This window comes from Erpetoichthys calabaricus, chromosome 3 (assembly GCF_900747795.2).
Source record: "Erpetoichthys calabaricus chromosome 3, fErpCal1.3, whole genome shotgun sequence".
NCBI lineage: Eukaryota > Metazoa > Chordata > Cladistia > Polypteriformes > Polypteridae > Erpetoichthys > Erpetoichthys calabaricus.
The window spans coordinates 26,576,151-26,720,329 of NC_041396.2; the positions used below are offsets into that span (position 1 = coordinate 26,576,151).

The 144,179-nt window shown below is 40.5% G+C and overlaps 1 protein-coding gene across 1 annotated transcript; it reads left to right on the forward strand.

The window, feature by feature from the left end:
• The first annotated feature begins 29,250 nt into the window (after window positions 1-29,250).
• LOC114647841 (potassium voltage-gated channel subfamily A member 3-like) lies at window positions 29,251-101,623 on the forward strand. The gene is made up of 3 exons (XM_051924434.1): window positions 29,251-32,818; window positions 96,455-96,526; window positions 100,547-101,623. Exon 1 carries the CDS (start codon window positions 29,580-29,582, stop codon window positions 31,152-31,154), a length of 1,575 nt encoding a protein of 524 aa, XP_051780394.1. The 5' UTR covers window positions 29,251-29,579; the 3' UTR covers window positions 31,155-32,818; window positions 96,455-96,526; window positions 100,547-101,623.
• The last annotated feature ends 42,556 nt before the right edge of the window (window positions 101,624-144,179 follow it).

The window sequence follows — 144,179 nt, forward strand, 5'->3', positions numbered from 1 at the left end:
GTTTACACTGTCCGTGTGATCTGCGTCTTGTCAGCCATGTACTCTCATCTGCCTGCGAGTCCCTGCACTCTGTGCGAGTGATTTTGACAGCGTTCTCTTTGGACCAACTCTCACTACCCCGTCTGCCCTCTATCATCATTCTCTGGCCTCGTTCCGTCCCTTCTGTTCACGTTCTCTCTCTTCACGTTTTTTCACACCACCCACTGCCCAGAAGTATAGAACTGCTTCAGTTTCTGCCTTGATCAACATGACAATCAATTAAACAATGGTACATACCAACAATAGAGTAAACACATTTCATTGGTTAAACAATAGTATTGGTGCAAATGGTCAAGAAGTACATATACCACTGTATGCTGATTAGAAACCAATGACTTCAGAACATGTTCATTTTCAAACCAAGTAAATACAAACATTTTCTAAGGAAGCAGGAAGCAGTATCACAATACTAAATGTTGATGAGATACCAATCAAAGCAGTTTGATCTTCAATACTTATGACTCTTTTGCAAGACAGGTAAATATCTATGTCCTGTAGGTAGCGATCACCAATAACCTATGACAGAATTATTCAGGAAGTTTGCCTTTTCACATACAGTATCTCACAAAAGTGAGTACACCCCTCACATTTTTGTAAATATTTTATTATATCTTTTCATGGGACAACACTGAAGATATGACACTTTGATACAATGTAAAGTAGTCCGTGTACAGCTTGTATAACAGTGTAAATTTGCTGTCCCCTCAAAGTAACTTAACACACAGCCATTAATGTCTAAACCGCTGGCAACAAAAGTGAGTACACCCCTAAGTGAAAAATGTCCAAATTGTGCCCAATTAGCCACTTTCCCTCCCCGGTGTCATGTGACTCGTTAGTGTTACAAGGTCTCAGGTGTGAACGGGGAGCAGGTGTGTTAAATTTGGTGTTATCACTCTCACACTCTCTCATACTGGTCACTGGAAGTTTAACATGGCACCTCACGGCAAAGAACTCTCTGAGGATCTGAAAAAAAGAATTGCTGCTCTACATAAAGATGGCCTCGGCTATAAGAAGATTGGCCAAGACCATAAAGCGGTTTAACAGGACAGGTTCCACTCAAAACAGGATTCGCCATGGTGGACCAAAGAAGTTGAGTGCACATGCTCAGCGTCATATCCAGAGGTTGTCTTTTGAAAATAGATGTATGAGTGCTGCCAGCATTGCTGCAGAGGTTGAAGGGGTGGGGGGTCAGCCTGTCAGTGCTCAGACCACACGCCACACACTGCATCAAATTGGTCTGCACGGCTGTCGTCCCAGAAGGAAGCCTCTTCTAAAGATGATGCACAAGAAAGCCTGCAAACAGTTTGCTGAAGACAAGCAGACTAAGAACATGGATTACTGGAACCATGTCCTGTGGTCTGATGAGACCAAGATAAACTTTTTTGGTTCAGATGGTGTCAAGCGTGTGTGGCGGCAACCAGGTGAGGAGTACAAAGACAAGTGTGTCTTGCCTGCAGTCAATCATGGTGGTGTGAGTATCATGGTTTGGGGCTGCGGGAGTGCTGCTGGCACTGGGGAGCTACAGTTCATTGAGGGAACCATGAATGCCAACATGTACTGTGACATACTGAAGCAGAGCATGATCACTTCCCTTTGGAAACTGGGCCGCAGGGCAGTATTCCAACATGATAACGACCCCAAACACATCTGCAAGACGACCACTGCCTTGCTAAAGAAACTGAGGGTATAGGTGCTGGACTGGCCAAGTATGTCTCCAGACCTAAACCCTATTGAGCATCTGTGGGACATCCTCAGATGGTCTCTTACATCCACCAGCTCTGTGATGTCGTCATGGAGGAGTGGAAGAGGATTCCAGTGGCAACCTGTGATACTCTAGTGAACTCCATTCCCAAGAGAATTAAGGCAGTGCTGGAAAATAATGGTGGCCACACAAAATGTTGACACTTTGGGCACAATTTGGACATTTTTCACTTAGGGGTGTACTCACTTTTGTTGCCAGCGGTTTAGACATTAATGGCTGTGTGTTGAGTTATTTTGAGGGGACAGCAAATTTACACTCTTATACAAGCTGTACACGGACTACTTTACATTGTATCAAAGCGTCATATCTTCAGTGTTGTCCCATGAAAAGATATAGTAAAATATTTACAAAAATGTGAGGGATGTATTCACTTTTCTTAGCTACTGTATCATCCCATTCTCAAACTATATATAGTCACACACAAGCACTTGGGAGGCAGTCTAAGAGTTTAACTGAGGGCAACACAAGAAGTCAGGGGTTGGTGAAGTGCGCTAATGTCTCTTCATGTCTCTTCTCCCTCTTCTACAGATTGCCAGAACAGAAGCCCACCTAAACTATGACCAGTCCCTGCATCCCCTTCCTAACCACGCCCTCCTACTGACCTCACTTCTGGCCAGCCCCCTTATATACCCACCTCTTCCTTTCCTCCACCTATGAAAGTTAACCTCCTCACTTTACCAGTCAGTCCCATCTTGGACTCTGACCCAGAAACTGCTCTGGAGTTACTTTGACTTAGAAGTACTTGTGTTACAATATACAAGGTACATCCCCAAATCTTTCTTTGTCTTCTTGTCTTACAGTGTATATATATATCTATAATAATAAAAGGCAAAGCCCTCACTGACTGACTCACTCACTCACTCACTGACTGACTGACTCACTCATCACTAATTCTCCAACTTCCCGTGTAGGTGGAAGGCTGAAATTTGGCAGGCTCATTCCTTACAGCTTACTTACAAAAGTTAGGCAGTTTTCATTTCAAAATTATACACGTAATGGTCATAACTGGAACCTCTTTTTTGTCCATATACTGTAATGGTAGGCAGCAAGATGGCCGTAGGAGACTGAGTTGCGTGTCGCGTCATCACGCCTCCCACGTAATCACATGAACTGACTGTGAACTCAGTACGTAGGAAAGAAGGAGGAGCCCCAAAGAGCGCAGAAGAAAACATTCATTACACAATTGACAAGGCAGCGAAACAATAAGAAGCGAGTGAGTGACGCATACAAGCATCTTCATAAGACACGAGGTATAAAAAAGCACGGTGTAAACCGTAAGTCTAAATTAACTTTATAGAAACGCTCCCGCTGCCGTTTGCAATACCATATTCGCGAGATACAAGTTTAATGAGAAGACACGAGGTATAAAAAAGCACGGTGTAAACCGTAACCTTAACTTTATAGAAACGCTCCCGCTGCCGTTTGCAATGCCATATTCGCGAGATACAAGTTTAATGAGAAGACACGAGGTATAAACGAGAGTTTGCATCACTTTGTAACAGAGTTAAAATTGCTGTAGCGAGAAACCTTTAACTGCCGGGTCTTAGCTAACATTAAATAAACCCGTGGACATCGCAACATCACACAAGAGAGTGGCTCACGTGAAGTGACTGAACGCAGCAGGAGTGATCACTTACATGAATGAAACCTGTTCAAAAAACACATTACACAATTGATAAGGTAGGAAAAGAATATGAAACAAGGCACGGTATAAACCGTAACTTTAAGTTTATAGAAACGCTGCCGTTTGCAATACCATATTCGCCCCTGCGAAGCGCGGTGATTTTGCTATATATATTAAACTATTTCAACCATTGTATGATCTGCTTCTCGCAACTGAAAGAGGGCACCGTGGCAGAAGTTAGCTGACTTGCTCACCAACCACAAGCGTTACCGGGTAGGTAACCACCCATACAATCAGATTGTGAATCACACTACGAATGCCTGCAATGTAATTACCCCGATCTACATGCTGTCAAATGAACGAACCTCACGCCGTGGCACAACGTTAGGGGCTTCGCCTCTACGTCCGAGGATCGATTCCCGTAAGGGAGTGCAGTGACTGTGTTCTCCTGATGAGCCCACAATTACGGCGAAACACGTGTCGCATACTATGCATCTTCAAAGCACGGTGTAAACAGTAAGTTTAAATTGAGTTTATAGAAACGCTCCCGCTGCCGTTTGCAATACCATATTAGATGACTTTGTAACAGAGTTAAAATTGCTGGAGCGATAAATTTTTAACTGCCGGGTCATGTCGCGTGTTCTTGGGTAGGTACACCAAAAAATTTATACATTTATGCATGTAATGGGCAAACAAAAAATGTACTATACCCGAAAGCAGTACAGTAGTACTCAATGTATCTTTACTTCTTAAATGTTAATGTTTTACTGTTTAATAATTTATACGCTTCTTATATGTTATTCAGATTGTTTTATCAAAATACCAGTAACAGTGCACTGCACGATAACGTGGAGTGAATACACTTGACATGACCATTCATAGTATTTATCCTCTTTCTCTGTACGTTTAACATTCGTTTGCTCAGAGGTTGATGCGCTTGCTGCTTAATGAGCAGCTCTTGACCCTAGCGTCCCGCTGCTTCTCTTCTTTCGTCTGCATCTTTTCCCGTTAAAAATGATTTTTTTTAAAACTTAGTATGTTTTCTTTAATTTTTCAGTTAAGCTGGCACTTAAGTCTTCAATCTGCCTCAAGAATGATTAGCGAAGGTGGTAGACAATGAAAACGTCAGCCGTACGCATCCGCCACGCACGCACTGGTGCGCGCAGCTGTGAGTTGATTCTACAATAAAATAAAATAAAGATAAAAAGAGTAATAACTTGCAGCACCGCTATTCAATTACACTTGCCTAACGCCTCTCCTAAGGGGAAATACTGTGGGATCTGGGCATCCGTCAAAGCAGCAATCACAAGCCCGATTACAAAGCGGGAAGCTGTGATTTGTCGTCTCCCTCCCATGTAACAATCACAGCCCGTGTTGCAACGCACTATGTATATATATGTATATATGTGTATGTGTCTGTATATGTATGTGTGTATATATATATATATATATATATATATATGTGTGTTCATATGTGTGGGAAAGCGAATAGTAGACGTGACGTAGTATCTGTGTACCAAATTTCAAGTCAATAGGTGAAACGGTTTGCGAGCTACAGCTGATTTAAAATCCTGGACAGACAAACGAATAGCCACGGTAGTGTTTTATAGAAGAACATTTTAATGTTTCATAATTTATATTTATATGCAATGTGCTTCTTATATATTACTTCATATTCTCAAATGATAATGATGTTAATGTTGTTTATATTGATTTCTATGTTATTGTAAGTGCTCTTTATTTGTGCAAAAATAAATTTGGCAATTACACTTATTTTATACATACATTTTATTTTTTTCTCTTGCACTCAGTGAGCGAATCCACTGGGTAATCAGCTATATATATATATATATATATATATATATATATATATATATATATATATATATATATATATATATATATATATATATATATATATATATATATGTATGTGTATATATATATGTGTGTATATGTATATATATATATATATATATATATATATATATATATATATATATATATATATATATATATATATATACACAGTGGTGTGAAAAACTATTTGCCCCCTTCCTGATTTCTTATTCTTTTGCATGTTTGTCACACAAAATGTTTCTGATCATCAAACACATTTAACCATTAGTCAAATATAACACAAGTAAACACAAAATGCAGTTTTTAAATGATGGTGTTTATTATTTAGGGAGAAAAAAAATCCAAACCTACATGGCCCTGTGTGAAAAAGTAATTGCCCCCTTGTTAAAAAATAACCTAGCTGTGGTGTATCACACCTGAGTTCAATTTCCGTAGCCACCCCCAGGCCTGATTACTGCCACACCTGTTTCAATCAAGAAATCACTTAAATAGGAGCTGCCTGACACAGAGAAGTAGACCAAAAGCACCTCAAAAGCTAGACATCATGCCAAGATCCAAAGAAATTCAGGAACAAATGAGAACAGAAGTAATTGAGATCTATCAGTCTGGTAAAGGTTATAAAGCCATTTCTAAAGCTTTGGGACTCCAGCGAACCACAGTGAGAGCCATTATCCACAAATGGCAAAAACATGGAACAGTGGTGAACCTTCCCAGGAGTGGCCGGCCGACCAAAATTACCCCAAGAGCGCAGAGACGACTCATCCGAGAGGTCACAAAAGACCCCAGGACAACGTCTAAAGAACTGCAGGCCTCACTTGCCTCAATTAAGGTCAGTGTTCATGACTCCACCATAAGAAAGAGACTGGGCAAAAACGGCCTGCATGGCAGATTTCCAAGACGCAAACCACTGTTAAGCAAAAAGAACATTAGGGCTCGTCTCAATTTTGCTAAGAAACATCTCAATGATTGCCAAGACTTTTGGGAAAATACCTTGTGGACTGATGAGACAAAAGTTGAACTTTTTGGAAGGCAAATGTCCCGTTACATCTGGCGTAAAAGGAACACAGCATTTCAGAAAAAGAACATCATACCAACAGTAAAATATGGTGGTGGTAGTGTGATGGTCTGGGGTTGTTTTGCTACTTCAGGACCTGGAAGGCTTGCTGTTATAGATGGAACCATGAATTCTACTGTCTACCAAAAAATCCTGAAGGAGAATGTCCGGCCATCTGTTCGTCAACTCAAGCTGAAGCGATCTTGGGTGCTGCAACAGGACAATGACCCAAAACACACCAGCAAATCCACCTCTGAATGGCTGAAGAAAAACAAAATGAAGACTTTGGAGTGGCCTAGTCAAAGTCCTGACCTGAATCCAATTGAGATGCTATAGCATGACCTTAAAAAGGCAGTTCATGCTAGAAAACCCTCAAATAAAGCTGAATTACAACAATTTTGCAAAGATGAGTGGGCCAAAATTCCTCCAGAGCGCTGTAAAAGACTCATTGCAAGTTATCGCAAACGCTTGATTGCAGTTATTGCTGCTAAGGGTGGCCCAACCAGTTATTAGGTTCAGGGGGCAATTACTTTTTCACACAGGGCCATGTAGGTTTGGATTTTTTTTTCTCCCTAAATAATAAAAACCACCATTTACAAACTGCATTTTGTGTTTACTTGTGTTATATTTGACTAATGGTTAAATGTGTTTGATGATCAGAAACATTTTGTGTGACAAACATGCAAAAGAATAAGAAATCAGGAAGGGGGCAAATAGTTTTTCACACCACTGTATATAGATAGATAGATATATGTGTATGTATGTACATATACAAATATGTATATATATGTATATATGTTTATATATATGTAGATATACAAATATGTATATGTATATATATGTATATGTGTCTGCATGTGTGTGTATATATATATATATATATATGTATGTGTATATATATGTTGATATATGTATATATATGTGGATGTGTATATGTATATATTTATGTATATTCAGTATGTTTATGTATATATATGTTTACATAACCTCTTTAACACACTACTTCTCCGCTGCGAAGCGCGGGTATTTTGCTAGTATATATATATATATATATATATATATATATATATACTGTATATTGTGATGCCAAGGGGAAGTACCAGCCACCCTACCCGACATAGACAGGCAGATGAAAATACTGTCCAGCACACACCTTTTATTCTGAGTGGGGCAGCGCTTTCTCTTCACTCCCCAGTACAAGGCACAGTACATTAAGGCACAAGAAGACCAAATACAGTCCTTTCTTCTCTCTCTTTCTCTCTTCTTCTGCCACCTCCACTCCTCTCCCAGCAAGCTTTGTCCACCACCTTCCAACTCTGGCTCCTCGAACATGTGCTCTCAGATCCTCTTCTGACAGCACTTCCGAATGTGGCAGAGGTGCTGCAGTACAAGGCTCTGGAACTGTCCAGGTGCCCCCTGGCGGTGGCCATGGACCCCAGCAGGGCTTAGCTTCTATGCTCCAAACCCGTGTAATCCATGTGGATTGCCCTTTGATGTTCTGGGGGAGGTATTGTCCTGGATATGTCCTCTCCCCAGGTCCTTCCATCATAGGGTAGTTCTGGCAGGGCAAGGGCCCCGGCAACCCACCACAATATATATAGTAGGAAGGGAACGAGCACCCTAGAAGAGATGAGATGGGAAAATAAACATTACCTAGACCAGAGAACATAATACATATATATATATATATGTACAGTGGCTACCCAGGAAACACACCTGCTCCCCAAACCCGACACAGACAGACATGGACACAAGTTCAGCATAACACACACTTTATATTTACGAGGATAACACTTCTCAAGTGTTTCCCAGAAAAGCACAAATAATCCCGTCCACAGCACTTTCTTTCTCTCTTCGTATGACTCTTTGCTTTGCCTCCCTTTCTCCCAACTCTGGCTCCCTTAATGGAGTGAGGTGGAAGTGCTCCAAGTCTCCTGTAGACTCCTTCTGGGTGTGGCAGAAGTGCTGCAGTAAAAGGCTCAGCATTTCCCACAGCACAACTGTGGCAGCACCCATGGGACCCAACAGGGCTGTACCAAACTCCAACTCCCATGAAGCCTTGTGGGAGTATGTGGTGCTGCAGCAACCATAACCCTAACCCTATAGCGTTCTGGGAGAGATAATGCCCGGAGCAAGCTTTCTTCCCCAGTCCTTCCATTGCGGAAGCATACCGGCTAGGCAAGGTTAAAAAGTAGGTTTACAATAAAAAGTAACTTTACAGTTGTTTGTGTGGAAAAATACATTCAGCTTTTGATAATTACAGAAACTTTATTAACTCAATAGCTTTAAGTAAAGGAAGACAAATAACACCAATAAATAATACAATAATTAATAAATAAATAATAAGACTGCGGTGGGCTGGTTCCCTGCCCGGGGTTTGTTTCCTACCTTGCGCCCTATGTTGGCTGGGATTGGCTCCAGCAGACCCCCGTGACCTTGTAGTTAGGATATAGCGGGTTGGATAATGGATGGATGGATAAATAATAAGAATATATATGTGTTTGTGTGTGTGTGTGTGTTTAAAATGTTTACATTTTAATATATGACTAATTTTATGCATAAAATTTATATAAATAAGCACTAGTATACCTAGTATAAATCATGAAAAATAAAAGTTCTTTATCTGTTCATTCAATCTTTTTCAATTCTGTATGAGAAATTTACAAAGATCACAGTGAGCACATTGTGTTCCATTGGAAAAAAGTAAGTATGCTGGGTATAAATCATGAAAGATAAATGTCCTTTATCTATTCTTCTGATGATTTTTCCATTTTGTTCTAGAAATCTGCTGTAAAGATCACAGTGGGCACATTGTGCCCAGCGCCTAGACTGTTTAGTAACTGCAGAGGTATAATGATAGACTCCATGAATTAGGAGAAGGTAGGCCTGAGGCACGGCATGCATAGTACATTAGACCAGCATGTCCAATGTGCAGGTCATTCAATTCCACATCTTTTTTATTTATGCATTGTTTTACTGCACGCTGAGCACATAGAGTACTCAGGGACTTGGAAATACTAACCTCTGTATCCTGCTAAGAGCTTAAACTGCATGAAGCTTTAACATGTTATAACACCACTGACATACCTGGAACTTACAGGTCCAGAATCTCTTATCTGTATTTCTAATATTTCTGCTTGTCCGTATTCTAATATTTGTAATATTACAAAAAACTTTTTTTTCTTTTAATATGGTAAAATAGTTCCCTTAGTAGTCACTTTCCGAAACAAGGCTCAATAATTTAAGAAAGCTTCTTTTAAAAAATTACAATAGTAAAGTAGCAGCAAAATGGTGATTTTCTGAGATTTGTGTTCTGCCGTACCACTTAACAAGTAAATAGGTACTGTATACTGTCCATCCATCCATCCATCCATTATCCAACCTGCTATATCCTAACTACAGGGTCACGGGGGTCTGCTGGAGCCAATCCCAACCAACATAGGGTGCAAGGCAGGAAACAAACCCCGGGCAGGGCACCAGCCCACCGCAGGGCGCGCACACACACACCAAACACACACTAGGGACAATTTAGAATCGCCAATGCACCTGACCTGCATGTCTTTGGACTGTGGGAGGAAACCCACGTAGACACAGGGAGAACATGCAAACTCCACGCAGGGAGGACCCGGGTCTCCTAACTGCGAGGCAGCAGATAGGTATACTATATATCATTTAACTAAAATATGTCACATTTAATACAACTGATAAAGTTTACTTAAAAACATTATAGTTTGCAGAACTGTTCAACTGGGCAGTAATACAGGGACACATGCAGTATCGGGGGGGATTTCATTCCCTTATAACCCTTATTAATAATTGATACAATAATGGGGTGATAGTGTGGAGATAGAGATATCGGGGGGATTAGATTGTTTGTGTGACAGAAATTAAACACCTTTCTTACAGTGTTAATGGTGTAAAACTCACTGGTGTGCAAAACACCACAAAATTTTTTGGTGCATTTTTGCACAAATCGCCACCTTATTACTATTTAACACCATTACAATAATGTTGACGAGATTAGACCGACACACTCACCAATCCTGTTATCTTAGATTCTCCAAATCCATGGAGTTGAATAGGTCCCTAAAGTCCTTCTCTCTCCAATGCTACTTTACTCCATGTGTCTGCCATTCTTTGTGTATAGAAATACTTTCTAACATCCATCCATCCATCCATCCATCCATCCATCCATCCATCCATCCATCCATCCATCCATCCATCCATCCATCCATCCATCCTCTTCCGCTTATCCGAGGTCGGGTCGCGGGGGCAGCAGCTTGAGCAGAGATGCCCAGACTTCCCTCTCCCCCGCCACTTTTTCTAGCTCTTCCGGGAGAATTCCAAGGCGTTCCAAGGCCAGCCGAGAGACATAGTCCCTCCAGCGTGTCCTGGGTCTTCCCCGGGGCCTCCTCCCGGTTGGACGTGCCCGGAACACCTCATCAGGGAGGCGTCTAGAAGGCATCCTGATCAGATGCCCGAGCCACCTCATCTGACTCCTCTCGATGCGGAGGAGCAGCAGCTCTACTCTGAGCCTCTCCCGGATGACTGAGCTTCTCACCCCTATCTTTAAGGGAGAGCCCAGACACCCTGCTGAGGAAACTCATTTCAGCCATTTGTATTCGCGATCTCGTTCTTTCGGTCACTACCCATAGCTCATGACCATAGGTGAGGGTAGGAACATAGATCGACTGGTAAATTGAGAGCATTGCCTTACGGTTCAGCTCCTTTTTTCACCACAACAGACCGATGCAGAGCCCGCATCACTGCGGACGCAGCACCGATCCGAATGTCGATCTCACGCTCCATTCTTCCCTCACTCGTGAACAAGACCCTGAGATAATTGAACTCCTCCACTTGGGGCAGGATCTCGCTCCCAACCCTGAGAGGGCACTCCACCCTTTTCCGGCTGAGGACCATGGTCTCGGATTTGTAGGTGCTGATTCCCATCCCAGTCGCTTCACACTCGGCTGCGAACCGATCCAGAGAGAGCTGAAGATTACGGCCTGATGAAGCAAACAGGACAACATCATCTGCAAAAAGCAGTGACCCAATCCTGAGTCCACCAAACCGGACCCCCTCAACTCCCTGGCTGCGCCTAGAAATTCTGTCCATAAAAGTTATGAACAAAATTGGTGACAAAGGGCAGCTCTGGTGGAGCCCAACTCTCACTGGAAACAGGTTTGACTTACTGCTGGCAATGCGGACCAAGCTCTGACACAGGGACCGAACAGCCCTTATCAGGGGGTCCAGTACCCTATACTCCCGGAGCACCCCCCACAGGATTCCCCAAGGGACGCGGTCGAATGCCTTTTCCACGTCCACAAAACACATGTAGACTGGTTGGGCAAACACCCATGCACCCTCCAGGACTCTGGTAAGGGTGTAGAGCTGGTCCACTGTTCCGCGACCAGGACAAAAACCACACTGTTCCTCCTGAATCCGAGGTTCGACTATCCGGTGGACCCTGCTCTCCAGAACCCCCGAATAGACTTTTCCAGGGAGGCTGAGGAGTGTGATCCCTCTGTAGTTGGAACACACCCTCTGGTCCCCCTTCTTAAAGAGGGGGACCACCACCCCGGTCTGCCAATCCAGAGGCACTGTCCCTGATGTCCATGCGATGTTGCAGAGACGTGTCAACCAAGACAGCCCTACAACATCCAGAGCCTTGAGGAACTCCGGGCGTATTTCATCCACCCCCAGGGCCCTGCCACCAAGAAGTTTTTTGACCACCTCGGTGACCTCAGTCCCAGAGATGGGGGAGCCCACCTCTGAGCCCCCAGGCTCTGCTTCCTCATTGGAAGGCATGTTAGTGGGATGGAGGAGGTCTTCGAAGTATTCCCCCCACCGACCCACAACGTCCCGAGTCGAGGTTAGCAGCGCACCATCCCCACCATATACAGTATTGACACTACACTGCTTCCCCCTTCTGAGATGCCGGACGGTGGACCAGAATCTCCTCAAAGCCGTCCGAAAGTCGTTCTCCATGGCCTCCCCAAACTCCTCCCATGCTCGAGTTTTTGCCTCAGCAACCACCAAAGCCACATTCCTCTTGGCCTGCCGGTACCTATTAGCTGCCTTCAGAGTCCCACAGGACAAAAGGGACTGGTAGGACTCCTTTTTCAGCTTGACAGCATCCCTCACCGCCGGTGTCCACCAACGGGTTCGGGGATTGCCGCCATGACAGGCACTGACCACCTTACGGCCACAGCTCTGGTCAGCCGCCTCAACAATAGAGGCACGGAACATGGCCCATTCGGACTCAATGTCCCCCACCTCCCTCAGGACGTGGTCGAAGTTCTGGGATTTGATGCTACTTCTGACAGAGGGCTCTGCCAGATGTTCCCAGCAGACCCTCACAACATGTTTGGGCCTACCAGGCCTGACTGGCATCCTCCCCCACCATCGAAGCCAACTCACCACCAGGTGGTGATCAGTTGACAGCTCCACCCCTCTTTTCACCCGATTGTCCAAGACATGTGGCTGCAAGTCCAACGACACGACCACAAAGTCGATCATCGAACTGAGGCCTAGGGTGTCCTGGTGCCAAGTGCACATATGAACACCCCTATGCTTGAACATGGTGTTCGTTATGGACAATCTGTGATGAGCACAGAAGTCCAATAACAAAACACCACTCGGGTTCAGATCGGGGGGTCCATTCCTCCCAATCATGCCCTTCCAGGTCTCACTGTCATTGCCCACGTGAGCATTGAAGTCTCCCAGCAGTATGAAGGAGTCCCCAGAAGGTATGCCCTCTAGCACCCCCTCCAGGGACTCCAAAAAGGGTGGGTACTCCGAACTGCTGTTCGGTGCATATGCACAAACAACAGTTAGGACCCGTCCCCCCACCCGTAAGTATGCCTACACCCGCTCGGCGCCTCTCACCAGGGGCAACTCCAGAGTGGTACAGAGTCCAGCCCCTCTCAAGGAGATTGGTTCCAGAGTCCAAGCTGTGTGTCGAGGTGAGCCCGACTATATCTAGCTGGAAACTCTCGACCTCGCGCACAATTTCAGACTCCTTCCCCTTCAGAGTGGTGACATTCCACGTCCCAAGAGCCAGCTTCTGTAGCCGAGGATCAGACTGCCAAGGTCCCCAACTTCGGCCACCACCCAACTCACACTGCACCCGACCTCCTTGGCCCCTCCCATAGGTGGTGAGCCCATGGGAAGGGGGACCCACGTTTCCTCTTTGGGCTGTGCCCGGCCGAGCCCCATGGGTGCAAGCCCTGCCACCAGGTGCTCGCCATCGAGCCCCACCTCCAGGCCTGGCTCCAGAGGGGGGCCCCGGTGACCCGCGTCCGGGCAAGGGAAAACGCCGTCCAAATTTTTTATTCATCATAGGTGGTTGTGTTGAACCGCACTTTGTCTCATCCCTCACCTAGGACCAGTTTGCCTTGGGTGGCCCTATCAGGGGCATAAAGACCCGGACAACAGAGCTCCTAGGATCATTGGGATATGCAAACCCCTCCACCACGATAAGGTGGCAGTTCGAGGAGGGGACTTTCTAACATTTAAGCAAAATTTGCCTTTAATGAAATTTCAAACTGTGTCCTTGTATTCTTGATAAAGAGTTTCATTAGTCTCAGATAGTATCCACTGTACGTATTCCCTTCATAATTTTAAGCACTTCAAGCAAGAGGTGGTGCACTCTTACAAGTACTAGGGGGTCCACATTAATAAATAGGTTGCATTGGTCTCGAAACACAGAGGAACTGTAGAAGAAAGGGCAGATCAGGCTCTGCTTCCTTAAGAGACTGAGTTCCTTCATTATGGGAAATAACATCCTTCACATCTTCTATATCTCTGTGGTGACCAGTGTGATTTTCTACACTGTGGTGTGCTGGGCTGGTAACATCACTTCAAGAGAGGCCCACCGAGCTAATTAAAAGGGCAGGCTCAGCTATGGGACACTCTGGACCCTCTGGAGGTCGTAGAAGATAGGGAGAGAATCAAGACAAAACTGAGTGACATTATGAACAATGCTGCACATCCTCTTTGTGACACACCAACACTGAGGACTTTCAGCCAACAAATCATTCAGCAGAAGTGTGTCAGGAAACTCTATGGTCTGCATAATGCCTCACTGGGACTGTGACAGCAAAGTCAGAAGTTTTCTTTTCTTTCTTTATAAATTTCCTCCTTTTCAGCCACTTGGATGTCTGTTCAGACCAAAGAGTGTGTTTATATAGTTATTTATCTATTTAAATATTTATTTGTTTAAACATTTTCTGTAAAAAGCCACATTTTCCCCTGGGGACAAATAAAGTCAATAACATTTTCACACTCATAATTTGTTTGCTTTGTGCCAAATCAACAGCTGATGAGTTATTTTTTTTCAATCTCCAGTTAATTTGGTTACATTTCAAACAGCCAACGAACCACAAGTAAAAAGAAACACCGAAAGGTGTGCTGTGGACACCATTCATTGGGCAGAAATAAAAAGAAATCTATTATATAGTGTCTATCTATCTATCTATCTATCTATCTATCTATCTATCTATCTATCTATCTATCTATCTATCTATCTATCTATCTATCTATCTATCTATCTATCTATCTATCTATCTATCTATCTATCTATCTATCTATCTATCTATCTATTATGAAAGATGCCCAGACACAGACAGACACTGGTGAGACCTCATCTTGAGTACTGGGTGCAGTTTTGGTCTCCAGGCTACAAAAAGGACATAGCAGCACTAGAAAAGGTCGAGAGAAGAGCAACTAGGCTGATTCCAGGGCAACAGGGGATGAATTATGAGGAAAGATTAAAAGAGCTGAGCCTTTACAGTTTAAGCAAAAGCAGAATAACAGGTGACATGACTGAAGTGTTTAAAATTATGAAGGAAATTAGTGCAGTGGATCGAGACGTGACTTTAAAATGAGCTCATCAAGAACACAGGGACACAGTTGGAAACTTGTTAAGGGTAAATTTCATACAAACATTAGGAAGTTTTTTTTCACACAAAGAACGATAAACTCTTGGAATAAGCTACCAAGTAGTGTTGTAGACAGTAAGACATTAGGGACTTTCAAAACTCGACTTGATGTTTTTTGGAAGAAATAAGTAGATAGGACTGGCGAGCTTCGTTTGGCTGAATGGTCTGTTCTCGTCTAGATTGTTCTAATGTTCTGATGTTTTCATTGTATATTCTTATATATTGTGCTTTGAGCTGCTATCTGTATAGTTTATAATTTTTATATTTTTATTTTGTCACATTTAAATTTTACCTTGTGGATTAAGAAAGTGTATCCAGGTCTGCAAATCCATAAGCTGATCCAACTTGCTGGCAGCCACATACTCAGCCCAATGGATTTTAGCAACAGAGAAGTGCTTGGAGGTAACCTGTGTCAGACATACAGTATGTGCTTAGGGGGCTTCTTCAGGGCATCCGAACAAAACTGCAATGCCACTCCAATATATGAGGTGGCACTTCTGTTATTGCCCTCTAGTCTTTTGCCTTTAGACAGGACTGATGGCACTTCTGCCTCTCTCCCCAAAGCTCTGCCCCTTTCACCGCAACCCAAATATAAAATCCTACAACATCATCATTGTTCAGTATTGGACCAGCAACTGTGAATGAAAGAAATTTAGCATTCACTGAAGAAATCACTATTGCTTTTCTTTTCTTTACTAGCTGTGCTACCCATCTGAGATGGCTTGAAATCTAATTATCAACATATACCTCAGATTTAACCTTTTTAATACACCATCCATTGGAATTTAGGTGTAGTGGTGGCTCTGTGGCTACGGATCTGTGTTGGTATTTGGAAGGTTGCCTGTTCAAATCCCATTACTGCCAGAATGGATCCTACTCTGCTGGGCCCTTGAACCAGAAAATTGCTCCAGCTGTGTTGTACAATGACTGACCCTGCGCTCTGACCCCCAAAGGTCACGCAAAACAGGCAATTCCCTGTTGGAGATTAAGTGTATCTAATCAAAATAGCTTGTAATGCATGCAGTAATAAAGTGCACTGCATTTGAGGTTTCAACAGATTGCGCCTCACAAACATTTGTAGTAATAAGATGTATTACAACAAATGCTTGTGATGTGCCATTTGTTGGAATGATAATTGCAATGCATATGTATCTGTTATATGCCATTTGCTATGAGATTTGTAAAGGCAGTGTTAATGTTTGTGATGCGTCATCTGTTGGAATGACAGAGACAATACATTTTATCACTACAAATGTTTGTAATGCACGCCTACTGGAATGGCAGAAACATACCAACCAGATGGACACACAGATACACACACACTCTTATCTTTTTATTAAGGTGAATTTTTGATTTATTTGCCCTGGATGGCCATATAAATAAACCAGGGTTGCCACAAGGTGCCAGAAATTTTATATCACACTGTGCTCTTACTTTCAATGCCCTGGACCTTAATAAATTGTGTCATGTTTTTCCACATGAAGAAAAAATTGTAGTTGAGATGAAAATACACATGCTAGTGGTGTAAATTTTACTTGTTGTAAAAAGCTATTTGTTTTGCTGATTTTCTAGCAAAGTGAATCTTTATATTGTACTTGTGTTGCATTAGTCCATTGTAGCGAGTGTGGTGTTTTATACTACAGTCTCCTGGAGAAGCAACTTGAGCTCAAAAGAAGCACAATATCAGGAAAGCCTGCACCATCATAGAGAGGACCCTGGACATACTGGAAGCTGTCGTGGAAAAGAGGAAGGAGGCAAAACTGGATGCCATCATGAAAAATCCCCTCCATCCCCTCCAGGAGGCGCTGTCTGGGAGCACTTTTAGCCACAGGCTCATTCCACCATGGTGTGCTTAGAAGTGCCTCTGGGGTCATTTTTTCTGCCCATTGCTATCAGGCAATTCAATGCTTCCACCGGATGTACTTGTTAAGTTTATTTATTGATTGATTGATTGAATTTTGTTTTTATGTTTCAGCTGCTTTACACATTTTAACTTGCCCATGGGATTAATGTTTATCCAATCTAATCTAATCTAATCTAATCTAATCTAATCTAATCTAATCTAATCTAATCTAATCTAATCTAACTTCACTGAAAAATCAATTTTGCCCAAATCGCTTCATTTTTCACTATTGGTGGTTCTAAGTGGGTCCTGTGATTTTGCCTACAGCTGTTTCCGGCCTTGTATCCAATGCTGCTGGGACAGACTGCAACACCCCATGACTCTGAATTGGATTAGCTGAGTCTGAGAATGTAATGCTACAAGTTATAGGACCTACTGTATTATAGGGCTGCAACACTGAGGCAGAGTGAAACTAAAATCAGAAAACTTAAATAGGTCACAAGAGGTGGAAAGCAGTCAATTCAGTCTTCTGAAAGGAATCTGGGATTTCATACAAAGGGAGCATTTATTTACTTTATTCGATGCCCTTTTCTATCTCCGATATAACTGGGATGATTCCATACATCTGGAAGCTTGTAGAGTGCAATTACTCAGGTAATTATAGGCTTCTTAGATTTGCATTCACTGCTTACATCATTACACAGAAATGCTTTTTTAACCCAGAAAGAAAAAAAAAAACAACAAAAAAATAAAACCTTAAGTGTCACTAATCACTAATCACTGTCCACATTTAGACTATACAAAGGCGATTCAAAAAGAGACAGCCTATTTATCGCACTGACTGGAATGCAGATCACACATGTCAAGTACATATTGAAGTTTTTGGCTCGGCATCATAAAAAAGGCTTCTTTCATTTTAAAATGTCAGAAAATATCAATGAAAATCATTCATTTCAAACTGTGATTTCAAGAGCTTTCAGGAGACAGTAGAGATGTTTAACATTTCAAGGTGGGCTAATGAAGACTAAATGGAATCTTCTAACAATTTAAAATTATAACAATAATAACCTGCGGTGGGTTGGCACCCTGCCTGGGATTATTTCCTGCCTTGTGCCCTGTGTTGGCTGGGATTGGCTCCAGCAGACCCCCATGACCCTGTGTTCGGATTCAGCGGGTTGGAAAATGGATGGATGGATGGATGGATGGACAATAATAACCTTGAAATGGGGTGGCACGGTGGTAAAGTGATTAGTATTGCTGCGTTATGGATGCACTCAAATCCCACAACCATTTACAGTAAGCTTGTAAGCAGTGAGGCAGGGCCCTAAAGTGAAGCACCATAGTGTCAGTGTTTAGTTGTATGCAGGGCCGGCGTCACTATTAAAGTGAATTAGGCATTAGCCTATGGGGCAGATCATAAGAGGGGGGGGGATCCAGCCACCAAGGTTAGCTTCCCAACAGTCAATTGGCTCACTAATAAGCTTGGACTAGGGTGCAAAATAACCTAGCACCGGCACTGGTTGTATGCTCTCGCCGACATCTGTATGATGAGAAATGTACACATCAGGTTGATTGGTGATCCTCAATTTGAACATTAGAACACTCTAAACGAGAACAGGCCATTCAGCCCAACAAAGCTCACCAGTCCTATCCACTTATTTCTTCCAAAAAAACATCAAGTCGAGTTTTGAAAGTCCCTAAAGTCTTACTGCCGCCTACCACACTACTTGGTAGCTTATTCCAAGTGGCTATCGTTCTTTCTGTGAAGAAAAACTTCCTAATGTTTGTATGAAATTTACCCTTAACAAGTTTCCAGCTGTGTCCCTGTGTTCTTGATGAACTCATTTTAAAGTCACAGTCTCGATCCAATGGACTAATTCCCTTCATAATTTTAAACACTTCAATCATGACACCTCTTAATTTTCTTTTGCTAAAACTGTAAAGGCTCAGCTCTTTAAATCTTTCCTCATAATCCTACCCCCATAGCCCTGGAATCAGCCTAGTCGCTCTTCTCTGGACCTTTTCTAGTGCTACTATGTCCTTTTTGTAGTCTGGAGACCAAAACCGCACCTAGTACTCCAGATGAGGCCTCACCAGTGTGTTAAAAAGGTTGAGCAGAACCTCCTTGGACTTGTACTCCACACACCAGGGCACTATATAACCTGACATTCTGTTAGCCTTCTTAATGGCTTCTGAACACTGTTGGGAAGTCAATAGCTTAGAGTCCACTATGACTCCTAAGTCCTTCTCATAAGGTGTACTCTCGATTTTCAGACCTACCATTGTGTATTCAGATCTTACATTTTTACTTCCTATGTGTAATACTTTACATTTACTGACATTAAATTTCATCTTCCACAAATCTGCCTAAGTCTGTATGCTATCCAAGTCCTTCTGTAATGATATAACAGATTCCAAATTATCTGCTAATCCACCTATCTTGGTATCATCTGCAAACTTAATCAGCTTGTTACTTATATTTCTATCTAAATCATTTATATACAGTGGTACCACAGTATACATCCGCTTCGGAATAAGTCCAACTTGGTATACGTCCTGTTTGAACCCAAAAAATTTTGCTTGGTATACGACCTTTGTTTGGAATACGACTCGCGTGCTAGAACACCGCGCGCTACCCTTCTTTACCTCTCTCGAGACAAAGACAAGACTGCCCACGAGAGTCAGTACGCTAGTTGCTAGCATTCAGTGAACAACCTGCGCTATAACTCTTCGTGAATTTTCACATGATTTTGTGTTTTTTCGCATAAATTTGAATTAATTGTTGAAAAGTATGAAGGTGGCATGCGTATCTGGGAAATGGCTGCTGCATACCGTATGCCGAGAACAACGGTATCTACGATTGTGAAAAAAAAAGACGTTATTAAAAAGTAAAGTGAGGTTAAATTTTCATTTATTTCATCTAATTGCTTTTGTATTTATGTATTTTAGTATTAAGCAGTGATTAAATTATTTTATACAACCCCATCAATGTGTAATATGCCAATAACAATAGGATTTTTTTTCATGGGAACGGATTAATCATTTTCCCTTTATTTCTTATGGGAAAAATTCATTTGGTATATGTCCTGTTTGGTATACGTCAAAGGATCTGGAACGGATTAAGGATGTATATCGAGGTACCACTGTATATTAAAAATAGCAGCAGCCCTAGCACTGACCCTAGCTGAACACCACTCTTAACATCGGCCAGTCCTGATGAGGTTTCTTGCACCATCACCCTCTGCTTCCTGTGTCTGAGCCAATTCTGCACCCATCTAGAAACATCACCCTGAACTCCCACTTCTTTTAATTAGATGCCCAACCTCTCATGTGTCATCTTATCAAATGCTTTCTGAAAGTCAAGATGAATAATATCATATGCTTCACTCTCATCGTTTTGCCCCTGTTAAGAGGGGATCACCCATTCAGAGCAGGCCCCATCTTGCACATGATGTAGTCAGAATTGACTCCAGCTCCCATGACTCTGCAAACCTTTTGGGAAAACAGAAATCCCTTTGTTTCCATGGGGGATAAGTTCCATGCGGGCAGATGAGTGAAAATCCACAGATAAAACTGAACCCCAGTATAAAGAGTCAATCCATGGGGGATACGTTACATGCAAGCGGATGAGTAAAAGCCGCTGAAAACACCAAACTTTATATAAACAGGGGTAACATTCCTGAAGAGCCCTGCAGATGCAGATACCACACACACAGATACTGAAAAAGCATCAATCCTATGGGAAAATTGGGGTTAGGTTCCAATGGGAAAGTGGCTCGGGAGAGGACCAGTATGGGCAAACAGGGTCAGGTGGACATGCCAGACCTCTGCTCTTGCCCCTTAAGGCAATGAGTACAAAGGGCAGGGGCTTAATCAAACATCCTCAAAGAAGATCCAGCAGAACTCTTTCAGCACAAGGCTGAATCACATACTTCAGGACAACACCAGTAGAAATTAAGTAGAAGTGCATTTACGACTGAAGCCAGGAAGGACTTCTTTACTCAAAGAGTTGTGGGAATGTGGAACAAACTACCAAGACATGGAGTCGAAGCTGAAACCTTGACAACCTTTAAGGTGAGATATTGGGACAGCCTAAACAAATGAGCTTGATGGACTGAATGGTCTCCTCTTGTTTGTTCTAATGTTCCTAAACACCAAGGTAAATCCAGTAGAGAATTGCTTCAAAGAAATGAAATCCCCATTTTGCAGTGTCCCAGTCATGACCCAGACCTTACTACAAAAGAGATGCTGTAGAATGACCTCAAGAGAACCTTTCACACCAGACATCACAAGAATATGGCTGAGCTGAAGCAGTTCCGTAAAGAAGAATGGTTCAAAATTCCTCCTGAATGTTCTGCAGGTCTCATCCGCAACTACTAGAAGAACTTGTTTGAGGTTACTACTGCCAAAGGAGGTTTGACCAACCCGACACAGACAGGCAGGACATAGGTTCACAACACAGCACACACATTTATTCTTGGGCTGCCAGTTCCCAGCAATATACAAATAATGTCCACAATGACAGCACAGTCTTTCCACCTCCAATCCTCCACACAGGCTTTGTCTTTCTTCCTCCTGACTGTGGCCCCCGAATGGAGTGAGGCAGCCCCTTTTATGATGGCCTGGGGAGTGTTCCAGGCGGCTCATCAATCGGACCTGGAATCACTCCCAGGTGTGGTGAGAGCCCAATAAAGGCCTCTGCAGCTCCCCCTGGTGGCCCCTATGGAACCCAAAAGGGCTGTGCCAAACTCCAACTCCCAGAATACCCTGGGGGAATCCATGATGCCACAGCCGCCCAGGAGAGCTGCCCTCTACTGTCCTGGGGAAGATAGTGCCTCTCCCCCGTTCCTTCCCTACAGTTGGCATCCTGGCCAGGTAATGGCCATGGATGCCCATCACAGTGTTCACTTACATCTTCCATGGCACTCTATGAATGTGTAAATGGGTGTATTTAGCAGAGACATGCAAGATTAGAATTGTTTGTGCGTTATTAGAGTAACCATATTGTGTTGGTCTTAACCTGTGTTGTACATGAAGATCAGATCACATTTTATGACCAGTAAATGCAAAAAACAGGTCATTCCAAAGTGTTCACAAACTTTTTCTTGCCACTCTAAGCAGGTTTGAGAATGTTAAAGTTACTTCTTCTCAGAACAATAAAGCAAAGCAGAATTCTTTTATATTTATGATTAGATTTCAAGATGTGTTTGATTCACATTCACTAATGGAATTGAAAGTTCCAGTAACAAAATATTAGCCTGATGAATATTTCAGATGTTTTCAAAAATGTTTTCTAGGTGTTCCATTCTCTGGATGTTTAAAATGCTGCAATCCAAATGAGAGAAGCAATCATTTGCCATTTCACTCATTTGAACAAATGGAGTGCAGCAAGGTAGCTCTAGTGCCATTATTTTCATTTTAATTGCATTACCGTATGTGTTTCTTTCTAAAGAGAGAAGACTTCATCGTTAGAAACACATAAGAGTGGACTGTCAATGATTGTGTAAATTAGAGTGGAGCCAAAGTGTTTGAAGTGAAGTGCTGCATAATGAAGAATAATTTTATATGCATTTAGACTCTGAGGAAGTTAGACATTCTAAACACCTTCTAGACCTGCCAGCGCTATGTGCGTGAGTGGTCCTGCGTTTGTTCATTGAAGTGGTAGTGATGGCTATAAAAAAACATCTTAAATACAAGTTTGTTTATTTTGTGTTGTGAAGGGGCCACAAGACCAGCAAGTAACTGGATAGCTGGAGAAGCTGAAGCCAGGATATTCATTTAAAGACAAAGGTTTGAGGATTGGTATCTGTCATGTTAGAATCTTTCCAGCCTAAGAAGCAATGAAAATGTTACTTTTTTTGCAGTGGGTGGCAGAAATGTTTCTCAATTTGAGAATTATCATCCTGTCCAATACTCTAGAACACATAACCAGCAAACAAAACTCTCCTCTTTTCTCACTGACAACAAACTACTTAGACCTTCTTCAGTCTGGATTCCAGAAGGGTCACTGTACCGAGATCGCACTGCTTTCAGTCACAAATGCTCCAAGATTGACTTGAACAGATTTTCTCACCTTATCTTTCTTCACATTTCATCATCTTTCAATACCGTTTACCACTCTGTGCTCATCTTTTCTCTTGATAATCTTAATAACTAGGGGGCTTGCCCCCTGATCGCTTCGCACGCTAGCCTCTTTGCGGTTCTGCCGTTCGCGTATGGGGATGTGGATGTACAATTTAAACAGATTGTAGTTTTCATGTGAAGTGTTACATTTGCATCCATGCTACGTATCACTGCCTATGATTGAATTTCGTTTCTTTCTCTTTATTAAATAAAATGACTTTTTCGAATGTTTGGCTCTGAGATTTATTGATTGTCTTTGCAAAAGCTATTCTAACGGGAAACTGTTAATGTTTTAATACGAATGGCATATCAAGATCTCCTTTGTTGTCTAATGTTATCCGCGGAAGATGTACTACGTTACCTTTCTTGGGTACACCCTTCTTTCTACAGTAATTTGTGCGGTGGAAGACTGGATGATATTAACAGTTATAGATATTCTTTGTGATATTGTAAGTTGTTGTTTCATCTTCCGCACAATCACTACCAACTGTTTCAGCATAGTCTATTGATACACATTTAACCATTTCCCATGTTACCAATCGACATTTTTGGCGTAAATTCATTTGACTTCCTCGTTTCTTGGTGCTAGGATTGCCTGTGTACTCATTTTTTCTGTTGATTACCCTTCGTGATGAAATTCTTCAATAATATTTGAATATAATATGTCTTCTTTATTTAGGAACATATAGTGAGGAAAATGTTAAAATTTATAAGAGCTGAGAGTGCAGGAAGTGTGTCTGACAAAAGCATTCACAAGACTGAGAGGTGAGAGAACCGTGGTCTTGTTTGAAAAAAGTTGCTAGGAGGGTGTGACTTTTAAAAATATCATGGCAATATTCTCGTCTCATGGGACTTGAAAAAATCTTTTCCAAAAAGTCTAGTCTCCTAAAAAGTCTTGTCGCGTCAAAGGATTTTTTTTATATAATAGAGAGATAATAATACATTTTATTTATACAAAGGTGAATTTCTAAGCACTCAAAGACACCGAACAAACAATAAATAAAAAGCAACGTTTTAAACAGCACTAAAAGTATCATAAAATAGAGAAAATATAAGAAGTTAAAACCAAACAAAGCCATTGTAATCTTGGAATTTCCTACCTTTCTGACCGATTTGTGCCTCCTGATCTAACTCCTTATCTTCTCCAAAGAAGATGTGCCTCAAGGATCAGTGTTGGGTTCCATTCTTTTTTCTCTCTACATTCGCTCTTTAGACAATATTATTTCTTCTTGTGGCTTCTCCTTCCACCTCTGTGCTGTCAATTACAAATACAAGATGGGAGACACTGTCATACAGGAAGCAAAAGGATTTAGGGGTTTATGTTGACACAATATTTTCATCAGCTAAGCAATGTGCAGAAGCAATTAAAAAGGCAAATAAAATTTTAGGTTGTATCATAGAAACTGTTGAATTTAAGTCAAAAGACATTATGCTCAGACAATATAATGCACTAGTGAGACCACATCTGGAGTATTGTGTGCAGTTCTGGTCACCACAATACAAAAAAGACACAACAGCACCTGAAGCTGTGCAGAGGAGAGCAACCAAGTACATCCCTGGACTTAAGGACTCGTCTTACTGTGATTGACTCAGAGAATTAAACCTGTTTAGTCTCAAGCAGAGGACACTGCATGAAGACCTCATACAGGTATTTAAAATCCTCAAAAGCATTGATAAAGTAGATCCAGCGACATTCTTTCACTCTAATGGGAAATCACGTAATCAAGGACATCAGTGGAAATTAAGAGGACATGCATTTAAGACTGAAGCCAGGAAGCACTTCTTTACGTAAAGAATTGTGTGACTCTGGAACAAACTACCAAGACATGGTGATGGAGCAGAAACCTTGACAACCATTAAGAAGAATCTGGATGAAATGTTGGGACAGCTTAGCTATTAGCTAAACAAATGGGCTGGATGGACTGAATGGTTTCCACTTGTTTGTCAAATTTCTTACACCCAGATTCTCTTCTCATTTCCCTGTTAAAACCCACAGATTTCAGCCCAGATCTCCAGCTGACTCTCTGCCTTTTCATCATGGATGAATACTCATTGCCTTGACCTTAACTTTTCAAAGTCTGATATCCTGCACTTGCCTTCTGATTCTGTGTCCTCAGATTTGTCTCTAACCTTGCTCTTGAGTATGTCACCCTTTTCACCATCAGTCAAGGTCAGGAATCTAGGACTCTGGACCCCTGACTTTAATTCATTGAATATATTTCTTCAATGACCCAAATCATCTTATGTCTTTCTTTATAATTTTCAGAGCATTCCTCGTTAATGATGTCACAAATCTCCTTGTTCAGACATTGATTCTCTCATGGTTGGACTATTGCAACTCTCCCCTAGTGAAGCTTCCTTCAACTGCTCTCTGGCCTCTCTGGCTCTTCTTGACTGGTGTTCTCTGTTCCTCATTTCATTCCTAATACTTATCTGCTTTGTTCTGTTCATTGGCTTTCTGTTCCTTCAAGAAGCCAGTTCAAAACTCTTGTCTTGACCTCTGGTTCTCTGAAAGGTTTTGCTCCTCAGTATCTCCGGCCTTTGGTTTTTCCACACATCCCTTCAAGAAGACTCCTTTCTGCCTCCACCTGTCTGCTAACTTTCCCTCCCATTGTCAGATGTGCCATGACTGGACAAGGCTCTGCATTTTTGCTTCAAAATTGTGGACTGATCTCCCTTTGGGTTTTCAGACTACACCAAATTTACTCGTGTTAATGCATCTTTTGAAAACACACCTCTTCATTACACATTTTGGAAGTGTTTAGTTTCTCTTGTACAGGATAGCCTGACAAAGTGTTTAAGATACGAATGTTTGTGTGTCCTTCCTGTTGCAAGTACAATTATGAAGTAGTATTTCAACTGCCTCTTGTTTGTATGGTTATCTTGTTCTCTGTTGCTTTGGATACTTGCTCCTTTTAATCATTATTTTATGCATTAGAACTTGCTTTGTAAGGCACATTGGATAAAGTCATGCACTAAAGAAAGAAAGAAAGAAAGAAAGAAAGAAAGAAAGAAAGAAAGAAAGAAAGAAAGAAAGAAAGAAAGAAAGAAAGAAAGAAAGAAAGAAAGAAAGAAAGAAAGAGAAAGAAGAAGAAGAAATTCTGATTCAGTGCTACAAGGGGAGTAAGACGAAGAGGAAGCAGAAGAAGAAGAAAAAGCAGAAATTCTGGTTCAGTGCTACAATGGGGGTAAGAAGAAGAAGAAATTCTGATTCACTGTTACAAGGGGGGTATGAAGAAGAAAAAGAAGAGCTTTTACATTAAACATAAAGAGGGAAATGTTCCACAAAAAAAAGGCAAAACATTTTGAACTGAATTATCTTACTTTTAATTTGACAAAATGCAGACAACTACTAAGCATGCAGTTAGCCTTTAAATAAGATACCAATAAAAACTACATTACCACCTCCCTGAGCTATCACATACATGCATTTACGGCATGGTCCCAGTGACGTGTGGCTTCAGAGTACATAACCTTCCAAACAGAAACACCTGATGATATTATAACTAATTGGATATGATGGAAAAACAAAAAAAAAAGTAATAAAATATTATGATTTAATTTATTGCTGACAACTGGATGGCAGTATTTTTTCATCTATCCACTACAGGACAGTAGAATGCCTGATTAAGAGGTAAAGTAAAGTAGTGAGGCGTTTTTGCACCTTGAAGGAAATGGAAAAATGAGCAGCCATCTGGGAGACCTAGACTTTAATGGGCTACTGATGGATTAAGGTTGAAGATACACCAGGAATCACATGGGCAAATTCTAGCCTATGCTCCTTATACCAAAGTACACTATGATTACCAAAGACATGATTTCAGTGTCTGGTCTAAGTAGACCCAAGTGGACTCCATACGCTGCCTCAAACCAGCAAGTTCAATGAGTTTATATTCACAAAGGAAGAACTGGGGCAAAGCTTCGCTGGCAGAAGGCAAGAGTCAAGGCAGGGACAGGAGGGAGACTGACGCATGGTGAGAAAAGTAATTGTTCTGTGGTATTTGAAAGATAAGTAAGTAGACATTCCACTCCACTGGACATACAGGGGTGGAATCTCATTTAGTAAAGCTCAAAGGCAGTAGAGAGCAATTTTTGGGGGGTTTGCCTTTTATATCTTCCATTGATCCATTTTAATATATCATAAAGCAATCGTGGATAGGGATATAATATACTGTTTTAGGTGGCATCCTGGAATTGAAGCCAGTCAAGTTAAGTGTTCCTTAAACTGTTAGAAGACAGTTGCTTGGGACAGCAGTTGATTGGCACTACACCTGTAATAATGCCTCACTGGGACTGTCCTTCATCTATCTATCTATCTATCTATCTATCTATCTATCTATCTATCTATCTATCTATCTATCTATCTATCTATCTATCTATCTATCTATCTATCTATCTATCTATATCCTAACTACAGGGTCACGGGGGTCTGCTGGACCCAATCCCAGCCAACACAGGGCGCAAGGCAGGAATCAAACCCCATGCAGGGCGCCAGCCCACTGCAGATCTATCTATCTATCTATCTATCTATCTATCTATCTATCTATCTATCTATCTATCTATCTATCTATCTATCTATCTATCTATCTATCTATCTATCTATTGGCCTTTATGTATGAATGTCTATCTTTTTCTCAGTCTAATAATTTAAGTGAATACAGGGTTGTAAACATATTGTCTCTATTAAGCTGTGTGATACAGTCAGAATATGCTATTATATGCAGTGGCAGACCTACATTTTGGGGCCCTGGAGCCTGAACTGTAATAGGAGCGACTTCACAACCAGCAACAAGGTTTGGGTATACCAATGTTATCTTCTTCAATGGATTTGTTCCACGAGAGACCACCACATTTTTTTTTCAATACTTTAATAACCTTTTGTTTCCAATTCAACCATTGTCTTGTATTGAATTACACTATATTATTAATGTTATTTTTTAAAACTCCTTCTCATACAGTAACACACCCAAAACTATTTAGCAATGTGTGCTTAATTGCTTCTGGAGCCTCTCCAACATATTCTTAAGCCTCACCTTTAAGCTTTATTAGTTATATAGTAGATCTGACCAAATTATATGGCAGTATGCAACCTAAAAATTAATTGATAGATTGATTGATTGATTGAACAATATCTCCTTATATACTGTAAAGGAAGACATGGATGGATTGGCAGCCCATCACGGACAGGTGATGTTTCATTACCTGGCTGGGAGGCTATCACACTAGATGGGGACAGTATCTATCTATCTATCTATCTATCTATCTATCTATCTATCTATCTATCTATCTATCTATCTATCTATCTATCTATCTATCTATCTATCTATGTGTCTGTCTGTCTGTCATTTGATGTTTTTCAACAAAAACTGCGCTGTAAAATCCTTTCCTTTGTAAAGGACTTTGCTACAGCACATTGCACTATGTCAGCTTGACTGATTGATGTAGATAGTCTAGTCTTTCATACTAGCAGTACTGTTAAATAATACGGGCTCAGCGTAATTGAATGCATATGATTTGGTAAAATCGTGTAACCAGTATTTCCCTCTTTCATGATTTATATCTAATATCCCATGCTGCTTCTGAATGCATTGACTCAGACATCACAAACTACCTGCTGTCTGTAAAATTCCTGTTGCAGAAATAAAACGGAGCCATCTCCACAAGACACGCACGCACCAAAGCAGACACAGGTTGCTACGCCTTTAGTCGCACGTTTTCCAGCACATGCACGTGCGGGGAATCTCAAATTATGAAGCCGGAGGTAGGCATCACGCGCGGAGATCAAAGACTAAAGTGTTTGAAATGTGAATTCGCCTGGCAGTCGTCAGGTTCTTCATTGTCTTGGCTGTACAGTAGCACGCCCACTGTGCGCGCGATCAGGGGAGACTTTCATCTCTTATTTATTTCCCCTCCCCCGAGTGGCATTTTCTTTTCTTTTCTTTTCTTTTTTTTATTTTGCGTTCTTTTATTTTACCCCACCGGGCAATTCTCTTTTAACTCAGATCACAGTGGGCAAGAGCCAGAAGGGACTCCGAGAAGAATGCGCGTCTCGGGGCTTTCGGTTTGGGATTTGATTGGGGAGAAGAAGCGTTGCGCACGGCTTTCCGGCACAGTGGGGCGGATGAAAAGGTTGTTTATGAAACTCCGGTGTGCGCGCTGTGGGGCGGGAATTCGAGATTGAAAAGTGAAGACAAAGAGAGAGAGAGAGGGAGAGAAGGAGAGAGAGAGGGAGGGAGGACACGCACAAGGAGCGGCGGTGCGCCGGCGAGCAGCTCAGCGGAGCTCGTAGGAGGAGGCGCGGCTTCCCCTGCACCTCCAAACCCAGCACATGTATGGACGACCACCTCAGCCTCCTTCACTCGCCTCCGCCGTCTTACACGAAGCAGAGGAAAAGCACCAACATCGTGAACCCGGGCTATACGGAGACTGAGCACGACATCATGACAGTGGTCGCCTGTGACAACATTCTGGAGGAGACGGCGGCGCTGCCCGGGCATCACTCTTTGGATCGCTACGAGCCCGACCATGAGTGCTGCGAGCGGGTGGTCATTAACATCTCCGGACTGCGCTTTGAAACTCAGCTCAAGACTTTAGCTCAGTTCCCAGAGACGTTGTTGGGTGACCCTAAAAAGAGGATGCGCTACTTTGACCCCCTGCGTAACGAGTACTTTTTTGACAGAAACAGACCCAGCTTTGATGCCATCCTTTATTACTATCAGTCCGGGGGGCGCATCAGGAGACCCGTTAACGTCCCCATTGACATCTTCTCCGAAGAAATCCGATTTTATGAACTTGGAGAGGAAGCCATGGAGAAATTCCGGGAAGACGAAGGCTTTATCAAAGAAGAGGAGCGTCCTTTGCCCACTAATGAGTTTCAGAGACAAGTGTGGCTACTGTTTGAGTATCCCGAGAGCTCCGGGCCAGCTCGGGGCATCGCAATTGTCTCCGTTTTGGTCATTCTAATCTCCATTGTTATATTTTGCCTGGAAACCTTGCCCGAGTTTAGGGACGATAAGGAGTACCCCAGCCCCATAGCACCTGTTATAAACGGAACAAATCCTTACCTGTCCAACAGTTTTACAGATCCTTTTTTCGTGGTAGAGACGCTTTGCATCATCTGGTTTTCTTTCGAACTGCTCGTGAGATTCTTCGCTTGCCCTAGCAAAGCCACGTTTTCCAAAAATATCATGAACATCATAGACATTGTGGCCATCATTCCATACTTCATTACCCTAGGGACTGAGCTGGCCGAAAGGCAGGGCAACGGTCAGCAGGCCATGTCTTTGGCAATTCTGCGAGTCATCAGGCTGGTGAGAGTTTTCCGGATCTTTAAACTCTCCCGGCACTCGAAAGGGCTCCAGATTTTGGGACAGACTCTGAAAGCCAGCATGAGGGAACTGGGGTTGTTGATTTTCTTCCTTTTTATTGGGGTCATCCTTTTCTCTAGCGCCGTCTATTTTGCCGAAGCCGACGACCCCACCTCTGGCTTTAACAGCATCCCCGATGCCTTCTGGTGGGCAGTGGTCACCATGACGACGGTTGGCTATGGAGACATGCACCCCGTCACGATAGGTGGCAAAATTGTCGGGTCACTGTGTGCAATCGCTGGTGTGCTCACCATCGCCCTTCCAGTGCCTGTCATTGTATCCAATTTTAACTACTTTTACCACCGGGAGACGGAGGGAGAGGAGCAGGCGCAGTACCTGCACGTCGGCAGCTGCCAGCACCTGTCGTCCACCGAAGAGCTGAAGAAAGCGCGCAGCTCGTCCTCTTTGAGCAAATCCGAGTACATGGTGGTGGAGGAAGGCATCAACAGTGCTTTCAAGTCGTCCAACTTTAAAAACAGCAACTGCACACCAAACAGTCAAAACTATGTGAACATCAAAAAGATATTCACTGACGTTTAAAAGGGGCAAATGGCAGTGTTCATCACACTCTAAGCCACTACTAATAATCGTGACGTGTCAGTGCAATTATGTTGTGTGGAGGCGACGCCATACCGTACCGTAGGTAAAACTAAGTGTGTCCTGTCCCAGTGAGTTCAACTCCATTCGCTGTAGAGCCAAACATTTTACGGTTGTTTTGCTACTTCGTTAACGAGATCCATGTTCTGCCTTCTTATCCTGAAAAGCGGCACAAATCACAGTAGGCTACTAATAAGGCCGGCTGGGTGACATTTATATATACCAATTTCTATATACTTACAGATATGTACATGGATAGATTTATATTTTTTTGTATTCCCGTTTTTTCTTTCTTTTTGCCAAGTCGATTTAGGTGATTGTATTCTTTTAGTGATAATTCTCAACGTAAAGTGGGCATTTATTTATCGAGTCTGTATTTCAAGTGAAAGGCGTCAATGCAACAGTTTAGAAAGCAAAAGAAAAACGCGACATATAAGATAGGCTGCCAGCGTATTTCACCTCCACTCACTGACATTTGTTCATGAAGGGTACAAGTCTGTCCAATCCTTATCGCGTTGTGCGCACAACTGGAAAATTACGTGTATGTGGTAATAAAACTTACAGTCTAATGTAGTCGTCGACTTAGCGTCCTGTATGTGTAAAGGTCTCAATGAAAACGTTAAAATTTAGACAGTAATAATCAAATATATATAAATATATATATATATGCGTCGCGATATGTTTATTTTTTTTACATGCACATTAAAATCCCCACGCATATGTAATTGTTGAATTGTTGCCTCAAGATGCATTTGTTCACGTAAAAAGAATGTATATTGTAAGTCCCTCCACTCGCTGCTTAAATCTACTTGTAGATGATCAGACTGGGCAAATGGGAAAAGCGCCTTCGATTGCTTTTGTGAGTGACCTGAGCAAGTATTCAAGAATTGCTACGAGCGAGCAGCGGACGTCTCAAGAATGAAGATGACTGAAGCCACACGCCTTCTAGCGGATACCACTAATTTTGCTTGGAGTGATGCAGTCGCTATAGCAACCAAAGTTTCCTGGGTAACTCCCCCCTCCTCTTTTCGTCCTCATGTTGCCATGGCATCTATTTCTGTTTCCACAGCAACCTTCCAGATGGTTCCGAAGGCTGCAAAAAAAAAAAAAGGCTGCTGAAATGATAAAACGCACAGTGAAATCTTAAGTCTCCACAGGCAACAATGAGAAATGAATGCAACTGTATTTGGCAGGATACACGGGCATACCAATCATCTATATAAGGGTGTTACAAGTGCTCAGTTTTAAGTTACCCTATCAAACCAGCTTGTGAAATTAAAGTTGGAAGAAAAACAGGAACAAAAAATCAAATCAGATATTAAAGAGTAAGCCCAAGAAAAACAGCAAGCCATTAAGAAAAGTTTCACAATACCCAACAGCAGATTCCAAACTGTTACAATGAAATTGATTCTGATAATAAAACTAAAGAAACGGGATATGCCCTTCATTACAAGATATGATAATGCCACAGAAGGAAACAATGTGACTGAAGCCATTTGCCAAAGCACAAAATGAACAGTGAGGCTCGATAAGAAATGATGGAAATAAGCTGGCTGCTTTACACCAATAAATCACCAGAGGCTGCCCTTCTCCGTCAGATATCAAAGGTGAGTGTCCTTAAGCGATGTGATCAACTTTCTGTGCAATCTCTATGGGGTTATAAAATCTTACCTCACACACAAAACAAAGCGACTGAAGTCCAATACAGTTGATTTTTAGACAGCTTTCTTTACAATTACCAATTTGTGACATTTAGCATATAATGTTAAACAGCACAGAAAATTTTTAAACCTGATCGTGTAATCCACAGTAGGGGCGAGGGTGTAAGGGAGGAGAAAACTGTGGAACAGGTGCCAGTCCACTGTAAGACCCCCTCAAAAAAATGGGTACAGAACCAATTTAGAATCAATACTTAACAGTCATTGGGATGCAGGAGAAAAAAATGTAGTATCAAAGAAAGAAACACACACACACACACACACACACACACGCACACACACACACACACACACAGATTGTTAGAAAATACAAACTTCATCCAACAAATGATTAGGTTAGGGACTTGAACCCAGAATGCTCAGTCAGCGTGCTGTCACACCTCCCACAATATCAAAAAATATTTAAATAACTGTATACACAATGTCTCCACACATGCTCAATGTGATTATGTATTGAGTTATGCGTAATAGATAATTAGTAACTGAATAACATCTTTATCCAAGGCCACTTACATCATCTGAGAAATATAATGAGTTACATTTTTTGCTTTTGATTTTCCATTTAGAGCAGAGCCAAATGAACTGACCTGTTCAGGGTCACTCAGTGCTAGTAGTAGGGTTGGAACCCATAGCCTCAAGATGTCAAGCCCAAAGCTTTACCCACTACACCACACTGCCTGCATGCTGCAGCAAACCCTGCATCAGTTTTGGTCCTTCTTCAGAATAGTCTACTTTTCATTCTTGCTTTTATTCTGAATTATAATTATTGCTCTTACTATTATTCATATAATGGTGTTGTAGGGACTTGTACTACTGCTTCTTAGCTCCTGGGGTTCCAGGGGTTCAACAATCACTTTGGTAGCTGGGTGAAGTCTCCAGGCATTCTCTTATTCTATTGGCTGCAGCCACAATGCAAAGACTGGCGTTTTGTGATGATTGGTAGTTCTACATTGCCCTGGCGTGTGTCTGTGTGTGATTGTTGCCATTCATTGACTGTCACTGTGCAGCATCTGTCATGCAAATTCAGCCTAAGCCTTTTTTGGCAGCATCATCCACAAGGCAGAAAGTATCCCTGGAAGGGACTCTGCAATTATTATTATCATAAAATACTATAAAATGTCATTCCATGACCCACTTCATCCAGTTTAAAGCTGCTGAAGCCATTATGATGATGATGATTATAAAATGACATTGTGAAACCCACTTAGTCCAATTTAGGGATGCTAGGGGAATTATTATTATTATTATTATTATTATTATTATTATTAAATAGCATTATAAAACCTAATTAATCCCATTTAGGGCTGCTAGGGGCATTATTCATAATAATAATAATTCCCTTAGCAGCCCTAAATTTGATTAATTAGGTTTTATAATGCTATTTAATAATATTATTAATAATAATAATAATAATGGCGGCACAGTGGCGCAGTGGGTAGCGCTGCAGCCTTGCAGTAAGGAGCCCCAGGTCGCTTTCCGGGTCCTCCCTGCGTGGAGTTTGCATGTTCTCCCCATGTCTGCGTGGGTTTCCTCCTGGTGCTCCAGTTTCCTCCCACAGTCCAAAGACATGCAGGTTAGGTGCATTAGCGATCCTAAACTGTCCCTAGTGTGCGTGTGTTTGTGTTTGTGTGTGTGTGTGTGTGTGTGCCCTGCAGTGGGCAGGCACCCTGCCCGGGGTTTGTTTCCTGCCTTGCGCCCTGTGTTGGCTGGGATTGGCTCCAGCAGACCCCCGTGACCCTGTGTTAGGATATAGAGGGTTGGATAATGGATGGATGGATAATAATAATAATATTATTATCTATCGCCATTTAATCCCTTTCAAGGTAATTTAGGCTGGAAGAAACCCTGGACAGAGTGCCTGTATTATTATTATTATTATTATTAAATAACATTGTAAAACCTAATTAATCCAATTTAGAGCAGCTATGGGTTATAATAATAATAATAATAATAGTAATAACAATAATAATAATAATTGTCTACCCCCATTTAATCCAGTTCTAGGTAATTTAGGCTGGAAGAAACCCTGGATGGAGTGCCTGTATAGTATTATTATTATTATTATTATTATTATTATTATTATTATTATAAAGGCACTCTGTTCAGCATTTCTTCCAGCTAAGACACCTTGAATGGGATTAAATTGGGTAGGTAATGTATGAATAATAATAATAATAATAATAATAATAATAATAATAATATACAGGCACTCTGTCCATGGTTTCCTCCAGCCTAAATTGCTTAGATCTGGATTAAATGGTGGAGGATAATGGATTGTTATTATTATTATTATAAAATAGCATTGTAAAACCCACTTAATCCAATTTAGGGATTCTAGGGGCATTCTTCTTCTTCTTCTTCTTCTTCTTCTTCTTCTTCTTCTTGTTGTTGTTAGTAGCAGGAGGGCTTCCACCTCCCAGATTCAGTGCGCTGTGTTTGAATCCTGGCCTGGACGTTCTCTGTGTAGTTTTTACATTCTTCTCATGTCTGCATTTGCTTTTCTCCTCCCACATCCCCAAGTGTGTAGGTTAGATGAACTGTGGAATCTACATTAATCCAGTTTGTGTGTGTGATTGTGTGTGTGTATACTGTACATGATTTTGTGCCACAGCCTACTGGCACAGTACCCATGGCAGGTTTCTTCTTTGTGTCCAATCCTTTCAGTGAGATGAAGGGGCTTTGAGAATTCTGTTGTATTTATTATCTGTCTGCCCATTTGCTTAACCCTTAAAATCCCATTTCAGTTTTGCAGGCGATTGGACCCCATTCTTGATTCTAATGGGTACAAAGCAGCAACAAACTATTGCAGGCAGTGCTTAAATAATAATAATAATAATAATAATAATAATATTAATGAAGGCAAAAGCTTGCCTCCTAATTGATGTTGGTGTCCTACATGATTCTAATCTTCTAACAAAAGCAGCCAAGAAGATTAGCAAATATTGAGATCTGGAGATCAAAACCAGATGAACATGCAACTGCAACAGGAGAACAGTGCCAGTTGTCACTGGAGCACACAGAACCCTGAAGGAGAGCTTTAACAACTGCCTCAAATGGCTACTAGGAAAGCCTTGTGCAAAAGAGCTACTCTTAGGGAGTACACACTATCTGAGACAGTTTCTCATGTAAAGTGCCACTTCGGTCTCTTATTGAGACCCCGGTATCCTTGTAAAGACCATCTTTAAGGTGGTGGATTATAAATGATAATAATGAAGATGAAAATGACGACAAGACAACACGGTAGCACCATGTCTGTGGAGACTGCACCCACTCCACGTCTGCGTGTTTTTTTTTCTCCATGTGTTCCTGTTTGATCCCAAATCCCAAAGACTTGCACATTTGGCAAATCTACCCACAGGTGTGATTGGTTTCAGAACCTTGTCACTTTAAAATTGGATTAAGCACGGTCAGTAAATACATGGATGTAAACATTCGCCTTATGCTATGTTGGTAACTTGCTAAAACAAGTCGCCCAGATATTATTTCCTGACAGTAACACATTTATTCCGCCATCTCACTTTCTCCCACTTTATATTTAGCATTTATTGTTATATAAAATATTATTCATTGCCAGCCTTTTTTTTGAATAAAATGCAATTAAATAATAAATACATAAAAACACAAATACTTAAAAGCATGTTCAAAAACTAAAACTCTAAACTGTAATTTCCCTTTATGCTGACTTCATGCAGTGGTGATAAATAGCAGGCAGTGCGGTAGGCCTTAAGGCTTTGGACTACAAACCCTGAGGTTGTGTGGCCATGAGTGAGACACTTCACTTGTACCAGGGCCGGATTAAGAGCTTTGGGGGCCCATAGCACATTTCAAATTTGGGGGCCCTTTTGGTCTGCATCATCTGAAGTTTAGATTCTGAACAGTTCAAACCAGACTAAATAATTATTTTACTCTCGATTATAATAAGAATCTTATAATATTTATGTGAATTTTATGTGTTGGGCCCCTAAAGTTTTGTTGTGTAAGAAATATACAGTTTGAAAACGTAAAGATAATATTTTTAAAGACCAGTTTTTCAATGCTACACTTTTTCATTAAATATTGGGTCCACCATTTGGGGGCCCCCGAAATTGCGGGGCCCGTAGCATATGCTACATGTGCCTATTGGTTAATCCGGCACTGACTTGTACAAATGAAACTGAACCAAAAGCATCTCAGGTGTTTGAAGTTGCCTTGGATAAAGCCATCAGCTCAATAATAATAAGTAATTAATACTCGTACATAAATGAAAGTTGAAATACATACCCGTACATTTGGCACGTGTCTAATAAGCCATCGCTCATGTTTCCCGTCATCTTCTTTAACACTAATCGCCCCTCCATGCTCCGTTGGGCCACTAGTGTCTGAGGCCTCAGGCATTCTGGGGCAGGTTTTCTTCAAGGACTCCTCTGTTTTTGGCTCCATTCATCCTTCCCACAATTCTGAGTAGTTTCCCTGTCCTGGCTGCTGAGAAGCACCCCCATAGTATGATGCTGCCACCACTATGATTCACCATAGGGATGATACAAGCCAGACATAGCTATTGGAGTTCAGCCTAACGAGTTTTATTTTTGCCCCATCAGACCAGAGACTCTTTTTCTATGTGTATGCAGAATCCTTTACACTATCATATGCTTTTTTTACTCAAGGCTGGTTTTCTCTCTGGCCAATTCTACCATAAACACCTGCTTGATGGAGTGCTGCTGAGATGGTCCTCCTTCCAACAGGTTCTCCCATTTCAGCAGAGGACTTTTGCAGCTTGGTTAGAGTGACCAATAAGTTCTTGGTTACTTTGTTGAGCAAAGCCCTTTCTTACATCTCAAGTGCTTTAAGTCGCATTGGAGTAGTAGGGTGTTGTACTGTGTTAGCCATAACGGATACAATGAGAAGTCAAGCAAAATGGCACTTTTTGTTGGCTAACTGAACAGATTACAATATGCAAGCTTTCAATGGAGCTTAGGCTGAAGAAGGGGGTCTAAGCTGCCTCAAAAGCATACATACTGTAATCTGTTCAGTTAGCCAATGAAAGGTGTCATTTTGCTTGACTTCTCATTGCAAGTCGCCTTGGAAAAAGCCATCAGCCTTTTAAAGTAGTTAATATGTAAATGAAAGTTGAAATTCGTACCTATAAATCAGGCAGGTGTCTAATAAGCCTAACGGTTGTATTTCACGTCATGCTTTTAAACACTGTAGCAAAGGCGCTCTATATGCACCCAACCCGACACAGATTCACATGGAGGCACGTGTAAAATTAACCAAATATTTATTTTTCTCTTCACCTGTGGGCGCACGACTTCCCCGTATCCCAGAGGCAATACACAGTCCCAAGCATAAACCCACACAATACAACACTTTTTCTCTTCCTCCACCACTCCTTCCTGGCAACCTCATCCTCCTCCTCCCGACTCTGACTCCCGAAGTGGTGGCTGCTGGCCCCTTTTATAGTTCACCCGGAAGTGCTTCAGGTGCTTGATTGCCGTGTTCCGGCCACACTTCCGGGTGTGGTGAATACGTTGCCAATATGGGCTCAGGAGTCCCACCTGCAGCACCCCCTAGCAGTGCCTGCGGTGACCCAACAGGGCTGCACCCAACTCCAATTCCCATGGAGCCCTGCGGGAAACCGAGGCACCGCTCCAACCCAGGGGGGTGGCCATCTAGCGTCCAGGGGGATGTATTGCACTGTCCAGGGCTGCTCCCCCTGAATATAGAGTGCAGGGGCGTCCCGGCTGGGCATGGACCCCGGCCGCCTGCCACAACACTAATCACCCTTTCATGCTCCCTTGGGCCGCTAGTGCATGTTGGGCACTCCCCAAAAGCAGAAGTTGGTGTTAAGTCATATCATTCTTAAAGACTGCTTAACTAATCACTAATAATATTAGTTGCGTCTTGGTAAATTTATCATATAGCTCCTTAGATGTATTATTTTACTGAAGTCCTGATGATTATTGGTTTAGCAAAATATTTGGTTTGCACATTAATTTGAGATTGTACATGTCATGAATTTGTCAGACCGTAATTTTCTACAATGGGGATTTGAAAGAAATGACTTTTCTTTTCTGCATGATGCTATTATGACCTGTAGGGAGACACACCTGCACGGCAAACACCCCGTCAGAATCAAACCACACAGTCATGGGTTCAAGGAAAGACGTTTTTAATTTAAACAATACCTTTGACAGGTTTTTATAGACAGACTAAGGGGTTCGCCCCCTGCTCACTTTGCTCACCAACCCCCCAGGCCTGCACTACACGCCAGCCACTTCACGCCTCTGCCTCTATGAAGAGGGGGGCTGAGCACACCCCCAAGGAGATGCGGTCGCTCATCCGAGACCCCCTCTTAAATGGGAAACACAGTTTTTTTTTTTTACCTCCTCTTTGCTCGATTAGCTGCTGACTTGCTGCTGCTGCCATGCTGTGTGATATGCATCTCACGCGGCGCTTCAAACATTTAAAGGCCTGTAAAGCAGCTCTCCTACTGTTTGTTTTTTATTTCCGGCCCCGGGCATAGTTAAATCTCTTGGCACAAGTCTCATCTCACGGGACCTGAGTTCTTGATATTTTTTAGTCTATAATTTAGAAACGGAATAAGAATATGAAAATCTAACAACATCACATTAAAGTTTGATAAATTCTGAAAAGAATAATACCAAACATATATATGTAGGTTTTAAAATAAGCCCGATTTAAAGCGTGACAAAAAACGTGACAAAAAAAGTCATATAAAATCGTTGCACAAAACCGTTGCACTTTTAGACTTAGGATTTTATATTTATTGAGAGTAGATAAAACTGTTCAATTCTGTTCCATTTTGCTTTGCTTCGTTTTTTTCCTCTACTTTACATTTTCGCCTCCACTCTTCTATGAGCAAGCCTTGTTCACCTCCTCCTGACACTGACCCCTGATGTAGAAGGAGGTGACTTCTTTTATGCTTCTGTTGCCACAACACTGCACGTCAGTAGTAGCTGGGCTGTTCCTCTTCAGCTACCTCGTGTTGTACGCAAGTACCCCAACACCCAACATTGCTGCCCCTCCGGACTACAGCTCCCAAAAATGCCCTGCAAGTGTACAAAAGGGAGTTCCACCAGAGGGATGCCGCCATCCTGGGTATAGGGGGAATATATGGCGGCAGGAAGCAGTCTTTCCTTCTGTCCTTATGTTGTGGCCTCCTGGCTGGAAAGGTACCAGCAACCAACCTGGCTGGGATGTGTGTCCTTCCGCATCTCATAATGGCCTCCTGACTGGGAAAAGGTACCATTAACCAACTAATGGTCATATGTTCATGTCCTTCCTGGCCGGGTAAAGTAACCATCCACTATGGCCAGTAGGCCAGTCCATCCATGTCTTCTATGACTGTGTAAATATTCAATTTACATTTGAGTATATTGCTCTGTGGTCAAAGAAAGCTTCATTAAAATAAAATGGCAATGTGAAGAATAGGATGCATCTGTCTGAAAGTCATTCTCTTGATTCATTCCTCCATTTGTTCTCTAAACTAAAGGATTGCTAGGATTGAAAACATATCCTGCCACTGTGCTTAAGGTAGGCATCAAACCCAGGGTGGGCTGAATGGGGCACTAGCCCATCACAGGGCACTCTCTCACACTTACTTATAGACACGACAATTAAAATAACATTTCACTACCCTATAATTGGAATAACTAACTTTAGGTAATAGAAGGATGGAGGAATTAACCTGACATGTTATGATTTTGCTGTGGTGGGTTGGCACCCTGCCCAGGATTGTTTCCTGCCTTGTGCCCTGTGTTGGCTGGGATTGGCTCCAGCGGACCCCCGTGACCCTGTGTTCGGATTCAGCGGGTTGGAAAATGGATGGATGGATGGATGTTATGATTTTGATAATAAACTGGATTATATGGAGAAAGCCTATAAAAACACATGGAGAAAGGACATCGACCAGACAGGAAAGTGAGCCTGTGTAACTGAAGAGGTGAGGCAGCTCCTCTTACCACTGTTTCACAGTGCTGCTCATAATTCATCTCAATTACTAGGAATTCCATTGTACTGATCATTCACAATAGGCTATGGAGAGACTCTCCAGCTTTAAATTTCTGGGAGTCACCATCACAGCAGACCTCTCCTGGGCTGACAATACTTCAGTGGTAGTAGACAAAGCACGATAACCTCTCTGCTTTCTGAGAAGGCTACCCCCTCCCAGAAGCTGTTGGTCAACCTTTACAGATGCACTAAAGAGAGCATCTTGACTAACTGCATGACAGCCTGGTACACTAGCTACATCAAAACCACTGAAAAAGCCCTGCAGTGGGACGTACAAATAGCACAGGACTTTGTTGGCACCAGGCGGAGGGTTGGAAGGTCGCCAGTTCAAATCCCATAAATGCCAGAAGTGACTCTACTCTGTTGGGCTCTTAACCTGCAATTGCTGTGTCCTGGGTATGACATTAACCTGCATCCAACCCTGCAAGTAAGCCCTCCAACCTGCAGGGAAAAACCTGGGGGTTGCTGACAGAATTGGCACTCCAGCCACCATAAAAAAACTCACACTGGTTCTATTCCATCTGAACTAGTGTGGTGCTGTGGTGTCACCCATCTCATGGCTACATGTGGGTCCTAATCTGGAATCTTGAGGTGGTTTGTCATGTGGTGGGTGTGACAGTGCATTGTATCAGCACATGCTCCTAATCTCTCTCTATTGTTGGCACTAAACTGCCATCTCTTGAACATCTGTACAAGACTCGCTGTTTGAGAAGGGATAAAAACATCATCAAGGAATATCAATCATCCCAGACATAACTTGTTTAAGCTCCTCCAATTAGTCAGGCACTTCAGATCAATTTGTTCACACACAAACAGACTAAAAAAGGTTTTTTTCCCAACTGCCATAAGCGTGTTGAACTCTAACATCTCCTCAGTCTGAGATAATGTTTCGCACTATTTGCCTTTTGAAGTTTAAATGCACCTAGGGGTTGCTACAAAAGTAATTTTGTTGTGTTACACAATGAAAATAAAATGATTGATTGATTGATTGATTGATTGATTGATTGATTGATTGATTGATTGATTGAACCATCCATGTTCTCTGTCAGATATTTAATGAGAAAATTTATTCTGGTTCTAGAATGTAAAAAAAGAAAATGTCAGTGCTTACTTAGGAAATTGCCCACTGTTCGATTACCTGGATCTGCTGGTTATTAATGGTGATTGGTATTCATAATTAAACTACAGATGTTTTAAAATGAAATAACTAATAACTGTGAGTTATGTTATTTCTTATTGAGTAGCATTGCACTTGGACTTTGGGTCTTCAGTGGCTGGGGTGCCTCGTGTCTGCCATTTGTATGCCCTCTCCTTATTATGCTGCAGTTCTTGCAGATGCTGTGAAACTGACTACCATCTTGGAATTGTTTTAGTGTCAGTACATCTACTGTAGGTGTGCAAATAAATGTGTCCAGAGTGCCTGTTTCTGGAGTCTAACTTCAAATCCTGATCCAGTTATAGCGTATGTTGACATTTACGGGAATGTCTCAAGATACAGTGGATTCAGAAAGTATTCAGACCCCCTCTCTTTGCATTTTATCGTGGTGTAGATTGTCTGCGGAGCCTTGTGGTCCTGCTGTTCCTAGACCAGGTGGTGATGCTTCTTGTCAGGATACTTTCGATGGTGGATGTGTAGAACTTCTTTAGTAATTGGGAGGGCAGCCTGAAATCCCTGAGGCATTAGAACACTCTAGATGAGAACAGGCCAATTAGCCCAGCAAAGCTCAATAGTCCTATCCACTTATTTCTTCTAAAAAACATCAAGTCAAGTTTTAAAAGTCCCTAACGTCTTACTGTCTACCACACTACTTGGTAGCTTATTCCAAGTACCTGAGGTTCTCTGTATAAAGAAAAACTTCCTAATGTTTGTGTGAAATTTACCCTTAACAAGTTTCCAACTGTGTCCCCGTGTTCTTGATGAACTCATTTTAAAATAACAGTTTCGATCTACTGTACTAATTCCCTTCATACAGTAATTTTAAACACTTCAATAATGTCTCCTCTTAATCTACTTTTGGTTAAACTGTATAGGCTCAGCTCTTTTAATCTTTCCTCATAATTCAACCCCTGTAGCCCTATGTGTAATACTTTCATTTACTGACATTAAATTTAATCTGCCACAAATCTGCCCAAGCCTGTATGCTATGCAAGTCCTTCTGTAATGATATAACCGATTCCAAATTATCTGTTAATCCACCTATCTTGGTATCACCTGCAAACGTAACTAGCTTGTCACTTAGATTCCTCTCTATAAAGCATTTATATATAGAGGGTGTCCCAAAATTCACGCAAGATTTGAATTTGGTGCCATTTGTGCGGTAAAGTGTTACCAACGAAAAAAAAAAAATACAGCGTGACAGCTCACAGTTCAGGGATATTAAAAATGGAGCGCTACACGAAAGAACAATGCGTTGTTGATCAATATTTTAAAAATAATGAAGGTTTGGCAGCTACAGTTTGCAATTTTCGTACAAAATATGGTCGGAATAGTGATTTAACTTCATCAACTGTGAAGAGATTAATTAAATAATTCAGGGAGACTGGATCAATTAGTGATCTTAGACACTCTGGCTGTCCTTCAACAAGTCGTTCAACACAAAACATCGAAGCAGTTCGTGAGAGTGTTGCTGAGAGTCCAGGAACATCAATTCGGCACCGTGGTCAAGAATTGAACATTTCCAGAAGCTCTCTATAGCATATAGTGGTAGTGCTGCTGCTTTGCAGTAAGGAGACTGTGGAAGATTGTGGGTTCGCTTCCCGGTTCCTCCCTGTGTGGATAGCGCTTTGAGTACTAAGAAAAGCACTATATAAATGTAATGAATTATTATTATTATTATTATTATTATTATTATATCGACAAAAGAGTGCGTATGTGCCAGCAAAGCTGTGGAGGCCATTTACCCGATATGCCATTCTATACATAACCCTATACTGTATACTTTATGAATCAATTAAAAATTTACAGTTTTTAATTAAAAACCTGTGTTCTCTATCAAATTAACTTCTATATTAAAAATAGCAGCAGCCCTAGCACTGGCCCCTGTGGAACACCACTCTTAACATCGGCCAATTCTGATGAGGTTCCTTGCACCATCAACCTCTGCTTCCTGTGTCTCAGCCAATTCTGCACCCATCTAAAAACATCACCCTGAACTCGCACTTCTTTTAATTCGATGCCCAACCTCTCATGTGGCACCTTATCAAATGCTTTCTGAAAGTCAAGATAAATAATATCATCTGCTCCACTTTGATCGTCTCCTTTTGTTGTCTCTTTATAGAATTCCAGCATGTTAGTAAAACACAACCACCTTCTTCTGAACCCATGCTGACTGTCCTTGCCAGGTGTTGCTCAATCTTATCCTTAATAATTCCTTCCATTAATTTTCCTGTGATGTACAGTATGTTAAGCTTACTGGCCTATAGTTGCTTGGATCTGCCCTGTCACCCTTTTTATATAAGGTGGTACAGATGTTGGAGTATTTTCTTCACCAAGATGTTGATGTGCTTAGACCAGGTTAGATCCTCTATGACATGGACTCTGAGGTATCTGGAACTGTCCACCCTCTCTACCTGAGTGCTGTAAATACTGAGAGGGTGCTAGCGCCTCTGCCATTTTCCCTCAAAGTCTACAATCAGCTCCTTTGTTTTGCTGAAATTCAGTGTGACAGATCCAGCACTTTTTTTGGGTAAACCTGCTGACTGTTTTTAGATATCAGGCCTACCACAGCTGTGTTATTAGCAAACTTGACAATGATGTTAGGGCTGTGTACAGCTGTGAAGTCCTACGTGTGGAGAGAGCACAGTGGTGGACTCAGAACACAGCCCTGTGGAGCACTTGTGTTGAGAATAAGGGATGATGAATTGAGGCCTCCTACTAAAACCACCTTGGGTCTGCCTGTCAGGACGTTCAAAATCCAGCTGTACAATGAAGTGCTCAGCCACAAATCACTGAGCTTGGTGATGAATTTAGAGGGGTTTATTGTGTTAAATGCAGAGCTATAGTCTATAAATAGCACTCACGCATACAGTAGTTCCCTCTCTCTTGCTGTCCTGGTGGGCCAGTGTTGTATGAAGGAACTAGGTGATGGTATCCTCTACTAGAGTGATATGTGACATGTCCTTGAATATCTGAGTGGCTGACAAGAAATTCTTGGCTATTTGCAGGCAACCAAAAGAAAAATGGATTTGACTAATGGTTCGATTTCTTGATCCTATGTCCCAGAAAAATCCAAACTCACTGAAAAATTATTTTAACAATTAAAAAAGAGAGAAAACTGTTGTTTCATCTTGGTAGAACCCTATGTTTCACTGCTTTCCCTTTTTTGTACTCCTCATCGTGTGGACTACCTTAAATCTCATAGACATACCCACTGTTTATAAGGTGTTGAAATTTAGCACTTCTTCCCACCTTCCCTTCTACATCTGTAACCTCAGGCAATTTGATGGTGTAAAAGGACAAGCAGGAGTTAAGTTACACATTTTAATAATGTATTATCGATAATATTTATAAAATAATAATAATGAATCAGAGAACATGTAAATATTGGCAAACCATAATCATATAACCTGATGCTAGATGTGTAGTTTCAGGCGGCACATTGATTTGAAGTTACTCAAATGTCTCTGGTCAAGTCATCATTTCTAGTCAGCTTTCTTCATAACAGGCTGTATGCCTTTCCCAATATGGCTGCCAAGTTAATCTCCTCATTGTGTTCTCTTCATGACCATGGTGTGAGAGTGAGAGAGAGGGAGGGTTAAAGCAACCAATTTTATACATTCCTGTCCAAATCCTTAGACCAATAGGGCATCACGGTACAGAATAGCCTCTGATTTTAAACCGATCTCAGACAGCCATACTTTAGACCAATGGGTGCACACACTGTCTTTATACGCCTGCCCTCAAGTAGTGGATAGACTTATAGACCCCCCCCCCCTCCTATTTGTTTAGCTAGGTAGTTTAAAGGCCTTCCATTGGGGGTTGGCTAATAGAATGTCCTGCACCGAATCCCCCATGCCAAACCAGTTTGAAGCACCTTCCTCAACCCTACAATAAATCTCACATCTTAAGTCACTTCTAAAATCTCAGGGGTTGGTTAGTCAGACATGAAAGTACAACAAGCCTCATAAAGCATCAATAAAATAATTGGTATGTCAACCTTATAAATAAAGACATACTAAATATTTATCAAGTTATGTACTCTACCGCAACCTTGATGATATTTTGCAGTCGGAGATCACAATCTTAGTGGCAGTCTTGGCAGTTGCAGCTTAGCACAGATAGTAGAATGTCTGACTGCAAGTCAGGAGCTTTGTGATTCCAGCTCTGCTCGTATCCATCTTTTAATCTTTTACCCTGCGTTGCTCTTTATTGGTTCACAAGCCTGACCTTCTCCTGGGCATTACACATTATCACTCATTAGCCAAAAAAGCCACAGAAAATGAAAAAGGATGATCATAACAAATATGGATTAAAGCCCCATCTGAGTTTGGTGTTCAGTGTGCACCTGAGGCTTCCATGTTAGGCACTAGCTCCCCAGAACCCTGAACTGGATAAGCAGGTTTGAAAATAGATGAACACTAAAAAGAAGAAAGAGAAGAATAGTCTATGTGGAAACAGTGGAGATGGAAAAGAAAACATTGGAAAAACAATTCTACATTACCATCTATTGTATGATTTTCAGAACTCGATTTATCCATAACAGGATCATAGAGAGATGCATTTTGTTCAGACATGATTGAGCAAAGAACAGGACTCGACCCTGGAGGCGACTTCATTCCTTTGCACCCTCTTTTGTGTGTTTGTCATTCTTTTTTTACTTTTTGTTTAAACCTGCTATTCAAAATAACTCATGAAGATAAATGGCTGATCACTGCTCCCTCATGAATCCAGTGCCCTGGGTTTGAATTCCATGGCAGGTCACTTTCTGTGTAGTCTCCACATTCCCCCTTAGTCATTTGTGGCTTTTCCTCCAGTACTCTGGCATTCCTCCCAAAGCCCAAAGATGTTGGTGTTAATTGGTAGTTCAGAATTATCCTAGAGCAAAGATTAGTTTGGTTGTGGATGTGTTTGAGTGGGTCCTGTGATGGGCCGATGCTTCATCCAAGGGTGGTTCCTGCTTTACACCTGATGCCGATGACCTTGAATTGGATTACATTGGTTTGATAACATCAATCTATGTTACGATCATCTAGAGTTTACCAGCAGCCATACTTTCTATACTTCATGAACAGGTTATCCTCCTGATGTTAAGCGTGTTTGGACTTGTCTTGTATCTGGATGGGAGACCATCTAAGAAAAGCTAGGGTTGTTGCTGGAAGAGGTGTTGGTGAGGCCAGCAGGAGGCACTTACCCTGTGGTCTGTGTATGGATCACAATGCACTGGTGCAGCGACACAGACACTGTGTTATAAATATGGCACCGTCCTTCAGATGAGACATATCTCTTCGGTCATTAAAGATCTCTGAGCATTGTTCAAAAAAGTGTAGGATTCATCCCGACATTCTGGCTAAACTGCCCATTATAGACTCATCCATACTAGCCCCTTCATCACCCCCTTTCTCTAACTGGCTATCTCTCTCACCCTTTCACCACCTAATAGCCAATGCATGGTGAGTGTACTAGCGCAATAATGGCTAGCATTGCATCATCCAGGTGGGTACTACACATCGGCCCGCTGTGTGTTTCTCGGATTCGCACAAATAAATCGGTACTGCAAGCGAACTGTGATAGGTGATAGAATGTGATAGGTAGAATACTCAGAGGGGACTGAGCGGTCTCGTGGCCTGGAACCCCTGCAGATTTTTTTTTTTTTTGCTCCAGCCGTCTGAAGTTTTTTTTTTTTTTTTTCTGTCCCATCTGGCCATCAGACCTTACTCTTTTTCTATGTTAACTAATGTTGTCTTATTTTAAATTTCTTATTTTGTCTTTTATTTTTCTTTTATTCATTATGTAAAGCACTTTGAGCTACTTTTTTGTATGAAAATGTGCTATATAAATAAATGTTGTTGTTGTTGTTGATACACAACGAAATGAGAGAAGTCGCAAAATCAACCGGAAGGTTCAAGCAAATTATAGATAAAAACCTGATCAAAATCCGTTGTGAAAAGCGGGCAGAGAGACATTGGATTTTCAATATTATATATTAGTAAACCTTCAAAATAATGTGCAGTTAAAGTCTCAACAGCATTCTCTGCATTTATGGAGCTTAGTAGAGCCTGATAACTATAAGAATCTTCACCAAGCAGCTCTGGAAATGTCTGCTTTGTTTGGGTCTCCATACCTCTTGTGAGTCTGACATGAATGTCATGAAATCAAAGTTCAGAACAAGACTGAGAGATGAACATTTAAATGATTCCAGAAGAGCAAACCTCAGTGGCTACACTCCACCATACACCTCTCTTGTTGACTCCATGCAGTGCCAGTCATCTGACTAACTAAAAAACACATCACACGTGCAACTGGACATGTGAATAAAGTGAAACAGTGACATGGAACAAAATGATAAATGAATAAGTCAGATCTGTGTATTTGGATTTTTTTTTTTGACAGCATTCATGTTTTAATTCAATAGAGTGAGATACACTAGAAAATACATACAGACATACAAAATGCACTTGCAGGTGAACTAAATATTTTTTGTGATGTTTTAATGCAAAATGTGAGTTGTGGACACCAACATTTTGTAAATGTTCAGGCAAAACAAGCTTATTCAGTTTGTTTGGGTTGAAATAAACTATGAGAATAAACATTAGAAAACATGAGTAGCTCTCGGCCATTTTCATTTTGTAAAAGCAGCTCTTAGGGAAAAAAGGTTGGAGACCCCTGATGTGGAGAAATGGGTAGTCTGTGATTATGTTGGGGTACGAGAAAGCATAAACGAGGTCAGAACAGCAGATGGGATAGAGAAAGCTTTAAAGTGAAGGTGGGGCTGCATCAGGGATCTTTGCTTTGTCGTGATTATAATGGATGTGGTGCCCAGAGAAGAACATTGCCATGGAAGCTGTTGTATGGTGATCTTGTATTGATAGAAGAAAAGGGAAAGGGAAATTGAAGGAGAAACTAATTTGGAAGCAAAAAGCCATGAAAATAGCCATAAAACCAGTACGGATAATGATAATGTCTTCTCTCTCTATCCCTTCTGTCTTTGTCTAGTACATTGATTATTTGTAATTTATATTCTATAAAGTCATCTCCTGCATATTTACATGTAAATATTTGGGTGTTTTTCTAATAACCTTTATGTGTAATAATCAATATAGAGTCCTTTTATGTAGTGTGACTGGCGGCAGGCATGAGCTGATGCATAATTCATTATCTACTTTTAGGGGTAATTTTTGTTTTCTTTTGTCTCATGGCTGAATATTTTTTTCAAAACTAGGGGGCATTGCTCGCCGACCCCCCGTGTTTGGATTTCCGGATACCCACTTTTAAGATTTTTTTTTCTTTGAATTGTTGCTATTTCATTAGTTTCACTTTTATTTTAGAACTTTGTTAAAAACAATATTTGGAATCTTTCGAGTCCCAACATGCTGAATCTTTTAAATGAGGTCGGTGAGACATGTGTTTAATGCCTTTGTACCATAATTCAGGATAGGTTCCTCTGTTTGGAATTTCAGCACAGACAAAACGATCGACATCATCAGCAGTTAATAATTTTTTTTGCAAAGTAACCAATAAATGCATGTGAGGTAAAACACGTTTTTGAAATTCTCTGACTTAAACTTCAAAGCCTTACAATATTTACATACTTCTGACATATCACTTATGTCCATATATTCGATCTCTATTCGCCTTTTCATTATTTCTCCGACTAATAATTTCTCTTTGTTTGCGCTAATGTGATGTTTACTTTCTTTGTTTTGACACTTTCATTTTTTTCTGCTTTCATATTCTGTATCTTGCTCTGCATGTGTTTCGTGCCTATGTTTTCTTTAGAGTATTTTGAATTCCAGTTTTCATTTTCTCTAACCTGCTCTGCATGTGTTTGGCCCCCTTGTTTTTTAACCTCTTTATGGCGTTTCACTTTGTTTTTTACTCTTTGTCTTTTATTTCTGACCTCGCTTTGTCCTGCTTTTTTTTCAATGACACCTGGTCCGTGGTGATTATTTTCCCTTTTTTTGAGTAATAATTTCTGTTTGTTTGTGCTACTGTGATCTTTACTTTCTTTTTTACTTTCTTTAACTTTCTCTGCATTTGTATCGTACCAACTTTTTTTTTGGGCCTTTCGAATCCACCGTTTTCATAATCTCTAACCTGCTCTGCATGTGTATAACAGCAACGTTTTTGAACGTCTTTATGAAGTTCTACTTTGTCTTTTAATTCTGAGCCCGATTGGATGTGTTTTTTTTTTCCAATTCCACTTGTTCCGGGCTGATTATTATTTTCCTTATTTTCTGAATTTGCACCTCGATTATTCTTTTATCGAAATACACTCCAACGCTGTTGAGTCTCTTTTCTCCGCGCTGCTAATTCTTCTTCACTTAGTCGTCGACGTTTCATCTATAACGTATTCTCCTTAAATTCTTTATATGTGCTGAGAGCCCTGGATCTGTGTGTGCTCAAAGCCTTTGCACGACTGAGTGTTTTGCTGCCCGTGGTCTTATTTGATATTGGTTGTAAGTAGGGCATGTCTTGCAAGAATCTCATGTTCTACGTCCCCGCGAGACGGTCCTGAGTCAATCTCTTGGCACAAAGTCTCATGTTTAAGGTCCCCGCGAGACGCTCCGTGGCCAATCTCTTTCGTCTTGCGGGTCTTTTAAGTGTCATCCGTGATCTTCATGTCCCTAGTCTTTCTCTCCCAGGATTTTTTTTTTATAATTGAGAGAAAAGTTTTTCTAAAAAGCACACAAAGCAATGGTTTAACACACAAATCAACATAAAATACTTATTTATGACTAATGTCACTCTGTTGTATGTTTCATGAATCTCTACAGTATGTAAATTCACATACTTGTTTGTCTCATCACTCACAAGCTGAAAGACGTTTTTAGGAAAAAAAAAAAACTTCTTGAAGTAGTCGAGTGGCTGGTAATCCGTCGTGTCCACTGGCATGCCATCTCGTCTGAAGTCCAGTTGCCAGCTTGCCTCCCACGGATCTGTCTGTGCAGTCCTCCCAGGATGAACGTTGCTGTAGGCACATCATCTGCACGATCAGCTGATGGAGGTGCCTGACTTTAGTTTTCGATCACCAGATCACTTGCATCAAAATTGTATTTCGATAAACAGAATCTGATTCAGCAATAATATGCAAAAAATAAATAAATAATACGCACAGAGTATTTTGCTTTACACATTGGCATTGCTCTCTCACCCGATGTTGATGCTGTTCTAGACATTGTTTACTCTGTGCTACCCACGCACACACAGGGATTCGACGTCGAGTCAACGATTATAACAGTCCTCCGAGCAAAAGGATTCTACCTACACTATATTGCCAAAAGTTTTGGGATCTCCCCTCCAGATCATTGAGTTTAGGGGTTCCAATCACTTTCATGGCCACAGGTGTATAAAATCGAGCACCTAGGCATGCAGACTGCCTCGACAAACATTTGTGAAAGAATGGGTCGCTCTCAGGGGCTCAGTGAATTCAAGCGTGGTACCGTGATAGGATGCCATCTGTGCAAAAAGTCCATTCGTGAAATTTCCTCGCTACTAAATATTTCATGGTCAGCTGTTAGTGGTATTATAACAAAGTGGAAGCAATTGGGAACAACAGCAACTCAGCCATGAAGTGGTAGGCCACGTAAATTCACAGAGCAGAGACAGCGCCTGCTGAGGTGCACAGTGTGCAGAAGTTGCCAACTTTCTGCAGAGTCAATAGCTACAGACCTCCAAAAGCTCAAGAACAGTGCAGCGTAGAGAGAGAGCTTCATGGAATGGGTTTCCATGGCCAAGCAGCTGCATCCAAGCCTTACATCACCAAGTGCAATGCAAAGCGTCAGATGTACTGGTGGAAAGCCCATCGCCACTGGACTCTAGATCTGGGTAGACGTGTCCTCTGGAGTGATGAATCACGCAATCCGATGGACGAGTGTGGGTTTGGCGGTTACCAGGAGAACGGTACTTGCCTGGCTGCATTGTGTCAAGTGTACAGTTTGGTGGAGGGGGGATTATGGTGTGGGGACGGGCTTGGCCTCTTAGTTCCAGTGAAAGGAACTCTTAATGCTTCAGCACACAAAGCCATTTTAGACAATTCCATGCTCCCAGCTTTGTGGGAACAGTTTGGGGATGGCAACATGACTGCGCAGCAGTGCACAAAGCAAGGTCTATAAAGAAATGGATGAGCGAGTTTGGTGTAGAGGAACTTGAGTGGCCTGCACAGAGCCCTGACCTCAACCCGATAGAAGACCTTTGGGATGAATTAGAGCAGAGACTCCTGGTCAAAAATTCCCATAAACACAGTCCTACACCTTGTGGAAAGCCTTCCTTCCCAGAAGAGTTGAAGCTGTTATAGCTGCAAAGGGTGGGCCAACTCCATATTAAAGCCTTTGTATTAAGAATGGGATGTCATTAAAGTTCATGTGTGTGTAAAAGCAGGCGTCCCAATAGTTTTGGCAATTTAGCGTATATCATAAGTTTTATCGTCGTTTACAGCTTGTACCACCCCCCCTGCCCCAGATGTCAACTTTATTTGACAAAAGTTGACATCTGCTCTAAAAGAGTTAACAGAAATAGCACATGGTTACAGCTCCCACAGTCTGACTGTGCACGATTTCCATTTTTCGTCATATTGCTTGCTTGTGTGTTTAATCTGGTTACGTGTCCGCTGTACCACATGTGAGTAACAAAATGAGGTTTTTATAAGATAGACTTGCATGGAGCACAGTGACGTATTAAACTTATGCTTACAGTCAGACAGCACACTCTCTCCTGTCACAAAAAGGGGTGTCCAGGACTGTTTTGGAAGTTCGTCACTCAGTCAGTAAAGTAGACATGCTCAGCAACTTTTATTTGTTTAAATTGACACGGTCCAGCAATGAGAACAACAACTGTGGACAGCAAATCAGACACACGCTACGACTAGAAGTCACATAATGTGACATTGGCTTAACTGAGTTAACTGGAGCACTGACGGTTTTCAGATTTGTTCTTTTCTTCATCTTGCGATGTGAGTCATAATAAGTGTGGCAGTTTTTCATTGATTATTTTATAGGTAGCTCTCTACTGAAGACAGAAAGCAGTTCAGCAAAGTTCAATAATGTTGATAACGCGGCAGGAGGAGATTTGTCAAAGCAAAAGGATATGCAAATGCAGGACGGAGGAGATTGACAGGGTACCAGCATTTAATGGCATTGTCTGTGGTTGTAATAGGGTTCTTTTGTGTAAAAGAAAAAACCAAGGAAAAATATGATCAATCACATATTCTTAATATAAGTGCCACAATGTAGGAAATGTCAAGGAAGGACAGGAGCATGACATGCACACTGATGAAATAATGAAAGATGTAAAAACATGACGCCAATTGGCATCAGCCATTAAACGTTTCGAGGGATGGCTCACAAGAATCCCCAAATTAAAATTGCTGTAATTTGCATTGCTCTTGTCATCAGTGAGAAAGTTTTGGCTAGCATATGATATGACTCAGGTTGCTGCTAGTTGTGTCTCAACAGTATGTGAGTAAACAGTTACCTCATCTAATAGAATCAGTAATGACTCACATGTCATCAATACAAAACAGCTCTGCGCTGGAGATTTTTCCTAACCGAAAGGCATCGTTTTGAATTTCTAAAGACTTGGGAGACGTTATGAAAACAGCTTTCCTCACCATTTTCCAGACTCATTTCCAGATGCTGGCAGCGACTGGGGAGACTCACTGCTGAATACAATTCTCCCTTATTTAACACTGTCACAAAACCCTCAAAGGTGACAAATACATCTTCATACACTGCTCAGAAAAAAATTAATGGAACACTTAAATCACACATCAGCTGTTGATGAAGGAAATGTTCAAGTGGAAAATCTTTACTGAGTAATACTGTATAATTCATTGAGAACAAAATGATGTCAATGGAAATCAAAATCACCAACCCATTGACGGCTGATTTAACATCACACTGAAAATCAAAGTCAAAAACTGAAATCACAGGCTAATTCAACTTATGTGAATTTCATTCTGTCAGTCAGTCGGTCAGTCATTTTCCAACTGCTGTATCCTAACACAGGGTCACGGGGGTTTGCTAGATCCAATCCCAGCTAACATGGGGCACAAGGCAGGAAACAAACCCTGGGCAGGGTGCCAGCCCACCACAGGGCACACACACACCCACACACCAAGCACACACTAGGGACAATTTAGGATCGCCAATGCACCTAACATGCATGTCTTTGGACTGTGGGAGGAAACCGGAGCACCCGCAGACACGGGGAGAACATGCAAACTCCACACAGGGAGGACCCGGGAAGTGAACTCAGGATTCCTTACTGCGAGGCAGCAGTGCTACCACTGCGCCACCATGCCGCCCTGAATTTCATTCTGTGAACTAATAATCTAATTCAGTAGTGTGTATGGCCCCCACTTGCCTTTATGCACTTCTGATAATGTCTGGGCAGGCTCCTGATGAGATGGCAGATGGTGTCCCAAGGGATCGCCTCCTGCAGAGCATCAGTGAGCTCCTGCACAGTCTGTGGCACTACTTGATGGCGTCGGATGCACTGATTCATAACGTCCCAGAGGTTCTCAGTTGGATTCAGGTCTGGGGAACATGCAATCCAGTCAATAGCATCGATGCCTTTGTCATCCAAGAACTGCCTAGACACTCTGGCCAAATGAGGCCGGGCTTTGTCCTACACAAAGAGGAACCCAGGTCCCACTGCACCAGCGTAAGGTCTGACAGTGGCTCTAAGGATTTCATCCCAGTACCTAAGAGCAATCTGGGTACCGCAGCCTAGCACGTGGAGGACTGTGCGACCCTCCAAGCATATGCCTCATAACTGGATGATGTTGCAGGCTGCATGACATTCACCACAGCGTCTCCAGACTCTTTCACATCTGTCACATGTGCCCAGTGTAAACTTGCTGTCATCTGTGAAGGTAACAGGGCACCAATGGTGGAGTTGCCAATTGTGGTGTTCTCTGGTAAATCCCAGTCAAGCTGCACAGTGATAGGGGGCATTAGGTCCTCTTGTCACCCTCACGGAGTCTGTTTCAGACAGTTTGGTCAGAAACATGCACACCATTAGCCAGCTGGAGGTCATTTTGTATTGCTCTGGCAGTGCTACTCCTGTTCTTCCTCGCAACAAATGAGCAGCTACCGGTCCTCCTACTGGATTGGTGCCCTCCTATGGCCCTGTCCAGTTCACCTCATGTAATGGCCCATCTCCTAGTATCTCCTCCATGTTATTGAGACTGTGCTGGGACACGCAGCCAACCTTCTTGTGATGACATTTATGGATGTGCCATTCTGGAGGAGCAGGACTACCTGTGCAACATAAATCAGCTGCAGAGACCACCTCATGATACTAGTAGTGACAAGGACACTAACAAAATGCAAAATGAGGGAAGAATAAGCCAGGAAAGATAAGGTGAGAGCAATTGTCTGTGGCCACCATTCCCTTTTTGTTAGTTGTCTTGCTGTTGTCTCTCCAGTCACTCTCTCTCTGTTGTCACTTTCATTTGCACCAAAGCAGGTGACGCTGATTCACAATCACTTGTGCTTCCTAACTGGACAGACTGACATCCCTGAAGCTTAATTGACCTGGTGTTAGACTGGGATGATTAAGCCTTCCCTTCATTTTTTGAGCAGTGTAAATAACTAAGTTCAATATCTAGTTACTGATACAAAATGCAGAGTTTGTGCCAAGATTATTGTAAGTACTGTGTGAAGTACTGTAGATTTAAAGGGCTAAACAGAGAAAGAAACAAGTTCAGGGTCAAGGAAAGCTAGTGATCAAAATTAGTAAAGCTGACAAGATGACTAAACTAAGTAGCTTTTGGGGAAAAGAAAGAATCAAATTTGAGCAGAATTCATCAACCAAACTAACAATGAATAAATCCTTAAAAAAGAAACTTAAGCACACACAGCAAAGATTTGCTTTAATAATCCCAAAACTAGGATAATCCCCCTTTATTTATGTTGGTAGTCACACGCCACAAAGTCAGGGTCACATAACCAAAAATGACTGATCAAGCTACAACAGAAGTCAACCTTATCAAAAATGTCAGCAGCATGATAACTCTGTACTGACTCAAAGAGAGACAGTGAAGATTTGAAAATGGGATTGAGGAGAAAAGACACAGTCAAAAATCAGGCAGAGATCCATACCAAAACAACTGCCAAACGATCGCCAAAATATAAGAATGCTAATCAAAAAAGCAAAGTCTAAAGCCGGAAAAACTGTTTTGTTTGAAAAAAGAAGTACGTTACTCAGAGAAAACAGCTATAAAATCAAGTAGAGAATCTTAATATCAGTTTCTCAGGAAACCTTTGAGTCGATCTTTACGCTGGTGCTCTGAATGATGTCACGTGCTGTGTTATTCCCGGGGGCTGTTGGGATGAATCACCATGACAACAACCAACACTAACTCATTAAAAACCCAGTACTCAATAAACAAACAAAATGGCATCCTGATAAGAAGGTTTAAAACTTTAATTTATTAATCATGGTGAATTCTGCATAATAAATGTGAAATTCACATTCCTTGGGGATCAAAACCTCAGATTCCATGTAAAATATATTCCCAAAATCCATAGAGAAAGAAGAAGAAAAAATAAAATAACTCATTATAACTTCCATCACCAAAATAATGATAAGAAAACACAAAAAACCCAATCGTAAAGTCATATTGAGGTAATAATACAAAATAAACAAATAATAAGAATTACAACATCCATGATTTCTTCTTCGTAACAAAGACTACAGGTGCTGTCCAAGTGGAATCTTTTTCATCCCTTTTAACAAATCATGCAGCTTCTGATTAACTCGCCATTATAACATTGAAGAAACAGGATAAAAGCACTATCACTTTTACTGAATTTCTACCATAAGTAAATACCACATTATTAATTTCTAAAAATATAGAGAGCATGAGCTGTGTGATTAAATGAGAAGTTCTTTAACAACAAAATTGACATTAAATGAAGATGGTTGGAATAAATGACTTCAGTCTTTCAACACCAGGATTGACGGAAGTAAAGGTCTCCCGGGTTCTAGGAGGCTTAAGGCGCCCCCTGGCAGTGGCCATGGGTTCCAACGAGTTGGAAAGTCTCTCCTCCTCTCCCATGGTCCTCTCCTGCTCTGGGGCGGTTGCCTCCTCATGACCCGGAAGACATAACAGTCACCTTCTGGTCCTTCTAGGCGTTCCGGCTGGGTCAGAACCGCAGCCATCTGTGACAATATATATATATATATATATATATATATATATATATATATATATATATATATATATATATATATATATATATATATATACTAGCTGTGTAAGCCCGTGTTGTAAAAAGCCCAGGGTTCTAGAAACTATTACAATCTTTAGAAAAAAACTGAAATGTAGAAATGTCAGGTAGTTGAAAGGAACTACTCTGGGCATCTCTCTCCTAGGAGGATTCGTTTTACCGATGTGCTTGCCTCGCTTGTGTATTAGCAGCGTAGGAGGAAAAGTAAAAGGGAGACCGTTTTGCCGATGTTAGCGGCTAAGCGACTTTGTCTTTGTCTTTGCCCTTACCCCGACTCCGCCTCTCACTTCCGGCCCAGACAAACACACACATTTACACGTGTAGACACATGTAGATATATATACTAGGGGGTTACCCCCTGCTTGCTACGCGCCAGCCACTTCGCGTCTTTGCCGCTCATGTTGTGAAGAGGGGGGCTGAACGCACCCCAAGGTGACGCGGTCGCTCCTCCAAAACCCCCTCTTAAACGGTGATACAATGGGAAACAAAGCAAAACAAACAAAAAAGCCTGTACAGCTGTAACGGCCGACCCCTTTTACCCAGCCGGCAGCTACACCTCCAAGACCAGTGGCCTGGATAATTTACTGAGAAAAAATCTACTATCAAGCCGTACTTCTTACCATTTGAACTTTTCCCCACAATCGACGGTGAAAAATATAAGCACACAAACAGGATGTAAAATTAAACAGATTATATGTATTAAATGAAATATAAAAATAGAAACATATAAATATCCCTCCACCCCAGCAATAACAAGACACCACCAAACATATATAAATATATACAACAAAAACCCTCCCTTGTCCCTGTAACAAATAAACACACAACACGAATAACGACAATGAATGATAAACTGAAAATGAATGAGTACTTGAGTCCGGTAATAAAGAAAATGTCCTGAAAGCGGATGACTGAATTAGTGATAGAGTTGTTTGATTCTCCCCGGAAAAAAAATGGAACAGCCTCACCGTGAATCCTCGTGTATGTGGTGGATGATTAAGTCCTACCCCGGGGTATCACGTGGTGAGGTCCTTGAAATAAATCCGGCAGATGGAAAACAAACTGGATGGATAAGCGCAATATGGAAAACAGGTACAGGTTGCTCGTGGTCATAATGTTGAAACAAAATCTCCTTCTCTCCTCTCTCCTTCCTTCTCCTCCTGATGGCTTATATAGTCCTGTGACGGTTGGGATTGATTGATTGAAAACAGGTGTTTTTCCAGGTTGGCGGCTGTGGTCTCCTTCCATCATCCGTCCCCGTTTTTACGGGGACGGCATAAACTGATGCACATAAACAGTAAACGGGACAATGAAACGAGACGCACGCAGTACTGACATTTAAACACTATGTGGCCCCGCTACACAGCAGCTGTCCTACTCTTTGTCTTTTATTTCCGGCCCTGGGTGTGGTTAAATCTCTAAGTCTTGTCTCACGGGACGTGAGTTCTTGATATTTTTTAGTTTATAATTTAAAAATGGAATAAGAACCTGAAAATCACATTAAAGTTCAATAAATTCTGAAAAGAATGATACCAAACATATGTATGTAGGTTTTAAAATAAGCCTGATTTAAAGCGTGACAAAAAAAGTGACATAAAAATGTCACATAAAATCGTTGCACAAAATCGTTGCACTTTTAGGCTTAGGATTTTATATATAGAGAGTATATATATATATATGTATATATAGATATTAGAAATATATGCGCCTTTAAAAAAATATTACAAACCCATTTATTAATCTAAGAAATCAAACCTTCCAGCCTGACAACTGAAGACAACTGTTATAACTGTTTGTGAGGGCACTAGAAGAAATTTCATACAAAATCTGTTCAAAAGGATAAAATCACACATGAACAAAGAAATCATACACATAAATTAAATAAATAAATAAGAAACCCTCCAAAAGAAGAAAAAAATTGCATTTATCCCTCTTCATTCCTCATCCTTGTCAATCTATTTAATGTCTTGTGTGCTATGAAAATGGTGTTGACAAAAAACTGCTCAGCAGTTGATAGAGGTGGGCGATCCAGCAAGGGGAATGCTTTTAAAAATATCACACATTTTGCAGATTAGGATGAGCCCCATCTTTTTTTTTTTTTTTGTCTGAATGTTTTGTCCTCAATTAAACCCATTTATTGTTTTTAGAATGCTAGGGTGAGCAAAATATAGACTACTGACATTGTAGGAAACTGCTTTCAGCTGTGCAAAACAAAGAATCTGTTTTTTTTTTTCAGAAATAGCCAAGAGGCAAATCTAGACACTGTCCTAGTCCATTTAAGCTATTATTTTTTTTTTTAACAAAAGGGATAACTTTAAATACAATAAACTTATAATCCATCCATCCATATTCAGACCCAGATTATACTATTCAGGGTTACAAAGTCTGTTCTGGCAGGATTTGTGCATGAGGATTGAATCATCCTTGGATGAAGCCCAGCTCGTTCATCTATCACATTCTTTGTAACTTATACCAGGCCAAATGAAAGCTGCTAGAAAACTTAAAAGACCCCTCTTTAGGTTTGTTGTGGGTGAGGGTGGGTCATTTGTGCATAGAGAGCAAATCATTCAAGTAGACACTGAGGAAAGTTGCACCCAGACAGTGTTCAGGCCAGAATCTTGGAGTCATGAGGAAAATGTTGTTACCACTCTGCCACCCCATAAATTTAAAACAAAATAGAAAAAAAATTTCAATAGAAATGCAAAACACAATGTAACATGTTCATTCAAACATATTTACATATCTTTATACTGCAATGAAATGACACTTCATCCTGTGCTGATTCTGCAGTTGACTCATTGTTTCTAGGATTAAGCTATAGTGTTCTGTCATTAAAACATAAGAAATATCACAAATGATTTGCTGCGGTGGGCTGGCGCCCTGCCCAGGGTTTGTTCCTGCCTTGCGCCCTGTGCTGGCTGGGATTAGCTCCAGCAGACCCCCCGTGACCCTGTGTTAGGATATAGCGGGTTGGAGAATGACTGACTGACTGACAAATGATTTGAGACCATTCAGTCCATTAGGCTCATATGTTTAGCTAATAACTAGGAAGTCCCAATATCTCTCCCAGATACTTCTTAAAAGCTGTCAAGGTTTCTGCTTCAGAATCACCTTCAGTTTGTCCCAGAATCCTACAACTCTTGGCCTAAAAAAGTGCATCCTGATTCAGTCTTAAATGCACTTCCCCTCATAATGAAATGCGATCAAACAGATGTAGTCAAGATAGATTGGAAAGGCACTATATGATAGATAGATAGATAGATAGATAGATAGATAGATAGATAGATAGATAGATAGATAGACAGACAGACAGACAGACAGACAGACAGACAGACAGACAGACAGACAGACAGACAGATAGATAGATAGATAGATAGATAGATAGATAGATAGATAGATAGATAGATAGATAGATAGATAGATAGATAGATAGATAGATAGATATTAAGGTTATGTTCTTAATGTACCTGATCCTAATAATTTTAATAAGTGGTAGTCTATGCCAAGTCAAGTCAAGTTGGGGAGCATGCACTGGTACAGTGCGTTGCCGCACCCACCACATGACGATACAGCTCGGGATCCTGGTTGGCAACCCCCCAGGCAGACACGTGGTCCAGGCCCACCCTCTGGAAATGACCCTCTATCTGCCGCAGCCAGGTGTTACGTAGGCGTCCCCTTGGCCTGGTCTAGCCACTCAGGTTCCCAACAATGAGACTCCTACGAGCTGGATCACCCCCGGGGAAACACACCGCATGACCGTAGTGCCATAACTGACACTCCCTCACAATGTAGGTAATGTGCCTCATTCGGGACTCCATGTGCAACCGCTCATTCAACACAAAGTCAAACCAATGGTACCCAAGGATTTTCTGGAGAGACACAGCACCAAAGGAGTCCAGTCTTAATCTCAGGTCACTGGATAGTGTCCATGTTAAGCTAAGACAAAATGGCAATTTTGAAATACTATACACCCTCCATTTACACCAATCATAGTAAAAAAAAAGACAAATCAAAGTTTTTCAAAGTGCTAAATATGGGGGTCCCTGCAGTCTGCAACCCCTTAACGAACCCTTTAAAAGCAACAGGTACTCTGCTAGTTAACAAAAATAATCGCTAGATCATAATAATAACATCAGTAAGAAACAGGCAAACTGCTACAAAAGAAGGTTTTAGCAACGAAGTAGAAATAGGGTGCATGGAACTAGTAGTAGACTTTACCAGGAGAACAATATGAGACCCCAGAAAGCCAACGAGGTAAAGCTATACAAATAGTAAATCTGTGCAAAATGGGTAGCAAATGGTTCAATGAGATGGAGTTGCATACTGGACTAACACACATTCAACTTTATACTGTTTATTAGATATACTATGTACAGTATATACTGTATTAACAGAGGCAGGGATGTATTGTTGTAAGAGGCCAAGATTCACAAAAATAAGACTTTTATTGAGTAGGAAGGGTAAAGAAGAAAACAACATAATAAATATACAAAAATGAAACAAATGAGCTTTTCTGGGCCTTACTGCCAATCTTACTACAGTTTACCTGGATCCATCTCCCATAATTCTTTCTTCTGTCCCTCTCAATACAACATCCTCGCCATCTGAGCTCTCATGTCCGCCTGTCATAAGCTCTCTGTACTTGCAAGCAGGCAGCTTTTCATTCCATCCTGGAGTCTCTTCCGTCCCAGCCACAGGAACATTTCCAGCCTAAGTGTTGGCCTGCTATTTGTGTCAGACACACCGGACTATAACTCCCTGATGCCCATGAAGTTTTGAACATTTTTCTTTGCCCTCAGAAAGTCATCTGTCAATAATTCATCTGCCACTTGTCTCATCAGAGAAAAAGCATTGCCCCCCTACATTACCTCCTGGGACCATACTAAGGTTTCTGTGACTGCAAAAGTCTTCCCATTAGCTAATTGGTCTTCAGGAGAACTTCCTGCGAGGGAAAAGGATTATTGGGGCTCATGTTTGAGAGGAGATGAAAAGACTTTTTTGTGGAATGCTTTGGCACTCTCGATAAAACTGGCCTAGGCAGTTGCTAATATAAGAACGTACACTGAATTAAAACCCTTCCCTTTGTAAAGGTCATCTATTTAAATTTTCACAAAGTAACATTTTACATGGCTCAATGTACTGTAAATGTCACATCCAAATAGTGTGTGAGCTGTCAACCAGAATTAAAGTAGCAGAGGCAACAGAGCTGGGTGCCTGGAAAGTTATTAGGGTGAGAAGAGAAAGAGGCGTGAGACGTGGCTGATTCCTCTGGGTGGTACGGGGAAAAAGACCCAAACACCAAAGAAAAGCAGTGAGCAGTGATCTCCTTTTTATGGACTGAAGTGGACCAGAGGCCGAAAACCTCATCAATTTGTTGTAAACATGGTACAAATTGGCTGAATGTTGTCATCGGTAGTGAATGTGGTTCTGCGTTCTGTTCCTTCTTTGTGCTTAACGCTTGCCCAGCCGTTTTGAACTTCTCAATCCATTCATACAAACTCCTACTCCGTATTGGGAGGAAAGGGCTCTATAGAATTCAACCCCTGGTACACCTTCGGCCTACAAAAAGTGGATCACCGCTTGCTGCTCTTCTTTGGTGAAAATAGAGAGCGGAGTTGACATGTTTACTTCTAGAAAACAACGAGAAAAACTGACTGATCTCCTGACAGAGGAGCAGCTTCAGTGATAGACTGCTGTCACTGTCCTGCTCCACTGCCAGACTGAGGAAATCGTTCCTCCCACACACTATGCCACTCTTCAATTCCACCTTTGGGGTGGTGGGGGGGTTAGGGGGATTAAACGGTAACATTATACAAAGTTACTGTCTGTTATACGTGCATTTTTATCACTCTTTAATATTTTTATCAGTATGCTGCTGCTGGAGAATGTGAATTTCCCCTTGGGATTAATAAAGTATCTATCTATCTATCTATCTATCTATCTATCTATCTATCTATCTATCTATCTATCTATCTATCTATCTATCTATCTATCTATCTATCTATCTATCTATCTATCTGATCGAGGTTCAAACTTTATTTCTGTGAACACAGACACACCGTATTTCTACATGTGTGTGGGGAAAGCTGTACAGCCAACCCAAACAAAACGATTACAAAAGTGCAGATATTTATTGACTTACCCTTGTGAAACAGTTTTTCAGAGTTTTTTGATTTTTTGAAAAGTTTTGCTGATCAGAGTATTTTCTTGCATGCTTATTTTTTTTATCTATTATTGCATCTGAGCACAGAATAATAATTATTAATGTAATGTGTTTGTTTGCTGTGATGAAATTTTGTTTATGTATAGAAACGTCTGTTTTGAGTAGCTGTTGCTAGGATGTGGTTTCCAGTTTTTAGGCCACACCCTCTGGAAGTTTCATCATGTGATATCATCAGCTCGACCCTTTAAAAGTTAGTGCCTCATATTCATTGATGTCTGAGATTGATGTTAGTGGTTTTCTAGTAGGGCGGTACGGTGGCGCAGTGGTAGCGCTGCTGCCTCGCAGTTAGGAGACCCGGGTTTGCTTCCCGGGTCCTCCCTGCGTGGAGTTTGCATGTTCTCCCCGTGTCTGCGTGGGTTTCCTCCGGGCGCTCTGGTTTCCTCCCACAGTCCAAAGACATGCTGGTTAGGTGGATTGGCGATTCTAAATTGGCCCTTGGTGTGTTTGTGTGTGTCCTGCGGTGGGTTGGCACCCTGCCCGGGATTGTTTCCTGCCTTGTGCCCTGTGTTGGCTGGGATTGGCTCCAGCAGAGCCCCGTGACCCTGTGTTCGGATTCAGCGGGTTGGAAAATGGATGGATGGATGAATATCAAAAATAAACATAAACATTACACCGATAATAATTTCTAGGAAGATAAATACATAATTAACAATGTATAATTTCGTTTCATTATCAATCCGAATGCGTTGTTGCTCTGCGCAGAAAATTGTCCCCACCTATCACTTGTACACTACACTGGTTCTGGTTTTTGCAGCGTAATTATATTAAACTAATAATAAGAACATGGCTTATCAGTGCGTCTGTACTATATTCTTGTCTAGGTCAGAGGTGGGCAAATTCATTCCTGGAGGGCCGCAGTGGCTGCAGGTTTTTGTTCCAACCCAGTTGCTTAATTAGAAAACAATCCTTGCCAATAATTACATTTCATGGCTTGTTAGTGCTTTAACTCTGCTATGTCAAGTCATTCTCATATCCTAGATTTTTTTTTCCATTCTAAGGATATCATCCAAATACTTTGAAGTGTAAAACGGAGGGGTAATTCTCAGTCCTTCACTTTTTTCTCTTCTCTTTCCTTCCAAGTATTTAATTAAACCAAATAGTGCACGATTAACACACACAGGTGTAAAGGGTAACAAGCAAAATGGATAACTGCTGGTTTCTTTTGTCATTTGTATCTTATTGCTAATAAGGAGCTATTAAAAAACAAGAATACAGCTGTTTAAGACTTAAATAAGCAATAAGGGTTCATAATCTTAACAAGGGAGATAACTAAAATGAAGCAGATGTGTTTCTAGAGCAATAAGTGCTTCTTATTAAGCAATTGGGTTAGAACAAAAACCTGCATCCACTGCGGCCCTCCAGGAATGAATTTGCCCACCCCTGGTCTAGGTGATGCTTATGACTGATTATATGTGAAAAATTATTGCTGTTTCTCTATATTTGAATAAATCTATGCAAAATGTATCTTAATTTTTCCCTATAAGCCATTTTAATTTTCTATTTAAATAGGTTAACATATTCAGATATGTTGGAGGGCAGCAAATTGAAACACTGCCCCGTGCCAAGTGGCACGAGCTCGAGCTACGCCACTGGGCTTGTGTTGTGTTGTGACCCGGCTGAGCTGCTAACTCATCTGTCCATTTATTTATTTCTTTATTTCTTTACTAGTCACATTACCAGTCAAACACTATGTCAAGCACGTTCCCATAAATCCTGCTTCTCATATTCATTTTGAGGTGCCTTGCTCACCTTCTGTCCACTTTTATAATTCCAAACTTTGAAGGGGACTCTCAGCAGGCCTCTACTCTTCCTTGTGTGTCTCCCACTCACACTTCCTCTTTCGATTGAATCACTAAACCGACCAATCGCACTAAAGCCAAAGTGACCAATCAGATTACATAAAGGATTCAGACACTCATACAGACCTTAGCAGTTTATTATAGATAGATAGATAATATACTAGCTGTCCCCCATGGCTCTGCCCACGTAATAGTGAAACAGGACAAACTTTAAAAATCAATAAAATTAAAAAAAATGTAATAATTTGTATTGAGAAGAATTTATATTGAAAGCTTTCATATTTGAGGGTCTTGATATATAATATTTTTGGTTTTGTGATCAGGGGCATGTAGATGTGATCTCTTTATCTAAAATTTAAAGATTTGGTAAGGTATTTCTGGCCAAGCGGAAGGTAGGTACGCTCCAACGTCAAACGTTGCCACTGTATCTGATCGTGTTTAGCTGTGATGGGAGAGCGTCCCCCGCTTGGGGAGAAGAGCACATGGCCGTGATATCTCTGCCAATGAGCAGGTACCGTCTAAAACACACATAGCTCTGATCTCTCTCTCAAAAACATCAAACGTTACTCTTTAAGAACCTCTAGATCAGAGGCGTGACCACGGGGGGGCTGGGGTGGGCACTACCCCCCCAGAAACAAGCCGTGCCCCCCCCCTGCGAAATGTTCTGTCTGCCCAATGAAAACTCTGGAGAAGAATAACATTTGATTTTCAAAACTGAGTTGCTTTTCAATCGGCCCGTTTGAATTTGGAGCATATCCGTCAGTGTCTCCTCCACTAGACAGGCACCGTGCTGCTCACAGTTCACTTCGCCGCACATTTTGCAGCACGTTTTGAGCCTTTTGACCGCATTCTTTAATTAAAACAGCGTATACGCTGTTCCATTCTTCTTTTGTTTTCTGGTTGGTAACACCAAAGGCTACGCATAGGTGGCTTATTAAAAAGCAGACATCTTCAACCTCTGTCCCTCTGCAAGCTGCTGGCTCCATGATTGAGCCCAGCACCGCTGCTACCAACACGGAGCACAGCGCACCCACGTCGGGAACTGAAACTCCAAAAGATGTAGATAAGCCTACACAATCCTCCAGCTCTGCGCCCATGTCGGATAATCCAAACCTCTGCCTTCAACAAAATATACAGTCCAGTCTGCCTGACTTAAATACGGATAGCCCATCCCAGCCCGTTTTAATTAATTATCCCAAGCACACATTCGGAAAGACACTCAGATGTTTTAGTGCAAGCTGGTATCAGTCTAGACCATGGCTTGAATATTCTGTTGTCTGTGATGGCAGCTTTTGCTTTACCTGCTACAAATTTAGTGTTTCCAATTCGGACCGCGAGGACCGAACACCAAACACGGCTACACTAATTGGAAAAGAGCTCTAGAAAAAGACAGTGACGGCTTCCACAAACACGCGTCTAGTATCCCGCACATCAGAGCCATGTCTGCATCACAGCACTCATCATTGGTGTGTCTTCAGCTGCATGTGAAAGCTCTTTCTCTACTTTGAACCGCATTCTCACTCCACTCTGCCGAACAATGCTGCATTCAAGGAAGAGAAATTTAGTTATTCTGGCACATGAGAAAAACATCACAGAAAATCTAGACATGAATGAATTTATTTCAGAATTTGACAAGAGTAACCGCAGACTGGTCTTGTAGATAATATCCAGGTTAAACACTGGAAACTGATGTCCTATAGCCTCCCATGACTACAATAAGCCACGTTTCTGTTCTTGCTCTCATATGTTGTACACATTTGACTTTATTGATATTTACCTTGTAGATGTAGTTCTATATTTGTTCACAAAAAATAATAATACAAGTTCCATTGCCTCTGTTAATTTTATTGAAAAATAGGTTATGATTTATGCCACAACTTTTGCTTTTATATGTTATATAAAACTATATTGTTATTATTATTTGACCCCCCTACAAAAATGGAGATGGATGGATGGATATTTTTTGCCCCCCCAGACAAGCCAAATGCCCACCCACACATGATGTTCTGGTCACACGTCTGCTCTAGATGATAATGTCTGCTGAACAAACAGGTATTGCTAGCTAAGCGTAGGCTAGGTATGCTGCAACACATGGTGATAGGTATAGCGACTCGAAGGGAGGCTGGCACGTGAGTGAGGCGGGCCCTGCCTGGCTCCCTACTCCTGAGGCCCTACCTACTCCTCCCCTTGGCCCACAGCCTGTCTCTAGGATTTACTCAAGTAAATCGGTCCCACAAGCGAACTATGATACTTAGTGCAATGACAGAAATGGCAAAATGAATCGGAATGTTCAAGCAAATTATAGAAAAAAAAACGTGTTCCAAATCCATTAAGCAGTTCTCTCATGAAAGACAGACAGACAGACGTTGGATTTTATATACAGTTACAATACAATTTATTTTTGTATAGCCCAAAATCACACAAGAGGTGCCGCAATGGGCTTTAACAGGCCCTGCCTCTTGACAGCCCCCCAGCCTTGACTCTCTAAGAAGACAAGGAAAAACTCCCAAAAAAATCCTTTGTAGGGAAAAAATGGAAGAAACCTCGGGAAAGGCAGTTCAAAGGGAGATCCCTTTCCAGGTAGGTTGGATGTGCAGTGGGTGTCAAAAAGAAGAGGGTCAATATAATACAATACACAAAACAGAACAAATCCTCAATACAGTATAAAAATAAAAATTTTACAAGTACGGACCAGAATTTAACAGTAGATTACATTTTAGATTACATTTAATTAACGATTTTTAGATTACATTTAATTAACGATTACATCTTAATTAGCCTTTTTCATTAATGGCAGTATAAATAGTAGTTCCAACCAAACTATTATAATAATCATTAAACCAACATATGTCAAAACTCCAGATAAACACGTATAACAACAAATTATTATTTAAAATATGTGAAAGAACCTACTGAACTATAAAATTGTCCTAGAGACAGTGCCATAGCAAGGAGCTGCAGAGAAGGCTAGTCCTTATATTTCCTTCAAGTGACTTCTCTTTTAATTGCTGCAGAAACCCTGCACTCTTATTAATTAAATGGAATAAAAATGGCACCACAGAAGAACTAATAGAAAATAAAAAGAACAAAACTAAAGAAGGGAAAAATGTGCCCTCCATAATATTTGGTATAAGGGCTAATTTTTCCTTGATTTACCCCTCTGCTCCACAGTTTAAGATAACAAATTAAACAATTCAGACCTGATTAAGCTTCAATAAATATCTGATCACGAAAAAATGAAAGTATTGAGACCCCATCACTTTCTTCATGTTGTGCTATGTTTCAGCCGCGTGTTAAAATCATTTCAATTCATTTATTCCCTTGCCATTGCAACACATAATCTCTATATATAATCTTCATTTGGATCTTGATCTTTGTTTGTCCGCGAATGAATTAGAAGAAGAAGCACTAGATGGCAGTAGAGAGACAGCTAAAACATAGGCATTGCATTAAGAATCTCCTCCAGGCTTATACTACTGAAGACTGTAGTACTCCAGTCACACCTCAAAACACAGACATTCAAACTAAACAAATTGTTGTGCTTTAAATGAACTAATCTTTATATATAATGTTCATTTGGATCTTGATCTTTGTTTGTCTGCGAATTCACTGCCTTGTGTGGTGTTCCTGCTGTGTTCAGTAGAGGGCAGTAGTGATGGAGGAGGAGAGGAAGTGAGGGGGAGGATCGTTGGATGAGGTCGGAGTGTGGTGATTAAAGAGGACTGAACTAAAGGAGACTATGTGCTGTTTGTACTGGCTGAATACACAACACCTTGGTTGTTACTTTTGTTTACAAACACTGTCGATAGCACTCTTTGTGTTTAGATCTGGCGTCGACACCTGCTTCGTTGTCGAGACTGTGGTTTTTTGTGTTTCTATCGACCGTCGTTGGCAGCACTTCGTCCAAATCGAATGTTCACCCGCTTCTTGGAGTCGGCAGTCAAAGTATATAAGTCGGGCACACTTCTGTGATTTTCCATCAGTCGGCATTTGGAGTTCAAGAAAAAAGCATTGCTTCTTCCTTACTCTTTGGATTGCCACAAAGCAACCTGCAAGATTGGAGAAAGGTTGAGAAGAGATCGTGAGAGGAAATGACAGCGTCATGAAAACGAGACGGACTGTGAACGGAGAGAAGCAGAAATGCTCCTCCACCACCACATAATTACTATTCGGACAGTGATTCCGAGTAGGCCGTTCCTATCGAATCAATGTCCAAGGTTTTTTTTTTGTAATTTTGTTTCCCTTATAAAAAATCATAATGCTGTGCGACGAAGGGCCCAGTTCACGACTGGCAGCCGCGTTTAAACAGGGAGCCCTTCACAGACAACTTTAACACGCGCAATGTAGTTTGGGCGCACATGGCTAGTCCTCAATTAATGGCAAAGCAAAGACACGATTTTAGATATTTCTTTGTAAATTATTTAACTATAAATAACACAGATATTCAGATGTTTTACTTAGTAGTTAGTTGAAACCTCTTTGGCAGGGACGTTGTAGCGCTGCCACATAAAGATAATATGTTTTCTGCTGTCGATCGGGTGTTGTGAGGAACATTCTTACAGCCAGAGATTGACAGCGGTGCCCCAGAGGTGGAACTTCCGGTTTTACTGTTTTTTCGATGGAGTGATTTGCATAAAGCGCGCCGTTTTAAAGAGAGAAGGGAAGGAGGAGAAAAAAAGAACATCGGATAATTAAAAAACATATCAGCTACTGCACTGGCCATGTAAGAAGTCTAGGAGCTCCTACAGTCCTCTCAGAAGGTGGAAGATCTTCTTTTGATCGGGGAATCGAATGTTCCGCTAATTCCTACAGACCGGGTGAGCTATTTCAAAGGACTTACTATATTGTATCATGGCGCAAGACTGACTGTATGTCTTTTATGACGAAGAGGTGATTGTGCTTGTAGTCCGCAATTTTCAGGACTCCTCGTTTGCCTGCAGTTGCGGGGCAGAACAATGACAAATGTGGATCTATTTATCATCTCTGGAAGGGAAACTGGGGGAATGAATATTGTTATTGTGTATATATATGTATATATTTTTGACGCTGCAATATAAGGGTTATTTTAGGGTGGCGGGGTGCATGTGTAAGGGATTGTATTTTTTTTTTGTTGTTTATTTGATGTAATGTGAGGATAGATATTGACTATGGTTTTTGGTGGGCTATAAATGCATTGGTATTAAGGGACTGTTTTGTGTAGAATAAAGGGTATACGGGAAATTTATTGGGGTGTGATATTGGCCTATCTTTTTATCATCTGCCGGCACCTAGGACAGATTAGTGGTAGCAATTGTCTCATGTTAGCGCTCGAGATGAATTGTTACAACGTCTTCTTGGACATCACACGATAAGCTGCACACACCTTGGGGCTTTTCTGCCATTCTCTTCTGCAGATTGTCTCAAGTCAGGTTGGATGGAGACCGCTGGTGGACAGCTATTTTCAGGTCTCTTCAGAGATGTCCAGTAAGGTTCAAGTCCGGGCTCAAGTACATTCCCTGAATTGTCCCTAAGCCACAACAGTGTAATCTGTGTCCTTAGGGTCATTGTCCTGTTGGATAATTTTCAACCCAGACTGAGGTCCAGAGTGCTCTGCAGTGGGTTTTTGTTAAGATTATCTCTGTACTTTCTTCCATTCAATTTTCATTTAACCCTCCCAGTCCCTGACACCCCACAACATGATGGTGCCACCATGATGCTTCACTGTTAGAATGGTATTGCACAGGTGAAGAGTGGTGCCTGGTTTCCTGTAGAATGGACGCTTGTCTTGGTTTCATCAGAACAGTTTCTCATAGTCTGAGAATGCTTTAGGTGCCTGTCTGAAAACTCCAAGTAGGCTTCCATGTGTATTTCGCTGAGGAGAGGTTTCCGTCTGACTTTTCTGTTATAAAGTCCAGATTAGTGGAGTGTTGTAGTAATGGTTGCCCTTCTGGAAGTTTCTCCCATCTCCATACAGGTTGTCTGGAGCTCAGCCAGAGTAACCCATGGGGATTTTGGTTAACTCGCTTACCGAGGCACTCCTGGAAAGCTCTAGGAAGTTGTGGTTTTTCCAAACTTCTTTCAGTTATGAATTGTGGTGACAACTTTGCTCTTGGGGTCCTTCACTGCTGCAGGCATTTTTGTGTTTTTTTCCAGATCTGTGTTTGAGTTTTTTTCTCTAATATACATTGTCAGCTGTGGGACTTTCTATAGACAGCTGTGTGCCTTTCCTATTCAGGTCCAATCAATTGAGTTGACCACAAGTGGACTCCAAACAAGGTGTAGAAACATCTAAATGATGATCAACAGAATGGGATGCCCCTGAGTCAGATTTTAAAAATCATTGCAAAGGATCAGAATTCTTTTATCAATGTGAGATTTCATTTTTTATTTTTAAATAAATTTGCAAAAAATCCTGAAATCCAGTTTTCACTTTGTCATTCTGGGATGTTGAGTGCTGCCTGATATAAATTGAAGGGGTCTAAATCTTCTCTGATTGCACTGTACTGTAGGTGATGAGAGTCAAGAGATCTCAAATAACCAAATTATGAGTAGAATGTCTGCGGGGGCTGTTGAATAATTAAATCATCCACCGAGATGACTTCATAATTACAAAGACCAGTAATGTTGTACATAGTAAAACCACTTGAACATGCAAGTTTGAGTGTTTGCCCACGACTATGAGTGGCAAAGTCAACAAGTCGAGTATAGCCACTTGAGAGTTTGATAATGACAGGAACTCAGAAGTGATGCTAGAGTTCTCAGCATTTACATGCATGCAAACACATTGACCATTATGAGTCTAATGCAGTTAATAGATGAGTTCAAAAACACAAAACCAGTTGTAAAAAAGCAAATTAAAAGTGCAGTATGACACACAGATTTTTGTTTAGCCATAAAGCATCAAAATATTAAGATTAGTCAATATAGCCTTAGCATTTTGGGACCATTTGATTAGGCAGTTAATATTAATAATTAATAATTATTAATAGTGGATGTAGAGGGGTCCACATCAATGACTGGCTGGACTGGTCTCATAACACAGAGGAACTATACAAGAAAGGGCAGGGCGATGGAGAGAATTAAAACAGAACTGAGTGCCATTATGATCAATGCTGCACATCCTCTCTGTAACACACCAACACTGAGGACTTTCAGACAACAAATTATTCAGGAGAAGTGTGTCATGAAATACCACAGGGGCTCCTTTATATCAATGGTGATATGCCAGTATAAGGCCTCACTGTGACTGAGACTGCCAAGTCAGACGTTTTATTCCTTTTTCATTTTCTTCCCCCTTGGGATAAAACAAATGTTCTATCTAATCTATTCAGAAGACCATTTTTATGTCTCAACAACAACAACAACATTTATTTATATAGCACATTTTCATACAAAAAGTAGCTCAAAGTGCTTTACATAATGAAGAGAAGAAAAATAAAAGACAAAATAAGAAATTAAAATAAGACAACATTAGTTAACATAGAAAGGAGTAAGGTCCGATGGCCAGGGTGGACAGAAAAAACAAAAAAAAACTCCAGAAGGCTGGAGAAAAAAATAAAATCTGTAGGGGTTCCAGGCCACGAGACCGCCCAGTCCCCTCTGGGCATTCTACCTAACATAAATGAAATAGTCCTCTTTGTAGTTCGGGTTTTTCATGGAGTCACTTGATGCTGATGGTCATACAGACTTCTGGCTTTTAATCCATCCATCATTGTTGGGACATCATGGTGCTTTGGGTAGATGGTGGTGGCGCACGCCACCACCAACAGGACACCGGAAAAGGAAACAGAAGAGAGAGTAGGGGTTAGTACAGATTTTGAATGAATAGTTATTATAATGAATTGGATATACAGAGTATCAGGATTAAATTACAGTGAAGTTATGAGAAGGCCATGTTAAAATAATGTGTTTTCAGTAGTTTTTTAAAGTGCTCCACTGTATTAACCTGGCGAATTCCTACTGGCAGGCTATTCCAGATTTTAGGTGCATAACAGCAGAAGGCCGCCTCACCACTTCTTTTAAGTTTTGCTCTTGGAATTCTAAGGAGACACTCAGTTGAGGATCTGAGGTTACGATTTGGAATATAAGGTGTCAGACATTCTGATATATAAGCCGGGGCGAGATTATTTAAAGCTTTATAAACCATAAGCAGAATTTTAAAGTCAATTCTGAATGACACAGGTAACCAGTGTAGTGACATCAAAACTGGAGAAATGTGTTCGGATTTTCTTTTCTTGGTAAGGATTCTAGCAGCTGCATTCTGCACTAGTTGCAAACGATTGATGTCTTTTTTGGATAGACCTGAGAGAAGTGCGTTACAGTAATCTAGCCGACTGAAAACAAACGCATGAACTAATGTCTCTGCATCTTTCGATGATATAAGAGGTCTAACTTTTGCTATGTTTCTTAGTAATACAAACAGAATTTATCACAAAATCAATTTATTATGCAGAAAAGCACTGTGGTTGTCAAGGACCAAATATCTGTAAGTGCAGTTCAGAAGCAATGCCTGGCTGGTAAGAATTTGATTACCATGATCGCAGGGAAAGGTAAAATCCCAGAGAAGACCTCCAGAGCAGTGTATCACACTGGCACGGAGAAAGTAGCCATACTGGGTAATGTGGGAAGGGATACTAAAGGGTGGTAGGCAGAGTGGATTGTGGGCTGGGTGAACACTTAACTGGGTCCTTTATTACATTCTTCTGCCAAATGTTGCTTCAACTAAGTATCCAGGATGCAAAATTGAGCTCTGCTCCTTATATGTAGGTCTTAGCCAGTCAAAAGAAAGGTGAACTTCATCACCTCAAGTGACTAACTTGGCTTATGACAGACAGTGAGGGTGTCTTTTCAATAGCAATCTAACTAGAACCCCTTAGAACTGATAGGAAAGATCTATCTATCTATCTATCTATCTATCTATCTATCTATCTATCTATCTATCTATCTATCTATCTATCTATCTATCTATCTATCTATCTATCTATCTATCTATCTATCTATCTATCTATCTATCTATCTATCTATCTATCTATCTATCATTTGATATTTTCCAACAAAGTTACACTGTAAAATCCTTTCCTTTGTAAAGGACTTTGCTACAGCACATTGCACAGTTTGACTGATTGATCTAGATAGTCTAGTCTTTCATACTAGCAGTACTGTTAACTATTACGGGCTCAGCGTAATTGAATGCATATGATTTGGTAAAATCGTGTAACCAGTATTTCCCTCTTTCATGATTTATATCTAATATCCCATGCTGCTTCTGAATGAATTGACTCAGACATCACAAACTACCTGCTGTCTGTAAAATTCCTGTTGCAGAAATAAAACGGAGCCATTTTATCATTTAATTTCCCGTATTTTATAATGTTGATCGTATAAGTCAATCAGTCAGTCAGTCGTTCAATCATTGTCCAACCCGCTATATCCTAACACAGGGTCACGGGAGTCTGCTGGAGCCAATCCCAGCCAGCACAAAGCACAAGGCAGGAACAAACCCCAGACAGGGCGCCAGCCCACCGCAGAGCACATACACACACACACACCCACACTAGGGACAATTTAGGATCGCCAGTGCACCTAACCTTAATGTCTTTGGACTGTGGGAGGAAACCCACGCAGACATGGGGAGGCGAACATGGGTCTCCTTTCTGTGAGGCAGCAGCGCTACCACTGCATCACCATGCCACTCGTCATATAAGTCGAATGTGGAAAACTCACGCTATTGATCCAAGAGATTATGATATGTTAATGCCCACCTGAGAGAGTAACCATGGGGCACACGGACTTTTTTATTCTATGTATTGTGCCTATGTGAATTTCCCATTGGGATTAATAAAGTATCTATCTATCTATCTATCTATCTATCTATCTATCTATCTATCTATCTATCTATCTATCTATCTATCTATCTATCTATCTATCTATCTATCTATCTATCTATCTATCTATCTATCTATCTATCTATCTATCTATCTATATGACCACACTGTAATACCTGAACTTTTCCGAAGCGACGTTTGCACTGTTTTGTGTTTTTTGTATCTCATACCCTCATACACCTTTATCGTAAGAGCATCCCTTATCTATGATGGAGTGTTTGATCAGAAGGAAATATGAAGCTGGTTTTAATTTAAAAGTTGTTGAAGTAGCGAAAGAAACTGGTAACTGCGCTGCTGCAACAAAATTCAATGTGTCTGAGAAAAAAAATATTAAGTGTCATATTTTTGAACGGGCATATAAGTCGGGGTCTAATTTTGTGATCGTATTATTTGGGTTTCAAAACCCTACTTAGTAATTAATTTATACTTATTTTTTTAACGCTTATCAAAGACACAGATAACTTAGTTACATACTAGATGTGCTATCTGTCTTAGACTGATTGAGATCTAAGCAATCAAAGTAGACCTCAGAGTTAACGTTTGCAGTTCACCATGAGGTGCATTTGTCTGTATTGTATGTTGTATGTTTGTTATGGGATTCGTAAAGGCAGGATTCGTGTTTGTGATGTGCCATCTGCTGGAACGACAGGGACAGAGCAACTGGACACACAGACACTTATACTTCTATTAAAGTGGATTATTATATGCTTTTCACACAAGTAACAAAGTATAATCTGTGATCATATTATAATTACCTTTATTACTTGTGTATTTTTGCTAAGTATTTTCATAAGTACATTAGAGCTGGCAAAGTGCTCCCATGGTATTGTGTTGCCCCGTCATATCCTCACCGTCTATTTTGAAATCCCAGCCCAGTCGAGATCTGTGTTCATGATGCCCGTTGTTTGCATGTCCACATGGAGGTTCACCTTTGGCCGTCAGTTTTCCCTCGCACACATCAAATAAAGGCATGTTAGTTTGATTGGCAGCTCGTAATGTAGCTAAACCTGTGCTTCAGTGAATTTACATCCAGTTCAGTGCAGCAAGATTAAGGTCCAGGTCTCATGATCCTAAACCAAATTCTGTGGGTTTGAAAATATATTGAATGAAAACTTTAAAAATAATTCTAGCTTATATTATGTAAATATATTTACAGCTTGGCATCTATTTGTTATTCCATATAATGTCATGGTGGTTGAATTTTTGGCCTAATAGGAAATGTCCTAAATAGTTTATACTATAACCACTTACTCATTTTATCACCATCGGTGCCAAACAGATGCCTTCTCATTTGCCTGCAGAATTTCCCATTTAAACATCATTGGGCATTGTTTAAAATGTCACAACACCCTTAATTTAGTTTCTAAACCAACTGCAGCTTGCTAATAACCCGACCCTCCATCTTTTCAACTTAAATCTTGCTGACTCACACCGCTTCCCTCAGGCTCTCCAAGATGCCTTTCTTTGCACTTGTAATCGCCGGCTTTTCCACTCTGCCAGCAGTTTTGCAGATGGCACTGAACAAAGAGTTTCTAGCAGGTACGTGGCAGACTGGGCTTTGTGTTTGGGCTGGTATGATTGAATCCTGCCAAGAACAATCGACAGTACATGTCATTATTTTAAGATGTGTTAATCATAAGTTGTTTGGCATATTCTTTAAACGTAAGTAATCATGTTTTGCTAATCTTTTGAAAATTTTAATGTGTACAGGGAGCTCCAGCTCTGCAAAGGAGAGCACAACTACATCACAAATCCAGCATTCTGGGTTTGACTCTCCTGCCTGGATTTGTCCCAAGTCCACCCGGGTTTCCCTTCAGTGCATTACTTCTACGCCCCAAAGACATGCATTTATGTTGATTAATGGCAAAGTGATGAACTGGCATCCCATCCAATGTTGGTTTTCTTTTTTTCTGCCAGTGTGTGGTACTATTTTGTATTTTACTGCGGCTCTGCCAGCGTAATAGTGAAACGGGACAAACTTTAAAAACAAATAAGCAAACAGGTATCGCTAGCTAAGTGAAAGCAAATTACGCTCCAAAACGCAGAGGTAGACCAACTCCCCACTCCTGATGTCCTGCTTCCCCTTCCCCTCGGCCTGCAGCCTCTCTCTCAGATTAGCGTGAATGTCCTGCAAGTGAACTATGATTCTTAGTGATGAGAGAAGTTGCAAAATCAACTGGAATGTTCAAGCAAATTCTAGAATAAAACCCAATCTAAATCTGTTAAGTAGTTCTCTTGTGAAAAGAGGACAAACAGGCAGACAGACAGACGCTGGATTTTATACAGGTACTCCACACTTTACGACCGAGTTCTGTTCCAACGACTACTTCGTTAAGCGAATTGGTCGATAAGCGAGGAGTTTGTGCCGGGAATATAGGATCATTGTAAAATTATAAAATTATGCAACAAACTTCAAATTTATTCATAAAAAGACATGCATATGTACATATTATTATTTGTAAATGATTCTGTCAACTTTTCGCCTTCACGTGCCTTGAAAGTCTCAAAGATACTGCGTGCCTTAGCTTGAAATATTAAAAGGCTTATCAGCATATTATTTTGCATCTGGTTGTCCAACCAGATCGCCAATAATTTCTCTATCTCATTAATAAGACCTTTTCGCTGCCTAGTTATTATGGCTTTAAATTCTGTCGATGATTTCACCACCTCTTTCACTCTAACTTTATCCTTTAAAATCGTTGAAATTGTCGAATGTGCCACTTTCAAGTCACATGCTATTTCTTTAACCGTTTTACCAGCTTCGTAGTCTTGTATGATTTTGATTTTGATTTCAAGGTCGATAGCTTTTCTTCATTTCTAAACAATTTCTCCAGATGATGCCATACTTTTTCTTTTTGTCGACATCTGTACTATTTTGGGGTTACAAATATGTAAAAAAAAATGAGGTTACACAGTGACTGCTTGTAGGAATAAAACTGACTGAAAAAGCGCATAGCAAGCCTATAATACACTCAGTGCGCATGTCACCATTCGCCACTGGCCGACACTCAAGCTGAGAAAGGGGATTCCCCAAATTGCAGGTCGAAACCTGATTGGTCGTAAGTGCGAGTGGTCGTTAAGCAAATAGGTCGTAAAGTGAGGAGTACCTGTGTATATATATATACTAGCCATCCTCCGTTGCTCTGCTCATGTAGTAGTGAAACAGGACAGTGAGGAGGGTCCTGATCAGCTCCCCACTCCTGATGTCACACTTCCCACTCCCCTCGGCCCGCAGCCTCTGTCTCGGATTAGTCTGAATATATTGTTACTGCAAGAGAACTATGATTCTTAGCGTGATGAGAGAAATCGCAAAATCAACTGGTACGTTCAAGAAACTTCTAGAAAAAAAACCCGACCTAAATCCGTTAAGTAGCTCTCTCGTTTGCTTGCTAGGCGGATGTAAGAAACGCCCCGAGGCTGGCGCATGAGTGAGTGGCGCATCCCCTCAGCCTGCTGTGTCTCTCTTGGATTTGCGCAAATCAATTGGTACCACAAGCAAACTATGATACTTAGTGTGATAAAAGAAGTCGCAAAATTATCCGGAATGTTCAAGCAAATTATAGAAAGAAACCCAATCTAAATCCGTTAAGTAGTTCTGTCGTGAAAAGCAGACAGATGGATGTTGGATTTTATATATATAGAGATTAATCCACTGCCTGCTCTCTCTCACTGACACTGACTGCTCCAGCTCATTCCCAATGTTCGATGAGGCGACACGTTTTCCTATTTTGCAGCTTTGATAACGATGTGTCGAACATGCTACACGAATTGTTTATCAGAAGTGCTGAAAGAACCCGCTGAATTTGCTTTGCTTCGAGTTTGGTGAAAACATGCAAAGGTGAAGTGCATTGAAGTCAATGGGGAAGGAAAACCTGAACTAGTTTTGAGTGGATTTTAATGATGTGATGGTGTGTTAAGTGTCTCTGAGAGCTAGGGAAGAATCTGGCAACTATACTGTAGCCTAAAATGTGACCTGAGCTGGGAGGCAGCAGTTCTAACCCCTGTGGCACCCTGCCTCCCTCAGAGTCCTCAATACTCCAAGTTGTTCAACTCCCTCTTTGTCTCTCCAGAATTCCTGTTACTATGCCTTTGATGCAATGGATCAGTGTTATGTACTCAGGGGGTCTGTCTCTGTCACTACCCAAACTGCACCACATAGTGGTTAAGAACTCAAGAGTTCCTAAACACAAAGTCCCAAATAAATACCCACTACAGTGGTAAACCATTAAAGCTGGCTAGTGACAAAGGCAAGCACAGAATCTTTTGAAATAAAGTTATTTTACACAGAACAAGAAGCTCAGTGGAGCACAAAAAGCAAAAAGGAATTACTAGAAAAGGCAAAAGCAATCTAAGGTGAACAGTGTCCAAATCACAAATCCAAAGAATAATTGAAATACAGAGCACAGAGGTCAAAAATCCAGAACAATGCAGAAGAAAAAATCACAAAACAGAAGGATGCACCACTCAAAAAGTGCATTTGAATTAACTGCAAGGAACTGTAGGTTGCCCTCAACTTTACAGAGCTGAGGGCAGAATCTTGTGGTGATGGGCAGGTGGTCCTGCGTCTTGGGAAACAACCCACAAAACACAAAGAACATAACACAGGCATATAGAAAATACACAAAATTAACATTAACAAAAATCAAAGACTCACAAATGAATGAAAAAAGACGTAAAACAAGAATTTGAACCTGAACCCTGGCTGAAATATAACAATAGTGAAGAACATAACATGGTTAATCCAGCAGTGAAGACCCAATGTACAGTGAGTCTATGCAGAACATCAAAGTATTTTCTTTATCCTATCATTAAGATCAGATAATGTGCCCTTCAAATTAAAATCCTGCAAGTTGTGTATCGGCATGCGCAGCTCGGTTTGGGCCGTGTCGTGAAGTGCAATGCTGAGTGAGGTTTTTTTTTAAACTCATGAAAGATGCACACCTGGCTGGAGTGCTGATCAGGTACTGATATCATGAGTGCATGTATACTCCATAAATTATACTCATATGCACAAAGCAGATTGAGCAACGCTGTCAACTGTGAGGTGGAGTACGCTTACAGTATGCATAATTGAAAGCTCTGTCTGTGCAAATTGGGTAGGTAGCGCAGATTGGGTAGGGACATCCCCATCCAACATTGGCTACTACAGCTGTGTGAAGTCATGCTGGCTGTGCAAACAAAGCATTATGGGGTATTGGCGGGAAAAAAAGTATGCCTAACCTGGCCATATGGTGAATTTTCAGGGAAATATTTGGCCAACAGGATTACTGCTGAACCCAGGAAATTCGCTGTGCAAAACGCTTCGGCAAATTTTGCCGATTAACACTTTTTACCAGCTACAAAATCAACATGTTTTGCTAATGTTTCTTTCTTCCTACCAGCAGGATACACATCTTGCTGCTCTCTAACACACAAATTAGTTTGGATATCGAGCATTAAACAAATTTTAGAAGGGATGGGAGTACTTACTTTGTATGCATTGGATCTCACCATATACTGTAGGTGCATTCATCATCAGATTTTCAGCTCATTTCCATCTAACTCTATAACCTTTAAAAACCTGGTCTAGAAGTCTAAAATGCCTGTCTTTTTTTACTGTGCTCTACTAGCTATTTTTTATGAAAAATATTTCACAAATAATTAAAAAAACTCATTAATCCACTTTAATAAAAGGAGCAGCATGGTGGTGCAGTGGTAGTACTGATGGTGACTACGGTGCATGTCCCGTGTCCTTCCTGTGTGGAGTTGCCATGTTCTCCCTGTGTCTTCATGGATTTTACTCTGAGTACTCCGGTTTCCTCCCACAGTCCAAAGACAAGTTAGGTGAATTGGCACCACTAAATTGGCCATAGTGTGTGGCTGAGTGTGTGTGTGGAAGTGTGTGTGTGTGTTTGCCCTCCAAAGGACTGACGCTCTGCCCAGGATTTGTTTTTGCCTTTGTGCCCTGTGCCAGCTGGGATAGGCTCCAGCAGATCCCTATGACCCTATTCAGGATCAAGAGGGTTTGAAAATGTCTTCTTCTTCTTTCGGCTGCTCCCATTAGGGGTTGCCACAGTGGATCATCTTTTTCCATAAGTGTTTGAAAATGACTGACTAACATTAATAAAAGGATAAGCGTCTATGCATCCATCTGGTTGCTTTCATTCAGTAAAGTGCTAATGTTTGTAATGTGCCGTCTATTGGATTGACAAATGCAATGCATTTTTTTACTACAAGTGTTTGTGATGCAGTGGTAACGCTGCTGCCTCGCAATAAGGAGACCTGGGTTCGCTTTCCGGGTCCTCCCTGCGTGGAGTTTGCATGTTCTCCCCATGTCTGCGTGGGTTTCCTCCCAAAGTCCAAAGACATGCAGGTTAGGTGCATTGGCGATTCTAAATTGTCCCTAGTGTGTGCTTGGTGTGTGGGTGTGTGTGTGCCCTGCGGTGGGATAGCACCCTGACCGGGATTTGTTCCTGCTTTGCACCCTGTGTTGGCTGGGATTGGCTCCAGCAGATGCCCTGTGACCTTGTGTTAGGATATAGCGGGTTGGACAATGGCTGACTGACTGAATATTTGTGATGCGCCCACTGTTGGAATGACAAATAGATAGATAGATAGATAGATAGATAGATAGATAGATAGATAGATAGATAGATAGATAGATAGATAGATAGATAGATAGATAGATAGATAGATAGATAGATAGATAGATAGATAGATAGATAGATAGATAGATAGATAGATAGATAGATGCAGTGTATTTTATTACTACATGCATTACAAAATATTATACATTTCAATTGATGGTACACGGCAAACATTAACGCTGAGGTGTACACTGATTATTTAGATTTTATCCTGTCTTAGATAGGTAGCACAGCTAATATACATAATAAATAAATCTACTGTGAAATATGAATGTGTCCTGAAATATTTTTTTGTTGCTTACTATCATAATCAGGGCTAAGTTTTAGGGTCTTATGGCCATTTTCTATAGTAGACGCCATTTTGTGTAACCATCATTAGGGTTGCATTGTGCGTTATTAGGGGTGTGGTCTTCAGGGTCGTGACCTCAAGTTCATCAGCACGATGGGATAAAAAGTCAGCTGTTGCACCAAGCTTTATCTGATTAATCCTTTAAACTCCAAAAGAAGTTCACTCTCTGTTATTGATTTTTGTGCCTTTCCTAGTTTTTGACCTCTTGCCTGAGACTCTTGCCTCTCCTCTGGGTTTCATTTGCTTCGTTTACATTTAATATATTTTGATTTGCCTTTTGCACGCACCTCCCAGTTGGACTCAAAAAATCAGCTTCCTGCTGAGCCAAGACTCTTACTTCTTTATGTATTCATTTAATTATTTCTTAATTTATTTAGTTCAGTGACATCTTATGCAACATAAAATATGCCTTATAATGAAAATGGTCATTTTCAACTGTCAAAGTTGAGCGGGTGGGCTGTAACGAGTATTATGTTTTTATTGCCACTCATTTCCAGCAGGCATGGGTTACTACAGATATGAATGTAAGAAACAGTTACTGCACATTCTTTAATTCAGCAAGCTCTGAGATAGTCATCCTCTCAGGAGTCTGCAGCAAATGTGGGACTCGATGGCTGAAAACGTCTGTCTACTCAACCAGTGACTGGCCAATCAAAAAACACTACTCTGTAGAGGCCACCCTCACAAATCTGATGGGGGGAAAATCATTCATTTCAAAACATACATCATGTGTGCAGTGTCACTGAAATAAGAAATTAACACATTAAACATATTTTTGACACATATAATTATTTATGCATATGCCATTATTATTATTTATTTATTGCCACTTTTCATGATGCATTTATTTATTTACAGTACTGTGCAAAAGTTTTAGGCAGGTGTGAAAAAAGCTGTAAACAAAGAATGCTTTCAGAACTATAAATAATGATTGTTTATTGTTATCAAATTACAAAATGCAAAGTGAGTGAACAAAAGAAAAATCTAAATCAAATCAATATTTGGTGTTACTACCTTTTGCCTTCAAACCAGCATCAATTCTTATAGGTACACTTGCACAAAGTCAGGGATTTTGTAGGATTCTAGTCAGGTGTATGATCAAGCAATTGTACCAAACAGGTGCTAATAATCATCAATGTCACACGTAGGTTGAAACACAGTCATTAACTGAAACAGAAACAGCTGTGTAGGAGGCTTCAAACTGGGTGAGGAACAGCCAAACTCTGCTACCAAGGTGAGGTTGTGGAAGACAGTTTCATGTCATGGCAAGATTGAGCACAGCAACAAGACACAAGGTAGTTCTACTGCATCAGCAAGTGTCTCCCAGACAAGATTTCAAAGCAGACTGGGGTTTCAAGATGTGCTGTTCAAGCTCTTTTGAAGAAGTACAAAGAAACGGGCAACGTTGAGGATTGTAGACGCAGTGGTCGGCCAAGGAAACTTAGTGCAGCAGATGAAAGACACATCAAGCTTATTACCCTTCGAAATCGGAAGATGTCCAGCAGTGCCATCAGCTCAGAACTGGCAGAAACCAGTGGGACCCAGGTACACCCATCTACTGTCCGGAGAAGTCTGGCCAGAAGTGGTCTTCATGGAAGAGTTGCAGCCAAAAAGCCATATCTCCGACGTGGAAACAAGGCCAAGCGACTCAAGTATGCACAGAAACATAGGAACTGGGGTGCAGAAAAATGGCAGCAGGTGCTCTGGACTGATGAGTCAAAATTTGAAATATTTGGCTGTAGCAGAAGGCAGTTTGTTCATCGAAGGGCTGGAGAGTGTCTGCAGGCAACAGTGAAGCATGGTGGAGGTTCCTTGAACGTTTGGGGCTGCATTTCTGCAAATGGAGTTGGAGATTTGGTCAGGATTAATGGTGTTCTCAATGCTGAGAAATACAGGCAGATACTTATCCATCATGCAATACCATCAGGGAGGCGTTTGATTGGCCCAAAATTTATTCTGCAGCAGGACAACGCCCCCAAACATACAGCCAAAGTCAATAAGAACTATCTTCAGCGTAAAGAAGAACAAGAAGTCCTGGAAGTGATGGTATGGCCCCCACAGAGCCCTGATCTCAACATCATCGAGTGTGTCTGGGATTACATGAAGAGACAGAAGGATGTGAGGAAGCCTACATCCACAGAAGATCTGTGGTTAGTTCTCCAAGATGTTTAGAACAACCTACCAGCCGAGTTCCTTCAAAAACTGTGTGCAAGTGTACCTAGAAGAATTGATACTGTTTTGAAGGCAAAGGGTGGTCACACCAAATATTGATTTGATTTAGATTTCTCTTTTGTTCATTCACTGCATTTTGTTGATTGATGAAAATAAATGATTAACACTTCCATTTTTGAAAGCATTCTTTGTTTACAGCATTTTTTCACACCTGCCTAAAACTTTTGCACAGTACTGTATGTCCAAAACATTTTTCCATAATGTGGGTGACCATAGTGTAAGAACTGTAGCTGCGTGGCTGCTGCCTTGAAAGAAGGAGATCTGGGTTCACATGTGCTTTCTACAGGTGCTCTGGTTTCCTTCTACAGTCCAAAGAGCGAACACACACACACACACACACACACACGCACACACACACACACACACACACACACACGCACACACACACCTACACTTTAGGGCCAATTTAGGATTGCCAATTCACTTACCCTGCATGGTTTTGGACTGTAGGAGGAAAATAGACATCCTAAAGTATCTATCTATCTATCTATCTATCTAGAGTAAACCCACACAGACACAGAGATGCAAACTCCATACGGTGAGGACCCGGGACATGAACCCTGGTCTCCTTAATGCAAGGCAGCAGCAATACCGATCTGCCACCATGCTTCCCGACTTCAGAACTGTTCTTAGAAAAAGATATAATTGATGAAGGTACAGTAGTAACTACTCTTAAAAATGGTGGTTCTGTAATGGGTGTTCCCTGAATGGAGATTGCTTGTGTCCACATTGGTTTCCTCCTGGTGCTCCGGTTTTCTCTCACAAGTCAAAGGCATGCAAATTAGATGGTAGATCTTTAAATAGATAAATAAATATATATGTACACACAAACTATAATCTGAACACACACAAGAATGACTAAAAAGAAAACACCTGAGTTGGCAGTCACAGTCACAGTTAAGCATTATGCAGGCTTATCATGTTGGTCTTACTATATTGTTACAAAAATATCTGCCAATGTCCACTAAACAGTTTAATTTTAACAGAATTGGAAACTTGGGGAAAAAATGTTACTTATCTCAAAAAAAACAAGATTGCCATTAAAATGCATTCTTGATAAACAACACTTATGTTAATACAAATGTATTAAACTTTATTATTAATAATAAAAATTCTTTACATTTATATAGCACTTTCTCACTACTCAACGCACTTTTCATAGTGTTGTGGAGAGCCACCTCAACCACCACCAATGTGTAGCATCCTCCTGGTTGATGTGACGGCGGCCATTTTTGCGCCAGTATGCTCGCCACACGTTAGCTATTAGGTGGTGAGGAGGTGACAGATAGTTAGCCAATTCAAAACAGGGGATGATTAGGGGGCCAGAATAACTAAGCCACGGAGGACAATTTAGCCAGGACATCAGGATACACCATCCACTTTTTTGAAAGACACCCAGAAAGACCTTTAATGACCACAGAGAGTCAGGACCTCGGTTTTACATCTCATCCAAAGGACAGCATCATTTTTACAGCACAGTGTCCCTGTCACTGCACTGGGATCTACACACAGACCACAAGGTAAGCGCCCCCTGCTGGCCTCACCAACACTTCTTCCAGCAGCAACCCAAGCTTTTCTTAGATGGTCTCCCATTCAAATGCTGCCCAGGCTTGAACATGCTTAGCTTCAGGTGGATGCCCTGTTCTGAAATACATGTGGTAAGGCTGCTGACATTAATAACTGTATTAATAAATGTAATATAACTGATAAACAATTTTAGTTAAATGTTACTATAATTTCCTAAACAAAGAATGCATATATTCTTTGTACTGTATTGCAACATTATTTCCACAGTATTTGGAAGTCTTTTAATGTGATCCAGGGTGACTCCAAGTATGGAAATAAACTAATTAAACTGTAGGAAATGGAGCTTTAATTTAGTCCACATCAACCCAATGTAAAGTAATGAAGAAAATAAGAAAGGGAAACAGCACTATAACAAATGTATGAACTTGCAGCTGAAGAAAATAAAGAAACAAGAATGTTCAGTGTAAAGAGAACCTCTGAGTAGCTGAGTGCAGTGCACCCTGGGATTCAGAAGATCACCTGTGAAGGGGTCATGTAGCTCGTCAGATGTAAGACCAAGCATCACTCATAGTCAACAATTACAGAAACTCTGAACCACACAACGAAAAAAATTATGGGATAGCCCTTATCTCGTATATATGTGAACTCCTCTCATATGTTTGGAGTACTTTTACATATGTACAAGATGTTCATGTACGTCTGACATGTTTTCATGTACGTATGACATACTTTTATGTATGAGATAAAGTTTCATTAAAAAAAATTACAAAGTGCACTTCGGATATCTTGTACGTACGTGAAAAAAATCTCGTACATACGTGAAAGTATCCCATTTATATGTGAAAACATGTCATATGTAAGCAAACTTATCCAGTACGTATGTGAAAACATCTCGTATATACATAAAAGTATCCCGTACATATGGGGTAGGAGTTATCCCATATTTTCTTCATGGTGAGGTTCAGAGCTTAATGGGAATTTACCGTTAATGGGAGTAAGACTGTTGGATTGTGTAAAAACGTTTGTAAGAAACGGTTTGTAATGATTTACAAAATGGCACCCTGACCTCCCCACCACCCACTTCCAATTTTACCACCCTAGGTCCAGTTCCCCTAAACAATAGAGCTGGCCTTGCAAGCAGAGAAAACATGGAGGCAAATGCCACTGAATACTGCTAAGCTGCAGTGCCCTGAGTGTCTAACCTACTAGCGAGCTCATTAGTAACTAACAAGAATTTCTGGCAAAACAGAATGAAAATCATGATGATAATAATAAAAAATGTACGAACCAAGAAAAAAAAAGAAAACACCAAATTGACCCCATGTAACATAAATAAGTGCTTGCTGCATTCTAATATAAATGAAGCAAACACAGCTTTGTAATCTCCAGACTGACACAAAATTATTAAAACTAGTAAATACCAGCTTGTTGAATTAACGTGGGCATCCAATTAAAAAATGTGTTTTTGGAGAAAAACTCTGCATCCCCAGTGGGCCCCCATGAATTGAACATGTGATCCACTGACTTATCCAGCAGACCCTAATGATAAAATGCCCCCCAGTTAATATGCTGTAAGTTTATGGCAAGTTCAGTGTGAAATGTGATGATTTGAAAGTAATGTAGCCACGTTACTCTGTCGACGTACAGTTTGACATACTGCACTGAGTTTAAATAAGGTGCAAACTCCACTCTTTTTAAGGTCTTAGTATTGTATGGCTATAATATGCTGCTTGACTTGAGCATTAGAAGGATTCATTTATTACAACCGCATACATGTTGTTGATTAACACCATTGTTTAGTTCATTAACACTTACCAATTAAGTTCTGCAAGCTCCTTATTGTGTACTACTACCTCTAGAAACTGCATGCACATTCAATGTAAAATCCTACACATACATTCTTGAAAAATGACCCAGCATTGTTTCATTCTGGTTCAGCCTGTGGACCACCATGGTTGGAAAATCTCTTTGAATACATAGTGTTGAAGCAGATTAGGCAGCATGGGCACCCTCAGCCCCAAAGAAGGCAGTCGAAGTCTCAGGACAGGCAGCAGAATCAATCTTTATTATGTGAGGCACACACAGTCCCAGTTTAGATGAACCGAGCAATTAGCGAATATGGCGATCTTGTATTTTATTGCAATTCTTATGAAAAGTTTCACCTCAATCAATTTCACTCAACACCCCTATCTGACTCCAATTTCCCATGGCCTTGGTTCTACCACTCATTAATTCCACCATTGTTTCCTAGCTTAATGAACATGGCACTCCATCTTATCCTTCAAGGCCGTTTGGCAGCCTTCCTCCCTTCCTAGGTGCCGTCTAGTTCCTGCCACCATTATTTGCAGCTTTCAGCCCTTGCTCACCACCCGCAGAAGAGGCTGAGGCTGCTTGTTAGCCTCTCTTTGGATACTTGACCTTGAGTCATAAAATATTGTTAGTTTCTAGCTTGCTAAGAAAAATTAAAAATATACAGCCACAACCCTTAGTATACTAACGTGCATTAGGATATACTGTGTATTTTCATACATGCTTATGATTCTCTTTGAATATATGCAAATTATCAACATTAAAAATATACTATTCTATAACAGGGCGGCACCGTGGCGCAGTGGGTAGCGCTGCTGCCTCGCAGTTGGGAGATCTGGGGACCTGGGTTCGATTCCCGGGTCCTCCCTGCGTGGAGTTTGCATGTTCTCCCCGTGTCTGCGTGGGTTTCCTCCGGGCGCTTCGGTTTCCTCCCACAGTCCAAAGACATGCAGGTTAGGTGGATTGGTGATTCTAAATTGGGCTTGGTGTGTGGATGTGTTTGTGTGTGTCCTGCAGTGGGTTGGCACCCTGCCCAGGATTGTTTCCTGCCTTGTGCCCTGTGTTGGCTGGGATTGGCTCCAGCAGACCCCCGTGACCCTGTGTTCGGATTCAGCGGGTTGGAAAATGGATGGATGGATATTCTATAACAGTACCTATAAAAAGTATTCACCTCCTTGGAAGTTCCCACCTTTTATTGTTATACAGCATTGAATCATAGTGGATTTAATTGGGCTTTTTAAGTACCATGTACAATGAAATGCTTACTTGTATATATCCTCGCAGACGGAAAACATGAAAACAGCAATAGGCATGAACACCATTAACAAGAGTTAAGTCGTATCTCCTTGAGCCTGTTTATGTGTGACATGTGAGAGAACTTGTGTCGCAGTAAACAGCCACCATAGACAGAGCCAGGTTGCCGTGAGCTTTGCTGACACATCTCAGTTACCTACTATAGTGATGCCATCTAGTGGAGAGACCTGACATTTTTTTTAGTGGCAACAGTTTACGGAAAATAGTGTTATACTGTACATAGACAGTCCATAGTTATGTTGTTGCAAGATATAAAGCTGCCAATGTTTTGAAACAACTAGACTTGTTGCAAGATGAATATTTTGATGATAATGCCCGTGATTTAGATAGTGACAATCAATTGGATGATGTAGTACCTGTAGGCTCTGGTGCTGATGGAAGTCCTGACTGTCAGTACAGCACTACATGGACATTCTGCAACCCATTGAGAACAAACAGTCACCAACTACTGAATGTGTTGTGTGCAACAAGTGTGGACAGCACAAAGAAACGTGTTATATTTATGGCACACGTGCTACTAAGCCTGCACACAGTGAGGTGCCATGCTTCTAGGACTGTTATTCAGATTGAGACTTTTAGACAAGCTGCTGGTGACAATAAAATGATTAATGGTTTATTTAAATTTTCTATAAAGCTACTGTTGCTAATCAAACAGCTCCTTTCTAATACATTACTTTACATTTTTAGTAGTTTTAATAGAATTAATTATTTATGATATCTGCATAGGCCAATACTGCAGTTCAGCAGTCCAGCAGTTAATGTGTTAAGTAAAAAAATGCAAGTGGCAAGTGACACAATATGATGTTTGTGCCAAGACCGTTCATGTGTCTTGTCGACTCTGGGTAGAAATCATTGATGAACCTGGAGGTCCATGTCCATCCAGAGGGAAGGAGGATAAAAAGTGTTAATGCAGGGTGGTCTTGCCTGGTGCAATTCATTTTCCTGAGACAGTGAGTGGTGTAGATGTCATCGATGACACACTCTATAGCTCTACTGTCCTGAGCTGAGCAGCTGCCATTCCAGGATGTAATGCCAACTGCAAGGATGGACGCAACAGCACAACTGTAGAAGCTGCTCAAGGTGGTAGGTGACATCCAGGCATTCCTCAGACACCTGAGGAAGTAGAGGAGTTGGGCTTCCTTCACCACAGCTGCAGTGTGACATGACCATTTAAGGTCATCAATGAGGGTGTCCCCGAGGAACCTAAAGTTGCTGACCCACTCTACGGTATCTCCTTTGATGTAAATGGAGGTATATTCTGTCACCTGCTTTCAGAAGTCCATGATAAGCTCCTTAGTTATGCCAACATTGAAGGGCAAGGTTGTTGTCTTGGCACTGTTGTCCTCACTGATCAAACCGATGATGGTGGTGTCATCAGCTGACATGAGGATGGTATTGGATGGATAAACAGAAAAAGACTCTTAATGTCAAAGTGAACATACAAAACACAAAATAAGTGATCACATACACCTTTGGAAGCCATGACAGCCTTATGTTTGTGCACAGATCTCTCTCTCTCACTACCAGCTTTGCACATCTGCACACATCTGTATGTTTTTCCCACTCTTCTTTGTAAACCTGCTCAAGTCATGCAGTGAATGAGATTGAACAGCCTTTTTCCAGTCCAGCCACAAATTTAAAATTGGATGAAGATCTGAACTCGGACTCGGCCCCCTCCAGGACATGAAGCCACTCCTGTGTAGTTTTGGTTTTATGCTTAGAGCTGTTCTCTCCCTGGAAAACAAATCTTCTCCCACGGTTCAGATTTCTTGCGAATTGTATCAGTTTTTTTTCTCCAGGATTTTTCTGCATTCATTTCATCTTCACAAGCCTTCCAGGGCCTGGCGCAGAGAAGCATTCCCACAGTCTGGTGCTGCCATCATCAGGCTTGATACTGGGGCTGGTGTGCTTTTGATCATGTGCAGTGTTCAAACATGGCGTTTTGTATGATGGCCAAAAAGCCCAATTTTGGTCTCATCAGACCATAGAATTGTGTTCCTGTTGACTTCAGAGTCTCCAATGTACCTTCTGCTAAACTCCAGCCGATATGTCATGTGCATTTTGTTTTAACAGTAACATTCTCTTTCCCACTTTCCCCTAAAGCTGTGACTGGTGAAGTACCCGGGCAACAGTTGTTAAGGGTAAATTTCGGACAAACATTAGGAAGTTTTTCTTTATACAAAGAGCGATAGACACTTGGAATATGCTACCAAGTAGTGTGGTAGACAGTAAGACTTTAGGGACTTTCAAAATTCGAAGAAATAAATGGATAGGACTGGTGAGCTTCATTTGGCTGAATGGCCTGTTCTTGTCTAGAGTGGGTGGAGTGGTGGCTCTGAGGCTAAGGATCTGTGCTGGTATCCAGAAGGTTGCCGGTTCAAATCCCCATCACTGCCAAAAGAGATCCTACTCTGCTGGGCCCTTGAGCAAGACCCTTAACCTGTAATTGCTCCAGGGGTGCTGTACAATGGCTGACCCTGCGCTCTGACCCCAAGGGGTATGCGAAAACTAACACATTCCTAATACTAGAAATTCCATTCTTCCATTTTCCAACCCGCTGAATCCGAACACAGGGTCACGGGGGTCTGCTGGAGCCAATCCCAGCCAACACAGGGCACAAGGCAGGGACCAATCCCGGGCAGGGTGCCAACCCACCGGAGGACACACACAAACACACCCACACACCAAGCACACACTAGGGCCAATTTAGAATCGCCAATCCACCTAACCTGCATGTCTTTGGAATGTGGGAGGAAACCCACGCAGACACGGGGAGAACATGCAAACTCCATGCAGGGAGGACCCGGGAATCGAACCCAGGTCCCCAGATCGCCCAACTGCGAGGCATCAGCACTACCCACTGCGCCACCGTGCCACCAATACTAGAAATTGTATAAGGCAAAATAAAGAACAAAAAAAAAAAAAGAGTTCTAATGTTCTGCACAGTCTCTCCAATCTAACCTTCTGTAGTTTGTAACTCCTTCCTAGTCCTCTTTGGTATCTTAGTGTCCTCACTCATTCGTCTTTTTCTTGTGCTACCACTCAGTTTTTATAGACAGATTTACAGCTCTGCCATACTCTTTCCAATTTTTAATGGCTGATTTAACTGGATTCCAAGGTATATTCAGTGACTTGGATATTTTCTCACCTCCATCCCCTGACTTGTTGCTTTTTACTGTGTTGCTTGGACTGTTCTTTTTGTCTTCATTGTGCCACCATAACTGACAAACCTCAAGTTATCCCTTCCACCTACGAGTGCAATTAGAATACAATCAATGGAAACCCCAGACAGGCGGCCTCCACTGAACTAATTCTGTGATTTCTAAAGCTAGTTGGCTGTGCCAGTGATGAACTTGGGGTGTTATATTAATGGGGGTGAGTACTTATGCAATCAGCTGTTTTGTGTTTGTATTATATATATATATATATATTTGAGACCACTTTGCAGTGATCTGTTCTCACTTTGACATTAGAAGGTTTATTTTCTGTTGATCAATGTCAAAAAGCCAAATGAATTCCATTGTGATTCAGTGTTGCTTCATAATAAAAAGGGAAAACTCCCGAAGGTGTGAATACATTTTATAGGCACCATATGTATAAACCAAGTTCCCTTCACCTGAGCGCTCCACTGGGCTCCATGGGACACCACCTCAGGTCTTCACCTCACATGAATTTCAGATGCAGCCATCTAAGCAGTTCAAACTCTGTCAGCACAGGAAACTTATGGGGTATTCTGACTGCAGGTGTGTGTCTTCTTCATGGCCTGGTTATTCCATTTGACCCTGGTATACAGTGTGGGTCACTTTGGACCTTTGTGATAAACCACACTACACACTTCCAGTCTCTCGATCATTTGGCTCAAACCACTAGAACGCTGTTTCTTTTTTTTGTCAGGTCAATCTTTCGATGTTCACCCCACCACGTGATATGATCTTTGGGGACCTGAGTACTGCTGTCTCACAGGTTTAGAAGGCTGAGGTCAAGTCTCAGACCAGAACACTGTCTATGTAGAGTTTGTAAGTTCCCTCTACATCTGTGTGGGTTATTTCGCACATTGCAAAAATTACAGTTCTTAAAGTACCTCTTATAGTATTAAAATAATCCTTAAAAGTGTATTCATGGAGATATTTTTTCATATATACCCTGTGACAAACAAAGAGAAAAATCATAAAGTGTTGGGGTACCTGACAGTGATCCCCATATAGTTGAATTGAAAGAATAAAGCGGTTTTCACAAAAAGAACACAATGATGTCTAACAATGAAGGAACTTGTGGAGCCATTTAAAAGGCAGGTGAGGCGGGCTCAGGGAAGCGAAACCCAGAAGTGACGTCTTTTGTCATCCAATCATCGAATCTGTAGAAAAATGAGAGGAGAAGCATTAGGTGACAGTGTCAACTGTCACCTTGGGGTGAAATAACCATTAGACGAGCCCTGGAGTTGTCTCCCAAGCACACGTGTGTGACAACACTTTAAGTGTACATTTTATGCTGGTGATGTTTCTATACAGGTGCTCAAGCTACCCAGAAGGACAATCTCCACCTGTAAATGGACTTTCTGGGGTGTTTGTGCCAGAGTGTGTTTGCCTTTTGATGGACTTGTACCAAAACAGGGATATCTCCTGCACTGCACCACATACTACAGAGAGATTAGGCACTGCCTAATATGACCTTCAACTAGGATAGGGAGATCTGAAAATGGACACATGGATGGATAGGTTTGGACAAAATGTGCTGCATAAAATAACTGTTTGAATAAGTGAAAGTCATTTTTCATTTTTTAGCACTAATTCATCATAGTAATAAAACACTAATAATAATAATTATAATTCTATTTATATAGCACCTTTCATAGGCAAAGTCACACTCAGTAACTTCACTTAACATTCTCAGACCCACCTTAATCCAATTTTGAGTCATGAGAGAAACAGAGCCTGTCCTAGAAGCATGGGGTGCAAAGCAGGGATCAGCCCTAGAAAGGAGTCGTCAGTCCATCTGAGGGCACAGTCATACACCAGCCCAAATGGTCAGCTACAATTGTCAGTCAGGGGTCTTTGGGGGAAAAAAACACCTGGGGGACAAGCCACACTGACACAGGGAGAACATGCAAACTACATGTAGATAACAAGCAGCTAAAGGGATTTGAGCTCAGTATGGTGGACTGATTTATCAGCACTGTGTGCCAACTTCTGTGCCACCCTTACCATCTGCAAAGTCCCTGTAGATAGATAGATAGATAGATAGATAGATAGATAGATAGATAGATAGATAGATAGATAGATAGATAGATAGATAGATAGATAGATAGATAGATAGATAGAATTAACTTTATTTGTCCCAGGGGAAATTTGGCTTTTTACAGAGCATTTTAATAAACTGATAAATACAGATAAGCTGCTTACTGCCATGTTGAAAATTAAATTAGTCAATAATTTTTTTCTCAACCATAACACACCAAACATGTGGAGTCATTTAAAAGGCAGGTGAGGCGGGCACAGGAGAGAAAAATTAGGAGGGAAAAAATTAGGAGGAAAATTTAGCTAAAATGGTAGAGCGCTCACTTAGCATGCGAGAGGTAGCGGGATCGTTGCCCACATTCTCTAGCCACTTTCCTATTAGGGCAGAGTGGTGGCTCTGAGGCTAAGGATCTGTGCTGGTATCCCGAAGGTTGCCGGTTCGTATCCCCGTCACTGCCAAAAGAGATCCTAGGCTGCTGGGCCCTTAAACAAGGCCCTTAACCTTCAATTGCTCCAGGGGTGCTGTACAATGGCTGATCCTGTGCTCTGACCCCAAGGGGTATGTGAAAACCAACAAATTCCTAATACAAGAAATTGTATAAGGCGAAATTAAGAACAAAAAAAAAAATTCTTAATTCTTATTTGGTAGATACTGCCTCCTCTTTAATCTGTGACAGTCCATCACACTTTGTGAATTTCCCCTTGGGATTAATAAAGTATCTATCTATCTATCTATCTATCTATCTATCTATCTATCTATCTATCTATCTATCTATCTATCTATCTATCTATCTATCTATCTATCTATTATACAGTGCCTTTCATATCTATCTATCTATCTATCTATCTATCTATCTATCTATCTATCTATCTATCTATCTATCTATCTATCTATCTATCTATCTATCTATCTATCTATCTATCTATTATACAGTGCCTTTCATATCTATCTATCTATCTATCTATCTATCTATCTATCTATCTATCTATCTATCTATCTATCTATCTATCTATCTATCTATTATACATTGCCTTTCATATCTATCTATCTATCTATCTATCTATCTATCTATCTATCTATCTATCTATCTATCTATCTATCTATCTATCTATCTATCTATCTATCTATTATACAGTGCCTTTCATGTCTATCTATCTATCTATCTATCTATCTATCTATCTATCTATCTATCTATCTATCTATCTATCTATCTATTATACAGTGCCTTTCATATCTATCTATCTATCTATCTATCTATCTATCTATCTATCTATCTATCTATCTATCTATCTATCTATCTATCTATTATACAGTGCCTTTCATATCTATCTATCTATCTATCTATCTATCTATCTATCTATCTATCTATCTATCTATCTATCTATCTATCTATCTATCTATCTATCTATCTATTATACAGTGCCTTTCATATCTATCTATCTATCTATCTATCTATCTATCTATCTATCTATCTATCTATCTATCTATCTATCTATCTATCTATCTATCTATCTATCTATCTCGAGTACTCGCAGCAGGAGCTGGCATTGCCTGGGTAAGCCATTTTAAGGCAGATCTACCTGGCTTTTATTTGGCAGAAGTCTTTTTATTATTCCCTGAAATAAATTAAATAATTTCAACACTTGGGAAACGACACTGTCCTTAAAACTGACTGTAGCTAAAAGAAACAAAGGTACTCCCAGGATCAAAATGTGGGGTCCTAAAGTTCACTGCTGCCTCTTCCTGGCGAAGTGGGATATGTGTTCAATCTTTTCTTGAGATTGGACCAAAGATATGGAATTGTATAAAGAAAACACACACACATATATATTGAGCTGTCTATACAAAATTCAATTCTTTATTTCATCGTGTCTTCTTCCTTTTAGGAAAAGTGTGCTTTTGTATGGTTACAGTTTATTATGTGAATGTCCACTAGATGGCAGCACACACACTCTTATTTTTTTTTACCCACCAGTACTTCTCAGCACACTGCAGAGCAGAGGAAGAAAAACATGCAAGCCATAACTACTCTTGCTTTATGCAAATTGTATCCTTTGTATAATTGTATTATGTTGACTGTAAGTTTTTTAATGTGTCTTTTACTTACTTATAAGATAACTAATCTAATCTTTTTTTTTTCTTGAAGCATGAGATCTGATTTTGAGCCCAACATTTATGCAATCAACACTTTGTTCAGTGAGAAATCCTACTGATAGAGGTAATCTATTTTTCTTTCAAAATGAATTCTGAAAATGGTTGGCAGCTCTCATTTGCACACTCGTCTATCTTGATGACTTCCTTAGAGATCTCAAATACCTTTTTGAGTATATTAATTATTTAGCACTAAGTTGGACCTTCCAGATATCTTCAGAGGCAGTTAGACTACAATGAACTGAAACCCAAGACAGGAGATTTCCATTGAACTAATTCTGTGACTTCTGTGGCTGCACCAGTGATGATTTAGGGGTGTTGTATTAAAGGGGGTGAACGCTTATGTGATCCATTAGTTTGTGTTTATAGGAATTACTTATGAGCGCTCTGAAATCACTTCAGTTTTTTTTTATTTGTCAGGAAGCTCTTGACTCACCAGTATAACAAAACGCTAACATCTGTTATACCATTCAACTTGTCTTGATGTGTAGTTATGCCCCCTGTTTTTGGCCCTCTAGACCTAAGAAATCTTCATTATTAGGAAATTTTTGGACCATATTTTGTGCTCAAAATTGCACCTTTATAATAAAGAGTACACCAATATGAGTATTCAGCACAAATAATCAGAAGGACTTGAAACTGCACACACCTTATCAACCAACCCCAGGGATTCACCTCCTAATGGGATATGGGGGGTTACTCCGTTCACAGACCTGAAAAATGGAGATCAGTAAATAGGCATGATAAATGATATCTTATGCTATTTAGTGGTTGGTGATCACAAGTAGGATATTTCTGATATTTGATTATTTACCGGTGGTCCTAGCCCTCTAAGAACCACTCCCAGAAGGTTAAATATGATAAACTGCAAACATAAGAACAATGTGCCAGCAGCCATACATATCAGCACTTCAGAACAGAACATCCACCTGAAGCTAAGCATGTTCAGGCCCGCCAGTCCTTGGAATGGAAACCAACCAGGAAAATCTAGGGTTGCTGCTGGAAAAGCTGTTGGCAAGGCCAGCAGGGGGCACTTACCCTGTGGTCTGTGTGTGGAACCCAATGCCCTAGTGCAGTGACAGGGACACTGTGTTCTAAATATGGTGCTATCCTATGGAGGAGATGTAAAATCAAAGTCCTGACTCTGCATGGCTAAATTGCCCATCCCGGTCAAATCCATTCCGGCACCCAAATTATCCCCTGTCTCTAAGTGGCTTTCTCTCTCCCCACTTCACCACCTAATAGTGAATGTGTGGTGAGCATACTGGTGCAAGAATGGCTGCCGTTGCATAAGTGGGTGCTACACATTGGTGGTGGGTGACGTGGCTTCCCTCTTTCTATGTAAAGTGTTTTGAGTAGTGTGAGAAGTGCCATATAAATATAATTAATTATTATTACTATTTAACCCCAACATAGTGATTTTCTAAGAAACCTGACTTGAAAGCTATAATATTACAAAAGCAGCTTTAGACTCTTTTACAAAAGAGTTTGTGTAACTGAAGATATCCTTAGTTAACTTGGTATTTACTAATGTACGAGTGTGGTACTGACGTACAGTGCCCTCCATAACATTTGGGACAATGACAAATTTTTTTCCTTCATTTATCCCTCTGCTCCACAGTTTAAAATTATAAATTGAACAATTCAGACATCGTGATTTAAGTGCACATTGCAGATTTCCTTTTTAGGGGATTTGCACACATTTCGATAACACAACACTTTTTCTATGTGGTCCCCGCATTTCAGAATACCATAATGTTTGGGACACAGCAATGGCAGTTCTATTAAAGCTGTCATATTTAGCACTTTGCCGCATATCCCTTACATGCAATGACTTCTTGAAGTCTGTGATTCACAGACATCACCTGGTGCTGAGTGTCTTCTCTGGTGATGCTCTGCCAGGCCTCTAATGCAGCCCTCTTTACCTCCTGCTTGTTTCGGGGACTTCTCCATGCAAATTTTCTCTTCAGCATATGGAAGGCCTGCTCAGTTGGATTGAAATCTGATGACCAGCTTGGCCATTCAAGAATTGACAATTTTTTAGCTTTGAAAAACTACTGTGTTGCCTCAGCAGTGTGTTTGGATCATTATCTTGTTGTAGGATGAAGTGCCGTCCAATGAGTTTGGAGGCATTGACTGGAACTTCAGCAGATCAGATGTTTCTCTACACCTCAGAATTCATTGTGCCACTGCAGTCAGCAGTTCCATTATCAATGAAGAGAAGTGTGACAGGACCTGTGGCAGCCATACATGCCTAAGCCATAACACCCCCAGTATCATGTTTAAGAGGTAGTCTGCTTTGGATGTTGGGCACTTCCTTTTTCATCACCACACTTTGCTCTTGCCATCACTCTGATTCAGGTTCATCTTTGCCTCTTCTGTCCACAAGACCTTTTTCCAGAATTCTGCAGGCTCTTTTAAGTCCTTTTTCACAAACTGTAATTTGCCCGTCCTGTTATTGTGGCTAGCTAGTGGTCTGCACCTTGCAGTGTGGCCTCTGTATTTTAATTCATGAAGTCTTCTGCTGATAGTCATCTCTGACACACACACATCAGCCTCCTGAAGTCTGTTTCTGACCTGTCGGATAGGTGTTTGGGGCTATTTCTCTGCCATAGTGAGGATTCTTCTCTCCTCCGCAGTGGAGGTCTTCTTTGACTTTCCAGTCCCTTTGCAATTACTGAGCTCACCAGTGAGATCTTTCTTCATAATGATATTCAAGACCATTGATTCAGGTCATCCTAACATTTTACCGATATCTCAGATGGTTTTCTCTTGTTTCTTTGCCTTTCATTGGCACAGCTCTTGTCCTCATGCTGAACAATGGCAGCTACAGACCCCAAAGGGTAGAAGCAGGCCGAGGTATCTTATGAAGTCATGAAACCCACCTGAGGAATGAAAGACACCTGTGATGCCAATTGTCCCAAACATTATGGTGCCCTGGGGGGACCCCTGTATAAAAAGTGTTGTCATTTCTACATGATGTGACCAAAATGTATGCAAATCCCCTTAAATGAAAGTCTGCCATGTGCACTTTAATCACGCCTGAATTGTTTGATTTGTAATTTTAAACTGGAGAGCAGAGGGGGAATCAATGAGAAGTGTGTCTTTGTCCCAAATATTATAGAGGGCACGGTATGTGTATTGACCAAGTGAAAAACATGAAAGCAATGCAGGAGTAAAACTTGAGAACAGCCCTAATATTACTCAGTACTGCGGTTATTTCAATTACAAACAGACTTTTTCAATATTGAACTCATGTTTTCAAAACCTTTCACATATTTATCATGACAGCAGTCTTGGTGGGCTAAACTGGGGATCACTTCTCATGGCTTTCACACATTAAAATCCACCACCAACATAACCTTATTTGTTTTGAGGCCATTTTGCACAGGCGCACATACTGTTTTCAAAATTGTTAATAGCACGTTCAAAAGTAAATTACTGTCTGCGTGTCCAGACCCTCAGCGCAATCTAATTGGTCAGTGTGGTTTTGGTGTGATTGGTCAGTTTGGCTTGCTGATGTGACTAAAGAGAAAGTGTGAATGTGAAAGGGGTAGAAGCCAGCCAATGTATCTTATGAAGATATGAAACCCACCTGAGTAATCACAGACACCTGTGACGCCAACTGTCCCAAACATTATGGTGCTCTAAAATGGGGTAGACCATATATAAAAAGTGTTGTCATTTCTACATGCCATGACCGAAATGTATGCAAATCCCATTAAGTGAAAGTCTGAATTGTTTGATTTGTAATTTTAAACTGTGGAGGTAAATCAAGGAAAAATGTGTCTTTGTTCAAAACATCATGGAGGGCACTGTAATAATGTATTCTTTTTCAATTACTGAAGAGTAAACGTCAGTGAATAATTTTAATATGTACAAGTGCTACGATAAATCAGGTAGACCATGAGCAGCATATTACTTTTTTATGCTAAAATCCTCCAAACCAATAAAATCCCAAATTTATTGTTACCTGGAGAGCAACCTTTTCCCTCCGCTACAAACACAACTCTATTACAGGCTCTGTTGATTCATTTGGTTTTGACATTCTTTGAATTTCTAATCTTGATTTCATTTGTTTTCACAGGTTTTGGAAAGGGGTAGATGTAATGTTGAACCACCTGGCTTTCAACGTCATGCTCTATTGCAGACATTTACCCCCCTGTCACCATTCTAAAAAAAATAATAACTTCTTCCAACTTGGCAGCTGGAGAAAAGCAGGATACATCCTAGATAATATCAGCCGTGGCAGCACATCTCATGGTGCCTGTTATAGACATTGAGAAGTGAAACCGGCCACCACCACACTAAAACTGTTGAGCCTATGAGAACTTGAGAGCCAACATCACTGGAACAATGACAAGAGATGCTGTGGTGTTGGGTGTCACATCAGCACCACTCTGTCAGTCTTTGCAGGTCTGAACTTGTGAAAGCTCTTTAGCGCTCTTTGAAGGATGACAAAGTTCATTAGGCACAGGGCCTTCATCTATGGTTGTAACTGCAACACTTCCTGATCAAATATGTACCAAATGTGAATATTTTTGGTTAAATGTATTTATTTGTTTAGAATTGTATGTATGTATGTATTTATTATTTACTTTATAATTGTTTGTATGTAAGTATTTATTTATTTATTTTGTGTTTATTTATTTCATTCATTCTTTTCTAATTTTCTCTTTTCTTTTTGAGAAGCTGGAATGATGCATTGGCTACCAGTCTTCTCACTCGACTAACAGCGGGGTATTTGAGCAAAAGCCGCATTTTGAGCATATCTGTAATATACCATGACTGTTCTGTACAGAATCAAAGTACTCTTTGAGTTGTGCATCCTCTGAAGAGGCCTACTGGGACAAAGCAATAGCCCTAACCCAGTAGCCAAGCTCTGCTGTAAATGTAGACAGAAAATATGCCGAGAACCTCAAGCTAAGAAGAAAAAAAAAAAGGGTTGCCTTCTGTAAATCTTTGTCATGCATTCATTCATCCTGATTATTTTATATCTATTTTCTATTGTTGAAGATATAAGATTTTATTGTTAAACTCCAAACAGGTTGGAGTTCTGATTGGAAGCTTTATTTTTTATTTATTTTTTTTTAAAGGGACGCTAGGGAAAGTGTGAATAATGAAAATACATTCAGATCACTAAAGATGCCTTTTGCCAAATATCCATGAGTCTTTTTGTTCTTTTTTGCTTGCCATCCATCTGGTTTCTATAGTGCCTACATGCACACATTTTGATACCCAAATCATTTACTTTACTGAGGCAAGGCAGGAGCCAGCCATGGATGTGATGCCAGTCTATTGCTGAGAACTTTCATACACAACAGACAGCAATGTTAGCTTTTTAGGCTTCTTCTTGATTGTGCCAAGTACTCCTTGTCTTCTGCAGCTTGTCAAATGGAGTGTGGCTAAACATGGGGTCAGTTACATGTTTAACTCTGCCCAAAATCCACTGGCATCACACCCCATTTCGCATGCTGGTAGTGACAGTTCTCAGGCTTCAGTGACTGTAAGTGCAATTCACCTGTGTAAGACGCAGACACAAAAAAGTTTTGGGGTATATCTGGGACCCCCTGTAATGAAATTAAATCAAAAAAATTATGATCTTTTCACAAATATATTGTTAATGTCTTTTTATGTATTGTTCAAATGTATGACTGACTCAAAGATGGTCGAACTTCCGGTCATATAGGTTGCTATAACAGGGCACCATACGTGCATGCATTTGATATGTTGGGATGTTGGGAAGAAAACGAATGCATACAGAACCAAAGAAAATGTCTTTCAGATGGGAGTACGGAATTAGATAGAGGTGTTCTCAGTAAAATGAGACAGGTCCAGGAAGGTGGACAATGGAAGTAGTGGCATCATAAGTGGAATGGCCCTCAATCTTCCTTTCTGCAGAGGGAGAAAGAGAGAAGGCAGTAGCACACAGTGCCAACCTCTGGTTCCGTGGGTACCTACCATCACCAGATCCCTTCAACTGACTCCCAAGCGTATGGGCGTGTCAGCCTGGTTACACCTTGGTTAAGATTTAAGTTGTGGGAAGGTAATCAGACCCAAATAATGCCGACTGTTGAGTAAACCAAGTTACATAAGCGTGCAGTTTTCATCAATTATGTGCAGGTCATATCTTTTCTCTCACGTGGATCGCAACAGGACTCAAATGCATGATGTCTATAAATTCCAGGTGGAATTAAATACTGAAGCTTGCCCACAATTAGAAACACACCCTTCCGAATGCTGCAGCGAGGACCTTCTTGCTCATGCTGGAAAAAGATTCAATAATAGTGACGTCTGGTGAACTAGACACAGCCAGAGGATGAAGCACACACACACACACATAAGCTCTTGTTGATCTCATAGTTTCAATCCAACAGGTACTCCTTCACAAAGTAACTGGGGCTCATGTCTTTCTTACCCCAAGCTGCTCAAGAGCATAACATGGCAGAAAGGAAAAGAACAGCTGCTACATCTGCTGAGGATGAAGCACATGGTTAAGGCCACTCACAAGAAGAAGAAAAAGAACACCAGCACCATCTGCTGAGCAACAAGTATACGCTACAGAAATGCACACTCGACAAAGACAGACACATGCCTACACAGGCTGATCCATGCTCCTCACACCAAAGTGATCATTATGATTGTACAATGCAGTGCCCCCCACCTTGAAGACACAACAAAGAACTCTATCGGTGACATCTCCTGAGCATCAAGCCACACACAAGGGGCACTTCAGTAATGAAGAATGACAAGAGGTAAGTGTGAACATTAAGCCATTGAGCAACTAACATTAACTCCACAATACAGAATACAAAAAAGACAACGACAGTAAAATATATGCAAACAAACAAGGAGATACTCACAACTTCTACCTATTTACAAACATTGCTGTTACATCCTTACATTAAAATTGGGTTGAAGAACACTACATGCAAAATTTACATTGGTGATGTGCTCACCGGGGATATGTTTTATTTAGTGTGCTCTATATCAGGGGTGGGCTGCAGTGGTTACAGGTTTTTGTTCCAACCCAGCTTCTAAATGAGAAGTCAATCATTGCTGATGAAGCACTTATTGCTCAAGTGACATTTTTCTGCTTCATTTTAGTGGTCTCACTTGTTAAGGTTACCCACCCTTAATTACGTTTTTCAGTCTTAAACAGCTGCATTCACTATTTTTAATGGCTCCTTATTAGAAATAAGAAGCAAATGACTAAGGAGCCAGCAGTTCTCCAACGTATGTTTCCATATGCACCTGTGTGTGTTCAACATGCACTGTTTGATTTAATAAAACACTTAAGAATCTGACAGACTGAAAATTATCCATTTTAGGATTCAAGTCCAGGGCTGCCAACCACACTCATTTTCCTGCACCATAGGCTATATGGGAGGAATTTATAAAATTCTGGAATTGTCCAGAATTTTGGCTCCTAAAATTTGAAAATCTCCATATTTTTATCATTGGTAAAACTTGAAAGCCAATCAGCATTTGCGGAAGTAGTGTACACGCTTTTCCCCCAGATTCTTCACTTCCATTCTGGTAGTAAACAGCGCAAATATTGTCAAGAATAGTCAATATCTGTCCAACTTGGCTTTTTCACTTCATCTTTTGAATTCAGCTTTATCTTCTTGGTGAGTAGACAGCATTATAAATGTTGTTCCTTTTCTTAATTATTTGTAATCCTAATTCACCATAATTAAGTGAATTTTTTCAAAATCGATATTACAATTTCATGTTTTCTATATGAGATCTTCTTTTCGATTCTTCTTTCACCAGCTTGGTTAAACAAGAAATTTCATACATCCAGGTACAGTATTTAATATTTTAATGGAAAATATTATTACCACCCTTTGTTCCAAAACAAAATTCCATGTGAATTTCCCCTTGGGGTTAATAAAGTATCTATCTATCTATCTATCTATCTATCTATCTATCTATCTATCTATCTATCTATCTATCTATAACAGATTCATAATTGTAAATGAATGAGTCAACGATTAAAGTTTCAGTTACTTAAAAAAAAAAATCACACATTTATTCTGTCATTTAAATGCAATATCTTTTTAGTTATCAGTGGATCAAGTAATAACCCACTTCTTCAAGTAAATTAATAATATTTAAATAATTCTTTCATTTACATAAATTCACGAATACCTGTTATGCCGAAAAGAAAGTGCAAGTTCACAGATTACTTGAACAACAAAACTCCTTGTTTTCGAAAGGGCAGAACAGATTCAATTAAGTGACAAATGCTCACAAGATTCAATTTCAGTAGCATGCTATGAAAAGATTTCTATTCATATTTATCCAAGAACCCAGATTTACTGAGAAAAATAGCTTCAGTGGAAAAATATAAAATAATGTAGATAAGTGCAAATAAACTAAACTGAAAAGAGTAAAATTATTTTTATTTTACTAGAGGTGAATTTATCATGTGTATCATTTTTTACAGGTTTGCGACAGTTAAGCTATCCAAATAAGAATGGAAGGAATGAAGTCTGTTCATTTAAGAGGCTTGACATATTCAAAATATTTAATGGGTTATTAGTTTGCCAGTAACTGTGATTGTGGCAATCATGTCATAATTATAGTGATAAACTGCTACTAAAGGTTTATATCATTTTAAGCCATAAGACAGTATAAAGACGTATTATGCCATCATACGGAAAGGCATCCTCAAAAGTTCTCATCTTTCGACCCAAATGTCCTAATTTCTAGATAAAGAGAGATTGCAGCCCTATTCAAGCCATTTGGATGATTCCCTAGACATGCAAAAAATCTGCAATATAAGAACCTAACATTGCAGTCTAACATGGCAAAAAATTAAATAAGGTCTGAGACTGGTAAGGATTGGTCTCTAATTAAACTGTTGGGTTGGAATGAAAACCTGTAGCCACTGCAGCCCTCCAGGACCGACACTGCCCACCCCTGCTCTATATGAACCACCTTAATTTGAGGTCCAGCGGTCCAGGGGCATCATGCATAACTCCATGCGTAGAATTCACACTAAAACATGGCGTATGGACTAAAGCGGAAATGTGCATATGCACAAAAAACCCAGATGCATAAATCTGTGCGAATGCCAACTTCCACGTTCTTCCGCTGCATAAATCTCGGTCAGCATGAAAAGTAACACACGTGCACGCGCCTGCTGCCACTCCCAAACTCCTCCTAGAATTACGCCTCTTTGCAAACCAATATAAATAGCCCTTAAGCTCAGCATTCTGTGAAAGAGCAATGCCAAAAGTACAGGGGAAATAGAAGAATTTCAGCGAATACCAAGTGGAGGCAAGAAAAAACTTACTATTTATTGGTTTAAACAGTGATATAAATAACAAAAGGAAGTTGATCGAGTGACATAGAGTGTTGGAAAAACTCGAAAGCTCAAGTTCACAAAGTCGCATAGTGTCCGAAGTAAATAAAAAGTTGTCACTGTCTGAGTGTAATATGAAAGCTTATTATGGTACAGAGAAAAGTAAAAAAGGGGACACAGTGAAAAAAAAGCTCGAAATGTCAACTTCAATCTTAAAATTTCCACTTTAATCACGTAGTTTATTTTGTCATTAAAGTAGAACATCATAAACTTCATCTTTAAATAATTTAATTTACTAGTTTCACAAATCCCATCGTAACTAAAGTAGCACATTAAATACTTTGTTTTATATGTGTTCTTCTATGTGCTCTATGTGTGTGATTCCCTACGTCAGCGTTTCTCAACCTTTAAGTATTTGCGACCCGAGTTTTCATAACAGTTTTAATTGCGCCCCCCTAATGTAGGAGCCCACTAATACCAATTTGTTCATTTTTAATTAATGACATATCATAGATGCATATTTTATTATACCTACTTAACTTTTATCGACATTTATCTAACTCTATATTTATTTTTCTAGTATCAGAATGTAGTTTAAGTTAATTTGTTTTGGTTTCAATAGATGTGTTTTTCATATTTTCAATTCTTGTTTTCTTTTTTTCACATCTTTGCGCCCCCCTTTTTGTTACTTTACACACCCCTAGGGGGGCCTGCCCCACAGTTTGAGAACCACTGCACTATGTGCTTCTTAAACGGGCTTTCTCTTCCTCCAACAGGACACGGAATCCATTACATTCGTGATATTACAGCTGTCTGAATAATTAAAATACTGAGATGTATACTTGATATAATTTTCATGATGATAGGAGTTAAAGCATGTTATTAAACATGGGAACACAGTGGCACAGTGATAGTGATGAGCTGGCACCCCGCCCAGAGATTGTTCATGCTTCACGCAAGATACTTGCTGTGCCGTGCGCAACCTTTGATGAAATACTTTATTGCAGCAGTACTGTCTGTTTCAAACGTACTAACCCCAAATTCCTGTCCTTCCTTTTCTTTCTCCAAGTAACCAATCGCCACACAATCAGCTCTGTAATAGACATTAAGCCATCTGTAAGCTTAGAACTCCGATTCTTCAAAACTTTTAAGGAACATTGAAATATCTTCGTAGTACATGTTTAATTACTCTATCCATCTAAACTTTCATTGTCACGCCAGTCCTAGCAAGAACACAACACGAGGCAGGAACAATCCCTGAACGGGATGGGGTGCCAGCTCCTTGCTAGCGCTGCGCCACTGTGTCCTCACATGTTTAATCATTAACAATATAGATTATTTAAATGATGTTAACGTGTTATCTGTATAATGTAATAAACATATTTTGCTGCATTTCATCTTAAAAATAATATTGTCATCATATGTAAATATGCTCTTTATAAAGTGGCTCAGGTTGTGCAATATTATGACTGTATCACAAGTTTACAGTGAGGTAATTGTACTTATAGGTACAAACAGTTCTACAAGGAGCACTTGATGGACTGATTGATTGCGTTTATAGTTCTTGGGATGAAAGTGTTTCTGAACCGCAAGGTCCTTACAGGAAAGGCTCTGAAGCATTTGTCGTATGAGAGAAGTTCAAATAGAATGTTCGCATGGCTGAGGCAGCGTGTGCTAGATACTGTGATTCCACACTCTGATACAGTGATATAAATACTCTGAGTGGTGCATTGAGAGGAACAACGCTAAGGCAGCTATGGTATTTGGAACAGTTTGGCCATTCCATGGACCATTATATTGTTACAGGGTAATTACAATCAGATGCCTTAAACTAATAAACAATATGCGGTTAATTTCCGTGTATATGATAAAGTCACGTCAGGGATGTGGATCTAAAAAAGAAAGGGAAACCACACTGGAACAAAAGCACTGCTTTGACACTGGGTGCCGCCAGTTTGCAAAACAGAGCTGAGAACTTGTGTACACCAGGGTTTGAGCTAAAGTGAAAATGTGTGTGGCTTTACGCCAAGTTTAAGTTTTATACATCGCGATTGGAGTGTGGAAATGGGATTACGCAACATTTTTGTACGTACGCACCGTTTAAACATGAGGAGACCACAAGTGTTTCTTAATTTATTTCAATATCTTTGCTATATAAAATATGACTGGTAGTTTCACAACGTCTTTTAAAGCATGTGGGACAGAGCAGAATTTCGAAGCAGTTAGACCACTCTTGGATTTTCAGTGATGTTCAAAACTTTGGACGTCATGTGATAATGAAGCTGTGATGCATTATTTAAACACAGTGTGAAATGATGCAAACAATACTGCAAAAAGGTTTGGGACAGCCATCCCGGATACTTGAAAATTGCCTGCAAAAATGCAAAGATTTGAGCCATTGGTCTTTACAGACATTAGTCCAAAACAGAACAGTGGAAATAGACACAATATGATGGTTTTAATGCCAGACAGGGGAAATTATGTCATCAGGCCCAGAACCGGAAGTGACGTCATCAGACCACGGCAGAATTTCCTGTGGTTGGTCTGTAGAAGAAAAAGAGAAAGGATCAGTGCACTCTGCCACCCCCTGGACCGGCATGGAATTACCCTCTTTTGTGCCCTTTAGCTGCCTCCCATGCACATGTGTGTGACAACAGTTTGTGTCATTAACACAATACAGGCTTTTAAGCTTTGTGTCAAATGTTCCATCCCTAACAACAACAACAGCATTTGTTTCTATAATATCTTTGCTTTACAAGATGTTAAAAAATCACTGAGGAGATTGCTAGCTAAGTACTCAAGCCAGATATAGTCCTGTGGTCTGCTGCAGTTGTTCTAAAACTATGGGTTGCATGATATTTACAATTGGGTTGCACTGAGTCATGAACTACAATTGAAGTGAATAAGAAAGGGTCGAAAACAGTTTGTGGAAAGCCTTGTGATGGTTCGCCGCTTGCATGGCTGAAACAAATCCCTGGACTCTAATCATCAGTGATTCCTCAAGGGAGACATGTCTTCTCCTTCCCAGACAATGACTGGTGGTGATTCTTCCAGAAGAAAGACAATGCTCAGGGGAATGGCATGATGATTGCCTGCTGTTCTGCAGCGATTATGAGTCGCAATGACACGCTACAGGCAACATTGGGTCACAAAAAAGGAAAAAATTTAAGAACCATAGGTCTAGTGCAACAAAACCTCAAGCTGACGAACCTTTTCCATTTTGGGATTTAGAGATTCAACCTGCAAGGAGTTTGTGGCTAACATCACCAAGCAAGCAGAGTCGCCATCAAGGTGGTGGTGGGTGAAGCACATTGAGCACTAAAACAGCTCACTCAGCAGAGGTGGAGAGTTGAGTGGATGTGGGAAATGAGTATCAAGCACCACGGAGGTGTCATGGAGTCAGACTGATGACTACCTGAGACGGGGCGGTGCCCACCTAACAACCCTAAAAAAGTTCTGAGGACACACACTGTAAAGTTCTGTCAAGATGTGGACTTGTGAAGGCGCAATAGATTGGCATACAAGGAATGTCCCTGCTAATGAGATGGCAAAGATGAACCCATCGTATTGCAGATAAAGAATAAATTGAAAATAAAAAGACAAATACTAAATTAGGCATAAATAAGTATATGAATGAATGAATAAATGAAATACAAAAATAATAGGTAAGAATATATCAATACATACGTGCATAATACGGATAAACAAGTAACAGATAAAGTAGAACCCATAAATGATGGATTACATTGCTAAACTCACTTTTTAGGTCTCTTTAGTCCACATGCTGTATGGTCAGTTAGCCAAGGAGGATAGAAAAATAAAAACTTCAGTCAGCGAGGTGTTGGAGAAAAAAAATCTTTATGGGTTCAAAGATCAAGGTACTAACTAGGGGGGCATTCTACCAAACTTAAATGTGCTTAAGATTAAAGCTTTGTCCCGAACAGTTTGAGTCCTGTTCGATGGTTGAAACGTCCACATTCATTTCAACATCACAAGTGGCTGCAGAGTACTTTGAGCAGATGGCAGTAGCGCAAAAACCTGGAAAAGAAAACAGAGAATTATAGAAATAATATCCGTCCATCCATCCTCTTCCACTTATCCGAGGTCGGGTCGCGGGGGCAGCAGCTTGAGCAGAGATGCCCAGACTTCCCTCTCTCCAGCCACTTCTTCTAGCTCTTCTGGGAGAATCCCAAGGCGCTCCCAGGCCAGCTGGGAGACATAATCCCTCCAGCGTGTCCTGGGTCTTCCCCGGGGCCTCCTCCCGGTTGGACGTGCCCAGAACACCTTACCAGGGAGGCGTCCAGGAGGCATCCTGGTCAGATGCCTGAGCCACCTCATCTGACTCCTCTCAATGCGGAGGAGCAGCGGCTCTACTCTAATCTAATCATTAATAATAATGATTGCAAGTCTATGAAGAATACAATATTGCAATAACAGGGCACCATGCTTGAATGGATTTGGAATGTTTGGATGTTGGGGGAAAGGGGTACACAGATAACAATGTTTGCATACACACAGAGAAGACATTGTAAGAAAACACAAATCAGAAGAAGAGTTGTGGTGAACCCTGTATAATTGAATGAATAAAAAAAAACAGAGATCTGGAATTAGACTGACTCAAGATGGCAGTGTATCCAGTCTTATAAAGCGTAGATATGAAAGGGAGAGTCCGGGGGTGCTAGTGACAGAAGTGATGTCAGAGACGGTGAGGTTGTCCATCCTCCATCCTGCAGAGGGAGGAACAGAAATGTGTAACAATAGGCTCAAGGAGGGCAATGATACATTAACAATACATTTGTCAACCTCTTATTAACACATTGGACCTGGTTGTTCTGCTACTTCACCTATCAAAACTTAGTATTAAGCAAAGACAAAAATAAAAGGAAACATTAGTGGAACAACACAAGAGAAACTTTTACAAACATTTAAACTAAATAATTACACCCTTTAATTCACTTCAACAGCAAAATCGAAATAAAGTCCCCTTTAACTGTCTCTCAAGCAAATGCCCATCCCATAACATAGACACTCCCTTAAACACACCAAATTCCTCCTTTTCGTTAGAAAGGATGACCAGTCCCAACAAACCCCACATATCTGTATATATAGTACGTTACCGTGGCTGTTTGTCTGTCGAGGATTTTAAATCACCGGTAGGTCGCAAACCATTTGAACTATTGACCTGAAATTTATTACACATATACTATGTGACCTTTACTGTCCGCTTTCGGGGTGATGATTGACCTCCAAGGTATTATTCCTCTTTTTATTTTTATTTATATTTTATTGTAGAATCAACTCTCGGCAGTGCGCAGCAGGGTGGCTGTATGGCGCATGCGTACAGGCGCCGTTCTCATACCTACCACCTTCGCTGTAACTTCCCCTACCTCTTCATATTTTAAATAATTCTTGAGAAAGATTGAAGTCTTAAGTGCCAGCTTAAGTGAAAAATTAAGAAAAATGTAGTAATTGCAGCACAAACACTGACTTAATCAGTTTTAATGCGAAAAGATGCCGACGAAAGAAGAGAAGAAGTGGGCCACTAGGGTGGAGAAAAGAAGAGCTGCTCAGGAAGTAGCAAGCGCATCCACCTCTGAGGAAACGAATGGTAAACGTACAGAGAAAGAGGATGAAAACTAGGAATGCTCAAGTCAAGTGTATTCACTGCATGTTATCGGGCAGTGTGCTATTACTGGTATATACATACTGTAAATACACACAAAACATAAGAGTCAAATAAACTACATATATATTTTTACACAAATTCAGTTCAAAGGGTTATTGTCTATGAAGGAAGGAGAAACGTTCGACGAGGGCAATCCGATTGGGAAGAATCGAGGAAAGATGGATGACGGCGCTATCCTGAAAGTACAAAAAAAGGTCACAGATCTCACCCTCCAAAATCAGCAATCCAAAGCCTAGGGACAGTCCGAAGAAAAAAAGAAAGAAAAAAGGCGTGCAGGTGGCCACCTAGCTAACCTTGTTTCAGCGTTCGGGGTGAGACGTTTTTACTATTTTTTCCCTTGGCATCGATAATGTCCGTCCTATCTCCCTTGCAACGTGAAACCACTATTTCTTTTTATTTTTTTTGGTCATTTCCTTCTCGACGATTTTAATTTCAACACTCCGACCCTTCATTGGCTGTCCAACCGGAACAGTGTTTTTGTCAGGCATTCCAGATCCCACCTAATTGAGCCAATGCTGTCAATCACTGCCTCGCAACTCCCAATCCTGAACTGTGTAAAGCTCCACCATGTGAATCTGAGTGGAAGCCCCCAGCAGTGACGAAAAACACACAAAAGACAGGCAAGACACAATACAACACACAAGATAAACTCCTTATATGGCAGTTCTAGAAATGGCATTATGGAACAGCGCCCACCCCTGTTTTGTCGGGCATCATTCGAGCCCCATGCGCACACACTTAACAACATGTGCGCTCCACATATGCAGTAGCCAGGACAGGTCTTGAACTCGCAGTCTCTGGAGGACTCCCCAGTGCACCATCATTCTTATTTATCTGCCATTAATGTCACACCTTTTATTTTGGCCCTCCAAAAAAACTAAAAATATTAACATTTTATGCAAATATAATATTTGATTTGCTTATATTTTTGGCTTGGTTTCTCATTATTTGGTCTTAAAAAATACAACACTTGTTGATTTAGCCAATATGCTTCATTTTCATGCCATGTCTTAGAATGTACTGAAAGGAGACCGAACAGACTCAGTCTGTCTCATTATGTGCCTCCAGCTGTCAGTAAATCCCAAAATGCCTAATTAAAAAGAAGCAGAATTGCCTTCTGAAATGCAGTGAAATATTTATTTAGCGGGAGATATACAACATGAGTGATTCTGTTAAAGACTGTTAGCATAGGAAAACAGGGGCTTAATGACCGATGCATCCATTTTTCAAATGTTCATGTTGGTGTTTGATGGCAATGGACTCTTCTAAAAGATTCTGACTGGTTTAATTGGAATGGCTGTCATTTCAATTGGCCTGATGGTAAGAATACTTGAAGAAAAAAAATTCTTTCCAAAAATTTCATGTGATCTTAATGAACAGTACTGTGTTTTATGTATTTATGGAGGTGAATGTAAATGTGTGTATACAGTATGTGGTATTATGATACACACACTGCTATCATAGAAAACTATCATGGATCTAATACATCTAACAAACCTAAACCACTACGCTAAGTATGAAAATGCAAACGTGCTTACTTAGTCTAGCAGGGCCAGACGTCATCCTCAAATGAGCATACACATCAGAGGAAAACTCGTTAAAAAGTTTGTAGTGGATGGCAGTGAAAATCACCGCTCACAGGGCTATGCCCCCACTTTTTTTATTTTCTGAATAATCCCAATTTCTTCCAGTCCATGCACTTTAAATAGCAGGGGTTGTAGCATCCTACTTCTGCCAATGTATCAGAAAAATACATAAAACAAAAATGGAAAGACAAGGAGAGAGAGAAAAATCGGGAGTGGTCTCCCCTAGACTTTTGTTGTATACGGGGATGGATATTTGAAGAGTAAACTGCAGTACAATGATTATATTTTTGTACTAGACAAAGAGCCCGTTTTGACAACGTAAGATGAAACGGGCACAAGTGGAATAGTATAATATATAATAAGTATAAGCACCACAAACCTGATATAGGTGTATTGAATGAATGCGTAAATAGGCCTTGAGCTTTAATCGAAGTCGCCTTTCTCTTTGAATTTTTGCGGCCGTAAATCCGCCGCCTCCCACGATGTTGGGGTTGGATGTTGGTCGAAGTCGCCTTTCTCTTTGAATTTTCGCGGCCGTAAATCCTCCGCCTGCCGCGATGTCGGTCTCGTAAGGTGTTTCAGGCAGCTGCGCAGAAGGCGACTGCGCCTTCGGCTTCGGACGGACATGAGTGAGTGAGTGAGTGAGTGAGTGAGTGAGGAGACTGGCAAATTATTTATTAAGATTATGTACATTAAAGAACAATCAACAAGAAATCAAATCAAATTAATAATATATTGAACAATTATTATAAAAGCAAAGTTGAATAAATTGGACTCTGTAGCTGCATGAATAAAAGGTAAAGTACTACTTCCGGTTAGCGGAAATAGCTCAAAAGTTGATAGAAATCTACGTTTTGTACTTAATAATTGTATGCAAAATTTGGTTGACCTAAGCGAAAGTGTACTCAAGTTATCATGTTTACATACACAAATACACACACACATACAGACACACAGACATAATTCCATATGATTTTTGGACTAAGAAAGTTCTAAAACATCAAGATTCATCAAAATCTCAACATTGAATTTTTGGACGATTACAATGCATTCCCTATACTTGGTGTAGCTGTGTTTTTCCAAAGTTACCCAAGTTCAGCAGCTCTAACTCAAAAATGGGATTCAACAAAAGCCTGATGCATAGAAATGATTCCACAGACAAAATATCTTCGTTTTTAAAAGTTTAGTTAAAATTCAAAGCAAAAACATTTCACACAAAAAAGAAAATTAAAATAACAAAAAAAAAAGGAAAAATTCTTGTTAAGAAATGTTCTGTTCAAAGCTTAAATCTTGTTACATCTGAAATCGTTACAATTTACTTAACATTTCTGAACCATTTCAAATTGGTCAGAAAACTGTATGCTTATCCCATTTCTAAGTTGAAAATGGGTCTTTTAAGTCCCTGCTTACTGGGACCTGTTCCAAACACAACTGAACTTATTGTCACACTATTTCTCCGTTATAGCAAGAAGGTTCTATCGCTTACTAACTTATAGGGGGAAAAGTCTATACCATTGTCTATGACTACGGAATAAATTATATTCTATTCAAATTAAGCAAACATTAATATGAGTTTAACTCAAAACTTTAACTTTCTAAAATTGGCTCTTACATTTGGCATACAGTGGAATCTCGGGTTGCGAGTAACTTGGTTTACGAGTGTTTTGCAAGACGAGCAAAAATTTTCAATAAATTTTGACTTGATAAACGAGCAAGGTCTTGCAGTACAAGCAGTATGTATACGCTTTGTCTGCTGAGCGTCATGTGATCACAACTTAGCTGATGGTTCTTCTCTCTCTCTCGCTGCGGGATTGTGGGCAATTGTCTCCTATTTTCAGTCTGAGTCGGCGTGCCTCACTCATATAGTCAACATCCATACAAGCGTATACTGTTTACTGCAGCATTAGCATTGTGACAGTGTGTGTGCGCGCGCACGTGTGTGTGTATGTGTGTGTGCTCACTCGCTCACTCGTGTGTGTGTGTGTATGTGTGTGTGTGTGTGCGTGTGTGTGTATGTGTGCTGTGACGTGCGAGCCCCCGTCTTTCACCCTAAAACACGCAGCTGAGTCTCAGTACTTTAGCAACACCAGCTTTATTCAGCTTGAAACAGCAACAGCGCTGTTATTTATTGTAGTGGGATCTGCCGCTCTCCTATACACAGACACAGCAGTCAGGCAGGGCCCTGCGCATTTATAATGTTCCTTGTTCCTTGTATCACCCATCGACAGCAGGCGCTTATAGCATGTCCGCGATCTTTTCGGATTTGTTTTTACAACCAACTGCTACAGCACTGGGAGACTGCGATTGCTTTGGGACGCTCTTCAGCGTGTCGTCCCGTTGGGTGCAATCCCACAAGAGTTTAGAAACTCACTCACACCAGCCATGATTCTTTTCAAAGGTAAAGTGCAGGTTAATTTGTTTTATGTATTTTTACTTTGTATTTTGTATTAATCATTTTTATTTGAATAGTTTTGGGTTGTGGAACAAATCATCTGAGTTTCCATTACTTCTTATGGGGAAATTCACTTTGATATACGAGTGCTTTGGACTACGAGCATGTTTCTGGAATGAATTATGCTCGCAAACCGAGGTTCCACTTGTACAAGAAAGTAAAAAGAAACTGGACAGAAGATTTGCTACTGAGTGAAAATAGAGTAGAAGATTGCTATTATCAATCAAAGAGCTCAGCAGCACTGAAGTTTAATTATTATTTTTGTATATTGGAATGAATACGGTGACAGAAGAGACAGACATACAAGAAAGTAGACTACTACAGGTACTTCACACCAAGCATTTGGAAGGTGCTTCGATCTGCTATGATATGTTTTTGTCATGCTAACTATTGCATTACTATATGACATAATAGCAAATAAAGTTTAGGGAAGCATTGTGGTCAATGGATATGCAACGTGTTAAAACACTATGTGTTGATTCTGCCTTGGTATGTTTGCATTTACAATTAATGATAACTCAACTTTAGTTATTCATTTCGATGTACATTCAGAAGGTAGCTCTTCTGGAGTTGCGTGTGTATCACTTATGTGTGTTATACCTGCCTCGCACTCTCCACCTTGCATTTTTTAACTTGCACTGCATTTTTATCACTCTTTAATTATTATTGTTTTTATCAGTATGCTGCTGCTGGATTATGTGAATTTCCCCTTGGGGTTAATAAAGTATCTATCTATCTATCTATCTATCTATCTATCTATCTATCTATCTATCTATCTATCTATCTATCTATCTATCTATCTATCTATCTATCATTAGGTACATTTACTGATTCTTGTGTTTTGACTACAGAAATCTGCATTTCCTTTGGTTCTTCGTTATCATCTCTATTAATGTCAGCCCTTTTCACCTCTTCTGACAGGCTATGACACACCATTTACTTTGAATATATATTTTGCAATACATATTTTCCCAAATGTAGCTGCCAATTCTTTCAAACTTATATCCATCACCATTTTCATATAATACACCTTTATTGATACAATATTCAGCATAACAATGTCTGAAAAATTTCTAGTTAACAAAATTAAAGACAAAACATACAAACTTTGTACATTTGCACATATGGGTTACATTCAACACCGTTTAACTGTGAACAGCTTTTACCATTAGTCCGTTAATATCTTCAAATTCCAACGTATAATCTGATTTTACAGGAACCATTTTCCCTCTCAACAAGATATTTTTATATTCAACAAATGCGGTGAGTTCTCCATATTTGTGACTCACATTTATATGTTTAATAGGCATTGTGGTCAAACAGTTGTGAAACCCGGGTTGAAGGATGAAATAATGGAACACCAACCGAGTTGTAACATTTAATTCTTTTCACAGAAAATGAAACAAACGCATGATGGCGCTACAAAACAGAAAATCCAAGCGGTTGCCTTCTTTCTAACCTTGCCATTGCTCAGCAGAGTGGGTTCTTTCTTTTGGTAGTTAGCTTGACTCAAAGTGACCTACCTCCGGGGATGCATTGCTTTATATTAACTGCCCTGGAAGGTGCAGATTCAGTTGCCCTCCATGGGTGGTTTTTCAAAGTAGTGCAGGGAGAAACAGGTGACAAGGTTAGTGTAAGTGCTACCTCTCACTTTGGGGTGTAACAAATACTTCATGCGTGACAGTGTCTTGTAATAAAACACTAAGGTCTATGTGTCCAGTCTGTCGAAGCAATCTGATTGGTCAGTTTTTCTTTGGTGTGATTGGTCATGTCTGACAATTAATAAGTTTCCAACTGTGTCCCCATGTTGTTGAAGAACGTATAAAGCCTTAAATGGCTGAGACTCTGCTTAGTTATTGAACTTATCATTACTTACAAAGCAGAGTGCACGTTGAGATCTCAAGATGCTGGCCTACTTAAGATTCCAAGGATTAATAAAGTAACAGTGGCAGGTTGAACTTTTAATTACAGGGCCAACAAAGCTGTGAAACTATCCTTCTTTTAATATAAGGGATGCTCCATCAGTCTCTGCTTTTTGAGACTCATGACTTTTGCCAGCATACCCTGACTAGAGCAGCCAATTAGGGGTGCATGCTTCATTTTTGTTTGTTAGTCATTTGTACAATATTTTTAAACTGTTACCAACCCTCTTTTGTTCTGTTTCTCTTCCTGGTATCTGGGTGTGGCATTTGGTGCCACTGCTCTACTGCCAGGCTGGTCTCCTGCATATGGAAAATTCATCTCTGATAAAGGAGCATTAGAATCATCAGATAGCAAGATTCGCTCATCAGATTGGATAGCCAGAAGAAACTCCACTATACATAACTCAGGAGAGGGTGGACAACCAGTTGACCAAGGTCTCCAGGGCTGTGACTTTATTTTTGATTTTCTTTTTTACAGTTTTAATCTCCACCAATGCATTCATCAATTAATTAGTGGACGGATATCATTTGTTTCTATTTTCTACCCTGTTCTTAGAGGGTTTTCACAAATCTGTATTTATATATAAACCAGTTCTGTATTTAATAATTAATATATGCTGTACTTGTATTTTAAATGGGAATTGTTCACAGTGCACTGTGCCTGCACTCAGTGAAGAACACTAGACAAAAAAAAAAAAAAAAGTTGTATCGTTTTTGTAAGTTGTAGTACTTTGAATAATATTCCATTATTGTGAGGTTGCTCTCTCGATTTTGAGTGGCATGTATGGCATACGGTGAAGTGTAATGGACTCATGTTATCTAAGAGTGCTGCTTCAGCCCTCATTATTCATCTGCAGCAGTGGATCTCTAAGGTGCAAACGTCTTTTTTTAGTACCAGGAAGTAAGGAGTCAAAAGTAACTTGTGTTAGCATCCTGAATACCTGTATCTGGACCACAGTTAACAAACTGCTCCTTTGAAGAATGGCAGAGAAACCAAATACTCATCAATCTCCTCCAAGAGCCGCTGTAGAGAAAATGAAAGCCAACCGCCAGCAGCTCAGCCGCTATTTCCCTAATTAGATGAAATGCTTCAGTCGCCTAAAAAAAGCAGAAGCTGAAACGATGCAACTAATTGTGTGAGCAGAAAATAATCAGGTGATAAATTATTTTGTCTTGATCTAATCTGGATGTGTGTTTGCTTGCAGGGAAGACATTTTTAAGAAAAAAAAGCTGTTTTAATTTAGGAGGAAAATCATTTTAATTGTTATGGTTGTCACATCTTTGGTTCTCAAGGCGGCACGTTGTAGGCAGATGGCATTGCAATTATAAATAAATCAAACTGAAAAGTGATGAAGGATTACTAGCCAAAGTGTTTTTCATGTTAACATACGTAACATACTCCAACCTGTTTAATCCAGTACGTAGTGTGGCAGCGGGTTGGGAGGGTGGGATTCTGGGGTGGTAGTTATTATGGCATTTTCAAGCAGGCATAAGGCAGGAGCATCACACCAGTTACTGCAGGGTCCATTCATGCAAACACTCTGTGACAAAGATAAAGGGCATAGCAGCCGCTCAGCCCAACACAAACAGACACAGGAGGCACACTGATAAAACACAAATGTTTTATTTTCTTTTTCTTCATCTGTGGGCAACGTCTTCCCCATTTCCCACAGGCACAACACAGTCCCAATAAGCACAACGACTACACACAGTACTTTTTTCTTGCTTCTCTTTTCTCCTTCACTCCTCCCGGCAAGCTTTGTCTCCATCCTCCCGACTCTGGCTCACCGAGTATTCTCTGCTGACCCCTTATATAAGTCTCCCAGAAGTGCTCTAGGTGCTCGTTGCCCCACTTCCAGCTGCATTTCTGGGTGTGGCAGAAGAACCGCCCACATGGGCTCAGGAACAGCTGAAGTGCCCCCTGGCGGTGCCTCTGGATCCCAACAGGGCTGTATTCAACTCCCATGAAGCCTTGCGGGAGTCTGAGGCACCGCTGCCACCCAGGGGGGGTTAGCCATCTAGCGTTCCGGAGGAGGTAATGCTCTGTCCAGGCTTGTTCCCCCAGACCATACAAAGAAGAGGTGTCCCGGCTGGGTCCGACACAACCCATAATTTTACAGGGCCATATTGGAGTTTCCGAATAACCTGTGTTACAGTTTTGCTGCTGCCTTGGACAAATTCTTGAATGATAATTAAGTTTCTCAAAATTACATTACCTGTCAACAGTTTGGGGTAAACAAGAAATGTTCAAGTTTTTAATAGAATTTCCTTATCAAGATACAAGGTGTTACTAGTGTATATAATGGATACTACTACTTGAAATGACTGATTTTAATTTATTATTCACATATGGCTGCAAAGCCCCATTTATGGCCACAGTTCATTCAGTGTCCTATTGGTAAACTCCCTTAGCTTATCTTTAATTAATCAATTTAATGATAATTGGGTATTACAGAAACCTTTCTAATTGCATTAACAACAATGAAACTTGTCATCTTGTTCACTTGTGTTAAAATGTACCGGAATTCAGAAAGTTCATTTCTGGGTTCAAAAATGGCCAAAATAAAACAGCTTTCTTAAGAAATATGTCAGTCTATTGTTTTGCTTTGTGCCCTCCCTACTATTGTCTACTGGGGAAGAGCGAAAACTTTTGATTTGTCAAAAATTTTGACTTCCAGTTTTAGATGGTTCGCAATGTTTTAGGGTCCCTTGATACAGAAAACAATGATATTTCGATGATGGGTGTGTGTGTATGTCTGCGTCACATTTTCTTGAGGATGGTCAAAGAGCTAAAACGGCTGGACGGAAAAACTCGAACCATAAGTCTGTTATGAGATGACAATATGCTGATTAGTTTTTAAGCAAAATCATGCAAGAGAAAGAGGCACTCTAGAGGAACCCTGAAATACCGTAATTCTGCAATTTACAATGAATTCTTCTTGTCAATTGCTATCACAACGACCTATGTTATGATCTAAAATATCAGCATCAGGACGGTAAATAATTACTGAAATGTATAGAATAGTTTGGGTAAATGGGTTCCAAGGACGCAAAACCTACTGACACTCATGTCCGAATTATTTTTTTTTATTTTGCAAAGTAAAGGCTATTCCATGTGATAGACTGAAAAGAAACGGAAGATTTTGAACAAGGGTTGATGTCTTGAGAAAAGAAGCTAAACTGGATCTAATCAGAATAGAAAAAGAATGTGAAGGCCAAGATGGACAACTACATAAGAGGAAAAGAACATCAGTGTGTGTAGTTTGACAGACAAACACCTTGCTGGTCCTCTTTTGACCTCTTTACTTTAAATTGGGTGTAGTGTAAGAAACAAATACCTTACAATTCATAAGTTGTTCTCTTAACACCAAATACCAGTGTCATCTGCAACAGGGATTCTGACTTTAGAGACAGAGTTTCAAAGAAAAGGCCATATGTGAAACTGACAAATAAAAAGAAAAAGTTAAAATGGACTAAAGAAAACAAACATTGGACAGATGATGATTGGTGTGGACACTAGAGGGCGCTCCAGCTCCCCAAACCTAACACAACAGACGCAGGGAACAAGTTAAAAGCACAAAGAGCTTATTTATTGTGAGGAAAACTCTTCCCTTGACTGTTTCCCACCACCACAGCCACAAGTATATAATTGACAGAGCACACAGTTATTCTTCTCTCACTGTCTCGTGGTCTCTTTCTCTTCCACTCCTCCCAGCAAGCTTCATCCACCTTCCACCCGACTCTGGCGTGTCCCTGTGAGGCCGTCAAGTCCTTTTGTATTGTGATCTGCAAGTCCACATTATGTAATGTGCAAGCACTTCTGTGTTAGGCAAAAACCTCATGCCATACGGATGTTCCATTTTCATATCACCCCTCTGTCGTTACCCACTGTACCCAACAGGGCTGAGATATAGTCCCATGGTGCCCTGTGGGAATCCAGGGCACCTCTGCAATCCAGGGGAGCTGCTATCTAGCGTTCTAGGGGAGGCAGTGCCCTAAAGAGGCTAACTTTCCCCATCCTTCCATTTCTTGGCATCCCAGCCTGGTTGGGCTGCTGGCCTTCCCTTACACTGGAACAGTGTATCATGCTCAGCGTCTTGGAGTCATCTTTTCTCTACTGCAGACAACACTGGCATTTGGTGTGAAGAAAACAACTGAGGACCTGTAAGGTATTTGTTTCTCACACTACACCCTCTGATATCCTTCTCCTTTTATGCAGTTGACCATCTGGACCACCCCCTTCTTTTTCAATCCTAATCATATCCAGTTTACCTTCTTCTCTTTAGACAGTAATAGACACCTTTGTATGAAATTTACAGTTTCTTGGCAATCTATCACATGAAAACAACCAACTGAGATGTTTGAGAAAGTTGTTTCATTTTGTCCAGTTTTAAAGTCAGAATTGAACTTTAGGAATGCCGGTGCCTTGCAACCCACATGAACAGAATAACAGGCTTCAGTGGTGCTAATGCAATTAGAAAAGTTTGCCCAGTAACCAATTATCACATAAACAACACTAATTAAGGATAAGCCTCTCAGTAAGCAGACCAGGGTTTGCATCTCAGAGTTTGCATGTTCTCCATGTGTCTGTGTGGGTCTCCTCCTGGTGCTCCAATTTCCTCTCACTGTCCAAAGACATAAAGTTAGGTGGAATGGCGATACCAAATTGGCTCAGTGTGTAGTTTGTGTGTGTGTGTGTGTTTGCCCTTTGATGGACTGGCACCCTGTCCAGAGTTTCTTCCTGCCTTGCTTATGCTGGCTGGGATAGGCTCCAGCACCCCTCACTATCCTGTTCAGGAAGAGCAGGTTAGAAAATGACTGACTGACTAATTAAGGATAAGCTAAGGGAGTTGATCATTAGTATATTGAAGGGATGGCTGCTGACAAGGGGGCTTGGAAGCCATATGTGAATAATTTCAAGCAGTAATAGCCATTATAAACATTAGTAAAGTCTTGGCTGTACTTTAAAATCAATTTAATGGTACCTTAATAAGAAAAGAAATGAAAATATCTGGGTGATGACCCCAACTTTTGACTGGTACTGTATATGTGAAAATCTCCATACCATTAGGTCACTTCTTCACAGTATAATAGCATTTCTCATTGTTTTTCAAAATTTTAAATAGTCTAAAAGAGTTATCCAAATGATTAAGTACAATTCTCTGTGAACTGGCACAGTTGTCAATGGTGTAAGCTATGTTAATCAAAATGGATTATATTCATTCTCATTAAACCTGTCTCACTCCGAAGTCCATTCAGGCGTTTGCAAAATACACACACAGTAAATCAGCACATGTAAAAAGATTCATTGATTTGTCAAAATATGTGAGGCATACACTTCACAAATTGCATGGATGTAGCATTGTTGTACTGGTTACTGCTAATGTATAAACACCTCCTCACAATGGATCATTGAATCACCACATGGCCACCTCATTTGATCACAGCTTACTGACAGTTCTTCATCGTTTTCACACAAACTCTAAACACCTGAAATAGCCAAACAACTGGCATCTACTGCTGATGGAAAAACAGTGGCCTGCAAATTCCGAATGCAAAATACTCAGAGACAGACTTGCTGCACTGGAAGATGGATGCAGAAGGAATAATATTAGAATTGAAGGTCTCCCTGAGAATCGTGAAAGTCCAAACCCAGTGAAATTCGTTGCTGAACTATTCTCTAAAATAATTGGAGAGGACTTCAAATAAGACACCGAGATAGAGGCAGCTTACCGCATACTTTCTGGATAATAACCTGTTCTAAATCCACTGAACATATTACACCTATTCTCTCTCAACTTCACTGGCTCCCTGTTAACTACAGAATACAATACAAAATACCGCTCTTAACATTTAAAGCTCCCCCCTACCTCACTGATCTCCTACAGACTTACACTCCCTCTCGTTCACTCAGATCCTCATCTGCAGCTCTGCTTTCTGTACCGCACATCAAACTCTGTAGTATGGGAGCTCGAGCATCTCTCATAATGCTCCTCAACTCTGGAATTCTCTTCCCTCTCATATATGTCAGCTCAATTCAATAACACATTTTAAAACTACCCTCAAAGCCTATCTTTTCAAACTGGCCATACCAATTGTGAATTTTGCACGGTTACTGCCAGTTATAATTGTTTATTTGCTAATTACTGCTTTTTGATTTATCATCCTCTTGTTTTTATTTTACTAATGTTGTTTAATTTTATTGTAAGGTGACCTTAAGTGCTAAGAAAGGCGCCTATTAAATAAAATGTATTATTAGATAGATAGATAGATAGATAGATAGATAGATAGATAGATAGATAGATAGATAGATAGATAGATAGATAGATAGATAGATAGATAGATAGATAGATAGATAGATACTTTATTAATCCCAATGGGAAATTCACATTCTTCAGCAGCAGCATACTGATACAATAAATAATATTAAATTAAAGAATGATAATAATACAGGTGAAAAAAACAGACAATAACTATGTATAATGTTAAATATTAACGTTTACCCCCCCCTGGTGGAATTAAAGAGTCGCATAGTTTGGGGGAGGAACGATCTCCTCAATCTGTCTGTGGAGCAGGACAGTGACAGCAGTCTGTCCCTGAAGCTGCTCTTCTGTCTGGAGATGACATTATTTAGTGGATGCAGTGGATTCTCCATAATTGATAGGAGCCTGCTGAGCGCCCTTCGCTCTGCCACAGATGTTAAACTGTCCAGCTCCATGCCAACAATAGAGCCTGCCTTCCTCACCAGTTTGTCCAGGCGTGAGGCGTCTTTCCTCTTAATGCTGCCTCCCCAGCACACCACTGTGTAGAAGAGGGCGCTCGCCAAAACTGTTTGATAGAACATCTGCAGCATCTTATTGCAGATGTTGAAGGAAGCCAGCCTTCTAAGGAAGTATAACCGGCTCTGTCCTTTCTTGCACAGCGCATCAGTATTGGCAGTCCAGTCTAATTTATCATCCAGCTGCACTCCCAGATATTTATAGGTCTGCACCATCTGCACACAGTCACCTTTGATGATCACTGGGTCTATGAGGGGTCTGGGCTTCCTAAAATCCACCACCAGCTCCTTGGTTTTGCTGGTGTTCAGGTGTAGGTGGTTTGAGTCGGACCATTTAACAAAGTCATTGATTAGGTCCCTATACTCCTCCTCCAGCCCATTCCTGATACAGCCCACGATAGCAGTGTCATCAGCGAACTTTTGCACATGGCAGGACTCCGAGTTGTATTGGAAGTCCGATGTATATAGGCTGAACAGGACCGGAGAAAGTACAGTCCCTTGTGGCGCTCCTGTGTTGCTGACCACAATGTCAGACGTGCAGTTCCCAAGACGCACATACTGAGGTCTGTCTTTAAGATAGTCCACGATCCATGCCACTAGGTATGAATCTAATCCCATCTCTGTCAGCTTGTCCCTAAGGAGCAGAGGTTGGATTGTGTTGAAGGCGCTAGAGAAGTCTAGAAACATAATTCTTACAGCACCACTTCCTCTGTCCAAGTGAGAGAGGGATCGGTGTAGCATATAGATGATGGCATCTTCCGCTCCCACCTTCTCCTGATATGCAAACTGCAGAGGGTCAAGGGCGTGTTGAACCTGTGGCCTAAGGTGGTGAAGCAGCAGCCTCTCCATGGTCTTCATCACATGTGATGTCAGAGCAACAGGCCGAAAGTCATTCAGCTCACTAGGACGTGATACCTTTGGGACTGGGGTGATGCAAGATGTTTTCCAAAGCCTCGGGACTCTCCCCTGTTCCAGGCTCAGGTTGAAGATGCGCTGTAGAGGACCCCCCAGCTCCGATGCACAGACCTTCAGCAGTCGTGGCGATACTCCATCTGGACCCGCTGCTTTGCTGGCACGAAGTCTCCTCAGCTCTCTGCTCACTTGCGCTGTTGTAATTATGGGTGGGGATGTCTTTCCTATGCTGGTATCAGCAGAAGGATGTGTGGAGGGTGCAGTACTCCGAGGTAAGAGTGAGAGTGGGTTAGGGTGGTCAAACCTGTTAAAAAAATTGTTCATTTGGTTTGCTCTCTTCACGTCTCTCTCAATGGTGGTACCCCGCTTCGAGCTGCAGCCAGTGATGATCTTCATCCCATCCCACTCTTCCTTCATGCTGTTATTCTGCAACTTCTGCTCCAGCTTTCTCCTGTACTGCTCCTTCGTCGCCCTGAGCTGGACTCGGAGTTCCTTCTGCACGCGCTTGAGCTCATGCTGATCACCGTCTTTAAAAGCCCTTTTCTTCTGATTCAAAAGGCCCTTGATGTCACTTGTAATCCATGGCTTGTTGTTAGCATAGCAGCGTACTGTTCTTACTGGAACTACAATGTCCATACAGAAGTTGATGTAGTCAGTAGTGCAGTCAACAACTTCCTCAATGTTCTCACTATGAGATCCCTGCAGGATATCCCAGTCTGTAGTTCCAAAACATTGTCTCAGAGTATTCTCAGCCTCCGGAGTCCACTTCCTGTATGATCGTGTGGTTACAGGTAGAACTCTAACTTTTGGTTTATAGTGAGGCTGAAGCAGAACCAGGTTATGATCTGCTTTCCCAAGCGCAGGCAGCGGGGTGGCACTGTATGCGTCTTTAACGTTTGCATACAGTAAATCAATAGTCTTATTTCCCCGGGTGTTACAGTCCACATACTGGGAGAATGCAGGTAATGTTTTGTCCAGCGTCACATGGTTAAAGTCTCCAGCGATTAGCACAAGCGCCTCAGGGTGCTGCGTTTGTAACTTAGCAACAGCGGAATGGATGATGTCACTCGCTGACTCCACGTCTGCCCGAGGAGGAATGTATACAATAACAACAATGACATGTCCAAACTCTCTGGGCAAATAGTAGGGACGTAAACTTACGGCCAACAGTTCGATATCCCTGCAGCAAGTGGAGATTTTGACGTTAACATGTCCAGAGTGACACCACTGTGTATTAACATAGAGAGCGAGTCCTCCTCCTTTGTGCTTACCACAGGTACTTGCATCTCTGTCCGCTCTAACTGTGCTAAACCCGGGTAGCTCCACGTTGGCATCTGGGATGGTGTTATTTAGCCAGGTTTCGCAAAAACACAACAAACTGCATTCTCTGTAGGTCCTTACATTTTTCACCAGCGCAGCCAGTTCGTCGATCTTATTTGAGATTGAGTTTACATTCCCCAGAATCACAGAAGGCACCGAAGGCTTGAAACGCCACTTTCTCGCAAGCCGCTTCTTTTTTAGCTTAGTGCCGGCTCTGCTGCCACGATACCGCCTTCTTACCTCGTCGGGTAAATATGGAACCACACCGGCACTGGCATTTGTTCTCAGCGCCCGAAGTTGAGTACTTGAATAGGCGTGTCTCTGCGTTTTAAAATCCATGCCCATGTTGTAAAAGTGTGTCCAGGGAAGGAATCCACATAAAATAAAGTGGTAGGAGTGATCAATAAATAAAAATAGAAAAATAAAAGTAGAAAAGTACACATACATATACAGTCATACACGGAGCTGCTGAAAAGGCTGCCACTCATGGCGGCGCCGGATGTTCTATAACTATAATACGGGGATCAAATACCTCTAAATCTAGGAGTCTTATCATGTGCTTTAAAAACTTATAATTTAAATTACATATAATGTTACTGCTAAGACAGAAACACGAGATTATATTTGAAAATAACCACATTCGTATTTTCCCTGATTTCTCACCCTCAACAGCTGCTAAATGTGCTGCTTTTTACAACATTAAACAGCGCTTAAAGAAAGCCGAGATCAAATACAGCCTCTTGTATCCTGCCAACTGAAAGTAGACATTCAAGGCAAGCTCTACATGTTTACCTCTACGGAGGAAGCAGAAAAAGAGCTAATAAAACTGATTCCGACACTTTTTTGAAATACGATTGTGAGTTGCATCCTGCCATTGCATGGCAAAGAAGATCTTACCGGCTGTTTGATCCGCTTGCAGTGATACTGGTACTGTAATAATACATCATTTTCTCTTCTCAGCCATTTTTTGTTTATGCTTTAATTACAATTATATTAATATATGTATGTATGTGTAAGGGCGGCATGGTGGCACAGTGGTAGCGCTGCTGCCTCACAGTTAGGAGACTCGGGTTCGCTTCTCGGGTCCTCCCTGGCGTGGAGTTTGCATGTTCTCCCCGTGTCTGCTTGGGTTTCCTCCGGGCGCTCCGGTTTCCTCCCACAGTCCAAAGACATGCAGGTTAGGTGGATTGGCAATTCTAAATTGGCCCTAGTGTGTGCTTGGTGTGTGGGTGTGTTTGTGTGTGTCCTGTGGTGGGTTGGCACCCTGCCCGGGATTGGTTCCTGCCTTGTGCCCTGTGTTGGCTGGGATTGGCTCCAGCAGACCCCCGTGACCCTGTGTTCGGATTCAGCGGGTTGGAAAATGGATGGATGTATGCGTAAATTATTTTTTTAATTATTTATTTATTTATTTTTTAAAGGAGACTGTTTAACATCATACCCTTGATTTATTGTATTAGGGCCTTACTATGTTTTTCCATGGCTACTTTTTAACATCATTCCCTGGGTTTACTATCTTAAGATTGTTTAAGATTATATTTTATGCTTATAGTATTTACATCTCAATGGAGATAAAGAGAGCAAGCTATCTCTAATCTATCCTTTTAAACCTTATAATTATAAGTGCCAACCTAACAATAGGCTTCATAGCAATAACTAGTTAAGATGACAAAATGACAACAAAAGTTCAGAACTAATGCCTCCATGACCAAACAGTTAACTTTGTGAGTAGGAATGTTAAAGGTCTGAATCACAAAATTAAAGAGAAAGAAATTATTCTCTCACCTAACAGGTCTAAATGCTTAGACCCACTTATTAAGCAAGGATCAGTTTCACCTGCACAGAGACTGGACTGGCCAAATATTCCATTCCAGCTATTCAAAGAAAACTAGACATGTGGGAATTCTAATACATAGAACAGTCTCATTTGCAGTATCAGATGTAATAGCTGATCCTGAAAGTAGATATTTGATTGTAATGGGTAATCTATTTAACTGTAAAGTGATTTTGATAAATATCTACTCACCCGATATCGATGATAGAGACTTCATCCAAAATGTATTTGCATCCATTCCCAATGCGAACACTTATACAATTGTAATGGCTGGGGACTTTAATTGTGTTTTAAATTCAGACCTAGATAGGTCTCCTACTACAGGGGTGATGACATCTAACACTGCAAAGACAATTACACAGTTTGTAGCTGATCTCAACTTATCAGACCCCTGCAGATGTCTAAACCCAAACTCAAGAGCATATTCCTTCTACTCACCAGTGCATCATTGCCACTCAAGAACTGATCATTTCTTTGTAGATAACAATTTCTTGCCTACAATTAAATCTTATAAGTACGACGCTATTTTTACCTCCGACCATGCCCCTTTGATCTTGGAGCTAAAATCACTATGCCCCACATACTCATCTCAAAGATGTCATCTTAACCCACTTTTATTAGCAGACGAGAACTGTACAAAAATTTATCTCAAAACAAATTGATTTTTTTTAGAGACAAATACATCCTCAGAGGTTTCTGCAGGAATACTCTGGGAAACCCTGAAGGTTTTCTTAAGAGGACAGGTTATCTCATATCTTTCCCACAGAAATAAATTGGAAACCAAGAAGGTATCAGAGCTAATCAATGGAATTACTAGAATAGTGTGGAAGAAATTTAATACATACAGACACTCCCCAACTGGAATGCCCCGATTTAAGCAATAAAACACTGTCAGGAGAAAGAATCATTATTCTTTATCTAAATCTTCGAAGAGGTAACAAGTGTAGTACATGTTAGCCACATGTTAGTCACATTGCTACAAAGGAAAAAAAAATGTCCTCAGGCTATATTTATACAATTTATTGATTAGGTCACTTTTCTTTAAAAGGAATTAATTATAAATTCAGAAAACTTTTAACATGATTGGTTACACCTAGTTGCTAACAGGACATGCACAACTTGATTGATAGTCTTGTTTGTTTAGGATGTAAGTGACTTTTTGAAAATGTATATTTTACATTTTTATTTTGAGGAGCTGTGTGAACCTCAAGAAGAAGGAAAAAGAACAATGGCCTATATAAATAAATAAATATATAATGTATTATGATCCAGCTTGGTTCAAAACAGGAAACACATTTTATTATAGTGAATTAAAATAACAGCGTCAGCTTTTAAGCATAAGCTCAGACGGATATGAGACTCAGACACATGCCAGGTGCACACATAGAGCAGGGTTCGAATTTAACTCTTACAATAAATCAAGAACATGCCAGAAGTCCAAATGAGGCACTTCATAGGAAAAGACAGGCTCTGCATTCAAAACTCAACCTCTTGACAACTCTAGAAACACAACAACTAATCAAAATATCATTACTATGAACATGGAGAGAAAGCTAATAAGATCTTAGCTAAACAAATCCACAAGCAGGAAGTTCACAATGCAATCCCAGCAATCACCAACACAGACGGAGACAAAATCATTGACCATAAAAATATAATGCACACGTTTAGAGACTACTATAAGTACTTGTATTCTGCTGAGTTTAAAGAAGACAAGACACAATCGAATACATTTCTGGATGCATTACAGATACCACAAATAGATACTCTCAGTGCAGAGGAATTGGATAAACCTCTGGCACTATTAGAATTACTAGATACTATAAACTCACTTCAGAGTGGGAAAGCAACAGGCCCTGATGGCTACCCTGCCGAATTTAATAAAACATTCTCAGCTAAGCTAGCTCCCCTTTTATTAGCAACATTTACAGAAGCTAGAGACAATAAAATTCTACCTCAAACTTTTTGCCAAGCATTAATTACCGTCCTTCCTAAACAAAATAAGGAATACTTAAATTGTGTATCATACAGGTCAATTTCACTTTTGAATAATGATATTAAGATACTCTCCAAAGTACTATCTATAAGGATTGAGAAAGTGCTTCCTTCAGTAATTTCATAAGACCAAACTGGATTTATTAAAGGCAGACACTTAGCTTCCATTCTTCAATGCCTGTTTAATGTAATATATTCACCCACAAAGTCTAACACCCCGGAGATATTATTATTGTTGGATGCAGCAAAAGCACTTGATATGGTTGAATGGAACTACCTTTTCACTACATTGAAGAAATTTGGGTTTGGCCCAAACATTTGTGCATGGATCAAATTACTGTATACCAGTCCAGAAGCTTCAGTTTGTATTAACAACATTAATTCAGACTACAGTACTTTAAACTAGAATGTGATACTAGACAAGGATGCCCCTTCTCGTAGCTGCTTTTTGCAATTGCCATTGAGCCAGTGACAGTTCACTATTGAAATGCTTATGACATAAAGGGGATTATCAGAGAAGGACTTGAACAGAAAATTTCTCTATATGCAGATGATATGGTTTTGTATATATCAGATCCACTAAATACTGTGCCTGCAGTCCTAACAGTGCTTACAGAATTTCAAAAGATTTCTGGTCTCAGAATTAATTTGAATAAAAGTGTGCTCTTTCCAGTGAATTCTCAAGCACACAATATTGGATTTGACACCATCCCTTTTATAATTGCAGATCTGTTTAAATACCTAGGGGTAAACATCACAAATAAACATAAAGCTCTTTATCAACAAAATGTCATCAGTATGGAAAAAATTGCATAGATGGTCTACCCCTCATCTTACTTTAGCTGGAAGAATTAACATTGTTAAGATGAATATTTTTCCTAAGCTTCCTTTAATATTTTAAAACATCCCAATATACAGTACATCAATAAATCACTTTTTAAGAAATTAGATTCAACCATAACCTCATTTATTTGGAATTCAAAACATCCACATATCCATTGTGGGTGACCCTACAAAAACCTAAGGCGGAAGATGGCTCAACCTAACAATCAATTTTATTTCTGGGCAGCAAACATACAAACTATAAGAACATGGACATGGACACAAATAGATGAACATACACAGGGTTGGTCTGCAATAGAAATAAAATCTTGCAGTACTTCTGTATATTCCTTGCTTTGTACCCCAATAAGTACAAGTCATCATCAATATACTAACAACCCAATTGTGCTTCACTCAATCAGAATATGGAACCAATGTAGGAAGTATTTTAAGGTAGAGAAGCTTTTATCTGTGTCACCTCTTCACGAGAACCACCTTTTTCCACCCTCACAACCGTACACAGTTTTTAATGTCTGGAAAACATTCAGGATTAAATCACTTAGAGACCTGGGGGTATTTTCCATACGTCGCTTAAATCGTCTGAAATCAGGTGCCTCATCTTGGATAAGTAAATGCCAGTGAAACTCATCCGGGATAAGTCAGTTTTTCAAACGCAGCCGTGTAGCAGATTAGTCTAGCTGGATCTAATCATCCCAGATGAATGTGCACGCCCGTGCTGATTGAAAAGCCCATATATATTGAATCTAGAAAACATGATCAGCAAGTCTTTGATAGGCTGTAACAAAATGATGAAAGAACGGGTGCATTTTTTTTTCACACAAGCAGAGCAAGACCTTTTATTCGAAGGACATGAAGAATTTCAATATTTAATATGCACAAGGGGTAACACTGCAAAAGCAGCCCAAACCAGAAAAGACTGCTGGCAAAAAGTGGCCGACAAATTAAACGAGTGTGCATTGTACTTACTGAAAGCAGCGTTTCATTTCCTATGTGTCAGAATAATTATTATTTAATATGTCATAATTCCAGATCAAATGTGAGCACAAGAAGAACACGGGAACATGTTAAAGTGAAGTACAAGAATATACTTCAAACTGGTAAATATTGGTATATAACTATTTAAAGAACCGTTGACATAAAGAATCATATATAATGTAAACAACATTAATTTTAAAGCTAATAAGAAGGCAGACAAGCAAAAAACAGGTGGAGGTCCACGCGGTCCAGACCTAACCCCTGCAGAAGAGTTGGCTCTACAGCAAAATGCCCATCATCCTGTTTCTGAGGGCATTCCAGGGGGAAGCTCCTCCTCAGAACCAGTGGCAGGATGCAGTGGTCACTTCATTTCAGGTAAAGGATGGTCATTGCATATATTTGTCCTCAATGTGTGCCATACGTAGGTTCCATATAGCCCCCTTTTTTGGGGGGGGGTCAGTTACAGGGAATGTCATATCCCTAGAACCTGTGTCTGACCAATGAGATATTGACGAAGGTCAACTATTTGATGAAGACACTGTGTCTGATTATTCATCAGGAGGATTATTCATACATTTTCCAAATAATGTTTGATCAAACTCCACTGTGATCAGTCCCATGTGCCCCAATCACATTTGGATATCCTGGGTAATGAGAATGTTAGGCTGATTGTGAGATTCTTCATGGAACTGTGGGTGTTTTTACCTGTGTATTACCTACCTGCAATGGTATGAAACACTTCTTTTGTCTGCACACGCAGGTGTCCAGGAAACAATATGAAAACCCGAAGGAAATATTTCAGAGCCAAACAGACTTTACGAATTGCCTGGCAAACTGCTCTTTTAGATAGATTTTCCTCATCGCCTACAGTATATAAAAAAAGTGCCGCTTGCAAAATACCTCAAAGCAGTGCATACTGTCTGTGTGGTTGTGAGAGCCCAACTTCGCTGAGTTTGACTTTGAATATAAGGTCCTAATAAATTTTTGAGGTACAATATTACCCCTCGGCTAAAGCGGTATCTTTCGAAAAGAATTTCATCCGGGAGCAATAAAGGATTTTGCCGATCGCGCAAACCCCTATCTATATGAAATTCTCTTCTTATAATTTGTGTACTGATATCAATTGGTCGCTCATTCATGAATGGCGAAGTCATGACTAAATGAATTCCATGCATGGACACTGATTAAGTGTGTGAGCTAATCCTTGTTTACATTGAACAAACCTGCTCCGAGCAGGTTTGAGGATTAGGATGTGTTGCTATGACAACACATCCAGCAAGAGTTTCGAAAAACCAACAGATCCAGGATCACGCCAAATCATCAACAGTTACATCCGGCTAAACAAGTAATCCACGTACGAAAAATACCCCTCTGTACATAGACAACGTCTTTGCATCGTTACAAACAATTACACTCCAAATTTAACTTTCCAGCAACACATTTCTTTCACTACCTTCAAATTAGAAAGTTTGTTAAACAGCACATGCCCAATTTTCCTCAACTCCCACCCACCTCTATGCCAGAAGAAATATTGATCAATCTTGAGGACTTAGACAACATCTCCGTAATATATAAAAACATCTTACAGTCCCTCCCTTTCAAAGAGCCAAGAGTACAGTGGAAAAAGGATCTCTCACTGAACATCTCAGAAAAGAAGTGGAAGATAGCAATGCACAGAATTCACTCGAGCTCCATATGCACAAAGCATACAATTATTCAACTTAAAATTATATATCGAGCACATCTGTCTCATTTAAAATTGTCCAAAATGTTTCCAGGGCAAGATCCAACCTGCGAACGTTGCAATCAAGTTCTAGCCTCATTGGGCCACATATTCTGGACCTGCGCCAAATTAACATCATTCTGGACCAAAATCTTTAAATGCCTTTCAGGCAGCCTTGGTGTCACAATCCCTCCTAATCCACTAACAGCTATGTCTGGTGTACTTCCAGAGGGGCTTAAAGTGGAGAAGGACAAACAAACTGTAATTGCCTTTACTTCACCACTGGCACGTAGAATTATCTTTCTCAACTTGAAGAATCCTAACTTTCCTATTTTAAGTCAGTGGGTAACTGATGTTATATACTATTTGAAATTGGAAATAAAAATTAGAGGATCGGTACAAATCTTTTTCAGATTCTGGCAGGATCTAATCAATAACATCTTAGAATAAGCATTTTAATTGAGGAAGCAGATTCTTTCCCCTTTTTTATTCTACTTATTTTTATTCATTTATTAATTTATCTATTTACTTATTTTTACTAGTTTAAAGTTTTACTCTGCTGGGCTTAGCTCTCTTTCTCATGGGTTGGGGTAGATTTTTTTGTATGGAATGTTATTTTATTTTAATAAAATCTGTAAAATTCAAAAAATAAAAAAATAAAAGTGAATAATTTTCTTGTAATCTTGTTAATTTTATGTATTTGGAAAGTCCAGAAAATGACCATTAGAACTTTTTGTATTTAAGGTTTTTGTTTAATGACCTCTTGAGAACAGCCATCAGCAGTGTGTCTGTCTGCAGACAAAATGTCGACCACTTTGAGAGGTTTACTTACCTTGGTGACTGCTTCTTATGAAGTCAGTAGACGGATTGGGGAGTCATGAGGTCACTAGAAAGGGGTGTGTTGCGCTCCTGATATCTTTGCAAAATGATGAAGGTCAAAGTCTTTAGAGTCCTGGGGCCTCATACATAATGCTGTGCTTAGAATTCACACTAAAACATGGCGTAAGGACAAAAGCCGAAATGTGTGTACACACAAAAAAACCCAGATGCATAAATCTGTGCGTTCGCCAACTTCCACGTTCTTCTGCTCCATAAATCTCGGTCAGTATGAAGAGTAATGCACGTGCACGCACCTGCTGCCACTCCCAAACTCCTCCCAGAATTACACCTCTTTGAATATGCAAATCAATATAAATAGCCCTTAAGCTCAGTGTTCTGTGAAAAGGCAATGGCAAAAGCACAGGGGAAATAGAAGAATTTCAGCAAATACCAAGTGGAGGCAAGGAAAAGCATACTATTTCTGGTTTAAAAAGTGGTATAAACAACAAAAAGAAGTTGATCAAGTAACATAGAGTGTCGGAGAAACTCGAAAGCTCAAGTTCACAAAGTCGCACAGTGACCGAAATAAAAAAGAAGTCGTCAGTTATCAAAGTCACTGTGAAAAGGCGAGTCGTAGCCCACCGTCTGAGTGTCATATGAAAGCTTATTAGGGTACAGAGAAAAGAAAAAAAATAGGGACACAGTGGGAAAAAAGCTTGAAATGTCAACTTTAATCTTGAAATTTCCACTTTAATCACATAGTTTATTTTGTCATTAAAGTAGAACATCATAAACTTCATCTTAAAATCATTTAATTTACTAGTTTCTCAAATTCCATCGTAACTGAAGCAGCATGTTAAATGCTTTGTTTTGTATTTGATCTTCTATGTGCTTTATGTATGTGAATCACTATGTGCTTCTTAAACGGGCTTTCTCTTCCTCCGACAGGGCACAGAATCCATTACATTCGTGATATTACAGTTCTCTGAATAATCTAAATACTGAGATGTATACTTGACATTTTTGTGCGTACGCAGCATTTATACATGAGGCTCCTGGTGATTCCTGTTTTTCTATATGGTTTCAAGATATGGACACTATCTAGTGACCTAAGACAAAGACTGGACTCCTTTGGTACTGTGTCTCTCCGGAGAATCCTTGGGTACCACTGGTTTGAGTTTGTGTTGAATGAGCGTCTGCTCACGGATGAGGAACATAACCTGCATTGTAAGGGAGAGTCAGTTATGGGACTACGGCCATGTGGCCCGATTTCCCGAGGGTGATCTGGCTCATAAGATCCTTATTGTTGAGGATCTGAGCTGGACTAGGTCAAGGGGATGCCCATGTAATACCTGGCTGTGGCACATAGATGAGAATTTCCGGAGGGTAGGACTGGACAACGTGGGTGCGGTAATGTGTTGTACCAGTACAAGTTTCCTAAGCTGACCTGACCTGAGGTGTTTGTCTGCTCTTCTGACTGTCAAAAATATTCCCCTTTGTGTAAAACTGCCTTCTATCTGTACTAATACTTCCTCCATCTGTGGTTAGTTAAACTATTACAGAGATCAGAATTCATAGTAAAATAAAAACTGCACAAGAAAGCAGGAGACAGAGCTGGATGGAGGTGGCAGAGTTAGATGGACAGGATTAGAAATTATGACATTAGAGGGTCTGCTTAGGTTGGACGGCTGGGAGACAAAGTCAGAGAGGCGAGATTGCACTGGTTTGGACATGTGCAGAGGAGAGATGCTGGGTATGATGGGAGAAGGGTGCTAAGGATAGAGCTGCCAGGTAAGAGGAAAGAGAAAGGCCTTAGAGGAAGGTTTATGGATGTGGTGAGAGAGGACATGCAGGTGATGGGGGGTGACAGAACAAGATGCAGAAGACAGGAAGATATGGAAGAAGATGGTCCACTGTGGCAACCCCTAACGGAAGCGGCTGAAAGAAGAAGAATTACAGTTTAACCATTTTTTTAGTTTTGTTTTACCAAACATACATTGTCTATAACCCTCATTAACATATTAACAAGAAATATTACATCTACTACTATAGTAAACTCACATTTCCCATCATTACATATTTTAAACCTGTTTAATATGATTTAGGGAAACAGAACCCTGGCAATAGTTCAATAACTAATTAATAGACAGATGTTATTGTTGGTTTCCATTTATGTTAATGAGTTTCAAACTACTTTGTTTTAATGTGTGTTTAAACAAATTTGTGTCTTTATGTGTACGAATTCTGCATTTAGCAATTTATAAAACTGATATTTTCCTTTTTCTCCTTTACTCAGTGATGAGCACCATACAAAAACAAACCGAATGGAATTAACCCTTTTCACACTTCTGCATTTTTTCTTCCAGTTGGAGTCATGAATCAGTCAGGTATGTTCCAGTTATCCTAAACAAGCACAAAATTACAAAAGGAAAGCTTCAGCAGCATTCCCCTGTGTTCAGACTCCATACATAACCATTCTTGACTCAGTTTCAACAGCTTTTCCACTGATGTAACATAGTAAAGATAATAGATCCCAAAAATCAAACAATATAAAAATAAAAAAAAAATTATATGCCATTGCAGCACTTACTTCGTAGCCAGCACTTTAAATCTTCATAAAGTTTTTGTGTCACCTTAAGATTAACGCTGTGTCTTCTTAACTGGAGTAACTTTAGTGTTGTACTGACAAGGGAATTAACTTTTGAAAGGGCAAATGCTCGTGTTGCAGGGCTGAAAGGAAGGAATGGATATATATTAACAAATGAAATGAAGTTGACCAGACAAACATGAAATATCTTGGATTCGTACTTAATGCAATAAAATAAAAGTCAAAGTAAATTTAAGAATCACTAAGTTTTTTTTTTTTTTGCATTTTCCATACCGTCCCAACTTTTTCTGTTTTGGGGATGTAAATACTTCCACCCTTGTCTTGTACCTATTATCCAGGGTTCAAGAGAATTACTGGCACTCATCTACCATCACTGGAAGATATTTTTGCTACATGGTCCTACAGTAAAGCAAAGAACATTTGTAAAGATCCAACCCACCCTGGCCATAGCATTTTTACTCCTCTGCCCGCTGGCAGGTGATGCAGAGCCCCGCATGCCCGCACTGCCAGGCTGAAGAACAGCTTTTACCCCAAAGCAATCAGCTTATTCAATGCACAGTGATCACTGTCCCTTCCTATGGTAGAAACCACCACTGATTGAACTGAACAACTGAATCAACCACACACAGTCACACACACTTATACATGACCCATGTGGAACTCAGGACCATTACATTGACTGTAATCTTCACTGTGACTTCATTTATTATTTGTCTATTTATGCTTACATGGTTACCTTTACTTTTACTCTGTGTATATTTGGAACTGTTAATAGTAACTGTGCTTCTCATAGTTTAATGTTGACTTAGTTTATTGTCTACTGTTATGTACTTTTATCAAAGCCATCTATAGGCTTGCTCCAAATGATATTTCACTTTATTGTACATTGACAAAAAATGTATCTTCTGTCTGGCATCTCTTGTATCTTACAAGGCAGAGCACCAAAACAACAGGAGAGAAGATTTACGCTACCATTTATATATTACAGATTAACATTCGTAATGAGCCAAAAACAGAAGCAAAGTAAAATCCATCCATCCATCCATTTTCCAACCCGCTGAATCCGAACACAAGGTCACGGGGGTCTGCTGGAGCCAATCCCAGCCAACGCAGGGCACAAGGCAGGAACCAATCCCGGGCAGGGTGCCAGCAAAGTAAAATGACTGTGACAAATCATATTAATGCAACTTGGATGGAGAGCAGCTCTTCTTGCTAGGAGTTTAGTCATCAGATGTGTTTAGATAGCCAAGTATCTCTTTATAATAAGATGATTGATTTCTGATCTGATAAGGTATCTGCATGGAATGGAGAATGCAGCACATCTCAGACCAGTGGGATGATGTAGTATAGAGTCTTACGCTGCAGATTATGTTAAGTTTAACATCACAAACTGTAATAGGTAGCGATGAGCAATTAGAGCTGTGTGTCCCAATGTATACAGTTTTGAGTAATTGACACTGAAAGTTGTTTATTGTTTGATTTTGCAATCGGAAAACTCACTAAGATAATTTTCTTGAACGGTTTCCTTGTGGACAGAAGGAAAAAAAAATGCCACCTGTTTTTGCCAGTACACTCCTTCAGTCTGATAAGAATTGTAATCCTCATGCCAGTACTGCTGCAGGGTTGCAGATGAGATTAAAGTATAGGGGAAATGGTTTTCATACATACATACTAAACATTGTTCTTCGTGGTGCAAATTTGATTGGTTGAAAAATTGAATATTTGATTGATTCTTTTTAAACAATTTTATTTAACTTGACTCCTTTGTCTGTTTGTTGGTCTGGTCAAAGTCTGCAACTGATTTTAAACCCACTTTTGTTGAAACAAATTTCTTTAAATTTTGCATATGTGTTCAGTATTGATGACAGTACAATAATCCGTCAAAACTGATGCAATTATGTAACAAATTTCACCATAAGCAATGGTTATGCGATTCCAATTAACGCACACACAACAATGACGGAGAGAGAACCTAGTGCGATATAGGAGCATTCAAGTGAGAGACGCATCGGATTGCCCCCACTTGCCTCTTCCAGTGAGTGGAGTGGGTAAATATGTGTGCCAACTTTACTTATTTACTCTTGCAAAGGAGTAGCCTTGATGATCACGGTGAGGAAGTATTGCCGTAAGCTTGCTGTTCTGTCGTCAATATTTCTTTCCACTGCGAGCGAGCGCTAATCCCATAAGAGCTGGAACTGATAAATAGAGACCAAAATATAATTAATCTTAGTATTTAAATAATTCTGCAAAGAAGGTATATTATGTAATACTTTTAAAGAAGCTTCCCATACATTACAAATGATTAAAGAAAAATCATTTGCAAAATACTCAAAAAATAAAGAGTAAAAAATAAAATATATACATTTTTTTTTAAGTGAAACAATGTTATTTACTTTAGTTATAAATACACTAAAAAGCGAAGAATAAATTTTTCTTTAACCACAATTTTCGTGGTTATATGTGACTAAATAAAATCATGAGGCGCACATAAATTAATTCATTCAATCAATTAATGGAATAGATACTTTCATCATCTTTATATATAATACGCTACCGTGGCTGTCCGTTTGTCTGTCCAGGATTTTAAATCACCTGTAGCTCGCAAACCGTTTGAACTATCTTTTTTTTTTTTTTTTTATTTATTAATTTTTATTGTAATCATTCCATACAAATAGATCAATTTATAACCAGACAAATTAAACACAAATCAAACCCCACCCCTGAGAAGGAGAGCTTAGCTAAAGGAGAACTGCTTAGGGCTTTTTAATAAGACAACAATAAGCAAAGGAAAGGGAGAAATAAATATATATGTAAATAAGAGATGGAGAAGGGAATTAAATGCGGTAATAGTTATTTCTCTTATTCTAAAATAATATTGATCAGATCCTGCCAGGTTTTGAAAAAATTTTGTACAGATCCTCTAACTGAGAATTTGTTTTTTTCCAATTTCAAACAATATAAAACATCGGTTTCCCACTGACTTATCAAAGGAGAATTAGGATTCTTCCAATTTAACAGAATAAGTCTGCGTGCCAAAAGTGTAGTGAATGCAATCACCGTTTGCTTGTCCTTTTCCACTTCAAGTCCGTCTGGAAGAACACCGAACACAGCTGTTAATGGGTTAGGAGGGATTGAGACCCCAAAGCTGTCTGAAAGGCACTTAAAAATTTTTGTCCAAAATGATGTTAGTTTGGTGCAGGCCCAGAACATGTGACCCAGTGAGGCAGGAGCTTGGTTGCAGCATTCGCAGGTTGGATCTTGCCCTGGAAACATTTTGGACAGTTTTAAGCGAGACAGATGAGCTCGATATATAATTTTTAGTTGAATAATTCTATGCTTTGCGCATATAGAACTCGAGTGAATTCTCTGCTTTGCTACCTTCCACTCCTTTTCTGATATATTGATTAAGAGATCTTCTTCCCAATGTCCTCTTGGATCTTTGAAAGGTAGGGACTCTAATAAGATTTTATATAATGCGGAAATGGTGTTTAATTCCTCGAAATTGAGCAGTATTTTTTCCAGCATTGTGGAGGGTGCGAGGTGGGGGAAATCGGGCAATTTCTGTTTAACAAAATTTCTAATTTGAAGATAGTGAAAGAAATGTGTAGCTGGGAGGTTGAATTTTGAACATAATTGCTCAAAAGATGCAAATATGTTGTCTATATAAAGATCTCTGAGCATTTTAATCCCAAAACTTTTCCAAGTATTAAAAACTGGATATGTTTGCGAGGGTTGAAAGAGGTGGTTTTCTTGCAGAGGTGCCACTGATAAAAGATTTTTCATCTTAAAATGCTTTCTAATTTGGTTCCATATTCTGAGTGAGTAAAGCACAATTGGGTTATTAGTATATTTGCGATAACTTGCATTTATTGGAGAGCAGAGCAGGGAGTATAAAGAAGTACTACAGGATTTTATTTCTATTGCGGACCAAGCCTGTGTGTGTTCATTTATTTGTGTCCAGGTTTTTATGGCTTGTATGTTTGCTGCCCAGTAATAAAACTGAAAATTAGGTAGAGCCACCTTTTGAACTATTGACCTGAAATTTGGTACACATTTACTGCGTGACCTGTACTGTCCACTTTCGGGGTGATAATTTTATTACTAGAATTATAAATTCTACAAATTTATTTTATTGTAGAATCAACTCTCAGCAGTGGGCAGCAGGGCTGCTCTGTGGCGCATGCGTATGGGTGCCATTCTCATTACATTCCACCTTCGCCGTCATTTCCTCTACCTCTTCATATCTTAAGTCATTCTTGAGGCAGATTGAACACTTAAGTGCCAGATTAAGTGAAAAATTTAATTGCAACCCAAACAGTGACTTAATCAGTTTTAACACTAAAAGATGCCGACAGAAGAAGAGAAGCAGGCTGCTAGGGTGGAGAAAAGAAGATCTGCTGAGGAAGCAGTAAGCGCATCAACCTCTGAGCAAACGAATACTAAACGTACAGAGAAAGAGGAAGAAAAGTAGGAAAGCTCAAGTCAAGTGTATTCACTGCACATTATCATGCAGTGCGCCATTACTATTAAAGTATAAAAAAACAACAAAATTGTAATTCCCTACCATGCTAAACAAGTTTCAAAAATTGTTGGAATGAATTAATTTATGTGTGCACCATGATTTTATTTAGTCAAATATCACCACGAAAATTGTCTAGTTGGGGCAGGGTGGTCTCGTGGCTTCGGAACCCCTACAGATTTTTTTTTTTTTTTTTCTCCAGCCGTTTGGAGTTTTTATTGTTTTTGTTTTTCTATCCTCCCTGGCCATCGGACTTTACTATATTCTTTATTAATTAGTATTGTCTAATTTTATTTACATTTTTTTTTTCATTTTTCTTTCTTCATCTTGTAAAGCACTTTGAGCTACATCATTTGTATAAAAATGTCCTATATAAATAAAAATGTCCTATATAAATAAATGCTGTTAAAGAAAAATTTATTTTTTGCTTTTTAATGCATTTATAGCTAAAGTAAATAAAATTATTTTGCTTAATTTTTTTTATATATATTTTTTGTGAAGTTTTAGTGTGGATTAAGTTTTGGTGAAATCTCTGGCTCATCACTAATAATTGGTAGCCATGGTGGCCCCTTCCAAGTTCTGTGGATGCTCATTACAGACTTGCCCAAAGTTGATGTCGGTAGTGCACGTGAATACGCGTGTCCCTCCTTTTTCAGTTTTCCAAACATTTTTGAACTTCTCAGTCCACTTGTAATAACTCTGCTGTGGTAAACCACTGCCTTCATATTGTGCAGAAAGCCTTCAGTGGATTTCTGCCCCTGGTACACCTTCAAACCATTAAAAATCAGAGCACCGATCGTCACTCTTCTTTGATGCACACAGAGAATGGAGTGACCATGTTCACTCCTATAAAGCTACAAGACAAACTAGCTGATCAAGGTTAAAAGTTTTGCTCTGTAGGCACACCACAAATCCACACGAATCCACAAGCTGTACAGCCAACTCAACTAAAATGATCACGGAAGTGATGATAATTATTGACATACCCTCGTATTTCTCTTTCTTTTATTCTGTGATCAGTCCATCCCACTATTTCTTAATCACTGAAGTGACACTCCCGTCGTTGGCCACTTGTTGCCAACCAGACAGTTCCTTAAAGCCACATCTCTCTATTGTATAAAAAAAAATATCGACGTGACAAGACTTTTTAGGAGACAAGATTTCTTGGAAAAGATTTTTTCAAGTCCCAAGACGTGAATATTGCTATGAGATTCTTTCAAGTCACACCCACCTACCAACCATTTTCAAACAAGACCACGGTACTCTCACCTCCCGGTCTTTTGAATGCTTTTGTCAGACACAATTCCTGCGCTTTCACCTCTTATAAATTTAATCGTTTTCCTCACTTTAAGTTCACAATTAAAGAACACATATTATGTCCAAGTCTTGTTGAAGAATTTCATTACAAAGGGTTATCAACAGAAAAAAATGAGTACACGGGTAATCCTAGCACCTAAAAACAAGGATGTCAAACAAATTTACGCCAAAAATGATGATCGGTTACACGGCAAAATGATTAAATGCGTATCAATAGACTATGCTGAAACAGTTGGTGGTGATCGTGCAGAAGATGAAAACATGAACTTACAATACCACGAAGAATATCTACAACTGTTAACACCATCCAGTCTTCCACCACACGAATTACTGTAGAAAGAAGGATGTATCCAAGAAAGGTAATGTAGTCCATCTTCAGGGGATAACATTAGACAACAAACATTTGTGGAATGGTGTGATAAAAACAATCTGATACTGAATGTCGAAAAAACAAAAGAACTGGTGATCGACTTCAGGAAGAAACAGCTGATACACATCCCGGTCTACATTAAGAACACTGCTGTGGAAATTGTGCAGTCTACTAAGTTCCTGGGAGTTAATGTGACGAACAACCTCACCTGGTCCCTGCACACCTGTTCCGTCATCAAGAAAGCTCACCAGCACTTGATCTTTCTGCGGAGGCTAAAGAGGGCCCATCTCAGTAAGTCAGTCATCACCACTTTTTACAGAGGGACCATAGAGAGCGTGCTAACCAGCAGCAGCTCTCTGTGCCAGGAGAGCTGCAGCGCTTCGAACTGGAAAGCACTGAGGAAAGTGTTGAGGGTTGCGGAGAGGATCATTGGAGCCCTGTTGCCAAATGTACAAGATTTGGCAAAACAACGCTGTCTGGCCAGAGCTGTGCAGATTTCTAGAGACCCAACTTATCCTGCCTCTGAACTCTTTTCCCTCATGCCCTCAAGCAGAAGATACCGCAGCCTGAAATGTAGAACTACCAGGTTTAAAAACAGTTTTTTTCCTACTGCCGTTCGTCTTTTAAATGAAGCATTTTAGTATTTTATTGTAGGCTGATTTTAACTATGTGTTTTTATTAATGTCTTGTGCATCGTATTTTCGTTCTGCAGCACATCTTGGATGTTCTGCTGAATGACAATAAAATTGAA

Excerpts from the sequence above, each read along its gene's own strand:
- LOC114647841 (XM_051924434.1), top strand. The coding sequence starts at position 29,580 with ATGGACGACCACCTCAGCCTCCTTCACTCGCCTCCGCCGTCTTACACG.